We start from the raw sequence: 121,896 nt of genomic DNA on the forward strand, positions 1-121,896 counted from the left end.
AAAACAGGCCAATCCATAGAGACAGAAAACGGATTACAATTTGCTTAGAGCTTGGAAGTGAGCAGAGAGGAATATGAATGACTGTAAATGGATAACAGATTTCTTTTATGAGAAACAAAAATATTCTAAAGTTAGATTATGATGATGGTTGCACAACCCTGTGAATATACTAAAACACATCAATATGTATACTTTAGGTGACTCACATGCTATGCAAATTATACCTTGATGAAACTGTTTCTTTTTTTTTAAAAAGTCACCAGGTTTAAAAAGGTCAAAGCTGGCTTTCTCTATATAATAGTACAAATAATTTCAATGTTATTTTGAACATTCTGGGACATGGGAAAAGATGGGAAATTTTAATTGTATAGGTGAAACTTTAATCATTAATTATTAAAAGAGAACAGAAAAAGATAACTATAAACTGACTCACAATATACATGTAAAAAGAATCTGAATAAAACATTAGCAAATGGAATCCAGAAATATATTTCTAAAAATCCACTATGACCAAGTATTATGTATTAGTTTTCAGGAATGCAAGGGTAGTTCAATACCAAGAAACCAGCTACAAAATTTAGTATATCCATTGACCATATGATCCCATCAATAGACACAGAAAAAGCATTTGAGGAAACTCAGCAACCGGTCCTGCAAAAAAATCTTGAGAAAAGTAATACTTAAAAGAAACTATTAAAAAAGAGATCTCTAAACCCAGCAGCTGTTTGTAGGGGAATGGCTCTCCCATGGTGCCCCTACCATGTTGCACATCTCCTTATAGGCCTCCTAGAGGAGGCTTGGCCACAGTCTAAGCTGAGTTCTGGGAGTGATTCCTCCTGAAGCAAAGGGAGATTAGGCTGGGGAGGAGTCAGCGAGGGCAGCCCCCAATCCGTGTGAGAATATCTCCAAGGGTTGCTCATCCATCTCTCCGGTTTCTGTTGAGCACAAAGCTCTTCCTCGCCACTCCCCTGTCATGTGGAGCTGCCGGCTTCTGTGTAGTCTGTACAAATGCTTGGCCGTAGTTTAGAGGGGACTCCGCAATGGCAGAGTGACCCACCACTCAAGTCGGCCATCACCAGACCTTTCTGTTTAGTCGACCTGTGGATTAGGGGCACCAGGACCCGACACTGCACTGGTCGTGGCTTTGCTGTCTGTGTGAGTAACAAACTGTCTTGAATCCTCTTGGCTTCTTTTTGGCAGCCAGGTCTATGGGAGTGAAGCCTGCTGACCTCACAGCCGCCGCCATGCTCCCTTTAGGGATGACTTGGCCACCTGACACAGATGATATCCAAATAATGAAACGCCAAACTAATACAGTTAAAACCAGAACTTAGCAAGGGAGGCCCACCATTCTAATTTGACATTGCACTGAGGGTTCAAGCAGATGCAAACGGCCAAAAAAATGAAACACATACTTTAAGCAGTGGAAAAGATACAGCTATTAGTTTTCACAACCCAGATATTGTATTTTAAAATTAAAATTAAAAAGACAATGTGATAGGATGAGATGATGTCATATAATTAGGCAGAAACCAATGCATTATCTCTTTTCAAATGATAGGCATCTGGAAAGGGGAAGAATCAGTCTGTTCACAACAGTGACAAAACCGTGAGCTACTTAGGGAGCAATGGAACAGGACCCGGGAACTGTGTGCCCAGCATCTGCCCACTGCCACTCGGAACCACTTCCTGTCCTGCCCTGCTCCATACTCCAGGCTCCCTTCCCTTCTGTCTCCCAGTAGATTTGGCCAATGGGCGGTGCTGACCCAAGATTGAAGGGTCGGATGAAAAGACACGCAAGGCCCTCCTCTCCCTCTCTCTGTCCCAGTGGCACCTCCAGCTGCAGCTGGGTCTCCTCGGTGGCTGTGGGCTTCCACCTGAAAGCCCCTTTCTCCGTGGTCCCAAATGGGGCTGAGCGTCTCAATATGATTACGAGAGTCTCAATATGACGAGTGACCTCCCCACGATACAGAGTAACCCCTACGACCAGCTCCCTGCATTACATTCCCTCTGCTTGAAAGATCCAGAGTGATTTCTGGTTTCCAGGTCAGAACCTGACTGACACAATCCCTATGGAAAAAAAAATGATAAAATCTTATTTAAAGACACAAAGCAGACACATTTTTCTGGATAAGAACTTTCAATTTAAAAATGTCAATTCTCCTGAAATGTATCTTTTAGTCAAGTGCCATTTCATTAGATTCCCAACAGAGTCTTAGGGGTTTTGGTGTGGCCTTGTTGGGTAGAATTGTGTTGACGTTTTTATGGGAGGATAAGTACTCATGCGAGATGAGACAGCCCTGCCACTGTACTCACACTGACAACACCCCACGGGATGGGACAGAAAACCAGAAAACGACCTCAGGATAAGCAAGAAGGTAAGATCAAGCTTCATTTGTTTCAGGGTAAATGGAAGCACCATTTAATTAATGGTCTAGCACACCCAGCTGCCATCTAGAAGAAAATAAAAGTGGATCCACTCCTTCATCTTAATCAAAACTAAATTCTAAGTGGATTAAAGACTTAAATGTAAAAGAAAGTAAAATAAAAAGAAAATACTGCAAGAAAATCTGGAAGACCGTGCCATCTAGGATAAGGATGCCTCATTAGGCAAGACTGGAAGCTCAGAAATTCTTAGAAGAAAGTATAAGTATGATGGACTATGAAACAATTTAAAACTCATCTATGAATAGATACCTAAAACCAAGTCAACAGACAAAGTATAAGTTTAGAAAAACAAAAAGTGGGCCGGGTGCAGTGGCTCATGCCTGTAATCCCAGCACTTTGAGAGGCCAAGGCAGGTGGATCACCTGAGGTCAGGAGTTCAAAACCAGCCTGGCCAGCATGGTGAAACCCCATCTGTACTAAAAAATACAAAACTAGCTGAGTGTGGTGGCGGGCGCCTGTAATCTCAGCTACTTGGGAGGCTGAGGTAGGAAAATCGCTTGAACCCAGGAGGTGCAGGTTGCAGTGAGCTGAGATCAGACCACTGCACTCCAGCCTGGGCAACAAGAACAAAACTCCATCTCAGAAAATAAAATTTTAAAAAAAAAGGGAAACAAAAAGTGATTTATAATGAAAACAGCAGTGAGAAAGCTATTATCAGTAAGATATGAAAAGTGCTTACAAATTGAGAAAAAAAATCCAATAGAAAAAGGGTCAAAAAAAAATACACATTCACAGAAGAGAAAATCCAAATGGCTAACATCATATAAGAAATGTTCAAAATTACCAGTAATCAGTGAAATGCAAATTAAAGCCACAAGGAGCTGTCACTTAAAACCCACCTGCCCAGCAAATTAAAAGGAAAGGGCAGCAGAACCGATTACAGGGGAGGATTCTTAGAAGAGAGAGTGTGCATCGCTACTGCTGGGAAGCGGACATTTGGCAGCATTTTTGGAAAGTTATCTAGAAATGTCAGTTCAAAGAAACACCGTCTATGCTTTTTAACTCCCAAATCCCAATCTGTAGTGTCCGCTTGGGCAGCCACAGCGTAGCAGTGCAGATGGTGCCTTTCACGGGAGGAAGGGGTTCTCACACACTCTCGGCGGCTGAAGGTCCGAGGTCAAGGTGGCGGCAGGGCTACTTTCTCCTGAGGCCTCCCTCCTGGGCATGTGACGTGGTCTTTTCCCTGGGTCCTCACATGGTTGTTCGTGCATGTGCGCGCCCACTTGTGTCCTAATCTCCTGTTCTTACAGGGAAACTAGTATTAGGGTCCACCCTAATGAACTCATTTTAATTTATTACCTCTTTAGAGACCCCATCTCCAAACACAGTCACATTCTGCATACCCGGGTGGGGGCTTTAGCGTAGGAAACTGCAGGGACCCAGCTCAGCCCCTTACAGAGTCCTTGCACTTGTTTCTGTAGAAATGAAGTCACTAGTCTGCCAAGTTGTAAGAACAAGCATGTTTCTACCCACAGCATTGTTTTTAGAATCAGGAAAAATAACCCTGAAACTGAAAACGGAGGGGCTGAGCTGGGTCCCTCCAGATTCCTACGGGAAAGCCCCCACCCCGGTATGCAGAATGTGCTTGATTTTGGAGATGGGGTCTCTAAAGAGGTAATAAATTAAAATAAGCTCATTCACTTCCGTGAATCAGGAAGGTCGACTCAGCTGCGGAATATGAGACCATACTGCTTAGGTGGCCGGCAGGGTTTCCCAAAAGGCCCACAGTGGGAGGCAGCTGAGCACAGACGGGAAGGCCACGGCGTCTGGTCCCCACAGGCCCCACGAGGCCCAGTGATGGTGACGAAGGCAGAAACATGGGCAGTAGCATGGCAGCGAGACCATGTGCAGGCAGACAGCAGCTGTGGCCTCCGTGGGGAAGCCCGTCAAGGGGACCATGCAGGTGGGGAAGGGCAGAGGGAGGAAAGCCTCTGATGGAAGGAAGGAGTAGACCACCCGGGAGTGACCTGCCTGGGGACGGCCGCCTCATGAGTGTCCTGGCCCTCGAGCTGAGGCAGCAGGCACCCTCTGACCCAGGCCTGGCCTGGGAAGAGAGCCTGGGCCTGGGCCTGTGCAGGAGCCGGCTGGAGGGCCCCTGACTGTGAAGGCAGGGAAGGGCTGAGGCACCCAGGAGAGGGGCCTCTGCCCCCTGCCCCTGTCCCTCCATCAATGGCCATGTTGTAAACAAGCAGAGAGGCACAGGTCGGCTCTCCAGGGATGGCAGAGGCTTCTTAACACCGGCTCAGTACACAGCTCCGCCTGAGTGTCCTGAGGCTGGCAGCTCCGTGGGGCTTAGCCATCAGGGCAGCCTCCTTCTCCGGGGCTGGTGGGGTCCCTGCTGCAAGCCATCAGGCCTAGGACCTGGGAATAGGAAAGCAGCCTGTTCAAACACGCCTGGGCACCCAGGCACAGACCTGGTCAGTGTCCCTGGGGGCAGCGCCAAGGGTGGCTGGGGGCAAGCCGAGGCCCAGCCTCCTCCCCTGCATCGGGCGTGTCTGGAAGCTGTTTGAGCATTCATCAGCCCATCGGCTTCCCCCCGGCGGCTCTGCAGGTAACTATCTCTAGGTTGATTTGTGTTCTCTGCCTCTGCGGAGAGCCTGGGGTCGGAGGCGACTCTCAGACTGTCAGGCAAACAATGCTATCGGGGATGTCAACCCCTCTCCCAGTGATGAGAGTCACACGCCTGGTCAGTGGCCACCCTGGAGTTGGGCCCGGCCCTGCCTTTTCTGCAAAGTGTGGACAAAACCTCAGAAAGCCTGGAGAGAGAGGAGCTGCTTCCCACACTCAGGTACCGGGGGCTCCAGGGAGCCAGGGACAGAGGAGGCGACGAGACAGGAACTGGCATTGGTGGATCCAAGAGAGGCGAACAGGGCTCCTGGCTCCATGTCTTCCAGGGAGGTCAAGACGGTCCCCTCACACACAGCGTGCGCCTCCAGAGCCCAGAGCTTGCGTCCTTGCTGTGAGCCCTCTCTTAGCCCTACATTCAAGTCTCACTAAACTCCTAGGAGCTACATGTCAGCAGCAAAAAGACAACCCAACCAGGCACCGGGCATAAGAGTTGAAAAGACATTTCTCCGAAGAAGACCTACAAATGGCCAGCAAGCACGTGGAAAGATTCAACACCATTAGTCACTAGAGAACCCACCAAAACACAGCAACGCCACTTCCCACCCTTTAGGATGGTGAAGAGAAGAAGGGGAAGGAGGCGAAGGAGGGAAGAAAGGAGAGAGGGAGGGAGAGAAGAAAGGAAAGAAAGAAGGAAGGAAGAGGGGAAGGAAGGAGGGAGGGAGGGAAAGAGGGAGGCAGAGAAGGAGGGAGGGTGGGAAGGAAGAGAGGAGGGAGGGAGGGAGAAGGGAAGGAGGGTTGGAAGGAGGGAGGGAGGGAGAGAAGGATGGAAGGAAGCAAGGAAGGAAGGAAGGAAAGAAGGAAGGAGGGAGGGTGGGAGGGAAGAAGGAAGGAGAAAGAAAGGGCAGGAAGGAAGGAAGGAGGGCAGAAGGGGGAAGGAAGGAGGGAGGGAGGAAAGAAGGAAGGAGGGAGGGAGGGAAGGAAGGAAAGAAGGAGGGCAGGAGGGTGGGAAGGAAGGAGGAGGGAAGGAAGGTAGGAAGAAGGGAAGGAGGGATGGAAGGAGGGAAGGAGAGATGGAAGGAGTGAGGGAGGGAAGAGGGAAAGAAGGAAGGAGGGAGGGAAGGAAAGAAGGAAGGAAGGAAGGTGGGTGGGAAGGAGGGAGGGATGGAAGGAGGGAGGGAAGGAAGGGTCACAGGAGGGACTCCAAGGCCCTGGACTCCCATTAGGGCTGCTGGGCAGGCTGTGCTGGAAATGCAGGTGAAACAGAACTGGGATCCCGGAGGCAGGAGATGGCCGCATCCCCAGCTGCTCTCTGGGAAAATAGCGAGTGTTGGCAAGGACATGGAGGAACTGGAGCCTCACCTGCCACTGGTGGGAATGTAGAAGGTTGCAGCCACTGGGCGGAACCCGGCAGGAATCTGGGAGGCCCTCAGTGTGATTTGGCAGCCAGCAGTGAGGCACCGACCACACACTAACAGGGGCTGAGCACACGGCGCTGGGTAAAGGCAGCCAATCACAAACGCCACAGAGCAAATGGTCCTGAACAAGCAAACAGAACAGGCCCAGAACAGGCAAACCCGCTAAAGACAGAAAGTAGCTTCGTGGTCGCCAGGGGCTGGGGTTGGGGTGGATGGGAAGTGGCCGTGATGGATATGGGGGTTTCTTTTGGGGGTGGTGAGGTTCTAACATCAGATGATGGTAATGGTTTGATGGTGAAGCTCTGTAGATGTACTAAAAACCTTTGAATTCTGCATTGATCAAAAGCCTGGGAGGTATGAAACAGTAGAATCAACATCTTACAGAGGAGGAAACTGAGGCTCAGGCACTTAAAATGAAAGTTGTCGTACCGCTGTGCCCGACGCCTTGAAAAGGCGGCTAAGACTTCTCATGGGAACTGTCTCCTCAACAGGCCTCGGCTGGCCCCTCTGCAGCCCTTCCCCAGGGAACCCTCCCTGCCAGAGCCCGCCCTGACCCCCGGCCCACAGGCAGCGCGCCACCAGGAGCAGAGGGGCTGAGCCCCCACACCAGTGGTCCTGCATGCCTGGACCAGGGGACAGGGTCTCTCTAGCACAGGACTGGAGGGACCCCAAGGCCCCGGGCTCCTGTCAGGGGCTCCTGGGCAGGCAGGTTGTGCTGGAAGACGCAGGCGGGGACAGGCACGGGGACCCTGGAACAAGGCAGGTCCCGCCTTTCTGCATGAGCCCCAGGACGGCCATGGCCCCTGCCTATGAACCTCCTGCCTGCTCTTGGTTAAAAAGCCACATGTCATGGAGGCAGCAGCCTTTCCAGGCACTGGGCTCCCTCCAGACAGAAAGAAACCCCCAAGGCATGGAGCCAGAATCACCCCAGACATTCTCTTTCAGATTTCTTCAATTTTATCTTCACTTACTTTTAGGCAAACGGGAAGAGGTGGGAGGTGCGCAGCCTGCCCAGCCTGCGTGGTTTTGCGGCGGTCCCACACTGAATCGCCTGTCAGAGGGCTGTCCGTGGCGCCTCAGGGCTGGGGTCTCATACCCCCTTGTCAGGACTGCAGGCCTGGCACTGCTGCGTGGCTCAGGGGTGCCACTGTCCTGCGCTGATGAAGGGCTGACCGCGCCTGATGCCGTTAATTGAGCTTCCTCCGAGTGGGACGAGCGAGCGATCTCATTTCTAGGATGATCAAATCCTGCCAGGGCTTGTGCAAAGCTACTCAATCATGGGATTGGAAGGAGGGGGCCCCGTGCGGCTGGCACTTCATTCCCGCGGAGAGGATCGCTCCCGAGAGGCGCCGGGCCCAGCTGCGGAAATAAACGCAGCCACACTCCGTTCCCCTGGAGATGACACGGACTCCCCAGACGCCCGCGGTCCGCCCAGCACTCAGCTTCGTGAGTGTCTCTCCCCCTGGCTCACCCCGCGAGCCTCTGCCCTGGGTGCCCTCTGGAGCTGACAGGGCCACAGCCAAGGCACCATCCCTTCACCCTGGCTGGGGTGGAACCTCTGTGCCCTGGCAGCACTGCTCAGAGGGTCAGGGACTGCTGCGTGGACTACTGTCCCGCACAGGGCAGGGAGCTCCACGTTGGTGATGCTGATGTAGGGGGCAGTAGTCAAGGATCTGCTGGCTTGCCTGCCTTGGGATGTTCTGGGGTCTCAACTAGAGGCTGCTTGGACCTGTGGAGTGGCCCCAGTCCCCCACCCATGCTGCCTGGGCCCTGCCAGCCGGGGCCTCCAGTCTGCTGGTGCGTCCTCACTGGCCCCTGGGGCTAGGGTTCCATGGGTCAGCCATGGGAGACAAGGGGGCTCCTTGAGATGCTACTTCTCAGCCCTCAGGATGGCAAACACTCAGCCCTGAGAGAGGTTATGTCCAAACACCACATTTAGGGCACTGGAGTGTGACAGGTGTGGCGGTGGGTAGAGCTGCCACTCAGTGACCTGGACCGAGAGCAGGACCCAGGCCCAGCAGGAACTCAGAGAAACGTGAAGTGCAGCCGGGAAGCCCAGGGGCTAGGAGGGGCCAGGGTGCTCCCAAACCTGGCATCTACCCCTTCCAGGCTTCTAAGATCTGCGGCCAGGCCCCAGAACAGGCAGAGAGGAGGCCCCTATGGGGCCGCTGCACCGGGGGAGCCGGGTGATCCGCCAGCGGCCAAGGCTCACAGGAGCAGGATCTTGCAGGCCACGTAGGGCAAAGGACCTCTTCAGCAACAAGCACTTCAGAATTCCTCCTCCCTAGGGGCCCGGGGCCTTCTGCTGCCTCTGAGGAGATCTCAGGCCAGTCCCTGAGACAAGACAGGCTGGAGGGAGGCATGCTGAGCAGGCAGTCACCCCGTGTGGGACTCTCCGTGGGAATAGCCCGAGCAACGTCTAGAGAAGGTGGAGGGTGGGAAGCTCCTGTGCAGTGGACCATCCGGTCCACCTCTCTTGCTCCCCTCCTGCCCCCCGAGGCCCCCTGCCGATCTCCCCAACCCGCCTGCCTCTCGCCCATAAGGTAGGTCTATAGCCGCTCAGTCTGCTGGGGACCAGGGTGTGGGACCTGGGTCCTCCTGGGGCCACCAATGACTTGAAGGGTGGCCTCAGGCGGGGCGGGTGACCCCTCCCTAGTCTGAGTTGCTGCTTCTAGGAGACCAGAAGCCCCTGGGGTGCCCCCAGGTGTTAAAGTCCGGGAGGAGAGACTCTGCCTGGCACCTTGTGTGGGACGTCCTGAAGTGAAGGCCCAGCCCAGAAGCCTTCCTGAGGATTTGGAGTCACCGCTGGAGGACAGTCACCCCTGCAGGGAGCAGTCCAGCAGAGGCGGGGCCTCTCTGGGGCAGTGGCCTGAGAGGCTGGGCCACCCAGGGCCACCACCCGGGAGCCCGAGGTCCTCACGCATGTGCAGCTTATCTTGCAGAAACATCTCTGACTGACGCGGTGGGTCTGGCTGCAGAATTCCCATCCGTCTCCACGCTCCTTTGAGAGTGCGCAGCAAAACTGCCGCCCCCGCAGCCTCGTGGGTCCCTCCTGACCCTAGACGAGGTGGGCTCCTCCTCCCTGGGCACCAGGTGCTCCTGGGACCCGGGTTTAGCTTCTGCATGAGACGTGTTTCATGATCACCCTGTACCGTAATTAGATATTAAAAATCTCACTATGCCTTCATAAAATAACATGGAACGAATAATAAAGTATCATAGTTAGAAAGTCATCAAAATGTAATAAAATGGTGTTATTACAAAGGCTTAAATTTTAACGATGGTTTTTTAGCATGTCACTTACTGTGTAATTAAAGTTACAAAATAACATAGAGTAATTAAATGGAGACTTGGGGCTTTGCAGGGGGCTGGGGCTGGGGGCTCCCGACTCTACCCAGAGCGAGCACTGCAGGGGAGCAGGCAGCCTCCCGGTGGGGGCCTCGGTTGGGAATGTGGCCAGGAGGGGCTGACCTTCTGCTGTCCTGAGATGAGGGGCTTGGAAGGAAAAGGGCCTGGGGCTCATAGGGCCCCCCGTATCTCAGTACACAGGGCTGACCTCTGACTGCCAGTGCCCACAGCTCTTTGCCAAATGCCCTGGGACCTCCTGCTGTCTCTGCCGCAGGACAGAAGTGCCAGGAATTTAGCCCCTTCAGGAGCTGGCCTGGAACAGGGAGCCCTGGGATGTGCGGCTGGATGTCCCAGTTCCCGAGCTCTCAGGTGGATCACTCTGCTGTGCCCCCTCCCCAAGGGAGCCCTTCTTGGCTGCCCTCCCTCCTTGTCTCACTTCTCTCAAGCAAACCCCTCCCCTGACCCATGGTCCCCCGGGACCCAGGGTGCTCAGTGGACACCCAGAGAGTCAATTGTGTGCCAGCCGTGCTGGATGCAGGGCCCACAGGGGACCAGTGTTCAGGCAGACTATGGGCAGGGTGTGCTGAGAGAAGGAGGTGATGTCCCATGGGTGGCCTCCACCCAGCCCAGGAAGAGTGACCTGGCAGGGGGAACCGTAACAGAGCTCGGAGGAGCAAGCTCGGGAAGGACAAGTCATTCTAGAAGGGCAGAGGCAGGGATTCCTGAATTAAATGACAACCAGGTCACTTTACACTGAGGAAAGCTATCCTGTACACGGATTGAAACTGAGACCTCCTAAGTAATTAAGGGTGGGCCCTGGTCTCAGGCTAAGCCTGAATCCTGATGTCAGACAGAGCCTGAATCCTGTTCCCAGACTGAACACTGGTATCACTCAGACTGAGTCCAAATCCTGATCTCAGACTGAGCCTGAATCCTGATTTCAGACTAAACCCTAAAAATCCTGCCTCAGATTGAGCTCTGACCCTGGTCTCACACTGAGCCTGAACACTGATCTCAAACTAAGTCTGAATCTTTATCTCAGACTAAGCCTGAATCTTGATTTCAGACTAAGCCTGTATTGGTCCATTTTCACACTGCTATAAAGAACTTCCCTGAGACTTTGTCATTTATAAAGGAAAGAGGTTTAATTGACTCACAGTTCCACATGGCTTGTGGGGAGCACTCAGGAAACATAATCATGGAGGAGGGCAAAGGGGAAGCAAGTGCCTTCTTCACAAGGTGGCAGGAGAGAGAAGAGCAAAGGAGGAACTTCCAGACACTTATAAAACCATCAGATCTCATGAGAACTCACTCACTATCATAAGAACAGCATGGGGGAACCGTCCCATGATTCAATCACCTCCCTCCCTCAACACGTGGGGATTACAATTCAAGATGAGATTTGGGTGGGGACACCGAGCCAAACCATGTCAAAACCCAAATCCTCATCTCACAGTGAGCCCAGTACTGATTTCAGACTGAGCCCTGAATCCTGATCTCAAACTAAGCCTGAACCTTGATCTCAGGCTGAGCCACAAATCCGTGTCTCAGACTGAACCCTGATTACAGCTACAACAGTTCCAGACCTTTCTCACCCCCATTTTTATTGCCACCTGAGGTCCCCTGGGAGCTTCATTCTGGGCTGGCGGATGCCCTACTGTTCTAGAACAGGAGCTCTGGAGTACCTCTTCACTTTCTAGTCTCCTTTTCCCATGTCCCCTCCCAGTTGTCCTGTTGCAGCCTGAAGAAGTCTCATGGTTCTAGACTGCAGACTTCTGCTGGGGCAGCTTGTTCACCTAGCAGAGGTGGCCAGAGCCCAGGTGACCAGGGAGGGAGTTCCCTGCAGTGTAACTTTACCTGGGGACTGATCATTCACCATCGCCTGCCCACCTGGCAGGGAGGGGCTCACCCCCACTTCCTTCTCAGATGGCCCCACCCTTGCATCCTCTGGTTGCCATAAAATTCTTTTGCACAGGAGGTTCATGCCTAGCCCTGTGTCACCTCTGGGATCAGCCTGCAGGCTGCCCAGTGCTGTGACTCTGCTCAGTACAGCAAGGTGAGTTCAGAAGCAGAGGCTGGGCACTCCCAGGCTCCCGGAGGCCAGGGAGAACAGTCCTGGCTCACGCAGCTGCTGCGAAGGACTGGGATCTCAGGCTGCTTTCCGCCTCTTTCCTTCCTGGGAAGCACTGCCAGTCCTTGTCCCTCCAACTGACCAGGACAGGAGGTCAGAAGGGAGGTCATCCCCACAGACAGGGCTCCCAGGACGGCACCTGCAAAGGTGCCCTCTGTGGTCCCAAGAGCCAGTGCCTGGCACGGCCGCCCGCTTCAGATTGTGGCTGCGGGCAAGTGTGCGCTCTCCAGGAAGAAGGGGCCTGTTGCCTCACTGTAGATCATCCTTAAAAAAGAAACTAGAGACACCCCGGGTGCCTCTCTGCGGCCCCATAAATCTGGAGAGGAGGGAGCTGCACCGAGCGAGCTTAGGCTTTTGAATTTTAAATGGCCAATTTGGTCAATGAATCAATTTCACTGGGCTGAGGCGGCGTGGAGATGAAAGCAGTTTTAAGACCTATTGAAGGCGGTGAGAGCCTCTTTGTCCACGCTTTTCTCAGGCTGCCGCCCTCTAATATTTCATCTATATTCATTTTTATGACTTTCCAAATTATAGATGTCAGCTAAAAAACTGAAAAAAAAGAGAGGGTGAGGAGGGGAGGGGGAAACTCACTGCTGTTGAATAGAAAGGGGAGGTTATCCCTCCCAAAGCCAGCCAGTGTGCTGGGGCGTGACCCAGAACTCACGGCTGGTCCTTCCATATCTGGGCCTCATGCCTGCATCAGATCTGTGACCCAAGGCTGGGCCTTTGCTGCCCATGGGGCAAAGGATGAGACAGACAGATGTGCCTCCAGTGGGGAGCTCATGTTCTAGTGGGAGAAGGAGAGAGATCTCCTAAAAGTGAGCAGAACAAAGACCCCAGTACACAGGCAACACAGAGTAGATGAGGCAGGGCCATGGAGGAGGGAGTTGAGAGCAGGGTAGGAATGACCCGCCCTTGTGCAAGCATTTTCTTTCCAATTTCCACCGTGCTCAAACTGTAACCTGAGGTTATGATGCCCATTCCTGGGAAGTCATGTTCTACTGTTTTGGAATAATTCTGATCTAATTGGCTAAAAATTAATGTGTACATTATCTTTAATAAAGAGCTTGCTCTACAATTTGTAGTATAAAGGGATCACAAGGTAAATACTTTAAACCAGGGGTCAGCAAACTTTTTCTGCAGTAGGCTGGCTAGTAAATATTTTAGCCTTGGTGCATCACGCAACTGTTGGAACTACTAAACTCTGATGTTGTTACATGAAAGCCGTCATAGACAGCAATGTGGTTTGGCTGTGTCCCCACCCAAATCTCAAATTGTAGCTGCCATAATTCCCACATGTTGTGGAAAGGACCTGGTGGGAGGCACTGAATCATGAGGGCAGGTCCATCTGACGCTAGTCTCGTGATAGTGAGTAAGTCTCACGAGATCTGATGGGTTTACAAAGGGGAGTTCCCCCGCACATGCTCTCTCTCTTGTCTTCTGCCATATAAGACGAACTTTGCTTCTCCTTTGCCTTCTGCCATGATTGTGAGGCCTCCCCAGCGTGTGGAACTGTGAGTCCATTAAACCTCTTTTTCTTTATAAATTACCCAGTCTCAGGTAAGTCTTTATTAGTAGCATGAAAATGGACTAATACAGACGGTACATAAACAAGTGAGTGTGGCTGCATTCCAATAAAACTTTATTTATAACAACGGGCAACAAGCTGGATTTGGCCCACAGGCCACAGTTTACCAACCCCTGCTTTTAAATACTAAAGTGAATTCACTGGTTTTTCTACAGTGTCCCGTCCCATCCAGTGAACTTTTCACTTCAGAGATTGGCACAATTTGCCACCTCTATAAATTCCACCTATGGGAACTCCTATGCAGAATTCTGACACTCTTTTTCTGCCTATTTCCCTCTTCTCTGGTATTCTGCCATGCAAATTCTAGCCATCTCAGCCTCCCAAAATTCTGATCTCTATCTCCTCAATCCGATGAGACCACCAGGCTGTGTGGATCCTTCCTCTCATAAGAAGACAAAGAGCTGTCAGCCTTAAGGAAGGATGGAGAACTAAAAAAACGTCCAGCCATTCTAAAGGAATCTCCAAGTCAGTACCAAGGAAGCAGGTCAACCATGCCTTGACTAGGGCCTTACTTCCCCATCACAGCCCATTAATCCACAATCCAGTCCTCAGCATAGCAGCCCAGCTGGACGTTGTCTCCACATAGAAAGTCCAGGCCTCAGAGGGCTCACTTTATTTGTTTCCCTCTGAATGGGTGTTTCAGTTCTGCACTTGCTGTGGTTTGAATGTTTTCCCCCCAACCTCATGTTGAAATTTGATTCCCAGTGTTGGAGGTGGGGCCTAATGGAAGGTGGTTGGGTGGTGGAGGTGGATCTCCATGCATAGATCATGCCCTTCCTCAGGGAGAAGCGAGTTTTTATTGTTAGTTCTCATGAGAGGGGCTTGTTGAAAAGGGCCTGGCACCTCCCCCATCTTGTTTCTTCTCTTGCCATGTGATCTCTGCATGCGCCAGCTTCCCTTCACCTTCCCCTGTGAGTGGGGAAGGTGGCACAACCTGAGGTCCTCACCAGAAGTTGAGCAGATGCCAGCACCGTGCTTCTGTACAGCCTGCAGAACCATGAGGCAATAAAGCTCTTTTTGTTATAAATTACCCAGCCATAGGGATTCCTTCATAGCAACAAAAATGGACTAAGACAGCACTGCTTACTCTCCAATGTCTGAGAACAATCGTTTCATACTTTTTTGCCCAGTTTTCTAGTTGCTTAACTCAGAAGAGTGAGTCTGGAAGCTGTAGTGGGGGACTGTGCCCATGGATCTTTAATAATATAAAAGTACTCATTTCTATCTAACCCATCTTTACCACTTTAATATAACTGTGGTGAGTTCAGCAGCATCACAGAGTTTAGGTTGGTTGGAGCTTAGAAACCATCTGGTGCTCATCCTTCACATTTCAGACAGAGAAAGGGAAGCCCAGGGAGTGGTGAGGCATGGTTGTTTAGCAGACTGTGGCAAGCAGGCTAATACAAGCATGTCTATCCCTGCACCACCCTCAGCTACTGCCCACCCATGTCCTCCTGCAGCCTGGGCACTGAGGTAACAGCTCTGAACCCTGTGTTTACAACCCCCATGCCAACACACATGCACACTCCTGCAAAAACATTAATTTCCTACCAAGTTGGTCCATGGGCCAGCGGGCTGCATCTAGAGGAGCTCTGTCCACACCAGCCCTCCTGAAAACAACCGGACCACAGTGCTGGGCCCAGAACCCAGTACAGCCCCCTTTCCTCTCAGGCCATCCCAGCTTACCAGAGGAGTCTAGTAATGCCAGCCCTCCAAAGCAAGGCTCCTCAGCAAACCACGTGACACAGCTTCTCATTCATTTAGGGGCTGAATGTCAGCAACTGCAGGCACAGGTCTCTGCTGGGGCCGAGGTATTAGACCTGCTGGGGAGGGGGAAGAGCAGTTATCAGCCTGCCCGGAGCTGGAGATGGGTGTGCCTCAGATCTCGTGCCAGCCTGGGTCCCACTGCCCTCCAGGTGTCACCGGCCCCTGGGACCCCTAGACACAGAGTGACACTCATTCAGCAGGAAGAGCTGGGAAAGCCAGGAGGGTGGTTGGCAGCTGGCACAGCACTGGCTCCTCCGTGCATGCATTGAATCCCAGGGTTTCCTGACCGTCTGCTGAGAGTCAGGCTTCATCCTGGTGCTACAGGTGTCCTGGAGACATGAGCTGCCATGGTGAGGCTACCACAGAGGAGGGCGGCTCCCCATCCCTTTGCCAGGGACTGAGGGGTTTCCCAGGGCATGGGACTTTGAACGCCAATGCCGGGAAGGCCCCAGGCAGACTGGATAAGTTGGTCACGACACCCTAGTGTGGTAGCTGATCGACTGACATCTCAAAGATTCACATCCTGGTGGCTGGGGCTTGTGAATATGTGACCTCACATGGCCCCTGCAGGTGTGATTAAGTCAAGGACTTGAGCTGGGGAGTGGCTCTTGGATGGGGTGGACCCTAAATGCAATCATGGGAATCCTTTCAAGAGGAAGCAGAAGGAGATTTGGCACACGCAGAGGCAGAGGAGGAGGCTGCGCAAAAACAGAAGCAGAGACGGAGGGGCACAGCCACACCGGGGCCACCTGGGGCCCCCGAAGCCTGGAGAGACAGGGATGAGATTCTCTCCTTGAGCCTCCAGAGGGAACAGGTCTTGCTGACATCTCGATTTTAAAGTCATGAGACTTGTTCTGAATTCCTGGCCTCTGGAAACGTGAGATAATAAAGTAATGTTTTCTAATAAGGCCAGACCTCCAATGCAAGGCTCCTCAGCAAACCTCATCCTGCCCACACCTCAGAGCCCCTCAGTTTGCAGATCCATAATAGCAACCCAGGAGATAGGACCCGGGAGACGCCGGCCCCCGCCTGCAGCCAGGCTGAGCTTGACAGCCGCAATAGGGGCAGTCAGAGCAGACGGCTGCCTCAGAAGTTCTTCACCATGGGGGAAAGTGCCAGGAGGCCTGACAAGTCCCAGGATAGTGAAGACGGGGTAGCCACTGGGCCACCCGGAAGGTGACTGCGGCACCTGCAACCCCACATGGTTGCACCCCCACCCGCAGGGCTGCTGCAGGCACACCTGGCACCTGCCCCAGCCAGCCTTGGCATTTTCCTCTCTGTTTCTCCCTCTGGGCAGGGCAATTGGGCAGGCTGGACACCCCAGCTGGGGAGCTGGCCACACCAGGAGCTGCCTTTCTACTACGATTTCTGGGCCACGTCCTCCACCCTCAAAACAGCAAACCTGTCTCCAGGGCCAGACTCGGGGCTGCACGTGGCCAGGGCAGGATCCTGTAAATGAACTCGCAGAGAACAAACTGAAGAAGGAGGAAGGGAACCCTTTCAGCTCAGCGGCTGAGCTGTGTTTGCTGTAATTTCTCCAATTTCTTTGTGAAAATGTAATCGCGGTCCCGGAGCACGTGGGACCCTCTGCACACTGCCGGCGGGAGGGAGACACTGCAGGGCCGCTGAGAGCCCCCGCCCAGGCCCTTGCCCTGCTGGGCTGGGGGGCTGGGAAGAGTCTGTGGGTGTGGAGAACTGACAGTCTCTGGGGCTGGGGCCCCTCCTCCTCCATGTCTTTCAGACAAGGTGTCAGGGGCCCCCCTAGGACCACACTGACCTATCACAACCAAGGTGACCTTGGCTGGCTGGCCCCGAGTGAGGCTGGGGAAGGAGGCAGGAAGCAACGAGCCTGGATTTGGGATGACTTCCCCGCTGGGAGCTCCTAGGAGAAGGTGTCACCCTGAGGGGCCAAGAGGGAGATGACCTTCAGAGCTGAGGTCCACCTGTAGCCTTTGCCTGACCTTCAGTTCTGGGGGCAGCTTGGGGACCCCCACCTGCCACTGTCAGCCTTTGCACTTGCAGGATCAGGCAACTTAAAACCTGAGGACATCACAGAGCAGGAAATGAGTTCCTAAATAGAAACCCCCTGGGGTCTCCCACCTACTACCACCCCTCCTCCTCTCCAGCCTCCCTGCTCCTCCCGGCATGCTGGCTCCCCCAGCAACGTCGCCCTCCTCTCAGACACACACTCCCTACCGGCCTGCACCCTTACCCCACCCAGCCTCCTGCCCTGGCCACCAGGTTCAGCCTCCTCGCTCCCTGTCCCTGCTCTGTCCCACCCAAGGAGCAGTGTGCAGCCCCTCCCCTGCACCCCTCCCTGGAGACCTAGCCCAGTATCTTGGCGCCAGGCACCTCCGGACACTCTCCCCTCTTATCTGCCATTAAGGTGACTTCTTATCCTAGAAGCTTCCAGCAGGGCAACCACTACATTGCAGACCCCCTTCCTCCTGCCTCCTGCCCCAGGCCCAGGCTCAGGCTTGGAGCGGCTGTCCAACACAGGGCAGCCACAGTGGGGTGTCAGTTGGCCGGGTTCACCTTCTCAGTGTTTGGTCATTTCCTCACTGGCAGGACCCTAAAGCTTCATCCAAAGCAAGAGGAGGAGACAGGTGAGGACTGCAAGCCACACTGGGCGCTTGGATCTGGACGAGAAGCGCAGAGACCTGGCTGGCTCAGGGTGAACAGCTCCTCCAGCGTGCGCCGCCCAGGCCCTGCCTGGAGAACCAGCAGAAGCGGAGATTCTCCCACAGGAGAGAGCAGAGGGGGAGATTCCCCCCAGGCTGCCATGGGGCTGGGATAGAAGTGATTCTGTGACCAGGAAATGGCCCAGCCCACTGCTCCACCTGGTTGCAGCCACCCCTTGCTCCAAGACCAGCCTTATGGGTCTATCTCCCCACTGCCTCCCTCTGCCGTTCTGCAGCTCTGGGGAGCTCCGTACCTGGGGGGCCCAATTCTGCCGTTCTGCAGCTCTGCAACTGGGGGACCTGGGTCAGTGGGGAGGTGGAAGTTGCCCTGCAGAGACTGTGTTCTCTTGTTGGGGAGGGGCTCCCAGCTGTGAGTGGGCAGGCCCCATGTAGCAGGAAGACAGCCCGCCATGTGGACCCCCTTGAGTTTGGTGATTGGTCACTGCCCACTGGCATGCACTCAGTGCTTTGCTGGGCCCACCCAGGCTTCTTTGATCTCTTGTGATGTTTGTAATCTGGCATTTGGGAGAGAGTGAGGTAAAGGCAATTTTGCAACTGCAATAAAACCAGCAAAGTGAACCTCTGATGGTTCTTAATGAGATCCGTCTATCTCCCCTGACTGAGCCGGCAGACTGCAACCCCATGTGTGAGGTCAAAATGAATGTCACATGGTCCCCCACAGAACCAGAGAAGCCATCACCATGGCGCCTGGCCTAATCTGCTCCAGCATCCGACAGGAGTGATCAGAAGATACTCACAGGAAATTGTTTTTCCCTCCTCGTAACCATAACAACAGATGAGAGCTGGTCTTGCTCAACTTTCCGAGCGAGCATCTTTGTCAACATGTAGCCAAACCCAGGACACAAAAGCAGACACCAGGGCTGGCAAAAGCGCATTTCGGAGATATCAGGGTTTGGGGTTCCTTTGAAGTCTGGATTCTTCCCTCTCCTGCCCCATCCAACAAGGATAGCTTAGAATGTTTCTGAGCGTGGACTGGAAGGTGGGAGGAAGGACAATGCGCCCCTGGAAATGTGCATATCCGGCATCACAGTGAGCTGTGGCTGCTGCCTGGGCAGAAGCTGAGAGCCTGCCTTGCTGCCCAGAGCCCCCACAGGCCTACAGGTGGGCACCAGTCCTTGCTTCCCAGATTACAGTCAAATGCTCTGCCCGTATCGTTCCCTAACTCTGACAGCACCAGGTCCAGATCTATCCCCCAAACAGCAACAGTATTGCTGAGAGAAATTAAAGAAGAGCTGAATAAGTGGGGAAGTATACCAGGTTCATGGATGGGCAGACTCTCCACGGTTAGGATGTTCGACCACCCCAAAATGATCAGCAGACTGAATGTGATCTTCATAAAAATTCCAGTGGGCTTTTTAACAGAAACTGACAAATGGATTCTAAAATGCATTTGAAAGTGCAAAGGACCTGAAAAAGAAAAAGTGATCCTGGAAAAGGAGAGCATCGTTGGACTCATACGATCGGATTTCAGGATGCTGCAAAGCCCAGAAATCAGGGCAGTGAGATATTGGTGGAGAAACAGACACTTAGATAATGGAAGAAAATATAGAGGCAAGAACTAGACCCATAAATACATTTCCCATTGATTTTTAGCAAACGCTGCAAGGAAATTCAATAAAGAAAAGAAAGTCTCTTTGACAAATGATGTTGAAGCAACTGGATAAATGTATGGGGGAAATAAACCTCAACCCCTTCCTCATACCATACATGAAAATTAATTTAAGATAAACCACAGATCTAAATCTAAAATATGGACTAGGAAATACCTAGAAGAACACACAGGAGAAAATCTGCAACATTGAGGTAAGCAAAGACTCTTTAGAAAGGACACAAATGGCTCTGGCCAATAAAGAAAAAATGACAAGCAGAAATTCATCAACATTTAAAATTTCAGGTAATCAAGACATTGTTAAAAAACAAAGAGGTATTTCATAAAATTAGAGAAAAAATATACATGTGTATATATACATATGTGTGTATATATATACACATATACACACAGGTATATTTTCTCTAACTCTATTAATAATATATGTATATATATGCATACACACATACACATATATATACACAATCACATACACATACATCTTACATCCAGAATATATTGAGAGTTCTTACAAATCGACAATAAAAAGACAATCCACTTATCCAAAATATGTAAAAAGCTCTTACAAATCAACAATAAAAAATAATCCAATTAAAAGATGCTTCATTAAAGAAGACACATAAATGGTGGATAAGCACATGAAAAGATGTATAACATCATTAATCATCAGGAAATAGAAAGGAAAATCTCCAGGAAGTAGTTTTTTACCCACCAGGTTGACAATACCAAATGTCAGTGTGGACATGCAGAAGCTGGAACTCGCCTATACTGCAGGTGAGGGTGTAAAAGGGTGCTGCCACTTAGAAAACTGCCTGGCAATCTCTGACATATTTAAACCTCCACCTGCCCTATGGCCCTCCTCCCTATTTATCCAAAGGAAATAGAAACATTTGTACCCAAAAATACTTGCACAAGAATGTTTATAGCAACTATATTTATAATAGTCAAAAACTGGACTACCCAAAGGTGCACTGACAGGGAAAAGCGTAAATAGATTTTATGTTTATAGAATGGAATGCCCTTCAATGATAAAACGGATAAACTACACAGATAAAGCTCGAAACAACTTGGTTGGGTGTTGGTTACGTGTGTGTGTTTGTCAAAACTCATCTGCACATTTAAGATCTGCACATTTCACTTTATGTAAAATTTATTTCATAAAAAGCAATTCCCCCAAAAGAATATGATAATAGCACAAAAGGGCTGCCCTCTCTCCTCAGCCACGGCCAAGTGTAATGTTGCACTCACACCCCACCTGAGCGTCCTGGCTTTGAGTCTCCTTCAGGATGCCCAGGGGCACACCTTGTTCGGAGCTCCAGAGCAGCAGACGGGGTCACAGGGGTGGGGGGCTGCTGCCCTCCAGTGGTGCATGACCCTAGCAGGTCCCCCCTCACCACACTATAAGCTCCCCGCTGGAACCTTGGAGCCCGCGTGCCTCCCAGAGGGTTAATGCAGGGACCCCCAGGCAGCGTACACAGGGCACCCCGCAAGTGTGGCCATAGGAGGCTCAGTGAAGGGCAGCAGCCTGCAGCAATCACTCTGCCAGTCTCCCCAAGACATCCCCGTGTACCCCGCAGTGGTGCGGGCTGGCCGGGCTGGGATCCGCACTTCCAGGTCTTGCCTGACTTCTGCCCTTTCCCAAACACAGGGCCTCTTGGTGCCTTCAGCTGGTCCCTCCTCCTGGAGTCCCCTCCCACCCATCCCAGCATCATCTGCAGCACTCTCCTGCCAAAGTTAGGCTCAGGCGGGGCCTCCCACCCCCATCCAGGAGGCTTGGCTGGGCCCATCCTGCAGGGAGCTGAGGACCTGGACTTCCAAGAGCCACCGAGACTTGTCTCAGGGGTAGATGGGGGTTGGGCGGTGAGCTGAGGCCTGCCCCCTCCCCTCCTGCCCCAGCGCCAGGGGCAGCAGTGTGAAGCCTTCTGGTCTCCCACCCATTCCCTGGCCAGGATGGAGATGCCCTCAGGGCTGGCGCAGGCCTCCAGCCCCCACGCCTCATGGCCTGGGGAACAGCCAGCCCCACCAGATGAGGATGTGAGCCACACAGGCAATTTTCTCTAGAAATAAATGGGGAGAAATTGCTCTAACAGGCAAACGGCCTCTGTTTCAAAGCTAATTTCCACATAATAGAACCAAACTACTTCCCTTTCCTCTCCACTGTCTCTTCTGCATAATTTGACAAATTGCAAAGCTATTTGATTCGGGGGCTCAAACACAGGCACTGACTCCAATAGTCAGGGACAGATGGGGAGCGGGGAGAAGGCAAAGCTCCCCAGAAAGCACCCACCACCTCCAGGGTCTGAGAGGACATTTGCGGGACTGGCAGCTCAGAGTGCAGGGCTGGGGCGGCGGCCAGGGCTGGGCACCTCCACATTCCGCCACCATCTCCCCAGGCAAGCAGAGGCCCGTCTGGGAAGGGCTGCCGTGGTAGCTGACGCACAATATGTCCTGCGGGGCTTGCCAGCGCACTCCTGGCTCTGATCTGGTGCCTGGCAGGGCCAGCCCTGCTCTCAGCCAAGACCAAGGCCTGTGCTTGTGCTGCCGGCTTGGCCGTGTGCTGAGACCGAGCCAGACCCAGCCAGGAGAAGCAGCTGGTACCTGAGCACCCCAGCCAGGCCGTGGCGCCCGTCCCCAGCGCCGCACAGCCCACCCCATCTTCAGCTCCAGCCGCCGGCTTGACTGCTCTGACCCTGGAATCCCCACAGGTCCTGTGTGTGTCTCTCCTGCATCTCCTTCCCTGTCCACGTCGTCCTGGGAACTCAGAACTGCCCCTCACCACCCCAGGGACCTGCACATCCCTGCCACACACACAGCCCACAGCCGGGCACATGGTACGATGCATCCTGTGTGCAGGGGACACATGAAAAAATACACACAGCTGGGGCTGAGGACATGGAGACCTCCAGGCAGGGGGCCGGGGCCAGCCTCCCACCCACACCCCACGCTGGTGGGCAGGTCACAGAGCACAGTAGATGGAGAGCAGTGGCGTTTCCTAAAAGGACTTTCTACTATTTAACCCATTAAAAGAAGTCTTTAGGCTGGGCGCAGCGGTTCACACCTGTAATCCCAGCACATTGGGAGGCTGAGGCAGGTGGATCACCTGGAGGTCAGGAGTTCGAGACCAGCCTAGCCAACACGGCGAAACTGTGTCTCTACTAAAAATACAAAAATTAGCTGGGCGTGGTGACGCACACCTGTAATCCCAGGTACTCAGGAGGCTGAGGCAGGAGATTCGTTTGAACCCAGGACGCAGAGGTTGCAGTAAGCCGAGATTGTGCCACTGCACTCTAGCCTGGATGACAGAGCAAGACTCCATTAAAAAAAAAAAAAAAAAAAAGAAGACGAAAAAGAAAGAAAGAAAGAAAAAGAAGAGTCTTTAAATGAGGATAATGTTATTTTTAACAATATTATTTTACAGCTATACAAATACTACACTAAAGCAGGCTTCATATTAAAAAGTGAGAGCCTCCTTCACCTGCACCCAGGCCCCCCATACTGTTCCTTCCCCGAGGTCCTCCCCTCAATGCACCTGTGAGCACCTTCCAGAGCTGTCCAGGCACCTGTAGGCAGGTCTGAGTACACAGACACATGGCTCGGGGCAGTCCCAGGAGGACTCCCGCTCGCCTGTGATCCCCTGCCCTGCGTTTGTGCTTCTCATGTACTTCTACGGAGAGAAACAAGGGTCACGCACGGACCCTCGGCAAGACCATGGATGCAGTGCAAGACCCAGCACAGCAGACCCTGCCCGCCCACCGACTGCCATGTGGTACCCCAGAGGCTGGAGGTTGAGGGTCACTCGTGCACCACCCCTACCTGCAAAGAGCACCCATTCAGGGGCACAGGGCAGCAGGAAACTCGGCTGAGAGGCGTGCAGACAGGGGATGCCCTGGGGAGTGGCAGGGGAGCTCCTGCCACAGGGGGCCTTCAGGCACCCTCGGAACCACAGGATCCTTTCAGAAGCCAAGGACATCAAGAGAGAAGGATCAAAAGAACCCGAAGCACAGGCTCGCGATAAGCCTGGGTGACATGGTGAGACCCTGTCTCTATGAAAAACACAAACATTACCAGACATGGTGGCACACTCCTGTAGTCCCAGCTACTTGCGTAGCTGAAGCTGGAGGATCACCTGAGCCCAGGAGGTTGAGGCTGCAGTGAGCTGTGATCACACCACCGCACTCCAGCCTGGGCGACGGAGCAGGACCCTCAAAAACTAAAAAAAAAAAGAAAGCACAGAAGCTTCAACAAGCCAGGCATGTCAGGTGTCCCCCAAGAATGCCCTGCCAAGGGAATGGCGAGGTGAGGGAGGCAGCCACAGGCTGCTGAGGCTGAGGCTGAGCCTGACAGTGGGGCCTCGGATGGGAGGCTGGGGTGGTCGGGGCTCCCCTGTGGTCAGCGCAGAGCCAGGCAGCGATGGGGAAGGAGAGCCGGGACAGGGAGCCCAGTACGGTGGCTTTGGCATCACCAGCCCCACGACGACAAGGAGCCATGGGAGGGGACAACACAGAGCCATCCTGTGGGGGACGCAGACGTTGTGGAGGCTGGCACATGCTCGGAGCACACGCTGGTTGAAATAGCAGCTGAGAGACATAATTAAGAAGGTGGATCTGCTGCCAAAACATCCACCGTGCTTCAAAGCTAACAACGTGTGGTTTGGGGGACAGCCTGTTTCTGGGCTAAGTTAGCCCCTGCAGGGCAGCTCGTAGGGAGTGGGCATGGCAGGGACACCTTCAGTCACTCTCCAGCATGGACTCCCCACACCCCACCAGGCCAGGGAGGGAGGGGCAGCCGAGGGAAGCATGCACCTAGCACCACATCCTCCAAACCCTGGCTGTGGACACACGGGGCAGGCCGGGCAGGAGCTGTTGGGCTGGGCTGCACCACACATACCCAAGCACAAGCACTGCTCGGGCTCAAGAAAGGAGTGGAGGGTTAGAACATTCTAGAAGGCCTCCCGAGGGAGAGGGGTGTGTGCAGACGGGGCACTCCAGACCAGGAGCCTAGCCTGCCCAAAGGTGCGGAGGTGTCCTATGCTGGGGAGTGGGGCCAGGCCAGACCGGGTGGCTGGGCCTGGGGGACAGGAGATCCGGGTCAGTCAGGGACCAAGGGGGCCGATGTTCAGGAAAAGGTGCCGATGATGCAGTCCAGCGGCCCTAGCTGAGCCGCTCCCGCAGGAGTTCACCAGAAGCCCACTGTGACAGCCGCAGCCCCCTCGGGTTTGTTCAGCGGCATCCAAGCAACCGCATCAGCTCAGGGCGGGGATTTCAGATCCAAAGGGCCACCACCGGGGGAATTTGTCCTGGGATCAGGGACCACCACTCCTCAGCCTGGACCTTTCACACCAAGTGCCCAGAGAAGCAGGGGCTGGTGGGCACCTGGGGGTTCCCTGAGATTCCTGCCCTCCAGTTCCTTAGAGATCAACCCCTGGCGCAAAGGTCCTGCCTGACAGGTGCCCCAGACTCTGTGAGTTACTTAAGGTTAAGTAACCCTCGTGGCAGATGAGAGGTTAATTCAGTCACATCGTTACTGGTGACAGTTCCACAAATGATTTACTGATTTTTTTTTTAAATAAAAATATGTCACATCCTCTGGTATGGGTATAGACCAATTCTGTGCTTGGGCCAACTGGATAAGAAGTTACTAGTTTGTACCAGATGCCAACTTGTTATTCCATGCCAAGCAGAAACATCACTACCCACGATACAGCACTGCTACCTGGCACTTCCTCATGCACCACACACGCACACCCCCACAGGAGTCCGCACAGCCTGCGGTGAGCGCCTCCTCCGTGCCAGGCGCCCTGGCAGGGTTGCTGTGTACTGTGGGGGTTGCCAAGACCAATCAGACTTGGCACTGCCCTTGAGGAGCTCAGGCTGCAGAGGCGAAAATGGGAGGATAACCTGGCCCCACGTGCCGTGCTTGAATGGGCCCAATGGGACCCACGATCATTGCATGTGGCTGACGTGGCACGGCTGGGAGGCTGAGGAGGGTGTCCCCATGGAAGTGACATTCCAACATGGACTGGAAGGATAAGTACAGCCCAGTCCAATGAAACAGACAGAGGCACTCAGCCTGGGCAGGGAGAAGGCAGGCGGGAAACTGAGGCAGGACAGAGTGTGGTGAGGTGGAAGATGGCAAGCAGGGCTTGGAACCAAAAAGGATGAGGGTGAGGTGGTGCAGACGGGTCCCCAGGGGTCCCAGGCCTGGGCCACAAAAAGGCCTGTGAAGGTTCTGAGCAGAAGAAACCTCACCAAATGAATGCTTTAAGAAGCTCCTTCTGGCCCGATGCCCATCGCGGATGAATGGCTAAACAAATCATGGTCTGGCCACACAACAGAATATTTATTATTCAGCCATAAAATGAAATAAAATACTGATTCCTGCTACATGGCTGAAGCTTGTAAACTTTCTGCAGCGAGGAGCCGGACATAAAAGTTCACGTGTTGTATGATTCCTTTTACGTGGAATATGCAGAACAGACAACAAATGCGTTAATGGGAAGATGAGGGGTTCAGGGGCTGGGGAGAGGGGCAATGGGGAATGACTGCGTCGTGAACACAGGACTTCTTTTTGGGGCGGTCACAATGCTTCGGAGCTCGTTGGTAGTGCTGGCTGCACAGCACCACCAAATTATACCCTTTAAAATGATGAGTTCATCTCACTGAGAAGGAGGAGAAGGACACCAGCTGCTCCCTCTGACAGCCGTGCAGAGACAAGGCTGCAGGCAGATGGGTAGGAACTGGGAAGAACGGGCCGAGGCCCCTGCACTGGGCCAACCCAGCGGGGACGACGGCCCCAGCCTATGTGGCAGTTGTTGCGGGGAAGGCAGAGAGAAGTGGGTGGGTTTGATGTATTTTTAGGAGAAGAGAACACGAGGAATTCACAATTGCGCAGATATGGGGATGAAGGACAAGGACATGAGATGCGTCTGGCCCAGCACTCGCATAGGGATGCTCATATGTCCCTAAGTGACAAGAGGTGGGCAGTGGCGATGGACTGCACTCCGCTCGTGCTGGGGAGAGGCCCTCAGGAGGCTCCTGACTCAGCTGGGCATCCAGGAAGGCTTCCTGGAGGAAGCATTGCATGGAGACAGACCCAGGACTTGGGGAACACGAGCTGCCTCATGAACTGCGTTGTAAGGGAGTGGGAGACTCACACCTGGGGAGACGGCTGCATCTCCCAACACTCGTTCATTCTTTCACTCTGCATCTCCCGACACTCGTTCATTCATCCACACTGAATGCCCACTATGTGCCGGGTCTCCTTCCAGGCACCGGGGAAAGGGTCATTTTGCAAAATGCCTGCCAACATTTGAATGCACTCTGAAAACCAGCAGTTACCCAGATAGCTCCAAGTCGTAGCTGGACTTTAGAATTTGGTGTCATGGAACGCAAGGTCAGAGACTGCTGCTGTTGTTATTACTGTTATCAGCACTTACACAGCGTATTCTGGGTGCCAGGCACTGTTCTAAGGCCCTGGCAGAAGTCAGCTTGTTTGCATTTGGCCTTCCCAGATATGCGGCCTTTCATAGACATGAGGGTCTTGACTCTCAGGCTCCCGGCCTTCCCCATCCATGAGTGGACCTTAGTTTCCCCTTCTGAACAACAAGCAGGGTAAGTGTAACGGCCTCCAGGGACCCCCAGCTCTTCAGTTTCAAAACATGGTAGAAGGACCCTAGCTGAGTCGAGAGAGCTGCACGCAGCAGGTCTCCCAGGCTGGAAAGGCTCCACCGTGGACACAGAAGGTTGGGGTGGAGAGCCTTGTTCTCCCAGAAGGCTGGGCTGGGAGGGGGCCATCCTGGTGGAGGCGGGCGTGCATGCTACCTGGCTCAGCATGTCCTGGAGCAGGGCCAAGGCATGGACTACGGTGATGTTTGGAGGGCCCTGTGCTGGTCCCACACTCCACCCTGCCCAGCACAAAGGCCCCACGGGGCAGGATCCTGCAGTGAGGAAGCCGCAGAGAGTGACTCCTGCCGGAAAGGAGACTGCCCAGCACCTGGCCCCTCTCAGCGGCACCCATAGTTATCGCTGGACAGAGAAACAAGAGGGTCCGCGGAATGAGAGGGGATGGCCAGAGGGCCTTCCCGTCTGAGGCCAGGGAAATTGAATGGTACAGGTCAGTTACACCCCAAGCTGATCTGCTGGGCTCGATGCCCACTGGAGCAGGGTAGGCAGGAGGTTGAGGGGGAGGCAGGGCTGGCAGAGATGCTGGCCTTTGTGGAGACAGCGTGTCGGATCTCCAGGGTACCTTTCTTCTGACCCTCCTTCCCACCTAATCCAAGGCCTCAGGGCCTGCCAGTTTCCTGTCCCCTTTCTAACTCTCCAGGCAAGACCTTCTGCTTTGCCCCCCACCCCAGAAAGTTTCCACAACATCCAAAAGCTCTCTCGTTTATTGACACCCCAGGGCGAATGTTGTTGAAATCAAATACTGCAGTATTTCCTGTCTCACAGCCCAGCAGTGCTCTAACAGGCAACCCCTCTGCCAGGAGCTCCCCACGGAGTTCCACAGCCCGGCACCTCCCCAGGGGGACGTTTTCCAGCATGTCATCTGCAGGGGTGGCGTCCTTGCAGCCCTTCCCACCCCTTCCCACCCACTTCGGCAGCGCGGCATCCCAGCAAACCTGTGCCCGACCCCATGGGCCACACACACTCTCCGCTGGAGTTGGGATCGCAGCCCGGGATGGGATTTGACCTCTCCAGATTTGCTTCTATTTGGAGAACTCTGTCTCCACCTAGAAGTAGCTGCTCCCTGTGTCTGCTGTTCCTGTGGTTTTGGCATTCTCGTGCCACTCAACAGGAAACTCCCTCTTACAGTTAAGAATTCTTCATATTAAACCTTCCCTGTTCAAATTGCTGCATGACATCCGTCCCTGATTGGACCTTGACTGATGAGAGTCAGTACCAGGAGCCATCCCGAGGGACACCCCATGAGGCTGGGGTGGATGGTGTGTCTGTGCCGAGGCTGGGGTGGATGGTTTGTGCTGAGGCTGAGGTGGATGGTTTGTGCTGAGGCTGGGGTGGGTGGTTTGTGCTGAGGCTGGGGTGGATGGTGTGTCTGTGCCGAGGCTGGGGTGGATGGTTTGTGCCGAGGCTGGGGTGGATGGTTTGTGCCGAGGCTGGGGTGGATGGTTTGTGCTGAGGCTGGGGTGGATGGTTTGTGCCGAGGCTGGGGTGGATGGTGTGTCTGTGCCGAGGCTGGGGTGGATGGTTTGTGCCGAGGCTGGGGTGGATGGTGTGTCTGTGCCGAGGCTGGGGTGGATGGTGTGTCTGTGCTGAGGCTGGGGTGGATGGTGTGTCTGTGCTGAGGCTGGGGTGGATGGTTTGTGCTGAGGCTGGGGTGGATGGTTTGTGCTGAGGCTGGGGTGGATGGTGTGTCTGTGCCGAGGCTGGGGTGGATGGTTTGTGCTGAGGCTGGGGTGGATGGTGTGTCTGTGCTGAGGCTGGGGTGGATGGTGTGTCTGTGCCGAGGCTGGGGTGGATGGTTTGTGCTGAGGCTGGGGTGGATGGTGTGTCTGTGCTGAGGCTGGGGTGGATGGTGTGTCTGTGCTGAGGCTGGGGTGGATGGTTTGTGCTGAGGCTGGGGTGGATGGTTTGTGCTGAGGCTGGGGTGGATGGTTTGTCTGTGCCGAGGCTGGGGTGGATGGTTTGTGCCGAGGCTGGGGTGGATGGTGTGTCTGTGCTGAGGCTGGGGTGGATGGTGTGTCTGTGCTGAGGCTGGGGTGGATGGTTTGTGCTGAGGCTGGGGTGGATGGTTTGTGCCGAGGCTGGGGTGGATGGTGTGTCTGTGTTGAGGCTGGGGTGGATGGTGTGTCTATGCTGAGGCTGGGGTGGATGGTTTGTGCTGAGGCTGGGGTGGATGGTGTGTCTGTGCTTTGGGACTCGAGTGCGGTGCTGAGTTTCTCGTCAATAAGAAATCAGATGCTGACGACCCATGGCCCAACCCCCAGCCCGTTCCCCAGCCCACCTTCACATCATAATCAATCAAGCTGATGCCTGTGGTGGTTTCATGAAACACCAGCTGAAGCGTGTGCCTTGGGGTCCCAGGAGGCTGCTGCTCTGACGTGTACAGTGGCAAGTGTGACAAGGACCACAGTGTGGAACAGTGTTCCTGATGCACTGGGGCCCCTCCAGCAAGATGCTGCTCAGCTAGGGGGCCCCTCCCCGTGCAGATCATGCTCCGAAAAATAAAGTATTCACAGTTGCTCCAAAAGAATCCCTCATTCCTGCAACCACAGGGAGAATACTGCTGAAAATCAACACGGAACATCTTGTAGTGACAAAAACACACAAACACGCACACACAAACACACACAGACACGCACACACACACACAAACACGAACATACGCAAACACACATGAAGACACACACCCCCACACACACACACAAACATGCACATACAAACACACACACATAAAAACATACGTGCATCTACACACACACACAAACACACACATGTGCACACTCACACACAATAGAGCATGTCAAAGGGACACCAAGGCCAACCTAAAGAACTCCCCACCAAGCACGGTGGCTCACATCTGTAATCCCAGCGCTTTGGGAGGCCAAGGCGGGTAGATCACCTGAGGTTGGGAGTTCAAGACCAGCCTCACCAACATGGAGAAACTCCGTCTCTACTAAAAAAAAATACAAAAATTACCCAGGCATGGTGGTGCGTGCCTGTAATCCCAGCTACTCGGGAGGCTGAGGCAGGAGAATTGCTTGAACCCAGAAGGCGGAGGTTGCAGTGAGCCGACGTCGCACCATTGCACTCCAGCCTGGGGTACAGAGTGAGACTCTGTCTAAAAAAAAAAAAAATTCCCAACAGCCAAAGCTGGAACAATTTGAGCAAGAAAATATAGCATTAGATTTTAACCCAAACTATAAAATAAATATGGATAAATGCATATTGATAGAAACAAATGATTAAATAAATGAATAAATAAATAAGTGAAGGAGAAGAGGCAAAGCCCCCGTGCTGAAGAACTCATTATTTCTGTAGCTACCCCACGCCCCTTATGTGCGGGCTGTGCAGTCACTTCCCTCTGAAGAGGACGCTGTGAGAAGGAGCAAAGAGATGACCAGTGTGCGGAGGAGGCGTGGGCAAGGAAGCCTGACGCGCTATCCCGCCGGGTGAGGGAGGCCCCAGCCAACCATGAGCCACATCTACCGTGCACGCCCGTGGATGGCGTGAGCATGGCACTTCACCACCACGGTCTTCCTCCCCGAAACCCATGACTCCAGTCTAATCATGAGAAAAACAGACACATCCTGACTGAGGGGCAGCCTAATGCCTGAGCAGTGCTCTTCCAAACTGTCAAGCTCGTCAAAAGCAAGGAAAGTCTGGGAGCTGTCACAGCCAGGAGGAGCCTAAGGAGACATGATGATGAAAGCTCACGTGGGATTCTGGATGGGCCCCGGGACAGAAAATAGACATTAGAGAAAAACCAGGAAAGAAGAAAGTGCGAATGGAATGTGGGCTCTAGCGAAAAATGTGTTGGCATTGGTTCATTACCCGGAACAAGCGCACCCCACTAAGGGGAGAGGTCAGCATGGGGGAATGGGATGTGGGTGTGGGAAGCAGGTTCACTCAACGCCAGTCCCATGGGAGTGACACAGGGCAGGTGAGCCCCAAAGCGGGGCTTTGCACGTGAGAGGTCTTGGCTTCACTCAAGAGAGAATTCGAAGGCGAACTGGAGGTGGAAGAAACAGCTTTTCTGAAGCAGCCGTGTCACAGTTCCGTAACTCCTCCTGCAGGGCAGGGCTGCCCCATAGGCAGAGAGTAGCCACACAGGGTGGCTCTGCAGTCGTATTCACGCCCACGTTTAATTCCATGCAGGTTAAGGGGCGGTTTATGCAGAAATTTCTGCATCAACTCTGGGTCGCTGGGTCATTGCCATGGAAAAGGGTGGTAACCCTGGGGTGTTGCCATGGCAGTGGTAAAGTGACATGGCACAGTGCTGGGCGTGTCTTACGGAAGGCTGCTTCACTCCATCCCTGTTTTAGCTAGTCCTCAATTTGGTCCAGTGTCTGAGCCCCACCTCCAGAGTTGAGTCCCAACTCCCACCTCAAGAGGACATCCACTGTGTGGAGGACAGCAGAGGTCCTCCCTCTGCCGAGCGTCAGAACATGAGTCCAGATGCTTCCCCCACGGCACTCTGCCTTTGCAGTGGCTTGTGCCCCTGTGCCTAAGACTCTCCCCACTAGGCTTGAACACCCTGCAAGACCCGAACCTGGGCCAGATTAGTTTCGATTCAGGATACCCACTCTCCTCAAGACTCCTCATCACCAGCACCTGCCACCAGTTAACTGGGGTCAGATGTCCAATGCTGCAGGGAGACAGATACACACTAAGACCCAGGAGGGACTGATCTACACATAAAAAGAATCGCAATAATTTGCTAATATAAATCTGCAGTAACATGGGGAACATATTTGAGAGTGGATTAAATGGGCGTTAGACCAAGGAGGGGAGAGAAAATATAACCTTAGATTAGGCCAAATTCCTTGACACAGATGCACTTTCCAGAGAGCCTGGATTTCACGTGTTGACGCGTGCATCTGGAGGTGGCTCAGCTTACTTGGTGGCTCGACTGAAACTTGAACTTAGTTGCGGCCTACAGTTAATGTAGGAGGTGTGATGTGGAGGAAAAAGCCCAAAAGCTTAGGGAGAGAGGGCTGTTGGGCTGGATTTATGTGCAACTTCATAGCCACCTCCCAGCTGTGGTCCCTGAGGGGCCACAGGACACTCTCTTGACTAAGATGTGAAGCAATGCGTTCACCCTGGCTGTAGACTCCCTGCAAGCTCTCTGCTTGTAGACCAGGTGTGACTGTGGAAGATGCCACCATGAGAAATTCCTCCCTTCAGTAGGGACAATGGTATCCTGAAGTAGCAGAGGCCAACAGAGCACCTAGCCATCAGGGACCAGGCGGCCCACCAACGGCAAGGGAAAGCAGGGACATGCATAATCATGGCACCTTGATCACAAAGGTCTTTGGTGGCAGCTAATTAATCACAGGATCTCAAAGACAAAAGTGGTGGGCAGCCTACTAGGGTATTCCTGGGTCTAAACAACAGGAGAATCCTAGGTGTGCCAGCCAAACCCCTGACCTGAGTCACTGCAGTGGCCAGTCACAGCCCCGCACCCATTTGCACACCCAAGTCAATGCACGATCCAATGACCTGTGATTTACGGCACATGTTGGAAATACTCCTCCATGCCTTTCCCAAAGGGATGTATGACCATTCACAGGAGTAAGTGTGAGCCAGAGAGTGGAACTATGTAGGGCTTTCATGAATTACTGAACACAGGCTCTGAATTGATGCTAATCCTTGGGAACCCAAAACATGAGCACAGCCCATCAGTCACATGGGAACATACAGTGGTTGGGTCATGGATGGAGCCCTCAATAGCTCACCTCTCACAGGGTGGGCTGTCCATGGGCCCACAGTCTGGTTGTATCCCCAGTTCCTGAGTGTATAATTGGAATAGACATGCTGCCAACTAGCGGGATCCCCAGCATGGCTCCCTGAGCCCTGGAGTGAGGGCATTTGTGGTAGAGGAACTAAATGGAAAACCCTGGGACTTCCTTTCCTATCAAGAAGAGAACCAGAGTCAACATCACGTTCCTGGGGAAACCAGAGATTAACGCCATCATCAAGGCTTGAAAGAAACAGAAGTGATCATTGCTCTCTCACACACACACACACACACACACACACACACACACACACACACACACACACATTTAATTCGCCTGTCGAGCCTGTAAAAGTTGGATGAACCTTGGAGAATGACTACACTGCTGTAAACTGAAGCAGGTGGTGAATCCAGGCGCACCTGTTGTCCCACGTGTATTATCTTTACTGTAGAAAATGGCATAGCCCCTAGGCCATGGTATCCAGCTCTTGACCTCACCAATGTCTTCTCTGTACCAGTGTGGAAAGAGCACCAGAGCAGTTTGATTTTCTCACCTGGCAGGGCCAACAGTGCACCTGCACAGTCTTTCTTCTGAGTCATGCTGATTCTCCCACCTGCAGTGATAAAAGCAGAGATTTTCCCTCCTACAAAGCATCACGCTGGTCCTCTGCACTCATGACATTACGCTGAGCTGACTGTCTGATGAGCAGGAAGTGAAAATAACTTTAAATGCCTTAGTAAGGCAAACATTAACTGGAAGGCAGGAAATAAACCCCGCAAAACATCAGAGGCCCGCCCATCAGTGAAGTCTCCAGGGCTCAGAGATGTGGGGTATGTCAAGCTCCTTCCTCCAGGGTGAATACAAGATGCTGCACCTCACGCCATCTTCGTGAGCGTGCTACTGCGATCTGTCCACAGAGTCACGGTCTTCTGGGTTCTGTGGGCCACACTGAGGGGCCAATTGTGTGGACGTTGGCTGCTCTTTTGAAGATTGTCTGCCTCTTCCAACTACTTTCAAGATTTTTCCCTGTCTTCTGTTTTCTACATTTTAACAGAAAGTTTTGTTGGTTCACTCTGTTGCTCTTACCTGGGTCTGTAGAGGCCCTGGGGGCTGCAGCCTGGCCACTGCAGCAGTGGCATAGAATTGGAACCCACAGTCTGTCGCTCCCAGGACTGCCCATCCATCAGTGTGGGCAGGGTGGGAGCCGTCTAAGGAGGTTGTGCAGGGAGAGTCAGAAGTGAGAGCATCACAGGGAAGGTTTCCCGAGCTTGGTCAGCACCACAACGTGCGAGGTTGCTGGGGCCACACAAAACTGAGCATCTGCTCGGAGGTGGACAGGGGTCTTCTGCTTCAGCTCCTTGGAGCAGTTCAGGCCTCTCCCCATCAGCTCTCCAGGGTCCCAGGCCACAGGCCTGGCCAAAAGTACTGGGATTACAGGCATGAGTCACCATGCCCGGCCGAATTTTGTCTTTTTAGTAGAGATGAGGTTGGCCAGGCTGATCTCAAATTCCTGACCTCAGGTGATCTGCCCACCTTGGCCTCCCAAAGTGCTGGGATTACAGGCATGAGCTACTGTGCCCAGCCTCATTTATTATTTAATTATTTAGAGACTAGGTCTCTCTCTATTGCCCAGTCTGGAGTACAATAGCACAGTCATAGCTCACTGCAGCCTTAACTTCCCCAGCTCAAGGGATCCTCCCACCTCATTCTCCAAAGTAGATGGGACTACAGGAGTGTGCCACCATGCAGGGTCCATTTTTAAAAGGGTGGGGATTATCTTTTAAAATGTACTAAACAACAGCCTAGGAGATGTTCCAGACCCAGGAAACAAAAGAAACCTCAGACACTGCTGTACACCACTAAATGGCAAAAGCAAGAAGATTGATGACACCAAGAGTTGGTGAGGATGTGGAGCATCTGAGATTCCCGGACCCTGAGGGTGGAGGGACATGGTCACATCCAGATGCTGATGTCAGGAGCCAGCCCCACAGGGCCTCAGGGAGGTGGCATGCCTGCTCCACAACCCAGTCACTCCTCTCCTGGGTGCCTGCCCAAGAGAAATGAAACCTATCCACACATAGATCGGCAATAAACACTATGCAGCTTCATTCCTCAAGTCAAAAGGGAAAAGACCCAAACATCCATCCACAGGTGAATAAACGTCCCGTCCATCCACACCAAGAATGGTCCATTGGCGAGGAAAAGCAATGAAGGCTGATAGAAAGATACGCATGCCTCTCAAAATCAGCGTGCTAAGTGAAAGAAGACAGATGTAAGGAGATTGGTTTGGCTGTGTCCCCACCCAAATCTCATGTTGAATTGCAGCTCCCATATTTCCCACATGTTGAGGGAGGGACCTGGTGGGAGCTAATTGAATCATGGGGGCAGTTTCCCCATTATTGTTCTCGTGGCTGTGAATAAGTTTCATGAGATCTGATGGTTTTACAAGGGGAAACCCCTTTTGCTTGGTTCTTAATTCTCTCTTGTCTGACGCCATGTAAGACGTGCCTTTCTCCTTCGGCCATAATTGTGAGGCCTCCTCAGCCATGTGGAACTGTGCATCCATTAAACCTCTTTTTCTTTATAAATTACCCAGTCTCAGGTATGTCCTTATCAGCAGAGTGTGAACAGACAAATACATAAGGGGACACTTACTCTACAACTCCCTGTATAAGAAGCTCTAGAGCAAAATGACTCTATCATGAAAGACGCCAGAACAGCAGCTGCCCCTAGGTGGGGAGGACTGCACAGGAAGGGGCTGGAAGAACCCAGGGTGTGGAGTGTGCTACATCTTCATGGAGGTGGGGGCTGTGCTCAGATACGCATGTGTCAAAACTCCTCAAACTATACACTTAATATCTGCATATTTCACTTCGATTTTTAAAAATAGATGCTACACCAATCGGACATTTTCCTCCATCAGAATGGCAAGAACCCAAAAGCTTGATAGCACCCTGCCTGGCCAGGCCGGGGAGAGATAGCCCTCCCTGGCATGAGCACACACAGGTGCAGCCCCTCTGGAGGGCAATGTGCACGTTTCCATCAAAATTACAAATGCATGTACTCTTTCACCCAGCGATTCCACTTTTGAAAATGCAGTCTATAAATACTCTTGTTCATGTGCCCAGCAGCATGTGCAGATGTGCCCAGCAGCGTGTGTAGAGGCCTATTCCTCACAGCAGTGTCTAGTGGCAAACTTTACAGCACCTGCAAAGGAATAGGTGTAGTATGCTACCTATGCTACCTTTTACACAAACATGGGAAACATGAATAGATTCAGATTTGCTTATAATTTCCTAAAGAAACTCTAAAAGACATTTGAGACATTGATAATAGTGATTATCAGCTGATGACATAGGGGCTGTAGTCTAGAAGAATCTATAAGCCACAATTAACCACTTGCACTAAAGGCTGAAGGGGTGTTTGTCCACCAGGAAAGGAAAACAGACATTGTGAAAGGGCCCTTGAGAAAATAAACCAGACTGGAGTCGTGGCCTGCAACGGCCACACACACAATTCACACACACTCCCACACTTTCACACACACACACCCACACATTCACACACTCTCACACACATACATACATTCACACACTCACACTCACATACACATACATTCTCACACACACCCACACACATTCACACACACTCTCACACACATACACACATTCACACACTCACACGCATACACACCCATACACATTCACACACACATACATCCACACACTTTCATACATATACACCCACACACCACACTCACACACACATTCAGACACACATACACACCCACACACCTACACATGCATTCAGACACACACATTCACACACATACACCCACACACATTCACACTCATACACACACATTCACACACAAACACACCCACACACTTGCACATACACTCACATTTTCACACACACTGTCACATACACACATTCACACTCATACACATATTCAGACACACATACACATTCAGACACACACACACACCCATACACATACACAGCATTCAGACACACACATTCACACACACCCACACACATTCACACACATACACAAACATTCATACATATACAGACACATTCACACACAAACACACCCACACATTTTCAGACATACACCCACATTTTCTCACATACATTCACACACATTCACACACACATACACACATTCACACACACACTTTCACACACTTTCACATACACCCACACACATTCACATGCTCTCACATACATATATGCACTCACACACCACACACACACACATTCAGACACACACATTCACACACACTTTCTCACAGTCACGTACATTCAGACACATGTTCACATATGCACCCACACATTCACACACACTTTCATGCACACATCCCACACACATTCACACACACTCTCCCACACATACGCACTCAAACACACACACACACTCACACTTGCACTTTCTCACACACCCCCAGCAGGTAGCCCTCCCCTATTAAAGACAAGTTACTACTAGGAAGTAACTTCACACCTATGCATAAATACTTCAAAAAATTAAAATGAAGGAATTATACATAAAAGACAGATGAAAAACATTCCTCCCTGGGAGAATAATCCAAGGAAACACAGGCAAAGTTGAGACGAAAAGGTTTCTACTGCTTCAAGACAACCTCATCTCCTAAGGGGGAGAAGCACTCAAAAAAGAGATGTGTGGTTTCAAAGAAGGGATGATAAGATAACAGAAGGTGTGAGCCACCGGAGCCCAGAAAGGAGATGGAAGAGAGAAGTTGATTGGAGACCATAACCACATCTGAAAGAAGAGAAAAATAAACATGGCTGAAAATGCCTTTAAAAGAATTAAGTGTTGAGCTTGAGGAAATCACACACAATAAAGTGAAAGTCACTACAATGTAAATATAAGATGGTAGGTACAAAATTCAAACCAAGAAGATACAACATATGCTCAATTGATGTTTCTGAAGAAAAGAACAAAACACATAAGCCTGAGAAAAACAGACTCTGGGCCATCACAAATACATGTTTCTTAAGCTTGAATCAGCAGCTCTGCAGAGTACACATTCTAGGGGCAGGAGTGGGGCCAGCAAAACAGCAAGATGTATGCTGCTGCCATTGTTAAACTTCAGGGGGATGGAAATAATCAGACAGAGTATCACTTAAATATTGGAAGACAGTAGCTACAGAGTTTTGATGGAAAAAAAAAGTTTGACTTAAGGATTTTATATCCAATAATCCTGACTTGACATATAAAGGAAACAGACTCTTAGGTAGGCAAGAACTTGAAGAATACACAGCGCCCACAGGAGGAGGGAGAAGGGATCTCCTGGGCCTGGGGCAGTCCGAGATTCCCGTTGTCCCAGTGAGGCAGGAGGTGGGGCTTGACTCCAGAGGCAGGGCTCAGACACTGGACCAGATTGAGGACTAGCTAAAACAGCACCGGGGTGAAAGCAGTTTTCAATCAGACCTGCCCGCCAATATGCCATGTCAATTTACTGTTGCCATGGCAATGCCCAGGCGTTACTGCCTCTTCCCATGGTACCCAATGATCCAAAAGTTACTACCCCTTCCCTGCATACCCCTTAATCTGCATGCAGTTAAAAGTGGGAACTCAGGCACGGTGGCTCACACCTGTAATCCCAGCACTTTGTGGGGCCAAGATGGGTGGATTACCTGAGGTCAGATGTTCAAGACCAGCCTGGCTAACATGGCGAAACCTCATCTCTACTAAAAATACAAAAATTAGCCAGGTGCAGTGGCACATGCCTGTAATCCCAGCTACTTGGGAGGCTGAGGCAAGAGAATCACTTGAACCTGGGAGGTGGAGGTTGCAGTGAGCTGAGATCATACAACTGCACTCCAGCCTGGGTGACACAGTGAGAGACTCTGTCTCAAGAGAAAAAAAAAAGTGGGTATAAATATGAGTAGAACAGCCCTGAGCAGCTCCTCTTTGCCTATGAGGTAGCCTGGCCCAGCAGGTGCAGTCACGGAGCTGTAACACCACTGGAGCTGTGACACTGCAGCTCCAGTAAAGCTGTTTTCTTCTGCCTCTGGCTTGCCCTTGAATTCTTTCCTGGGCAAAGCCAAGAGCCCTCTCAGGCTGAGCCCACTTTCGGGCTTGTCTGTCCTGCATCACCAGCATAGTTGTTCATAGCACACTCTTGCTCTAAAAAGTGCTCAAGTTTGAGAGGGAAAGGGTGCTACAAAGGCTACAGAGGACAGTATCAGAGGCTGGATGTGGTGGTGCACAACTGTGGTCCGAGCTACTCAGGAGGCTGAGGTGGGAGGACCACTTGCACCTGGTTGGTTGAGACTGTGGCGAGCCATGATTGCACAACTAGACCAGCCTGGTAACAGAGCAAGTCCTCATCTTTTAATTCATTAATTATCAGAACAACTGACAACATTAGAATACAGATGGTATATCATGTAAAAATACTTCTTATTAATACTAATGGAGATGTATGAAGTTGATGATTGTGTTGAGGTTATGTAAGAGAATACCCCTGTTCTTACAACACAAATGATACAGTAAATAGGATAGAATAACAGGTGAATCTGAGCAAAGGGTATATGGCTATTCCTTGCACTATTTTTGCTTTTGCAGCTTTGTATAAGTTTGAAATCACTTCCAGATAAAAAGTCTAAAAAGTAGAAGCCAAGTGCTCCAGGTTGGATGATAAATTATATGGTGAGCCAGCACAGGGGCCTCCCCAGCAACCTCAGGTGACAAAATCCAGGTGACAAACGCTGATGAAGACAAAACTCACGGTGGCAGGAACCACAGCAAAGGCTGGGGACAAGCTCTGAAATCATTTGAATGTTAAACTGAGTGACAGTGACAATGGAAACCACCATGTGAGGAACAGAAGTGAAATGTTATGAATTTTGATCGCGTACAAAAAATAATAATATTAGAAAGCGTGGAGGGGTTGGGACTAAAAATATAACTTCGAACGTGGAACATCTGGTTTACGAAAGGGGAGGTCCCTTCGTTCGCACGCTCTTTGACAGTAGCTTTTAGCGAGTCTTCCAGTGCCTGCGTCCTGTGGAGGTGAAACCTTTATCTCAAGCGTTTCCTTCAGCTTCACTTTGGTTCATTCTTGTGAAATTCAAACACAGGAAGTGCTTTGTCTGATAAACAGTGCCCGTGACTAACATTATTTCTACTCCTGTCCCTCTTTCCAGTTCTACTGGACCCATGGAGGAAAGTTGTCCTCTGTGAGATTGAACAAAGTTGGTTATCCAGAAGGAGAGTTTGGAGCATGCTTTTGACTTCCTCTTGGTCTCCTATGTTACTCGCTTTTTAAATATGAGGCCTGAACTTTCTTACGAAACAAAACCATGATTCTTATTTTTAAAGGGGAGGAAGGGACTTAGCACCCCGTGCCACCTGCCTGAGATCTGGGGGCCGTGATGTTGCTGAACGTCCCTCGGTCTCCAGGGACTTTCCTACACAACCATGGAGGGGATCCCTGCTGGGTGGTCACCTGGGTTCCTGCCCCCATGTGGAGCGGTCCAGCCCTGCCAGGGCCTAATCAGTGGAATAACAGACAGGCATAGCTTTCTGCATCCTGGGGGAATGCATGTGGGCAGCAGGACCAACTCACATTTCACCTCCAGGGGAAAGAAGATGTTTTCCAAACACCGGGATTCCAAACACAGACCTGTGAATGGCTTTCGTTGATATGAAGTCTTTACCTTTCATGCCAATGACTTCATGAGGGCTGCTCCCCGTTCTTCAGAGCACCCACCCACAGCCGCGTGCATGTTGCTGATAGTTTTCTAAGCTGACTTTATTTTTAGAACAGTTTTGATTGACAGGAATATTGAGAAGATGTCACAGAGTCTCCATATAGCCCTCACACAGCTTCCCTTATTATTAAAATTTTACATTAGTGCGGTACATCTGCCACCATTGATGAACCAGTATTGAAACATGAGTATTGACTAAAGGCCCTGTTCTCCATGTTGCATTCAGATTTCCCTAATCTCTCCCTCATGTCGTTGCCCTGTCCCAGGAAGGACGGGTCCAGGACACCATACGACATTTGGTCAGCATGGCTTCTTAGGTGCCTCTTGGCTGTGATAGTTTCTCCGACTTTCCTTGTTTTTGATGGCCTTGACAGTTTTTAGGAGTACCAGTTAGAAATTCTGCAGGATGTCCCGCTCTTGGAAAGTGAGTTTTTTCTCATCAGTGGCTGGTGTTATGCGCTGGGGGAAAGAAAGCACAGAGGCAGTGCACTACTGGCATCACACCCTACCCAGAGCACGCTCTCAACACGGCTGTCCTTGCTGACACTGACTTTGGCCCCCGGCTGAGGTCGTGCTGTCAGTCTTCTCCTCTGTGAAGTCACTGTAGGGTCCTAATTAGGGAAAAGGAGTCAGGCTGCGGGGAGCAGGGGAAGCAAAAAGAAGAAGCAGAAGAGGTACAAGTCTGCCTTTCTTCATGGTGCAGGACACACAGCCCTCCTGCACAGATAACTCACAATCTTCCTGTGCCCAGCTATCACCAGACCCTCAGCTGATAGGAAAACGCAAGGTAGCTCCCAGCAACCCTGGCGTTAGTACTGCACGCAGCCCTCTGCAGCTCAAGAACCATCCTATAAAACCTCCAGCAGACCGGGCACAGTGGCTCACACCTGTAATCCCAGTGCTTTGGAAGGCCAAGGCCGGCAGATCACAAGGTCAGGAGATCGAGACCATCCTGGCTAACATGACGAAACCCCATCTCTATTAAAAATACAAAAAATTAGCCAGGCGTGGTGGCGGGTGCCTGTAGTCCCAGCTACTCATAGTCCCAGCTACTCGAAAGGCTGAGGCAGGAGAATGGCATGAACCCAGGAGACAGAGCTTGCAGTAAGCCGAGATTGCACCACCGCACTCCAGTCTAGGCAACAGAGTGAGACTCCGTCTCAAAAAAAAAAACAAAAACAAAAACAAAAACAAAAACCTCCAGCAAGCCTTTGAACCCCAGCAGTCAGCTCCTTTTCTGCTGAGTCTGCCTGTTTCCTCCTCGCAACGTATTTTCCTATTTTCTCTGATACATCTGCCCTTCTTTATCTACAACTGTCTTGGGAAATTCTTTTACGCTCCCCCTATCCTGGACCACCACCACCCAGATAGTCACCACCCCCGTCAACAGTTACCACCTGCCTTCCACCACTCTTGGGAAGGAAGCCAAGGTGCACAGCCCACACTTGAGGAGAGGGGAGTCACCGTCCCCTCCTTGAGGGCAGGGTATCTGCATAAATTATTTGGAATCCTTTGGCGATGGTGATTTGTCTCTTCTTTCCCATTTAGTTTATTCAGTCACTGATTTCTATCAGCACTGACTCATGGACACCTATGTCATATTTTGGGTCGTGATTCAACCCTACTTTATTTTGTTGCTCAAGTTTTTCTGGCTTTGGCCATTGGGAGCTCTTCCAGTTGGCTCCTGTGTCCCTTTAACGTAGGATGTGGATTTTTTTTAGTACTTCCTTTCTATAGATTTATCTTGTCTATTTCTTGCCCCAGTCCCAGAATCAGCCATTTTCTCTGAGGAGCCCTGTTTCATTTTATTGGAGAACAGTATTAGAAGCCAAGATCTCAGCACTAGGTGTGTTTACTGCTACTGGAATGTGATTGCTTCTAGGCCGTCTCAGATGACAGAGGAGAGATATATGTATACTAATTAATGCACATACACATATCTATAAATATTTCTGTATGTAATCGTTTGTATCTGTTTTATGCTAAACATGAGTTTATACTGATACCTTCTACTCAAATTCACTAATACATGAACCATTCTAGCCTCATCCCCTGCTTTATCTGTAAATCCTAACAGTGAGAAGCCTCACTCTCACTATTCATGATCCATTTACTGAATCACTCAATTCCAGTGCACATGAGTTGTGGGATCAGATTGTGAATCTGTACTCCCATGGAAAGCACCTTATCAGCTAGAGTGCAGTGCTTATGCTCAGTTCCCTTTTGCCTTTGGTCTTACGCACTCCACTCATTTATGCAGTACCCTCAGGGCAGCACCTGCTCTCCCATCCTCTCTTCAGTGAGGTCATTTTACACATTTGTAATACAGTTAGATTCTCTGGTCACAGTCAGTGTTCCTTCTTGGGATCCCTTGACCTCCTAAATAATATTTTTTAATTTGTATATATTAAGAGTTCCTCTGGGCTATAAGGTTCTGTAGGTTTTGACAAATGCATGTCAAATATCCATTATTACAGGGCAGTTTTACTGTCTGTGTCCCATATATTCATCCTTCCCTCCCATCAATCACTGGAAACCATTGGATGTTTTACTGTCTCTGTGGATGTCTTTTTCAGAATGTCATATATTTGGAAACATACGTAGGTAGCATTTTCTTTTTTCTTTTTCCCTTTCTTTTTTTTCTTTTTTATCTTTTTTTTTCTTTTTTTTTTTTTTTTTTTTTTTTTTTTGAGACAGAGTCTTACTCTGTCACCCAGACTGGAGTACAGTGTCGTAATCTCAGCTCACTGCAACCTCTACCTCCTGGGTACAAGCAATTCTCCTGCCTCAGCCTCCCGAATAGCTGGGACTACAGGTACATGCCACCATGCTTGGCTAATTTTTTGTATTTTTAGTAGAGACAGGGTTTCACTGTGTTAGCCAAGATCTCGATCTCCTGACCTTGTGATCTGCCCACCTCAGCCTCCCAAAGTGCTGGGATTACAGACGTGAGCCACTGCGCCTGGCCATAGGTAGCATTTTCTGACTGGCTTTTTTCACTTAGCAATACACATCTAAGATTCCTTCAGGTCTTTTTGTGGCTTGATAGGTGGATTTTTATCACCAAATATTCCATTGTGTGGGTGTACAAAGTCTGTCTGTTCACCTATTGAAGGACATCTTGGTTGCTTTTAGTTTTGAGTGATTGTGAGAAAGCTGCTATAAACATTCATGTGCAAGTTTTTGTGTCGACATACGTTTTTAAATCACTTGGATAGATTCCAAGGAGTGCAATTGCTGGATCTTATGGTAAGAGTTTATTTACTTTGTAAGAAATTGCTGAACTGTCTTCCAAAGTGGCTGTACCATTTAACACCCCAGCAGCAGGGAATGGCCACACCTGGTGCCCCAACTGCTCACCAACTTTAGGTGTCATCAGCTTTTCTTTTTTTCTTTCCTTTTTTTTTTTTCACTTTCACCATTCTAATCTGTGTGTAGAGGCATCTCATTGTTTTAATTTGCAATTCCATAATAACAAATGGTTTTGAATATCTTTTTCATATGCTTATTTGCCATCTGTATCTTTCTGGTGAGCTGTGTGTTCAGATCTTTTTCACATTGTTAATCAGGATGCTTATTTTCTTATTGCTGAGTATTGAGATTTCTTTATATATTTTGGTCAAAAATTGAAAGATTAAATATACAAATGGACAGATCATATAGAAATAGAACTCTGACCAATAACTTATAGGAAGCAGCCCTGGAAACTAACCCATTATCTACAGTAACCAGCCCAGGAAGCCAGCTTGCTATACCTCAGACTTGTAAGATGTCAGATCACTATCTCTATCAACAGTCCAGGAAGCCAAACAATAGCCTTTGCAACAATCAGCCCCAAATGGCCAGGACTTGACTTATAACTGACACCTTCCCAATTTTTTGTTCCCACTTCCAACTTAGGATCAACCAAAGGAAGTCAAATGTGCTCCCATAACCAATCACGTAGGAGCCCCACTTCTAGTTAGCTACCCCAACTTCCCCAGGTCAATAGCCTCCAATCGGGGCACCACTGAGGCTTGCCATTTTCAATGGTGTCTTTCACAGAACAAAAGTTTTTAATTTTAATGAAATCTAACTTATCAATATTTTCTTTCTTGGGACATGCCTTTGGTATTGTACGTAAAAACTCATTGCCAAACCCAAAATCACTTTGATTCTTTCCATGTTATCTTCTAAGATATTATAGTTTTGCAATTTACATTTAGGTCTATGATCCATTTTGAGTTTATTTTTTTGAAGGGTATAATATCTGTGTCAAGATTCATCTTTTTACATGAGAATGTCCAATGGTTCCAGCACTATTTGTTGAAAAGACTATCCTTTCTTCACTGTGTTGTATTCACACTTATATCAAAGATCAGTTGACTACACTTGGGTGAGTCTGTTTCTAAGATCACTATTTTGTTCCACTTATACACTTTACACATTGTTGGATTCAATTAGCTAATTTTTTTTTTTTTTTGAGACAGAGTCTCACTGTGTTGCCCAGTCTAGAGTGCAGTGGTGCAATCTCAGCTCACTGCAACCTCCACCTCCTGGGTTCACACCTTTCTCCTGCCTCAGGCTCCCAAGTAGCTGGGACTACAGGTGCCCACCACCACACCCAGCTAACTTTTTTTTTTTTTTAAAGTGGAGACGGGGTTTCACGTTGTTAGCCAGGATGCTCTTGATCTCCTGACCTCATGATCCGCCCGCCTCAGCCTCCCAGATTGCTGGGATTACAGGCGTGAGCCACTGTGCCTGGCCTCAATTAGCTAATATTTTGTTGAGAATTTTCACATCTATGTCATGAAACATATTGGTTTTCTGTTTTCCTTTCTTATGATGCATTTAATTAGTTTTGCTATGAGGGCAATCCTAGCCTCACAGAAAGAATTAGGAAGTATTCCCTCTGCTTCTCTTTTCTGGAGATATTTTAGAGAATTGGTACCGTTTCTTCCTTAAATGACTAGTAGATTTCACCAGTGAAACCATCTAAATCTGGTGCTATTTTTCCAGAAAGTTATTAACCATGGATTCAATTTCTTTAATACACTTGTACCTATTAAGATTACCTCTTTTTTCTTGTGTGAGTTTTGATAGTTTGTGTCTTTCAAGAAATTGGTTCATTTTATCTAATTTATCAAACATGTGGATATAGAGTTATTAATAGTATTACTTTATTATCTTTGAATGTCCGTGGGATCAGTAGTGAAGTCAGTCCAGCTCAGACATCCACAGAATGAACAGATTATGACCCTCTGCTGGGCCTGGGTCCAGAGGTTTTGGGCATTGGCCTCAGGCATTTGAGATCACATTTGAAAAGTTTGCATGGATTACTGAGATGCAGTCTGACCTTGTCTTGTCATTGGGTTTATTTCCAATCTCTGGCCTCCCCATCTTTAATTGGCTTATGGTATATGGTACAAGTTTGGGTAAGCATCTTCTTTTTGAGACAGGGTCTCACTTTGTTACCCAGGCTGGAGTGCAGTGCTACAATCTTGGCTCACTACAGCCTTGACTTCCCGAGTTCAAGCAATCCTCCTGCTTCAGCCCCCCAAGTAGCTAGGACCACAGGGATGTGCCACCATGCCCAGTTAATTTTTGTAATTTTTGTAGAGACAGGGTTTCTTTGTGTTGCCCAGGCTGGTCTTGAACTCCTGAGCTCAAGAAATCCACCCGCCTCAGCCTCCCAAAAATGCTAGGATTACAGGCGTGAGCCACCATGCCCAGCCCAATCTTCCCTTTCAGTTTTACCCAGGTGAAGTGGACTATTGAGTTCTGGGGTCCCAGTAGTTGTCTATTTTGAAGCAGACATGTTCTCAGGATTGGAGACTGCAGCCCAAAGCATGGAGATCTGGGGCCTTTGGGCAGAGATGGGAGGGCTTGTCTGTGCCCAGACATAGCTGTAGGGCTCAGAGGGGACAGCTGTACTTCACTAGGGTCACTGGCTCACAGAGCACAATGTGTACGTAAAAGTCCAGGATACAGGGCAGCCACACCTGATGGGGAGCCATTGGAGCACGGAGGCGAGGTTCACAAACTCATCTGCATGGAGGAACTGCAGAAAAGTACTGACACCGGGGCCCCATAACCCATGTCAGAGATGCTCACTTAGCTAGCTTGGGATACAGCCCCATGTTCAGGTGCCCTTGAGTAAAGGCCAAACACAGGCATTGACAGCACTTTGGAGTAGGAAGAATGAAGTAGACAAGCAGAGGTGGGGGGACCTTGTCGGGGGTCCCTCCTCAGGAGGCCAAGGGCTTCATCCACCAAGTGACAATGCTGCCTTCGCCTGTGACTTGGAACACTGACAACTCCTCACAGGAGAGCCTGGTGGAGCCTTGTGTAGACCATTCCAATCCCATGAAGTCATCCTCATACGTACTAACAAGCTAAGGAGACCAAACAAGCCCAATAGCTCCCACTCAGTCTTGAGAACGTTAATGCCTTAAACCTCCCACTAGACATTAAAGGAAACTTCTGCCTGAGGCCCTGCATGAAAAGGGAGGTGAGCCATTGGAAGTCATCGCTGTCAGTCATCCAGGGTACAAGAGATGCGTCAACTGGTATTTGCACAGGACTTGACTATGGAGGCACAGATTTTGCCTTTTCCTGCCTGGAGTCTACAGCCTGGCTTCAATCCCAGGTAAGTGTCAGAAAGAACCTGGAAAAATTTCTAGAATGCCTAAGTGCAGCCAAGTAAACAGAAACAGGTTTAAGAAAAATGAACAGAATATATGGGCTTGTCTAACTGAAAAGTCCAACGGAAGAGTGGCTGCAGGCTTGGCTGAATCAAGGTGCTCCACAATCAGCATCCATCTGATCCCCCTCCCGCCTCCCCCCCCCCCCCACCCACCCACGCTTTGCTTTCCTCTGCACTGGCCACTTCCTCTCACAGGCTTTCCATTCACTGGAGGAAATTGTTTCCAGCATTGGACTCGTGTCTTTCCAGTTCAGGAACCCCAAAGAGAAGGAAGTATATAAACCATGTCCTGCCTTTCATTGTCAATGTCCCCTTCTCCCACAGGAACAGAGCTGTTAGCAAGACCCGCATTGCCCAGTTACCTAGTGATTAGGACTGTGGGAATCTTCTGTGCACTCCTGCAGATCTATTTGCCACACATCTTACCCTGGGAGGACACAGGGACCACAACCACACGGACAGTGGCCACTGCCTCCCTGCCATCTGCAGTCTGGTGGGGTCTGGCCAATGAGAAGCCCTGGCAAGGAGTTGTGGCCCTGTTGTAGATTCCCAGCTCTCTCCTTCTGCGTGGCCTGGGCTGGCCATGTCACTTCTGCAAGGTTCACACTTGCTTTCATGGCAGCCCCTTTGTAAGACCCTCCCCCTCCCTTCAGCGTTCACACCCAGAGAGGGTGCTACTGGGATCTGGTGGATAGAAGAAGTCAGAGATGCTGCTAAACTTCCAATGCATAGGAGAGCCCTCCAAAAGGAAGTCTCCAGCCCCAAATGCTGACAGTGCTGATGTGAAGAAACCCTGGGCTACAGAACTGTCCTTCAATATTTCTGAAATACTGACTACAGGTCTTAGAGCCACACTTTTGTCTTCATTTTGACCCTGAGACCTTGGCTTGCCACCCTGAATTTGATCTTTACCCTAGGACCACTGGCCACCTTGTCTCTGGCATCTGGAGAGGTGGAAGTGAGCAATAGTTTTATTTCCAACTCCAGTCAGTCCTATTGGCACACATGGCCACTCCCATCATGAAACCCTTTTAATATTTTTACTGTTTTATTATGTAATGTTAATAGACACAAAAGAATATTTGTAATACACATGAAAGTCATGGACCATAATAATACACAATCATGAAACAGAACCCAGCTTCAGAAACAAACATGACCAATACTCTTAGACTCATCTGTGTGCTCCACCGTTGTTCCGTCATCCAGCCCCATGCCCCTGCAGAAGGAACTGCCACCCTGGATGCTGTGTTTCTCACTCACTTGCTTTCTGCTTTATTTCTCTGAGTTTTGAGCTTTATGAAAATGGTACTACATTATGTGTATTCTCCAGAGACTTGCTGCTTCCATTGGGCACTGTTTCTAAAACAACATTGCAATATCCATTTTCACTGCCATATAATATTCCATTCTGTTGATACATCACAATTTAGTTATCCATTATCTTGCTTATGGAAATGTGAGTTGTTTCCAGAGATTTTGCGCTTATGCACAATGCTGCTTTCAATATTCTTGGACACATCTTCTAGTACACATAACCAAATGTCTCTAGGCTTTATCAACTGTAAGGCTGAAACTGATGAGTCATAAACATGCATTATTTTTAAATCTATGGGATAGTGTCACATCGTTTTCTATTTTGTTTAAATCAACTTTATTGTGTATACTTAAGGTATACAACATGATGTGATGAGATACATATAGAGAGTAATATGGTTCCTCTGGTGAAGTAAATTTAATGTATTCATCATTTCACACAGTTACCCATTTTTGTGTGTGATTGGCAAATGCAGCTACAGTCTACTTATTTAACAAAGTGTTATACCAATACAACTCACAACATTGTATAGCTCCCATTCCTCCACACCCTTAAAACACTCAGCTTTCTCAATCTAATAGTTATATTATCTCATTGTGATCTTAATTTTTATTTTCTAGATTAATTTTTCTTATTATTATTGACCATTCATGCTTCTTTTTCTGTTATCCACTAGTTTTTCATCAGTTTTTCTCTTGGTTTGTCTTTTTATTGACTAATTATAATCCTTTTGTATTATGAATACTAATCCCTTGTCATTCATGGGTTATATTTTCTTCCAGATTCTGATTTGTTTTTAACTTTCTTTTTGGAGTCTTTTAAAGAAGAAAAGTTTATAATTTATAAGCTCATATCATATATCTTCCCCCCACCCCACCACAAGTTGTTTTGATATATATATACACACATCAATTTTTGGCTGACTGGCATATCTGTAATTAAGAGAACTGTGTTAAATTCTTCCATCACAATGAGCTTGTCTATTTCCACCTGCATTTAGCTTTACTTATTTTGAAACTGTTTTATTAGTTGCATATGGATTTAAAATTGTTATATGTTCTTGATAAACTGAGGCTTTTTTTAATTACCTAATAATTATTTCTATTCTTAATAATTGCCTTGTCTTCTCTGGGTTAATAGTCATTTAGTCTATGTTTTTATAGCTTTCACTTCCAAATTTTACGTGTTCATAAGTTTTGGATAGATCTCTTATAAAAAGTATATATCGGCATTTAGTTTTGTTAGTACAGGTAGGCAGTCTTTCTTAACTGACAATGTCAGTTCATTCATTTATTTTCACAGTTTTGTTGAGGTATAATTGACATATAATAAACCATACATATTTAAAGTATACATTTTAATGTGAGAATATATGTAAATATACCAAAATCATTTTCTCAATTGAGCTAATTAACAAATCCATCCCTCTCAAAATGTTCTCATGTCCCTTCATAATCCCTCCCTCTTGCCTCACTGCCCACCCCCTACTCAACCACTGACCTGATTTCTGTCACTATATTAGTCTGACTTTCTTAGCATTTTATATAAATGGGATCATATAGTATGAATACTTTTTGTCTGGCTGCTTTCACTTAGCCTAACTTACCTTAAGTTCCATCCATATTGTTGTGTGCATTGATAGGCCTTCCTTTTTGTTGCTGAATTGTATTTTATTGTATGGATAAAGCAACAATCTGTTTATTCAGCTGCTTTTACACATTTTGGTTGTTTCCAGAGTTGATCTAATACAAATAATGCTGATATGAACATAAACATACAGGTATTTATATGGATATGTGACTTCTTTTCTTTTGGGTAAATACCTTGGAGTTGAATTACTAGATTATATAGTAAGTGTATGTTTTACTTTTTAGGAAATTACCCAGTGTTTCCAAAATGGCTGTCTTAGTCTGTTTTGTGTTACTGTAACAGACTACCACAGACTGGGAAGTTTATAAAGAACACAGATTTATTTTTCATAGTTCCAGAGTCTGGGAAGTCCAAGATCAAGGTGCCGGCATCTGGCAAGGGCCTTCGTGCTGCATCATTCCATGGCAAAAGACAAAAGGGCAAGAGAGCATGAAGGAGAGCAAAAGAGAGCCAGGCTTACTTTTATAACAAACCCACTCCTGAGATAACAAACCCTCTTCCACTAGAACAACATTAATCAATTCGTGAGGGCAGAGTCCTTATGATCTAATGACCTCTTAAAGAAGGTCCCACCTCTTAAAGGTCCCACCTCTCAACACTGTTACATTGGGGATTAAGTTACCAACACACAAACTTTGGGAGACACATCAAACCCTTGCAGTGGGTGAGCCATTCTACGTTTTTTCCAGCAGGTTTGAGGGTTCCAGTTGCTCTATATCCCTCACCAGCAGTTGGTAAGTTCAGGTTTTTAAGTTTTAGCCATTCTAATGAGCATCTAGTGCTATATCATTACAGTTATAATTTACACTTCCCTAATGAATAATATTGTCCTTTCATGTGCTTAGCTATTATCTGTAAGCTTCGATGAAATGTGTGTTTAAAATCTTTAGCCTGTTTTTTTTTTTAAACAGGGGAGAACACAAGTAGAGTCCTTGACTACTACAAAGTCTGGGGAAATCACAGAGCCAGCATATCCAAAGTGCAACAGATCAGCCTCAAACTGGGAAAACCACCTCTGTGGTCATGGTATCTCCTTTCTTTATCTATTTTATTTGGATCATTTATCCTCCTATTATTGAGTTTTAAGAATTCTTTAACTATTCTAGATACAAGTATTTTCTCAGTTATATGATTAGAATATAATGTATTTGGCTAGTCTTCATTCTTCTAACAATGTCTTTTGCAGAGCAAATGCTTTTGTCTATGTTTTAAATTTTGGTGAAATCCAATTTATCAGTTTGGTCTTTTACGGATTATATCTTTGGTGTCATAGTTAAGAAATCTTTGCCTAAGCCAAGGTCACAAAAGTCATCTCCTAGTTTTTCTTCTAGAAGATTTCATTTTGAGTTTTACAGTTTGGCCTATGATCCATTTTGAGTTAATTTTTGCATGAGGACTAGATCAAAGGGTATGTGCGCATGTGTATGTCCTACTCTTCTACCACCTTCTGTTGAAAAGATTCTCCTTTTTCTGCGGAATTCTGCGGAATTGCTTTGGCATCTGTCAAAACTCAGCTTTCCATATATGTGTGGATCTATTTTTGGGCTCTTTTCTGTTCCATTGACCTATTTGTCTATCTTCATAGTGATAACATGTTATTTTTATTAATGTAGGTTTATAATAAGTTGAAATTGGATGGTATTAATTCTACAACTTTCTTTTTTTCTCCAAGTTGTCTTGGCTATTACAAGTTCTTTGCATTTCCATATGAATATTAGAATCAGCCTATTAATTCTTACAAAAATGCCTAATGGGATTTTGATTGGGATTGAATTGAATCTATACATCAGTCCAGGGAGAACTGACATCTTAACAATTTTTAGTCTTCTGATGTATAAATATAGTATAAATATAGTATAATTTTAGTCTTCTGATGTATAAATATAGTATAACCATTCATTTATTTAGATCTTTTTTAGTTTCTTTTAGCAAAGCATTGCAGTGGGGTTTTTTGTTGTTGTTGTTGTTTTGTTTTCTGTTTTTGTTTTTGTTTTGAAATGGAATTTCACCTTCATTGCCCAGGCTGGAGTGCAATGGCCAGTCTCAACTCACTGCAACCTCCACCTCCCAGGTTTAAGCAATTCTCCTATCTCAGCCTGCCAAGTAGCTGAGATTACAGGCACCTGCCACCATGCCTGGTTAATTTTTGTACTTTTAGTACAGATGGGGTTTCACCATGTTGGTCAGGCTGGTCTCAAACTCCTGACTTCAGGCAACCTGCCCACCTCAGCCTCCCAAAGTGCTGGGATTACAGACGTGAGTCACTGTGCCCAGCCAGCATTGCAGTTTTTAGTGTACAGGTCTCTCATATATCTTGTCAGATTTATCTCAAAATATTTGTTTTATATGTTTATATTATAAATGGTTTTTTTACTGCTGTTTGTTTGTTTGTTTGTTTGTTTTTGAGACAGAGTCTCACTCTGTAGCCCAGGCTGGAGTGCAGTGACTAATCTTGGCTCACTGCAAGCTCTGCCTCCTGGATTCACGCCATTCTCCTGCCTCAGCCTCCCGAGTAGCTGGGACTACGGACGCCTGCCACCATGCCCAGCAAACTTTTTGTATTTTTAGTAGAGATGGAGTTTCATCGTGTTAGCCAGGATGGTCTCGATCTCCTGACCTCGTGATCCACCCACCTCGGCCTCCCAAAGTGCAGGGATTACAGGCGTGAGCCACTGCGCCTGGTCTATAAATGGTATTTTTAATTTTTAATTTCTGATTGTTTGCTAATAGTACATGGAAAACAATAGATTATTGTTTATTGATCTTGTATCCTTTCACTTTGTTGAACTCGCTTATAAATTAAAATATTTTTGAGGATTCCATTACACTTTGTACATAGATGATGATGTTGTCTGCAGATAAAAATAGCTTTATTATTGCTCCCTTTCCAGGATGGATGCCCTTTATTTCCTTCTCTTGCTGTGTTGCACAGACTAGGACCTGTACAATGTTGAGAAGAAGTGATGAAAGAGAACATCCTTGTCTTGTTCCCAGTCTTAGGGAAAGACCATTGAATCTTTTACATTAAGTGTCATGTTCACTGTAGGGTTTTTATAGATGCCTTTTGTCAGATTGAGAAAGTTTCCTGCTGTTCCTACTTTGTTGAGAGTTTTTATTATTAAAGTATGTTGAATTTTTATATTTCTGCATTTTTGGCTTCGTCATATGATTTTTCACGATTTTGTTTATTAATATGACAAATTACATTGATTGATTTTCTGATACTAAGCTATCCCTGATTCCTGACTTAAATCCCGGTTGGTTGTACTGTCTTTCTTTAACTAAACTATTGTTAGGTTCATTTTGTCAAAATGGGTTTAGAATATTTTCACCTATGTTCGTGAGGGATATTTGCCTGTAACTTTTTCTCTTCATGTCTGTTTGGTATCACAGTATCATGGCCTCCTGGAAGGAGTATTCCATCCTCCTCAGTTTTCTGAAAATGTTTGTGCAGATTTGGTATCACTTCTTCCATAAATGTTTGCCATAATTTGCTAGTGAAGCCGTCTAGGTGTGAGGGTTTCTTTGGGAAGAATTTAACAGTAAATTCAACTTTTGGAATAGACATAGGGCCAAATTATCTGTTTCTTAAGTCAACACTGGCAGTCTGTATCTTTCAAGTAATTTGTTCATTTTATTTAAGTGGTCAAATACACTGGTATAAAGTTCATAATATGTGCCTTTACCATCCTTTTAATATTTGTGAAATAAATCTGTAGTGATGTCACCTGTCTCCCTCCTAATACTGGTAATTTGTGTCTTCTCTTATTTTTTTGTGATAAATATAGCCAGAGGTTTATCAATTTTATTAAGCTTCTGAATAACTAGCTTCTGGTTTCATTGATTTCCTCTATTATTATTGTATTTTATTATTTTCTACTTCATTGATTTCTACTCTGATTTTTATTGTTTTCTTTTTCTACTCGTTGAATTTAAGTCACTCTTCTTTTTCTGGCCTTTAAGGCATAAGATAAGAACATTGATTTCAGTTCTTTCTTTTTTCATAACGGAAGCATTTTTAAGGCTATAAATTTCCCTCTACTGCCTTAATGGCATCCCACAAATTCTAATATGTTATGTTTTCATTTTAGTTAAATATAAATACTTCCTAAATTATATTTTAATTTCTTTTTTGACCATTGGTTATTTATAAATGTGTTATTTAGTTAAGTATTTAAGGTTTTTACAGATTTCCTTTAGTTATTGATTTCTAATTTCAATCCACTGTGGTCAGAGAAAATACTTCGTATAGTTTGAATGCTTTTCAATGTATTGAGACTTACAGCCCATAATACAGTATATCTTGGTGAATGTTCTGTGTGCACTTGAGAAGAAGGTGTATTCTACTCTTGTGTGGAGTGTCTTATAAATGACAATTAGGTCAAGTTGATTGACAGTGCTCAAATCTATTTTTCATTAGTTTTTCCTAGTTGCTCTATCAATTATTGAAAGAAGACTATAATGTTAATTTGTCTATTTGTCCTTGTAGTTCTATCAGTATTTGTTTCGGGTGGTTTGAAGCTCTATTGTTAGGTTCATAAACATCTATGATTGTTAACTCTTCTTGATTAACTGATATCTTGGTCATTATGGAAATGACCTTCTTTATACCCCAACAATATTGTTTGTTCTGAAATCTACTTTGATATTGGTATAACCATACCAACTTTCTTCTAACTAATGTTAGTAAGTGCATATTTTCTCATCCCTTTACTTTAAACGTATGTGTCTTTATAGTTAATATTTGTTTCTTGTAGGCAGCATATAGTTGGGTCTTGCTTTTTTATCCAATGTTAAAATCCTTATCTTTTAATTTGGGTGTATAGGCCATTTTTACTTAATATGAATGTTTATATGATCTATTAAATTCTATTTGTCCCAATTTGATTTATAAGGCAGGATTTGAATAGATATTTAACCAAAGATGATATCTGAGTGGCCAATGAGCATGTTGGAGGATTCTCAACTTATTTTTCCATTACAAAAATGCAAATTAAAACTACAATGACATACAGTTGTGCACTGCTTAGAGGGACTAAAGTAACTGACCTCACCTGGTGCTGGTGAGAATGTGGATGGACTAGGGCTCTTATTCACTGCTGGTAAGAATGTAAAATAGTGCAAGAACTTCAGAAAATAGTTTGGCAGGTTTTCTTAAAGTTAAACATGCACCTACCATATGACCCAACCATTCCACTCGTAGGTATTTTTACCCAAGAGAAAAAAAGTTTTTCTATACAAATATCTGTACATTGATGTTACATCAACTTCATTTGAAATTGTCCAAACCTGAAAACAACTAAAATGCCCACCGACAGATGAAGAGAGAAATTGCTCCTCTATCCATACAGTGGAACATACTCAGCAACAGAAGGATGAACTGTTGATACATGAGACAAGATGGAGAAATCTCAAAATAGTTATTCTGAGTGAAAAAAAAAACAGACAAAAAAGGGAGTACATATTTCATGACTCTATGTGTATAAAATTCTAGAACATGCAAACTAATCCGTAGTGACAGAAAGCAGATCCGTGGTTGCCTGGGGAGAGAAGCCGCAGGAGATAGGGAGGAAGGAGAAACGGAGTTCAAAAGCCAAGAAGACGCTTTAGGAGCAGGGATTTGTATATCTTGATTGGGGCGATGCTTCACAAATGTATACATATGTCAAAACGTATAAAATTGTCCATTTTTAATATGGGTCGCTAATTGTATGTCAAATATACCCCAAAAAAGCTGTTTTTCAAAAATCCACTTTAAACTTAGAATTTACCACCAAAATCATACAAATAAGGACTAGGCCTTCCAAAACCCTAGAGAAAAAAATAAAATAATTAAGAAAACAGTTCACAAAGCCAAAGATAGGGAAAGGAAAAGGATAACAAAACATAAATAACAGATGTGTCAACAAACATGTCTGTTTTGACAATAAACACTTTAAAGAAAACCATCCAAATATACACTCCTCACAAAGGGTACCTGTAAAATAAAATACTTAAATGTTAAAAAGAAAGCAAATAAATGTTGGGCAAGCATAAACAATAAGAAAGAGAGCTGGTAAAATGAGTATCAGATAAAGCCAAAAAGTACTAAAAGAGACAAAGAGTAATTTGATTCTGGAGAACAATTAAAGACCCAATGAGGGCACAGCAACCATTAACCTTTAAGCAGGGAATAATTTATCATCCAAATCTACAAAGCAAAAACTGTAAGACATACAACTGGAAATTAGCAACAAAAAGGCAAATGTTAGCCCCAAGGATCAAGCTATATAAAGGCACACTTTAATTGTGTTCATTTTTTATTTGAATGGTGAGATTGTTTTGAATGAATGGGAGAAAAGTTACATCCTCCAACAGTGATTGTGGAACACGGCTTCAGGAGTTCACAGGGAACCCTCAACCCTCCTCCCCACCTGCCCAGCCCTACTTTGGGCCACGAGAAGAGGAGGCAAAGCAGAGACTGTCTTCAGCCATCAGAGTGATGGTGTGTGAGAGGCTATTCCTTCTCCTCGTGGCAAACCCAGCTCAGAACTGGCTCTTCTTTCTCCCTAGAGCCCTCTCCCGCCGGAGGAACCACCTCATCTTGTCATCCCAGGAAGGATTGGTGCCCATTTATCTGCGGCTTCCTGACCCAAATAGCCAGACCTTCCACAGATTTGCCTACAAGAGGGTTAGCGTGTCCTGCAACTCAGATGCTTTTCCGTCACAATAAATGCCCATATTGAAGGAATCAAGAATAAACACCCACATCCACCATCACAGCGTGGTAAGAACACTACAAGGTCACTGATGAGAATGAAGCCAGATATCCCTGAACCCCACCGTCCTGTGTCATGTTGGCTGAAGCCTCGTGCTCTGTCCTGTAAGAAACCAGCTGGGCACCTCTTAGGGTTCTGGGCATCCCTGGGGGATTACGCCCTGTGCTCACTCTGGGTGGAGGAACCCGACCCCAGCAGAGGCCACTCGCCCCTTCCTCGGCTCCTGCCACTGCTCTCTTCTCCTGAGTCCATGCAAACATTGATGCCAAGTTCCATCCTGTTCCTTATTTGTCCCAACACTCCTCCAAGAGTCCAAACTATTGCGGTCTCAGGAGGTGGAAAATGCTTGTAGCTCAGAAAGGCAAACATCTTGCACATCTTCCACCAGGACAAGCTGCTCCCTGCAAGAAGGACAGCAGCGCAGATGGTTAAACGACAGCTTCCGCACCCACTCCTCAAAGACGTCCATAATCTCTCGCCTCCTCTAGGTCCTGGGAGCCATGTGCTCTCTGCACTCTTGCCTTGAGCCCCGCCCCAGCTCTGGGAGGCATATGCTCCTGGCCATCACCCCTAATCAAATGGGGAAACTGAGGCTGGGAGAGGATGAGGGACTCAGTCGAGACTGCAATCGTACGAGGTTCGTAGCCCACCGTGCAGCGCGTCAATACACAGAGGCCGTGGGCTGCAGCAGGGGAAGACTTGAGTAATTGTAGAGCAGCTGGATGAGGAGATGGGAGGAAACCTCAGATCCACCTGTCCATCCCACACACACACTGTCCCATCTCAGGAGGACCTCACTGCTGCCCTTTCCCGGCTGTACTGATGGCCCAAAGGGATGCAGGAACCATCAGGACGCAGTCCCTCTGGGGGTGCGGCGTCCCCGCGCTGCCCCGGCCCTCAGCGCACTCTCTATGGGGTGGCGCTAAGCCATCCCCCAAGCTGCGGGCGGAAGATGAACTAATCTGAAACATTAAACACGGCTTTGGAACCAACTTGGCTCTCCGGATGACAACTCCCTTGTTCCAGATGGTGTGGGATGAGCTCTTAAGGGGTCTGGGCAGGTGATGGGCTAAAGTGTGGGGATTGCTGACTGGTGGAGAAATGTGGAGGATGAAACAACTGCATTCCTGTACTTTATTGGTTCCTTGGTGGGAGTCTTCACACCTGTTGGCCTTAGCTGTGCTACTAGAATTCAGGATCTGAAAAACACCTTAAGGAATTCTTGGGTAAAAAGACCCAGGCCCAGAGAGTCTCTCTGGCGGAAGAACGGGGGAGCAGGTGCTCAGCCTGCCGAGGGACTCTCCGTGCATTAGAGCTGCGGGGAAGTGGGTGGAAGCAGCCCCGCACACCCTGGTCAGTGTCTCACTATAACTGCCTGAAGCCTGCTTGGATTATCATTAACCCTGTGAGGGTGATTCAGAGTGGAGTCAGGCAGGATCCAGTACGGGTTAATCTCGCAAGCTGACGCCATATGAGAGCCAGATATTTGAAAATGCAGATTCCCCAGCCTCTCAGCAGCGCCCTCAAGTAGGTCAGTGGCTGCTCCATCTGGCCCCACATCACTCAGGCTTAAGTAAAACGTGCCTGGCTTCAGATAGAGGAGTGAATGTGAGTGTGTCTGTGAGTGTGTATCTCTATGTCTGTCTGTGTGTGTCTGTGTGTCTGTATGACTGTGTCTGCGTGTGTCTGTGTGAGATCATGTGTATGAGTGTGTGTGTGTGTCTGTGTGTGAGCAAATGTCTGTGTGCCTGTGTCTGTGTTATGTGCCTCTGTGTGTCTGTATGACTGTGTCTGCGTGTGTGTCTGAGTGTTTGAGTATGTGTGTCTGTGTGCCTGCAAGTGTGTGAGCATGTCCCTCCGTGTGTCTCCCCCATGATCCCCACTGTGGGCCTGGCCCCCTGACCACACACACTGTCCCATCTCAGGAGGGTCTCCTCCTGAGGATCTCAGGATCTCCTCCTGTAGGGGAGACACATGGTCTCCCCCATGATCCCCGTTGGGGCCTTGCCCCCTGACCACACGCACTGTCCCATCTCAGGAGGATCTCACTGCTGCCCTTTCCCGGCTGTACTGAAGGCCCAAAGGGATGCAGGAACCATCAGGACTCAGTCCCTCTGGGGGTGCGGTGTCCCCGCGCCGCCCCAGCCCTCAGCACACTCTCTATGGGGTGGCACTAAGCCATCCCCCCCAGGTTGCGGGAGGGAGATGAACTAATCTGAAGCATTAAGTATGGCTTTGGAACCAACTTGGCTCTCCGGATGACAACTCCCTTGTTCCAGATGGTTCCTATGTGCGCCCACGTTCGTTAGCATGCTAATTTATTCTGACTCATTCCGGAGCTGGCGCGCGGGCTGGCACACACCTCTATGCCAGCACGAGCCCCTGAGGCCTTCGATTCCCAGCTGGAGCGGCCCCTCCCCGGGGGCTGTCACACGCGCCGAGGGGAATAAAGGGAAGGGAACAGTTGGGGATGTGGCTTCAGTGGCAGCCCAGGCAGGCTGTAATTTCAGCCCTGGTGCCCTGACATTCACAGCAAGCTTTCGTTCTGACAGAATCCTCTCCGAGGGCAGCAACACCCTCCAAGGACGTTCGGCCTGGGAGGTTCCGGGTGGATCTCCCGCTGCAGCTAAAATGCCAGCCAGGCCCCCACAAGGAAACCCAGAGCAGCAAACACGGAGGAAGAAGTCGCTCCCTCAAAGGCAGCGTCTGGGGCTGTAGGAGGCTCCCTGCCGCCGGCCCCACCCCTGGTTGTGAACTCTGTGACCAAGATAGCAAGGACCGAGGGCCACTCACACTCCACAAGTGGGAAGGATGGGAGCCGCCTGTCAGCGCCCTGCCCACCTCCGGGTGCCCGCCTGCCCTGTAAACAGTCCCACCCACTTCCTGCAGCCGAAGCAGTGGAGTCACCCTGGGATGGCCTGGAGAGGAGCCCCCAGAACGACCCGCATGAGGACACTGAGCTGCAAGAAGCACACGCAGGGTGGGGAGCTCTGGACTGTGGGGCCGAGCTTGGGGGACCCGAGAGAACGCACACATTCATATCCCTACATTCCTGGTTCAAGAGACGGACCAAACCCCAGGTGCTCGGTGGGACCACAGGAGAAGCTAACTTAGCTCAGGAAGGCACAAGGGCAGTGGCCAAATCGCCCCCAGGTTGAGCCCTGCCAGTCGCCCTTTACGATGTCAGCCCTGGAGCATCTCCGGTGAGTCAGGGCAGCCCTCCAGAAAGAGTGGACCTCCTAGAAGTCGGGGGGTCCTTGAATAACACTGTCATCCCCAAGTCAGGGAGGGAGTTCAGGGGACCAGGGGATAAGCAGAGTTCCGTCTCCTCAGAGGCACCGGAGGGCCCGCAACCCCACCCCCATGTCTTCCTCAAGCTCCTGAGGGCGTAGTTGGAAAAGCACCTCATGGAATTCCCACACTGGTCCCCTGACCCCAGGACTAAGGAGCAACACGGTGGGACGCGGCACTCTCCTTGCTGCCAAACCCCAAAGCTCCAGCACATTCCTGGAGGAATTAGAGAGATGGTGCCATGCCCCAAAGATTTGGAAATGCAGTCAGTTCTCCCTCTACCCCCAAGTACACACAGCTTGGAGCTGCACCCGATGCGGGGTCCTCATGGGGCATTAGCCAGGCACCTGGTTTTCCCTCCCTTCCAGGAAATCAGGAGCCCTCTAACTCTTGGGCTGGAGGGAGGCTGGGGCGTCTCCACCACCTGCTCTCAGGGGCGCAGCAGCGCCCCTCTCTGTGCCAGAGTTTGGTCCACAGAGGTGATGGCTGCAGGACCACCTGGGCCTCATGCTGGCACATGTGGGGGGACTCACTGTAGAACCAGAGACTGGAACACGGAGCGCCTTACCTGCCAGAGGTAGGAGACAAGCCCCACTGGGTAGCACAGCTCTTGACACAGCCACGAGGAGGGAGTGGCAGGCGAGGGAGAGGGGACAAAGCAAGACCAGGCCCTTCCTTCCGCCGATGACCGCAGGCATCACCAATGCCCAAGGGTTAGGCGGAGGGGAATTCCGGGCAGGCGGCTGCAGTGGGAGAGTTCCAGAAGAGAACCCTCCCCGCGGGTAAGATCCTCACGTGAGAGATGGCCCCTGGCTCATGTTGGGCCCAGGGGGGCTGTGGACACCTGACAATGTGACACCAAAAGACAAGGTGGCCCAGCTGCCCCATGTGAACTGGACGTCCCCTGATCCGCTGAGCCCTCGAGCTGGGCCACGCCCAAGGTGCTCCTTCCTCACCAGGTGAGTGCCATGTGTGCCGGGCCAGGCCCATGCGCCCACAGGCCCTCAGGTACCCACAGATACATCTGTGGCCTCATCTGTGGCTCCCGGGCTGGCTGATGGGTGGTCTGGAGGCTGGTGGCAAGAAGCATCACCCAGCAGCCAGGCCTGAGCAGGGCACAATGACAGTCATGTTTCCATGAAGTGGGAGTGATGTGAAGCTAAAGTTCTGGGGGCCCCCAGGCGCGGCCAGAGGCTGGCCATGAGAAGGACGGAGCTGGAGACAAGGGGGAAGCTGTTGGTGGCAAGGATTGTTGGAACAGACACGGGCTGCACACACACCTGCATCCAGGTGACCACTCAGGAAGACCCAGATGGGGAGGCTGTGAAGGACCGGGTGACAAGACACCCCAGCAGGTGCAGCCAGAATAGGGGCAAGGTGGCTCCAGGGCGGTGGGGGCTCAGCAGCGCAGACTCCCCTCAGGGATGCCCCTGCTTGGATGCAGGTTGTCAGCAGCCACCACCCAGGGGACAGTGCCAGCTGCCTGGTGCAGGTTGGTTATGCTGGGTGGACAGTGACGCATCCTCTCTAGGAAAGATGGCCATTCGGTCACCAGCCCCTGGCCCCAGCCCGGCTTTCCAAATGTCTTATTCACCAGCAGGGTCCCCACAGAATGTCACTGCTGTCCCAGGAGCTCGCTTCAGAGGGAAGGAACGGAAGAGTGAGCAGGTGTCATAGGATGACCTGGTCTCATCCCGAACCCACCATGAGCCCCTGTGAACAGCTAGAAGACTGCAAAAGATGAGGGGCCGCAGCCCTCTTCCCACCACAACAAGCCACCAACACAGAGGCTCTCCATGCCCTGAGTCCTGGGGTGTGAGGTCCTGGCTGCACAGGACAGGGCCCAGCCCGGCTCCCACCGCAGCCCCAGCATCCTCCCCAGCCCGGCTCCCACCACAGCCCCAACGTCCTCCCCAGCCCAGCTCCCACCACAGCCCCAGCATCCTCCCCAGCCCGGCTCCCACCACAGCCCCAACGTCCTCCCCAGCCCGGCTCCCACCGCAGCCCCAACGTCCTCCCCAGCCCGGCTCCCACCGCAGCCCCAACGTCCTCCCCAGTCCGGCTCCCACCGCAGCCCCAACGTCCTCCCCAGTCCGGCTCCCACCACAGCCCCAACATTCCCCCCAGCCCCGGTTCCCCACCCCAACCCCAATGTCCTCCCCAGCCCCGCTCTCACCCCTCCCTCACCGGTCTCTGGTCTGTCCCTCCTGTCCCTCCCATCCCCTCCCAGGCCTGCCCTTGGAGGTTCCACAAAGGAGGTTGTCAAATGCCTGTCCAAAGCACGTGCCAATCAGGCCCAGAGGGTTTTACAGCCTCCAAGGAGGAGGAAGAGTAGGAGGAGGAGGAGGAGGAGGAGTCGGGGAACCACGCCTCCCCATCCAGGAAGACAATATTTCACCATCAAGGACATGACCCTGGGTATTTACAGATGGTAATGAGACTGTCCACTGCTTGAAGTTACCATAAATAAGCAGTGAAAACTGCTGAGTTTCATGCAATTCTCCCTGATTGCCTGGAAGGCGTCATTATTTTAATAAAAAAACTCATCAGCCAGCCTACCCAGCTCTCAGCGTGTTAATTACAGAGGCTAGTGCCCCGCCTCCCTCTCTCGGGCCCCAGCTTGACTCTTCTCTCCACAGCCTTTGATCCCAGGGAGTCCGGGCAGGTGGATGGTATCGTCCAGTGGGGAGGAATCCCAGCCCTGTCCCCTCTCAGGTGCCCAGACCACCTCCCCACACTGCACAGCACAATCCTGGCACTGTCCTTTCCTCTCAACCACAAGGTCTCACTGGGCCATGGGCACAGACCAACACCAGTCAAGCCCGAAATTCTATGTGGCCCCCAAAAGCAAGAGGACAAGGAAAATGGGACCCCAAGAACAGCAGATTTCATGAAAAGGACCCAAGAAGCCAAGGCGTGTCCAGCACAGCACGCAGACGGGAGCACAGCACGCAGACGGGAGCGCGGCACGCAGACGGGAGCACGGCACGCAGACTGGGTCAGGCATGTCTCCAGCTACACGGGCAGACGTGTCCAAACACATGCCGCACCCCTGCAAAAGCACAAAAGGAGGCACCAGGCACATTCTTCCTCACTGTGAACGCCTGCAGTGCGTCTGTCATCATGGCTGGGGGAACAGGGCCCATGCTCTTTTATGGTAAAAGAAGTGAACTGAAAGAAAGAGAAATTGTGCTTCCTCTCCTTAAAGCACACCAGGATGTCCCCACCTAGGGGAGAACAGTGACAGCCTTCCCATGATCTCCTGGGCCTTCTGGGGACAGGACCTGCAGCCGCTGATTCTGCCCAGGCACCAGTGAATCCTCGTGAACATAAATATATCTTGGGTCCTCTTGCAGCCAGCAATGACCACACTGCACAGTTCTGGGCCACTGCTATGTAAGGAGCGGTCCTGGGTGGGTGCCCCAGGAAGTGCTACAGAAGAATAAGACTCAGCCATCAGTCTTGCGTCCCTCTTTCACTCTCTTTTGTCCTTGGTCCTGTGCCTTCTTCCTGCCTGGAACACGGACGTGATGCTGGACGTGAAGCAGTCATCTTGCAACCATGAGGCTAAAAGCAGGACAAAAGCTACATTGCGAATGAATGAACAGAAAGACAGAAAGAGCCTGAGTCCCTGCCAGCACCATGGACCCCACATCAACTTTGGGTGCCTGCTGAACTCCAGACTTCTTGATACATAGAAATAGAAAACTCATTTGATAAACCATGTTAGGTTGGGTTTTATGTAGTGCAAAGTTGAATGTATTCTTAATCAATGTTCCCAAGAATAATTGTTATTAACAACAAAACCAAAGAAAGCCCCTTGTAGCGAGTGGAAGCAAATTGGTGTAACCGCACAGTTCCCCAGCTCCTGGAACCTGCATCCCGCCTGCCCCGCAAAGTTAGGCATAGTGTTGGACTTGGCTTGGCTGATGGAATGGGAGAAGTTCCATGTCACCTCTGGGAAGCCGCATTCAGCAGGCAGTGCTCAGCTCTCCATCTACTTCTCTGTTCCTGTTTCAAAAAACCTGGGACAGGCGACACATGTTGATGTGGAAGTCAACGCTCAGCCCTCCCCAGGAGGGCAGCTGCCCTGGAGGCCTTCGAGGTGGTTCGGGGCTGGCAGCACGTGGAGCTGCTGCAGCTGGGAGATGGCTTGTTACTGCCACATGGTGCAGCCGAGCTCAACGTGTCACAGAAAATAGCAGGGGAGAGGTTTAAGTGGGTCTTTATCTTGAAAAGTAAAACCTCAAAAATAGTCTGCTATTGCATTGGATAGAGATTTGGGTTTTCACTGCCACCCTGCGCTGGTTGTTAGAATGTTCTCCAGGCATGGAGAATGTATTGTTTGAATTTGTTATCCGTTCTCCCAGGAAAATGATTGGCCACGCTGCACGGGCAGCTGCACGTGAGCTCCCTGCGACAGTCACAGGCCCCTCGACGCGGTGCTCAGACCATCTCCCTGCGACAGTCACAGGCCCCTCGACTCGGTGCTCAGACCATCTCCCTGCCACAGTCACAGGCCCCTCGACGCGGTGCTCAGACCATCTCCCTGCCACAGTCACAGGCTCCTCGACGGGGTGCTCAGACCATCTCCCTGCGACAGTCACAGGCCCCTCGACGCGGTGCTCAGACCATCTCCCTGGAAGCATCCGTCCCTCCACCGCCCTAAGCAATCATCTCGCCTTCGATTTCACCTGGAATGGCTCAGCGGGCCCTGATCCGTCAGTGGCTTTGCAGGCACCTGGGCCGTCCCACACATCATTCTCAGCTCCCGAAACCGCGTCAGTCACAGGCACCTTAACTGCAGTCCCCGGTGACCGGCCACTATTGGGAGACCGACCGATATGGACTGGAAGGGAGTCAGTGCTGGGGCCAGTTTGGATGAGGGGGGTGAGCAGGCTGCCTCCCTCCAGATGTTCCCCAGGGGACCCCTTTTCCTCTCACTGTTTGCACTCCCAACCTGCCTCTCTCTGGGCTTCCTCCCTTCCTTTTTCACCCGGACGCACCTCCTGGCCCTACAGAAAGAAGGGAGGGCAGCACCCCATCTCCCAGGCCGAGGCAGGCAGCTCCCTGCGGTGATGTCAGGGTATGGAGGGCAGGCGGGGCACGGAGGGCAGGCGGGGTATGGAGGGCAGGGGCTGGGAGCAGGGGTCTTCACTGCAGGTTACAGCCAATTCCCCCAAGTCAGGGTCAAAATTACAGCCCATCCCACAGCCCACCCGTCCTCTGCCCTCCTGATCCAGTCAGGGTCCCGGTGGTGCCCTTCTGTCTCTGAGAAGGTCCCTCCCCACAGTGGGAACAAAAGCAGGGAAGAATCTCCAGTCCGGTGTGCGGGTGAGGGACTCGGAGCTGGGAGGGGCAGGCAGACAGTTCCCACTGGCTCCTGCTCACATCCAGGGCTTTTTAGGGACCCTGCCCCAAATGGGGTCCTTGAAGCCACTCGGAGAATGCCCAGCTGTGGATGTGTCCGGACAGCAGCCGAGGACGCTCAGGCCAGCAGGAACCGCTGAAATCAGCCAGGCCCAGCCTAGCCCAGAGGACGGCTCCCGCTGCACCCTCCCTCCTGGGCTGGGCCTGCCAACTCCCACAACTCCCCCTCCAGCCAAGGCCAGGCCTGACAGCCCCTCCTCGCTGAGGCTCAAACATCCACCACATTCGGCTGATGGCTACCCCAGCTCTGCCTCAGGTCCCTGGCAGGCCGGCCCCCTGCTGCTGGCAGCCGCACTGGCGTGAGACATCTGTCCACACCCACACCTCCTCCTGGGGTCACGAGTCTTCCAGAAGGTCCCTCAGCCTCGAGGTCCGCCCCAGCCTGTGATGCTCCTGTTGGGGGCGGGGAGCAGCTATGACGGTGGGGAGAACCGTCAGTGCAGGAAGGACCCACGGGTGCCGCTGTGCGGGTGGTTTTGGGGGTGCCGCTGTGAGGGTGGTTTTGGGGGTGCCGCTGTGAGGGTGGTTTGGGGGTGCCGCTGTGAGGGGGGTTTGGGGGTGCTGCTGTGAGGGTGGTTTTGGGGGTGGTTTTGGGGTGACGCTGTGAGGGTGGTTTTGGGGGTGCCGCTGTGAGGGTGGTTTTGGGGTGCCGCTGTGAGGGGGGTTTGGGGGTGCCGCTGTGAGGGTGGTTTTGGGGGTGGTTTTGGGGTGCCGCTGTGAGGGTGGTTTTGGGGGTGCCGCTGTGAGGGTGGTTTTGGGGTGCGGCTGTGAGGGGGTTTTGGGGGTGCCGCTGTGCGGGTGGTTTTGGGGTGCCGCTGTGAGGGGGGTTTGGGGGTGCTGCTGTGAGGGTGGTTTTGGGGTGCCGCTGTGAGGGGGGTTTGGGGTGCTGCTGTGAGGGTGGTTTTGGGGGTGCCACTGTGAGGGGGTTTTGGGGGTGCCGCTGTAAGGGTGGTTTTGGGGTGCCACTGCGATTATGGTTTTGGGGTGCCCCTGTGAGGGGGGTTTTGGGGGTGCCACTGTGAGGGGGGTTTTGGGGTGCTGCTGTGAGGGTGGTTTGGGGTTGCTACTGTGAGGGGGGTTTTGGGGGTGCCGCTGTGAGGGTGGTTTTGGGGTGCGGCTGTGAGGGGGTTTTGGGGGTGCCGCTGTGCGGGTGGTTTTGGGGTGCCGCTGTGAGGGGGGTTTGGGGGTGCTGCTGTGAGGGTGGTTTTGGGGTGCCGCTGTGAGGGGGGTTTGGGGGTGCTGCTGTGAGGGTGGTTTTGGGGGTGCCACTGTGAGGGGGTTTTGGGGTGCCGCTGTAAGGGTGGTTTTGGGGTGCCACTGCGATTATGGTTTTGGGGTGCCCTGTGAGGGGGGTTTTGGGGGTGCCACTGTGAGGGGGGTTTTGGGGTGCTGCTGTGAGGGTGGTTTGGGGTTGCTACTGTGAGGGGGGTTTTGGGGGTGCCGCTGTGAGGGTGGTTTTGGGGTGCCGCTGTGAGGGTGGTTTTGGGGTGCTGCTGTGAGGGGGTTTGGGGTGCCGCTGTGAGGGGGGTTTTGGGGTGCCGCTGTGAGGGTGGTTTTGGGGGTGCCGCTGTGAGGGGGGTTTTGGGGTGCCGCTGTAAGGGTGGCTTTGCTCCCGCCTGAAGGCAGAGCTCACCTCCCTCACCTCTCCCTCCCCCTGGGTGAACAGCCCAATCCGGGACCTGTCCTAGCCCATGTCTCGAGGCCTGTTACTGCTGAGGACAGACCTGACAGCAGTCCCGGTAGGTCAGATCCTGGGGGCACCCGTGAGACTCGGGGCAGGAGGTGGGCAGGCGCCAACCTCGGGCACAACTCCGGTGTGCAGTGTCCATGCCCGGGCAGCTGCCGTGTTGTCCTGCTGTGGCCCAGCCTCTTGCCTTCACAGGGAATTAGCTGTAGGAAATCTACTTTGTAATAAACCTGTTCATAAAAGTGAAATGTCGATTAAAGGCTCTGTCTCCGTGGGGAATCGGTTTTGATGTCCCTGTGCGTCTTGCAGAAGCAGGTGCCGCGCCTCAGGGGCATCACAGGGAGCTGCGCCTGGCCAGGGAAAGTCTGGAATTGCCCAAAGAGCTTCTGCTCCCCAGGCCTGGACCCCAAACAGCTGCCCCTGGGTAACCTCCCTCTGGGAACCAGTGGGACAGGACCAGAGGGAAGGCTGGGGAGGGGGAGGACAAGGGAGTGAAGGGGGCTGGAAGGACAGAGTGGGAAAGGAAACCTCTCACCCACTTCCACTCACCAGGTGCCCTCCACTCGCCTCCGCCAAATCTCGGCGATCTAACCTATGACGTCTCGTGATGAGGCAGGCGGCATCACCTGTTTTATAGGAGCACCGGGTTAAGCCGCTGGCCGAGGGAGCCGCCCCCACAGGGCCCGAGAGCGTGCGCCTCCTCCACTTGGCATCCTCCACGGGTGACGCATAGGGCCTGGTGGAGAAGGCATGTCTCTGCAGAAGCTGCATCAGCAAAGGAACCAAGAAGGAAGGGGACAAAAATAACCAGCTGGCCACTGCCGGGGCAGGGACACCCACAGCTGCTGACAGCCAGAAAAGAAAGAGCAGCAGAAGGGGCACGCAGCTGGGTGGGGGTCACAGCAGCACCCCCGTGGGTCCTACCTCTAGCTGCACCTACCAATGCCAGGCCATGCAGGGGACTGAGGACAGCGGGCATGGTACCACTGCCACAGACACTGGGCACGCTCTGGGACAAACAGCCAGCTGCTGCAAAACACAAACTGCACAGGGGAAAAGACCAACAGAGGCGCAACCCCATAGAAATAGACACAGGACACCAGGGGAGATGGGAACAGTAGCTATGTATGCGATGATTTGAAGACATTGTTTCCACATTGTAGTTACTTTTCAAGGTGGCCTTCTTGTTTAGTGATATTTACAGATGCATGAATCCAACGCGGGGGATTTGCTCCATACCCCCCAGGTGTGGACATACAGATGCTGGAGAGGAGAGAGGAGACTGGGGGTCGGCACTGGGATGCTGGTGGAGGGGGCGGAGTCCACGGCACTGTCCCCTCCCCGTGGTGTGCTTGGAATTCTCCACAACCACCTTTGAGGAAGGAGCTCACACAGAGACCTGCAGAGGGGCTTGGCCACTCTGGGGTGTCAGGGGCCACAGGGCCCTCTGCCCAACCCACCCACTCCGGGAAGGGGCCCTTCCTCCATGCAGCCCCTCCAGTCCTCAGCCTGGGACCCCCCGTTGTGAGCCAAACACTCCCTGAGGCACAAGGATCCAGGCCTCCAGAATGGGGGGCCGAGAGGTGAGCAGGGAAAGCCTGGGGCGAGGGGACAGGAGGGCAGGAGAGGGCTGGAGCTGCCTGGAGGTCCCAAGTCCAGAGGTGGGGCACCCCATGGCCGCTGTCTGTCCGAAACTCTGTGGCACCTGTGGATCTGGCCAACACTCCCTCTGCAGTGAGGGGGGACTCCCAAGAGGAGAGGCCACCCCTGTCCTGCTGTTCCCTAAGCCCCTGCACCCACTTGCGTCCCTGAACCCCTCGCTGTGCCACCATCAGCCTTGCAGTCATCATCGGGCAGCCTCCTGCCTTCCTCCCGCTGAAAGGCCTACTTTGGGAGGTCAGTCCGACTCAAAGGCAAAGTTGCAGAGCTGGACTTTTGGGACCCCCGTAACCCAGCCACAGTGGCCCCCAGCACCCGCAACACACCAAAGGCATGCCTCTGTCCTCAGCCTCGCTGCCCTCCGGCAGGACGGGGCCTCCCTCCTGCAGTACTGGCTGTGGGTGGCTGCCAGGGAATGTCCAGCTGTCACCCCAGCCCCTGCGGCATCTCCTGTCCCCACACAACAAGCCAGGCAGGGCTCAGGCTGGGAGGAAGAGGCCCTGGGCCTCCCCTTCGTCTGCCTGAACTGTGAGGGCCTGGGGTGGTGTCCAGCTTCATTAAATAATGTCAGAGAAGCTCATCCTGCTGGAGCTCGGAGCCTCAACGACCACCCAGGAAGCCCTCAGAGTGGCTGCAGCCACCTTTCAAGGGGAGAGAAGGGCAGGAGCCACACTAGGCCTCGGAGGGCTGGAGGTATGCCCACCTCGGAAGGCAGAGACTCCCGGACTCTGCTCCCCGCCCTCCCCTCAGCACCACTGTCACTCCTCCGTGCAGGGGGCAAACTGCACCTCAGAAGAGTCCCACGGCCCGTGGTCATGGCAGCTAGACTCAAGTCTGAATCTGCACGGGGTGACACGAGGAGCAGCAGGCCCAGGACTTCTGGAGGCCTCGAGCTCCTCTGCACCAGACCCACTGAGCCCATCCCAGGCCCAGGGAACCCAGGCCGGGAGGGGGAGCAGGCTGTCACCGAGCCATGGACACCAGTTTCCCCCCAGCTGCCCAGGGCACGGGGTAGCCCCAGCATCGCTTTGCCATGTTCCGAACCCACACCGCCGGGCCCCGTGCTCCACAGTGAGCCTGTCTCCGATCCAATATGCTCTCCTTCCTGGCTCATCCAGCTGGAGACTTTCAACCTCACTGTAATTTACAAGGCAGCTGGAGCACAGGATATTTTTAATAAAAATTAGGTACAAGCAGATACAGGGGATTAATAGTTGTATTATGATTTTATAGTTCTCCATATTCAGCGTCACGGAAAAGACAATCAGAGAGCAGGGCCATTTCAGGCAGATAAAATGGGGCATTTATTTTTAATGGAAAGAGAATTTCAGGACGCATCCAGCCATGGAGAAAGCTGCTGAGGGCCTGCGCTGGGCGGAACAAAGAGGAGGCTAGAGTTTCGGCGGCCTCTCTGAAGAGCGCTGTGGAGAGATTCTGGGCTTGCGGGACCGGGGCAGGCTCCACCCTAGTGGGTCTCCAGGTGGGGACCAGCAGCCCAAAATCAGAGCCACATGAGCCCTGCCAGAAGAGGGACCCAGGAGGGGGCCCAGCCTCTCACCTGCCTGCTGTGCAGCTGTGGGCGAGTCTCTCTGAGCCTCAGTTTCCCCACCCGTACAGCAAGGACTGGATGAGCTCCTAGGAAAGCGGCCACTCTGCAGAGCCAGGGCGGGGGTTGTGGAGATGCAATCCACAGTCATCTCTGCTGCTTTCCCAGGGAGCAGACACCCAACCAAGCACCTGCCATCTGCCCTGGGGTCACAGCTTCCCTCAAGTTCAATCTCAGCGGTGTGTGGCCACCAGCACCATCCCTGGGGACACAGCTCTTCTTCCCCCACCCCAGCCATATCCAGCAGGGGCTGAGCCTCTCCAGGAGCCACCAGGCTGGCTTTGAAGCCCAGAGCTTGAAAAAGGCACTATAGGTGGGAAAGAAGCCATCATGGCCGCTATCTTCAAAGCCAGAGGCTGTGGCAGCTGGAGCCCCTGCTTGGGCTTTCCTGGAGCACAGGTCTTTGAAGACATGCCCAGCCCTGCCCCTCACCCCAGGCTCCCAGCCTCCTGCAGGAAGCTCTGCACCCCTGGAAGGACGAGGGACGAGGGGGCCGCTCAGGAGCAGGCGGGGCACTCGGGGGTAGGCAAGAGGGCTGCAGTGACACCGTGCCTGGGCTGCCCCCCCACCTCCCTGGAGCCCAGGGCTCTCCTCTGGCCCAGAGCACCCGAGCTCCCTGTGCAGCCTTTTCCAAACTGGAGCTCAGAGGAAGCGGCCATCATGCCCCTCAAATCCTGTCCCAGCAGCACGCTGGCAATGGGCTGGCCCAGCCAGATAGGCGCACGTGGGCCAGAGGGTCACCCCCTCTTCCTGCAACTCAAGGAGAGGAGCCCAAAAGGAGATCCCCTCAGGGCCTCCCAGCACACCCAGACTGAGGATGCCAGAACCAAATTATGACCAAGGGTCCTGGGAAACTGAGAGAAGACAGGGAGGTCAGGGAAGGCAGGGTCTGCAGGAGCCCCCCAGGCCCCCTCACCTACCCAGGGGGTGATGCCCTGAGCCCCCACAGGAGCCAGACCCCCAGGCTCTGAAGGAAACAGTCACTGTGTCCACTCCCGGCTGGCCACCCCTCCCCAGGAAGAGTCTCTGACCTCACCCTTCCCCAGTTGCCCCAGAACCTTCCAGAATCAAAGGAAACCACAGACTTCTCTGCCATGATTTCCAGTCCCCAGGAAGCAGGAGACCCTCCTCCGCAAAGTCCACCTGAGGGTAAGGCTGGAGCGACTTCGGCTCCCCTGTCTAGACCCCCCTCCGGAGCCAGCAGCAGGTGCCTCACGGAGAGAAGCAGCTCCAGTGCTGAGAGGCCTGGCAAAGGCCATGGGGTCCTTCCCTGAGGTGTTCAGGCTCTGACGGGCCACGGCTCATGGAGAGGGGAGTGTGCCAGGTTTCCCCCTACTCTTCTTCCAGGGACCACCTCCCCACCATCCCAGGACACACCAGCAGACCCTGTGTGTCGGGCTCAGGAGCTGCCCAAGGGTCTGGTGTCCAGGCTGGTGAGGAGTGGGCCACCAAGAGAACGGGCATGCTTGGCTGGGGACTCCCAGCCAATCCAGGTGGGATTCGCTTAACTCTCTGTGCTTGACACCCAGAAGTCACCAAATGAAGGGACCACCAAAATCACTCATGGTGAACATGGCTCCGTAGGGATGTAGGCTCAAATCACAAGGGCCCCTCTCAGCTGGGAAGGTAGACCCTGGCTCAGCTGGGAGGTGAACTCAGACTTAGCCGGGAGGTAGACCTGGGCTCAGCTGGGAGATGAGCTCAGACTCAGCTGGGATGATGGCCCCAGGCTCAAATGGGAAGTGGACTCAGGCTCTCCTGGAAGGTGGGCCCAGACTCAGCCAGGATGTGACCTCAGGCTCGGCTGGGAAGTGGCCCCAGGCTCAGCTGGGTGGTGGACTCAGGCTCAGCTGGGGTGATAGACCCAGGTTCAGCTGGGAGGTGGACCCAGACTCAGCTGGGAGGTAGAATCAGGCTCAGCTAGGAGGAAGAACCAGGCTCAACTGGGAGGTGGCCCCAGGCTCAGCTGGGAGGTGGAGTCAGGCTCAGCTGGGAGGTGGAATCAGGCTCAGCTAGGAGGAAGAACCAGGCTCAACTGGGAGGTGGCCCCAGGCTCAGCTGGGAGGTGAACTCAGGCTCACCTCGAAGGTGGCCCCAGGCTCAGCTGGGAGGTGGACTCAGACTCAGCTGGGGTGATAGACCCAGGTTCAGCTGGGAGGTGGACCCAGACTCAGCTGGGAGGTGGAATCAGGCTCAGCTAGGAGGAAGAACCAGGCTCAACTGGGAGGTGGCCCCAGGCTCAGCTGGGAGGTGAACTCAGGCTCAGCTCGAAGGTGGCCCCAGGCTCAGCTGGGAGGTGGAGTCAGGCTCAGCTGGGGTGATGGACCCAGGATCAGCTGGGAGGTGGACTCAGGTTTGGCTAGGGAGGTAAACTGAGGCTCAGTACAGGTTGAAGCACCATCACCAGGGCAGCCTGGTGACAGGTAATGACATTGGACTGCTTTTGTGTGAAAGAGGCAGCACTTAGTTCTTACTAGAAGAGACGCTTAATCTGAATATGGACTGGTCTTTCCTGGCCACAAGGCTTCTGCAAAAATGACCATCTTTCCCCATCAGCCTGGCCTTCCACACAACATTGCTGTTAGCCAAGGATCTCCCTTCAAGCTGCAATAGACTCAACCTCACAGAATCCACTGGTCTGACGTCCCCACCGTCCGGCGGCTGCCAGCCTGATGGACTCACAGAGTGGTCTTCGGAGACTCAGGGATGGCACCAGCTGGGTGGCGATGCCCTGTGGGGTCTGCCAGGGCCCTGCGGGATGCAATGCAGGCTCCCGGTCAGTGACGCACAGCTGGGACTCACAGTCTGGGGATCCGGGGCTGGAAATTGGGGCTTTTCCTGTGGTCACCCCTGTGACCCTTTAAGTTATAACTCACCCTTTGAGTCTTGCAGTCTGGTCCTTGAACTGCAGATGGGCCAGCCAATCTCAGAGCCAGGCCCAACGCCTCCAGGCCAGATGGACTCACCCACCTCCAGCCCAAGAGCATCCTCTGAGGAGGGGGATTAAACTGAGTCTCCAGAGACCACCTTCCCGAGGCACCTGCTTGTAAACTAACTCACCTGGGAGGTAGGGGACCACTGGGTTCCACACATGGAAACAAGGGTGGTGGGAGAGGCCGAGCTCCTCAGCAGGGTCTCCATGGATGGGACAATCAACAAATGCAGAGCACACCCAGGAGCCTGCAAAGGCCGCCCTGCTCCCGCGGCCCCTGCAGAACCAAGAGGCTTCCACTTTCTAAATCACACAAATTAATTTAGAAATCAGAGCGGCTCCCACAGCTAGACTGCAGATTTCAAAATAGCTTAACAAATTACCAAATCCCCTTTAAGAAGACAAATTATTCCAGCTCCTCCACCAGCGCCTGGTTAATTATGCATGCACTTTTGTTAGGCGTTAAATATTCACTAGCTGTGGGTTTGCACTTGTGACCCGTTGCCTCATTTCCATGTGGGCTGGCTGTTGTGCCCCATGCTGTCCCAGCACCCAGGGATGCTGGCCTTGGGACCACCATGCAAGGTGACGACCCAGCAGTGCCACCTTCACTGACCATGGCCACAGCTCACCTCTGCCTGCCCAGGGCTGCCCTCAGTGCAGGCAGAGCCTGCATCCCCCTACCAGCCTTCCAGGCCACACCATAGCCTTGGCCTACAAGGCCTCCTTGCCACCCTGCCTCCCTCCATCCTCGTCTCCAGGCACACTCACCCACTGGCGTCTCCCCGGGGCTGCTGTGGCCTTTGTCCCTCTTCCTGGTCTGAAGAACACCCAGGGATAGGCACGGGGTTTTCCTGACCCGAGGTTCAGGCCTCCAGTTCCTGACCAGCTTCTCCACAATGGCCCCACACGCAGAGTCTGCCTCGCCCACAGAGATAAGGTCATGTTCCCCGACCACGGGCGTCCAGGGAGTGGGAGACCAGGAGGGCACCCAGGCATCCAGCGCTGCCTTCCTTCTTGAGGCAGGTCCCCAGGCTGCTAGAGCTGTGGCCCTGACTCCCTGGACAGTGGAGACACCTGGGCGGGACTCACCCCCAGGCCAACTAGAGGGAGCTGAGCCCTGGAAGGACCTGCACCCCTAGTGGGGCCACCAGAGAAACCCCTCCCTCCTCTTCCCCCAGACTCGACAGCCTGGCTGTCCCCTGAACCCACCCCTACTCCCCCCAGGCTGCCTGGGCGCCCCGCATTCACTGTTTCCACCCTTGGCAGATGGGGAAGGGGAAGCCAGGCAGGACGGAATGTCCCACCCAGGGTGCCCCCAGAACAGTGCCACCCAGCCCAGGACCCAGGCTGCCCAGCCCTGTGCCTCTGTGCGCCCATCCTGCTTCACACAGACAGGCTCCCCAGCTGCAGGGATGTTCCTCGCCCTCCCTCTCCTCACACTGAGGGCTCTCCTGATTTGAGATCAACTTCCAAATGTCTTTCTTGAATGTTCCGCCTAATTAACTTCACATTAAGAGGACTGAAAAGGACATGGCAGCCGTGCCAATCCACAGCCCGCCCCGCTGCGACCGGGAGAAGTGCGTCCCACTCAGCCTCCAACGCCTGCAGTTTCATGCCTGCGGGCCTGGCTCCTCCTCCTCCAGGACACTCAGCCCTGCTGCCCGGTGCACACACACACGCACACACACACACGCGCACACAAATGCACACACATCCATGCAAGCGTGTATGCATATGTCCACACCCACATACATGGACACAGATATATACATGCCGCACACGCACACACCCGTGTACACGCACATGCGTGCATTGCACACAGGCACAAGCTTGCATGCTCACACATGCACACGGCCCAGAGCAAGCTCCCGAAGCCACTGAGTAGTGCCACCTTGTGCCTTGTCCTTGGGGACCAGTTGAGGAGCCACTGGGTGACAGGGACCACTCCTAGCACCCCTCTTTCAGGCACAGAGGAGCTGAAGCCAAGAGAGGGAAGGGGCTTGGTTCAGGGTCCCCCAGTGGCTAGCGGCTGGGAAGCTCTGCAAGTTTGGGTGCCTGGCAGTGCCTTCCACAGCCGCCCTCACCCCCTGACCCAGCCTTGTGACTCCCCTTGGCCCCACCAGCGTCCGTGTCCACTTCCTCCTGGGCCCACAGCCCTTCACACCTGTCCTCGCCATAGCTGGGCCCAGACACACTCTTCAGCAGGCAACGTGGCCCCCTTCACGGGGTCTGAGTTGGGCACCAGCGTTCAGGAATTAGGAGGTTCCATATCTGTGTCCCCTGTCCTGCCTGGCTGGCAAAGTGGGGACTCAGCCTCCCTGTAGTCTCCACCTGCTTCCCTCCACCAGGCAGGTCTCCCCCTCACCTCCCGCCCTCCTCTCGCACCAGCTTCCCATCCCAGCCCCCAGAGGCCAGAGGGCTGGGGCGCCCTCCCCAGCCAGGTGGGGATGGGTGGAGGCTGGACTCTTTCCTCCCTGCCCCAGCTGCCTGCCCCACCGTGCCTGGCCTGCATCCACTCACAGAGCAAGAGATGCTCAGCTCAGCTTCCTGGGCTACCCAGCCTGCTGTCACCCTGCTCATCCCAGGAGAAAACGGACCCCCATTCCCTGCCTCAGGCCCCACCACAGATGCTGGGACTCCAGCGCACCCACCGGGACCCGCCCCTCAGCTCTTGTGAGCCTCACATGCCCAGGCCGAGCCACCGCCTTCCCCTTGAGGCTCCACAGGACCCCCCCAGCGTCCTCTGCAAGGACCGAGCAGAGACACAGGCAGCTGCCCTGAGCAGCACAGAGGCTGGGGCAGGCGGTGGGTTGGTGCCTTCACGCTCACTTTGGAAACTGTTGGTTCAGCAGTCTGGCCGACTACCTGCTCTGCGTGCCGGTGGCCTTAAAACCGTCCGTGCTCATAAATCACCTGGGATTTACATAAGCGCCGGTGGCAGGTAATCTTTCAGAACGCCCCCACCACTCACACGCCGCCAGCGTGCTTACGCAGGGTCAGGATCCTGGGTGGAGCGGAAGAGAGAATGAACTGACGCGGGGCTGGGAGCCTGACAGGCAGCGTCACCAGGGAAGTTTATGGAGTTGGAGGCAGGGCTGCCTGTGCGTCCAGCTCCAGCTCAGCCAGGCACCCGGGCTCGGGTTGGAGGGGCCACGGAGGCTGCTCCTCCTGCCCCACGGCGGTCCTCACCTCTGCTCAGCCCCTGCCTTGATGCCCAGCCTGTGGCTGGGACACCACCCAGCCTGCAGCCCTCCAACAAAGAGCCTCCGGGGCCTGCCAAGGGATGGAGAGCTCCTCCCTCTGGGATTTGCTGGCGAGAGCAAGTCTTGCTCCATGGAAAGGAAGTGTTAACGGCGGAATCCACACCAAGAGAAGCGGCCACAAACAGCCTCTGCCCCAACAAGTCGCATGGGCCCCAGAGCCACACGAGGAGGACCAAAAAAAGGAGTTAAATACTTCCTGGAGACATTTTCCAAGACCACCCCCACCCCGTGGCAGAAGGAGGTGCCCCCCCAGCCATGTGTCCCTCCAGCCATGTGTCCCGCAACCATGTGTCCCTCCAGCCATGTGCCCCCCCAGCCATGTGTCCCCCCAGCCATGTGCCCACTTTGATGCTCCTCCACCAGCACGGACTCTCAGAGCCCCGCCTGGGTCAGACTGTGCAGGCAATGGTCAGGCCTCTGTGTGAGCAGGAATCAGGGCTCAGGGTGGGCTGGGATCAGAGCTCAGGGTGGGCTAGAATCAGGGTCCAGGGTGGCTGGGATCAGAGCTCAGGGTGGGCTAGAATCAGGGTCCAGGGTGGCTGGGATCAGAGCTCAGGGTGGGCTAGAATCTGGGTCCAGGGTGGGCTGAGATTAAGACTCAGAGTGGGCTAGAATCCGGGTCCAGAGTGGGCTGAGATTAAGACTCAGGGTGGGCTAGAATCCCGGTCCAGGGTGGGCTGGGATCAGAGCTCAGGGTGGGCTAGAATCCGGGTCCAGAGTGGGCTGGGATCAAGACTCAGGGTGGGCTGGAATTAGGGCTCCATGTGTCTGGAATCAGGGCTCAGTGTGAGCAAATATCAGGGCTCTGTGTGAGGTCAGGGCTCCATGTGGGCTGGGATCCGGGCTCAGTTTGGGGCTGAGTCAAAACGCTCTGGCATGGCCTCACAGAGGTAGCTGGACTTGCTCATGGTCACACAGCAGGCGACAGGTGCTGGTGGAGCTCCTGGGTCCACGAGGCTCAGGCCCCATTGCTCTTCCCCACCTGCAGAAGCCACCACCCCCCTTGCAGCCATGTCTGGGCTGTGAGTCCCTCGGAGCTCTATGGACACAGCTGTCTAGCCAGTGAAAGGGGTGGCCAGGGTCCCCTGGGAGCTGCACAGCACACGGGGTCCAAGCACATGGAAGGATGCTGGGCAGACACCCTGAGGCTCAGACCCACATCCCCCAGGAAGGACAGCTTGGAAACTACCCCACCGCTCCCCAGCGGCCAGAGGGAGAGGGTCTCCCTGATGAGCCCAGGCTGCTCCCAGAGGGAGGGAGGGAGGGAGAACAAGGCCACCTCTGGACACGCTGTCCCAGCCAGGAGCAGGTGGCTGCACAGAACAAGGGCCTGTAGGGTGAGCCTCGGGGCTGCCTTTCAAGGAAAGAGTCATCACAGACCCCTCCTCCTGTGCTGCGGGGGAACTGAGGCCCCTGGTCCCTCAGCCCAGCGAAGGCTGCCATCACTATCCTGGAACCCCAGAGAAGGGGCAGAGGACCCTCATCCATCTTCCCGTCCCACAGAAGAATCCCAGGGGAAAACCCCACCCCCAGCAGAGGAAGCGGCCGTCAGGACACCAACGCCCAACACCCCCACGGCCGCCAGATGCTCTGGGAAGGCCGCGCCCACTCACTCGGCCTAACAGCCCTGCCGAGGGATCCCAGGTATTAGGGGACAGACTGCACACCCACCCTTATCCTGGGCTGTGACCATGAGGAGGAGCCCCCGCCCTTCCCCAGAACACAGCCTGGCTCCTGGCACAACAAAGAAACACGGGTGTGGGCGTGGCCCACTGCACAACCCCACCCCCAAAGCCAGGGCTGAGCCTACCGGCCCACAAGCCCTGAAGGGGCACGGGCGTGTGCTGCCTCCCTGAGCACTGAGCACCAGGGCCAATGGCCAGGCTGCCAGGCTGGGAGCCCCTCCCCAGAACTGTCTTCAGCCCCCTTGCCTGTGGGGCCCCTGACCCAGGTGAGGTTGTGTGTGGGGGAAGAGGGGATCCTGGTGCCCCCAGAGTGGAGCCAGCCCATGCATGAGGATGCCACTGGGGAGCCACGTGGCCCCACTGGGATTCCCCCGGGTGTCCCGAGGCTGCCGCACACTGCAGGCCTGTGAGTTTGCAGTTTGTCCCAATAAAAAAGCTGCCCTGAGCCCAGACACCCACATGGGTCCTGGTGCTCCTACCCTTAGGAAATGCATTGCTCTCCCTGGGTTCCCCTGGGTAGCGAGGCTCCTGGGCCTGAGGGTAGTGTGGGACAGCCCCGCGGCACAAGTCCCTGGTCCCGCCAACCCCCACCCCGCAGGTCAGGCCCTGCATCCTGCATCCCTCTTCACTGGCCAGTCCTCCATCGCCACCTGGTGGCCGTTGCTCCACGACTGCCGGGACGGCCAACGTGCCCAACCCAAGCTCCTCCAGGACTGGCGCCTCCTGGGTGGACACTGGGCAGCTGTCCTGGACCTGAACTCGCCAGACTTTGGCAGAAGGCAGGGTTCAGGGGTCTCCAGCCCTTGTCCTGGATGGGGAGGCGCCCCAGTCCGGGCATTGCTGGAGCAGTGCCCTTGATCTTGAAAAGGAGCTTCAGTCATCAAAGGGGCTCCATCCCTGGAGGGCAAACAGCAATAAAAAGACACAAACAGGCTGCGTTACAGCGGCCCGGGGGAGGGGCTTCCTGATTGCGAATCCAATTCTCATTCCTGAAGGTCTTTAAAACCCTTCCTGAGCCATGTGATTGTCTCGAAAGACCTGTTATTACTCTTATAAAAAAAACTTATAAAAAATTCTAATCAACATGGGTCTTAAACCGTAACGTCTCAGCACCCAGCGCTGCCTCCGCAACTTCGTGGGGCTGGCGGGAGGGACATTTACGAGCCATTCCATGCCCTGCGGCTGCCCGTCAACCGTGGGGCTTTTGTCACCCGTCAGAGCAATAACAATGGTTTTGTAACTCAAAAGTTATTAACATCGGTATCTTCCACATGAGGGTCTCTGGCAGCCAGGGTGGCGCTGAAAGGTTGGGGGTCCTGTCGTGGACATATATGATGGTCCCCAGCTCACCAGACCCGAGAAGCCTCCAAGACGTCACCACTTTCTGCTGCACCCGCTGTCTCGACGATGCATGGCGCGTGCCTCACCGGCACAGCGGGAAGCCAGGCTGACCTGCCGGCAGGACAGGGCGTCTGAGGCCCCAGGCAGCTGCTTTCCTCAAGGCCACCATCTAGCCCCACACACGGCAGCGATGCCTTTGGTCAGGGCCACATCCGGGCGTGCACTGAGCTAGAGCGCACCGGACCTGAGCGTGCAGCACCACCACTCTGTGGACCTTATCAGGGCAGCATCTCAGGGGCGAGTCTCCCCACCTGGTACTCCAGGATTAGCACCACCTCGAAGTCAGGTTGGAGTCGCGCTCGGCCACGCACCATGAGTGACCTGAGCACGCCTCATCCCCAGAGCCCAGAGGGAGCAGTCCACGGCTCAGGGAGAGCCATTGGGGACAGAGTACCCAGTGCCCCACGGCTCCTTAGTCATCATCTGGGGAGTCTCACTCCTCCTGAGCTGGGGGCCCCCAGTGGGAGGCTGCCGAGCCAGCTCTGGGCCCCGGGGCTTCCAAGGAGCCTGTCCCCGGGAGCAGCAGGTGAGCTGCGAGAAGCAGGCAGGTTTGTCACCTTGAGTGTGCAAGCTGTGGGGGCCTGGCCCCTCCGTGCCCTTCCCCGGACACATCTCCAAGGCAGGTTGCCTTTCCCCATTCCCTCCAGTTGCAGGTTCTGGCCAGTGTCCCCATGGAGGTCACACGTGCTGTCGGCTCCTGAACCAACTCCAGCTTTGGCCCAAGGGCAGGAGCCCAGCCTCGAGGACAAGGACAAGCGCCAGGGCCCTGGAGACAGAACCAGCAGGGCAGGTGGTGCTCAGCCCCTCGGGGCCCTTGGGGCTCCACTGCAGCAGCGGTCGTACCCTCTCCTTCCCCAGAGAGGGGCCAAGATGCGATTTGCTTCCTCACCTCCACGCTGAGAAAGGGGGGGCCTGTCCCTGCCTTGGAGACTGTTCCCCAGGGCTTTCTTGCACCCCGATGCCATTTGACTGACCCTTTCAGGAGGGTCTCTGACTCACCACCGGTGGGCAAGGTGTGAGCAAGCAGGTGCTCAGACAGTCACGGGTGCGGGCTCTGCAGGTGAGCACTGCCCAGGTCGCTTAGGGTTCCAGAGACTCTGAATGGAGAGAACCCCACATTCTCTGCCTCTGAATTGTGTGAACGTGACCTGAACTCACCGACCACAGCAGAGAGCAAATGTGTCAGAAATGCCCACCTGTGAGACCCAGGCCTTGCCTCGGGCTTTGGAGAGGCCAGTTTGTGGTTTAAGGACAAGCCGGGGACAGGGTTCCTCAGGAGTGACCCATCACTGGAGGCTCAGGTGGCTGCAAAAGTCAGAAAGGGCAGAGGACAATCTGGGGATGACTCCTGGCCCGCCTGACACGCGAGGGTCATGGTTTCTCCTGTGCTCGTTGAGGTCTGTATGGGGCATGGTAAGGAAGCCCCTTGGAAGCAGAGGACCCGGGGCTGGCAGAAGCAATGACAGAGGGAATAGACTGCACCTCACCAGCCTCCCTGCACCCGGCTTGCTTGCCTCCACCCACACTGCAAGATGGAGCACACGGGAAGGCATTTGCACACACAACCCCTCAGCGCCCCAGACAGCGCCCTGGCCTGGGGGTACAGATGGGCAGGCAAGGGGCACACCTGACACCCGTCAAGCAAGACTTGCCGAAGTAGGAGGCTCAGGAGTGAGGCAGGACAAACACTGGCACAGGAGGCCCAGGCCCGCGAGCACCTAAAGAGGCCCCTGGGGGAGGAAGGGCCAGAGTGGGAGTGCGTGTGACACCCAGCCTGGGACGCGAGGAGCCACAGCCGGCAGTGCAGCAAGCAGGGGCCCTCTGGGGCCTGAGGTGGAAACCAGGGGAGGCCAGCACTTCTAGACAGCAGCTCAGTCACTCGCTCCACCTCTCAGAGTTCCTTTTCCAATATTCTCCCCGCATTGTCCGGAATCCAAATATTCCCACTTTTACAAGCAGCTTCCAGATAGCGGTGTGCAGGAGGCCGAGCCACACCGTCTTTGAGGAGGCAGGCGAGATGAAGATAAGACCAGAGAAATCCATCACACTGGCTTTTCAGGCCACACACCCTCTCCGGACCCTGCCAAGATTAAGATGCACAGTCCGTTATGGGGGCCCGTGAAGCCGGTGCTCTTCAGCCACAGAAATGGAGCCGTAATTCAGCCCAGAAGCGGGGAGATCGCCCCCCAGATAAACGCCTAGCAGCTCTAGAGTGCTGGCGGCCCTGGGCGTCTGCCCCACTCCCAGACCCAGGGCAGCCTGGGGAGGAGGGGTTCTGGAGGACCCCAGCCCCTACACGGCCCCCCACTCCCTAACACTTGCTTGGGCCTGGTGGGGGCGGGAGGCTAGACAATGAACTGAGGCAGCCCCTGAGGGCCTCCTGCTGCAGCTCGGGGACCCTGGGGACAGGCCAGACGGCCATGACATGTCTCAAGGGCCTTTGCCAAGCCTGGCATCCTTGTCCATAAAAGGACCAGGCCAGGGCCGGGCGCGGTGGCTCACACCTGTAATCCCAGCACTTTGGGAGGCCAAGGCGGGTGGATCACGAGGTCAGGAGATTGAGACCACCCTGGCTAACACGATGAAACCTCATCTCTATTAAAAATACAAAAAATTAGCTGGGTGTGGTGGTGGGCACCTGTAGTCCCAGCTACTTGGGAGGCTGAGACAGGAGAATGGCGTGAACCTGGGAGGCAGAGCTTGCAGTGAGCCAAGATTGCGCCACTGCACTCCAGCCTAGGTGACAGAGCGAGACTCCATCTCAAAAAAAAGAACAGGGCTGGTGGCCAGGTGCGGTGGCTCACAGCTGTAATCCCAGCACTTTGGGAGGCCGAGGCAGGCGGATCACCTGAGGTTGGGAGTTCGAGACCAGCCTGACCAACATGGAGAAACTCCGTCTCCACAAAAAGCACAGGGCCGGGCGTGGTGGCACATGCCTGTAATCCCAGCTACTCAGTAGGCTGAGGCAGGAGAATTGCTTGAACCCAGAAGGCGGAGGCTGCACTGAGCCGAGATCCCACCACTGCACTCCAGCCTGGGCAACAAGAGCAAAACTCCATCTCAAAAAAAAAAAAAAAAGGATGGGGCTGGCCAGGGGCAGGGCTTTCACCTTCACCACACCAAGCTGAGGACAGAACCCAGGCTGGGGCCGGGGCAGGAGGAACTGAGGTCGTTCAGGTCTTGTCTGGCCACCCTAAGGGGTCAGCCCCTCTGCCCAGGAGCTCAGCGATGCTGCCTGTGGCCACGGGGTCGCCTGCTCTACCTTCAGCCTCAGTTTCTCCCTTGTAAAGGGGACATACAGCCCCTTGGGAGCCATGAGCTTCGGCCACTACTTGTGAAGCACAGAGGGAGCTGGAGCACAGAGGTATCAGTCAGGCACGTGCTGCTGCCGCGGTCCACGTGGGAGGTTACGTGCAACCCTGCAGTGGTGCTGGGTGTGGGCCCTGCACCTTCAGGGCCCCCTGGTGCACCCCGGGGGCTGTGAGGCCAGCTCGCTGCCTTTCCAGCTCATCCACCCATTTCTCTGCTCTAGCCCTTCCCCAGGGCTCCTGCATTCAGCCCCTCCAACCCCAGCTTGGCGCGCTGCCCCTTCTGTCCTGCTCCCACTGCCACCCCCAGCACCAGCCCTTCCCAGTGCCCCTGAGCCCTATGGGACCCCTGCCCTGCCCCTAGGCACACCTCAGCCACAGGCCATGCCCGGACATCACCCACGGCTGGTCCTGGGGCCACAGTACACTGGACACAGGGTTCCAGTGTGCTACATGAACCGTGACAGGATCTGTGCAGCAAAGGGGGGTCCCCGCATACCCCGAAAGCCCCTCCTGCCCTCAGCCTCCCCAATACCTTCAGCAGGAAGGTGTGTGCAGGGTCTCTGGAGGCTGCCGCCCTCCCACCCACAGCAGCCATCCTGGCTTGGGGCAGCCGGAGTCAGCCAGTGCAGCTTTCAAACAGGATCATAGCGAGAACGCCACATAAAAGCTCTAAATAAACCCCAAAAAGGAAAATGGGACTGTTTTACCACTGAATCAATTCACCTCTAATTTTAATGCTCTGAAAAGTATTTTCTCTTAATGACTCCATTATTTTATCATACGGTGAGCAATAAACTCCCTCCGCATGTCTGCCACAGCCACAGCCTCTCGGGTGTCTGCCAGGCAGGGACTCCTTTATAGGCGGCTCTGTGCACACACAGCACCTGGCTCTCGTTTAGTGGTGATTTTATAGAAGATTCCCCCATTTCGTGTAATATAAAGTCTAGAACTTAATTAGCCACTGCCAGCTCCTCGGGCTGCTATGGAGTAGGTGTGCTCGTGCACCCGCAGACCACACACACCATGACGAAGTTACCGACCCTCTCGAGGCAGCGTCCCTGTGGCTGGCATGGTCAGCACGCCCCAAACATGAAGCACTCAGGACCCCAGAGGGCTCCTGGCCTCCCGCCTCGTAAGTGGGTGCAGGTTATTAATCCCCAGCTCCCTGATGGCTCTCCCACTGGGACATACACATCCCTCACAGGCAAACGTGATCCCCATCAGGGAGCTGGCGGTCTCGGGAATGACCTCCATGTGGGCTCCTGGGGAAGCCCAGGCGACTGTGCAAACCCAGGCGACTGTGCAAACCCTGCTGGCAAGGGTGCCGCCCTCCACGGTTTTCCAGGCCCCAGGGTGGGCGCATGTACCGGCTCACGGTGGGTCTGCTCCAACTCAGTGGGGAGATGCGAGGACGCAGCAGCAGCACCATACGTGGGAATGGGGACAGCTGCGGGGGGCAGGGAGCACAAGTGAGGGACAGGGCCAGGGCAGGTGAGGCCAGACGGATGGACATGGTGATCAGGGTCGGACACAGTTCCTCCTACAAGAGCCTGCTTGTGCCCTTTGAGCTCTGACATCTCTCTTGGGTGCTCCACATCGAGAGGCCCCCAGGGCGCATCTGACCCCCTCCTCCAGTAAACCTAAATTAATTCCTTATTGTGCAACCTGGACAACTGTACATGGCCAATATTCAGGGGTCCCAACAAACTGCCTTGTAAATTGGAGGCCAGAGCCTGGCTTCCCTGTGTGGTGCTAGGCAAGACACTGCAGCTTACACATGACACACACATGGCACACACGAGTCACACACGCAGCACACACATGCCCCTGCTGTTCCCACCTGACACTGGGCACTTACCCACACGCCTTCTCCCCCAGACAAAAGAGCAAGGGAGGTGGGAGGGTAAATGGGGGGCATGAGTAACCTCACAGCACCCTAGATGCTAGGGGAACAGGCACCGGTGGGCCAGGTGCGTGTGCACACCTGCCTGGGCATGAGCACAGCTGTGGGGTGTCTACACAGGGCTCACGCATGCGGCCCAGAAACCTCCTGCGTACTAAGACAGCTCGTTCAATATCTGTAGCATGAGGGGCACTCCTGGAGGGGTCTTGGGCAATTCTCGACCTAAATGGCTATTGGCAGACTCTCCTCTCCCTGTGGGCCGGGAGGAGTCACAGAATGACTTTGTAACAGTGCGTTCTCCCTGCGTTTACCCCAGTGGGTTCTACAGGCTGGGCCTTGTCAAAGCGAAATGGGCAGGTGCTGGGCACTGGTGACAAGGCGGTGGCAGCACTTGGCCACACTCAGCCTCTGGGGGCCCCAGAGGTGCATATGTCTTGGTCCTCCCCTTATGAGCGAGGAGGCAACAGGGCTGCGTGCAACTTGAGTGCCAGGGAACTGGGAGAGTGGTGCTCACGTGGCACGTCTGCCCACCTCTGCTGAAGCCTGGATCCACACAAAGCCTCTCAGGGTTAGAGCTTGCTGGGGCCCCGCCAGGGATGTGAGACAGAGAGAGAAGGTGTGTGTGCGCGCATGCGCGTGAGACTCAGTGTGCCTGGTTGTGCACATGTGACTGCGTACGTATGAAACACAGACAGGCGACGGTTCACAGGAACTTCTGTGGCACACTTGAGCCAGGGGAGCCCCCTGCTTCTCACTGTACAAAGACCTCACGCTCTCATCCGAGACCAGAAAGCTATGGATGGGGTTGGTGGCTCCTCCAGGAGCTAAGCTCCACCTCCCACTCCTCAGTCTGACCCTGGCCTCCCTCCCCAGCCCTCCCCAGCCCTCCCTCTTTCGGTTTTTTGTTTGTTTGTTTGTTTTTTCCTATCCCTACACTCCTCTCCTGTGGCCCTGGCTTCAGGCCCTTCCCTAGCAGAAGCTGCAGCAGCCCCAGTGCAGTGGTGGGAGGGGCCTGGGCAGACTTGGCAGTGCCCACTGTCCTATGCCCCTTGCCTGGCGCCCCAGCCTGGCCCCTCATGCCCACCCCATGCTGGGTAGGGAGGCCCCATTGTGAGCCTGTCGCTGCTGCCGCCAGAGGCCACCGGGGCCCAGCTCCCGAGAGGATTTTTCTCAGGCCTGTTTTAGTGACTTCCTCTGAACTTCTTGCGGCTGGCTGCACCGTGGGATTGCAGAAAGCCCCGAGAGCCCCGGGGAAGCGGGCATCGAATCACAAGCAATGGCACTTCCAGCACATCCAATCAGTTTTGTTGTTCGTAAGAAATGGAAACAGGACATGGCAAGAAAAAGCCAGTTTCAGGAACAGGGCTTCTCCCCTCAGGCTCCGGAAAGGGCAGGGAAAGTCTCGGTTGGCCCATGACTGGGACCCTGGAGTCCAGACCCAAGATCCCCACTCCCGGCCACAGGACATGGTCAACAGGTCCCCGCCTGGCTGCCCCACCTCTGGGAGCCCTCCTGCCACCCTGGCTGGCCTCCTGAAGGCTCTGAGTGAGGTCAGGCCCCAGGAACGAGGGAGGGGCTGCTCCTGAGTCCCCAGGGCCCTGGGCTGAGTGGACCCTGCTAAGCCTCCTTGGCCCTGCCCAGCTTCCTTCACGCAGAGCTGCTGGTGCACGTGCCCCAGAATGAGGCAGGCACTGCCCCACAGAGAAGGCTTGCCCATCCCTTCCCTCTGTGTCCCAGGACAGGGCCTTGGCTGCTGCCCAGGATGTCCTGCAGCAGCCCCTCCCCCAGCCAGCGTGTCCCTCAGTGCTCTCCAGCAGGCACAAGACCAGAGAGCCACATGCTCTGTGCTCACCCTGCACACCTACCCACACACCTCCCCCCAGACCTCCTGGTCCTCGAGTCTTTGCTTCCCACAGGCCCCTACCTGGTCATCCAGGCCAGCTGCCATGGCCCAGGAACCTGCATCCATCCTTCCCTTGGCCACAGTGACACCCAAGACAGTGCTCACAGCTCATCCCTGCCCTCAGGGCCCCTGAGGGGTCACCAGTGCCACAGCCAGTCATGTCATGTTGCACTGACTTTCCCAGCCAACCACCTGGGGGCCAGGGCTAGAGTTTTTCCTCCATTGTCCACGAATCATGGCTATCACTGTTGCATGGGTTCCTGGAGATCTGGACCCCCTGCCACATGATGTACTAAGCATGACATCACGAATGAAGCTGATGAGCATCATTTTCTACAGACCAGGAGTGTCCCAGAGCACTGGATTGCAAGAGTAGCAAGAAAGTACCAGTGGCTGGAGCACTGCTGTCTCTCACAGTGACTGGGTGGGCCCCTCTACACTGAGGTGGTTGGGAAGGACACGCTTCCTAGACACACAGCACACACCCAGTGCCAGAGGATGTGGCGACTTGGTTCGGTCAAGGTACCGCATCTGGCGGCGCAGTTTCCATGTGGGCTGACTCTGGGTTGGGTTGGGTTCGTCCGTCACCATCGGCCATGGTGCTGCTGGGTTTTGTGGACCATGTGGGTGAAGAGAGTGGGAACAGTGGGGACAGTGGGATTGGCCATGCCTGTATCTTTTGAGTCTTCGGGGATGGTCCTAATTTCTGCAGATGCTCAGGATGTGTGGAATGACTCTCTTGGTCGGGGTCTTAGAAGCTTCCACTTATTTGTTTGGGTTTTTTTCCTGCCCAAATGGCTCATAATCATTAGGTCAAGGAACCAATGGGTGGGCTCTGCCAGCTGCAGAGTACACGCAGCTCCTTCCCTTGGGCACGAGAGGCTGAGGGTCCCAGGACCACTGCAGGGCGGGCTTGTCCCCAGGTCTCCGGGAGCCCTTACTCTGCCCACGGTGGTGTTCTGGGTCCCCTGATGTCACTGCCAGCTCAGAGCCTGCACCCACAGCTCTCAAAAGATTGGGAGAGTCTCCTGCCCAGCTTATTTGTTTCTCTGCCTGGACACTGACTTCTGCCCTTTCAGGCCAGCTGCTCCTCACACGGCAGAAAGATCAGGAGAACCTGCACTTCCCAGAGGGCCGGAGGGCTCCAGGGGGCACCAGGGAGGGCGGCACCAGTGACGGGCACACCTGGGCCAAGGGAACTTTGGGCACCCAGGCTCTGGGCCACTCAGAAACTGCCAGGCAGGCACCCGTGTGGACCAGAACTGTGTGCCTGCCTGGCCAGCCTAACCTTGCCGCTTTTACAGGGAGGCACATGGGAGCCCCTCAGAACCTGCCACGGCCCTGCAAGGAAAGCATTCCCCTGGGGCAGGAGGCAGCGGCTCTCAGCCAGGCACTGACTGCCCAAGGTCGCAGAGCCAGGACAGGGTGTGGGCGGGGCCCTCCCTCCCCCCAGCTCTGGTGCCAAGCTCTTCCCAGTGTCTTGTGCCCCACGTCCCAGCAGCCGTGTGCGGGGCAGTCATGACCAAGTGCGGCACCCAGTGCCCTGGCCCTAAGCCCACTCTGTAAGCTGCTGCCTCACGACCCTGCAAGGAGCTTCCTCCTACAGAGCCCCTGTCCTTATCTGCCAGTGAGGCCAGGCCTGGGGCTCAGGGGGCGGCGGGGAGGGAAGGGGAGCTAAGCCCTGTGAGGAGCTAAGCCGTTGCACACAAGCATGCATCCTGCCCATCGAGCGCTTGGAGAGCACAGTTAACAGAAAGACCCAACTCCGTAGAATATGGAGTTTTATTCTGAGCCAGTATGAGTGACCGCGGCCCGGGAAAAAGTGCACACACCCAGGGAGCCCTGAGTGGGTGGTCCTGAGGCAGCCAGAGCCCAGCTCTGCTTCCTACGAGCTTTACTGTGACAGAATTTCAGGCAGTCATAATTCAAAGAGCTTCTACATCGGTTTAGCACAGAAAGGCAGAGTGTCTTGAAGCAGTGGGGGGACAGGTCATCAGTGGAGCCAGAGATTCTTTCATTTGCAATGAGTTAAAGAAGTAAAGCTTTTTCTATGAATGTGGAGTCATCAGAAAGGAAAGTTTTAAGTTAAGATTAAGAAGTCTTTTAACCGATACACTGGGTCACAGTGGCTTGTGGGGTGCGTGACTTGACCCTGGTCTGGCGGCCTTCGGTCCTGTTTATAATTTGCGTTGGGGTCACAGTCTTCTGATCGCTAGGTTAACGTCAGTACTGGTCGGCCCTGCCTGAACTCCCACAGGGAACTGGGAGAGCGAGGCATGTCTGCCCTCCCGTCCCATCATGACTGGGAACTCAGTTTTTCCGGTTTCTCGGGAGTCCCTTTGGCCAAGAGGGGGTCTGTTCAGTGGGTTGGGGGGCTTAGGGTTTTATTTTTATTTTACAGCACGCAGCACTTTTGCACACTGACGGTGTGGCCTGCACAGTTCTGGGCACATGTCCACAGATGTGTGGCATGCCTGCGTCACAGAGAATGCACGCTTCCGGCGTGAGAATGAGGCTGTGTGTGATGTGTGGGAATGCTCGGCCCCGGGCCTGCCGCAGCCAGGTCCCTGCAGTGGGTCCTCACGCCCGGAGACCAGGGATGGTGCCCACAGTGGGAACCTGGGCTGACCGGCTGCCCCCAGGACCCACGTCTGCAATTGCCCCACTGAAGCCCAGACAGACCCCCCACACGGCCTCCCCTCCGAGCACAGGACCTTCAGCAGGTCAGGGTGGTGGTGGAAGGATCTCCCGGCCCCTCCAGCCAGCCCCTGAGATGCTGCTGGAGAAACAGCTGTGACAGGCAGCTCCGGGAGCGCCAGCTCAGTTACGGCTTATGTGCGGCCCCCCAGCCAGCTGGCTTTCAGGAAAAGACCGACTTTGTACATAAAATTTATCACTGTAACAATGGCTCCTGTAGAGAGAGGAGGACGTTCACAGCCTCTCGGAGGTCATGAATAATGGAGGAGAAGGAAAGGGGCCGCTTTGGTTAGTGTTCCGAGGGGCCCAGAGGCCCCCATTATCTCGGCTGATGGGAGCAGCAGGGGCCCCAGCAGCTATGGCTCTCACTCGCGGAGACCAGTGTGTCATCACCCAGGCCCCCGCCACACTCGGGGCTAGGGGGAGTGTCCATGCTTCCTGTATTCTTAATAAGGGGTCTGACTTGGTGACGGGGTGACCGTACATGGCCCTGTCAAAAGGCCCTGCCTCAGTCCGAGAATGACAAGCTACAGGCTCTCCGGTAGGGGCCTGGACCTCCCACTCCGGGCTGTGACCTGGGGCAGGACTCCAGCTGCATCCACAAGCTGGAAGAGCAGCATATCTCCAGGCAGCCACATGTCAGGGGCCAGTGAGCAGACACCGGAGCCAGAGCGTCACAGGTCACCCCCACATGCCCAGAGTCTTCTCCCCCGTCCTCCTACCTCCCTCCCCACCTGAGGTCTGTGGGGCCCTGAAGAGTCCCCAAAGGCAAAAATCCTTCTTTGCTTGCCTCCAATGACGGGGAACTCACTACCTCACTGTCAGTTGTTCCTCCTGTGGGCAGCTCTGCCTGGTGGGAGGTTCTCCCCACTAGCCCCTGCACAGAGCAGCCTGTGCCTGAGGAGCCCCAGCCCAGATTCCAGCTCTCACCCAGAGCATGCGTCAGTCCCTCTAATCCCAAACCCACACTCCTCCCTCATTTCCCCCATTTCCTCTCCTCCTCTCCTGGACTCCACCCTCAGGCTTCACTCCCATCAACCCCCAGGGTGCCCGGGCCGAGCCTACCTGTGACCACCACGTGGCAAATCCTGTGGGGACCTCACTCCTTGTCCATCCTGACCTAGCACTGGCTGAGTGTGCCAGCAGCAAAGACCTGCTCATGTGGCCTCCACTGGCCCTGGACTCACTCGCCACCCCAACCCCTGCCTGCCCTCTCCCACCCCCATGCCTTCTCTCCAGGGCCCCCTCATGATGATCACAGCTTATGGGGCCTCTCATGACCCCATCAGCCACCATCCCCACCCAGCTGGAGACCCTCGACCAAGCCCTGTCAGCGGGTTTCCAGCGGTCATGAAGCAGCTGACTACCCACAGCAGAGACGAGCACTGCGAAGACGTGTTCCCACTGCAGCAGAGGGAGCTGGGCTCAGGACGGCCTCAGCTGGGCTCTCCCCCTGCAGCCAGAGGGAGCTGGGCTCAGGACGGCCTCAGCTGGGCTCTCCCCCTGCAGCCAGAGGGAGCTGGGCTCAGGACGGCCTCAGCTGGGCTCTCCCCCTGCAGCCAGAGGGAGCTGGGCTCAGGACGGCCTCAGCTGGGCTCTCCCCCTGCAGCCAGAGGGAGCTGGGCTCAGGACGGCCTCAGCTGGGCTTTCCCCTGCGGCCAGAGGGAGCTGGGCTCAGGACGGCCTCAGCTGGGCTTTCCCCTGCAGCCAGAGGGAGCTGGGCTCAGGACGGCCTCAGCTGACAGGGGTGCAGCCCTGAGCCCTGGAGACGCCTGGAGAACCTTTGGACCCATTTCCAGCACAAGCCCTGGTGCTTCAGTCAGCACAGCCTGCACGAATTTCCCCCTAGGCTGTATGCCAGACAGGGGAAGGGCCAGCCTCCAGGCCTCTGAGCAAGAGCACCATGGCCCACTCTCACCCTCGGGCCAACGCTGGCCTCTCTTATGCCTGGGGTCCTTCTGCTTCAACCAGCTGTGGACCCCATCCCCATCTCCCGGACCCACCGGCCCTTTCTTCTCTGGCCTAGGTCAGTCTAGATACTCCACACCCTCCAGTCCCACCCAATCCCTGCCTGGAACCACTTATGAGGCCATGCTGAGGCCCAGGGCTCTCCACATTCCAACCAGACCATGGTCCAGAGAGGGCTGGGAGTCTGGGCCAGCACCACATGGCCATGACTGGAGTAGCCACAATCACCAGCCCTGCAGTCTCCACTCCCACGTGCCACCCCACCCCACCCCAGCCACCTTCCAGGACCACCCCAAGGAAAACAGCCCAGACCAGCCAGCTCGCTGGACTTTCCCAGCACTCAGGAGTGCCCGGTCACCGGACATGCTCCACCCTCCCGCTGAATGACAGCTGGCCTCCGCTGCTGTGTCACCGGGGCACTGCCCAGGGTGGGTGCACCACAAAGACCTGGGGAGGGTGGGGTATCCCATCATTCCCAGCTCACGGGGAGAGATGAAGGTGTGGCGGGGATCACCTGGCTGAACAGTGACAGAGCCAGGCCCAAACCTGGGCACCACGTCCTTGGCACCACTGCCTGTGGGCACATGGGCCCACCTGCTGGCTGCGGGCAGGACTGACACAGCCGAGCTCCTCCCTGGCACTGCCTGGCACAGGCACCGGGGACCCCCTGTGGACCCGGCAGCTCAGCACTCCCCTGGGCTGGCCTTATCTCGCCTTGCAGAGCCCAGGCTGGAGTGAGGCGCAGTGGACGGAGGCGAGGAGGGTGCAGCCGAGCCCTATCAGATAAGGCCAGAAATACGACCCTGCTGGGACCTGAGCCCCAAGCCGAGCCATCAGCTCGCTAATAAATTACACGGAGCCGGTGTCCACAGGGGCGGCCCACATCGCCTTTCCAGGGAGCACAGAGAGGGGGCAGCACCCGAGGTCTGTGGGCTGGCCGTTCCCTCCCTTCTGTCAACGAGAAGGGTCAGGAAGGAGCTGTCCTGGAGGCCCCCAACTTCACGCGGTGCAGCCTGACCTCTTAAATCCAGGAGGAGCAGCTCCAGCCCTGGGAAGCCAAGGAGAGGTTCCCAGATCGGGCACAGGCGGGAGAGGGGTCTTGTCTGGCTCCAGGACCTCTCTCTTCCCAGGAAGCCAGGCTGCCAGCAGGACCATCCAGCCTTCCTCAGTGCTGTCCCTGGAACAAGAGTCAGTGCGCCACGGCCCTCCTGCCAATCTGGCCCGCCCCGTTTGTGTAAACACAGAGCGCACCGTATGCCATATTCCCCTCTACAAGAAAAGTTTGCTCTCCCCGCCCTGTACTGAAGACAGCAGCAAAGGGAGTGCCAGTCCCCTGAACCCCGCCCCGATGGCCGCATTGTGCATGCTCAGATGGTGGGTTCCAGGCCACTGTGCCCAGGCAGCCTCTGTGCACACTGTCCCCCAGGCTGGCACACCCTGGGCTCCCGGGGGTCCTGTAGCTTGACCCAAGGGAGATGCACCCCCACTCCTAAGAGAGCAGCATGGGTCTCTCCACACCTCCTCCAGCAGTCCCCTCAAATAGGTCAAAGTCCTGCAAACCAGGCAGGGGTCTGCCCACATGTGGTGGTGCCCTCACCAGCCTCTTTCAGGCCTGCCTTTACGTGCACCAGCAGACGGGGGGCTGGCAAGGACGGGCCGCCAAGCCTGAGCCGGGCTGCCACCTCCGGGCTGTGTGACTTTGGACAGGGTGCCTCAACTCTCTGAGCTGCACTTTCACCTACAAATAAGGGGCAGACTCAGCAGCTGCCAGGCAGGGCGGTTGGACACCCACCCGGGACAGACCCTGAGAAAGGGTGATCCCTCGCCCCTGCCATCCCTCACTGACCCAGACATTGCCCCCTCCTGCCCGGGCAATATCGAGGCTCGGCCAGTGTGCCCCAAAACAGCAGCTTGGGACCCATTCTTTGCCTCTCCCTCTGGCAACCCCAAGTCAGGACTCACAGGGGCACAGGGGCCAGGGCAGGGCGGGGCGGGCACCCTCTCTACTGTGGAGGCCCCATGCAAGGTCAGGGTCTTACTGGAGGCTGGACTCTGTGATCACCTCACCTCCCACAGCCCCACAGTGCCCTCCCTCTCCCACTCCGCCCTGAATTCCAATCCATCGGTTTTTCCAAGAGCTGCGCAGCTCCGGAACTGGCCTGGGAGAGGGGCACATTTGGGCTGGGAGGGGCGGGAAGAGCATCAAACTCTGGTCTCATCTGAAATCCTGGTCTGTTGTCTACCGGGGGCCTGGGAAAGAGCCACCCCCTTCTGCTCCGGGGCCAGCGGCCTGTCCTCGAGGTCACCGCTATTTCTGCCAAAGGGGAGAGGTAATTATAGCCCGGCTGCTGCCAGCTGGCCCGGCTTTGCAATCCAGCAGAGAGAGCTGGAGACGGAACGAAGGCCACAACAGACCCGGCCCTGCCGGCGGGCGGTGGCGCCTCCAGACCAGAGCCCTCGGGAAGGAGGCCTGGGCAGGCCTGGCCTGTTCACCTGTGTGCCCTACAGTTCTGCCTGAGGCTCAGCTCTCAAGGGCCTGGGAGGGGTGCTGCCAGCCAAGAGGGTCCAGGACCTCACTGGACTGTGCCCCACAGGGAGAGCCTGAAGAGCCTGTTTCTGTCCCTCAGGGAGCCAGGAGGGAGCCAGGTGAGTTCCAGCCCCAGGGAGAGGGGGCTCACTTCCCGCTTGGGTGTGAAGCTGCCAGAGCAGAGATTGCCAAGGGCAGGCGCAGGTGGGGAATCTGCCCCAGTTGGGCAGCAGGTGCGGGCAGAGACTGGGCAAGAGCACACACCAATGACCCTGAGTGACCTGGACAAGCTCCAGGGTGGCCACCCTCCCCTCTTCTCCTGGGACTGATGGTTTCCCTAAAATGGAGACAGTCCCAGGCCAGCCCCGTGTCCCCACTGAGGCCAGGCCGCCCCTGGGGGAAGCAGTGAACGTGGCCAATTCAAACGTAGCAGCAGGGCTGTGGGTCTCCAGCCACACAGAAGCCTCCAAAGGGTACCTGATGTTGAGCGAAACAGCCTGGGCAGGGGGAGAAGGGGCTGCACTCTTAGGGGAATGCAGGGAGCCGTGTCAGGCACGAACCCAGCCAGCCTTCCGAGAAGGGCCTTCGTGGGGGGCTTCCTCCGAGGGCAAGTCTACGCAGGCCCAGCCCAGCAGGAATGGGTTCGTTACTCCAGTAACTGGAGCCTAGTTCTCAGCATTTGGGAATCCCTGAGAACTGGCTCTTTTCTGAGCCGAGTCAGAAGGAATCCCTGTCCTGCCCTGTGTGGCCATAGCACTCCCACCTAGCACTGGATGCCATTTCTTGGGCACCTACTGAGCTTTTGCAGTGCCCTGGACAGTTGGCAAACAACCCCCATTCCACATATGGGAGGGAGAGCCTGGGAGGTCCCTGCCTTGTCTGTCCAGGGCTCTCGAGGCCTAGGGTGGCCCCTGCACCCAGCAGGTGAGCAGCCGTCACCCGGTGGTGCTGCCACCCCGAGCCCTAAGTGCACCTCCGATGTGAGGGCCCATCTAGGCACGGAGAGGGGCCTCAGGGGGCCACCAGGCAGCTCCTGCTCCTGTTCCTACCTGGTAGGGCCTGCAGGCACCTGAGCAAGCCTAGCTGGCCGTCAGCCCAGCCAGGGGCCTCCCCACAAGTTCTCCCTCTTACTTAAGTCGAGAACCCATGTTGTCTGGGGAGCTGACAGCATGGTTCCAGTGGTGAGCATTGGGCTGGGAGCCACGGCTTTTCCCAGGAGCCCAGCTGCCCCGCCTGGCCGTGCTCTGCCTCCGCCCTGCAGAGGAAAGGCCAGCAAGGCAGTGTCCACGGTCCCAGTCCTCTTCCACTAGGAGAAGGCACAGCCTGCATCTGCAGCCCCAGGGCCACTGGGTTAGGCCTGTGGCCAAACTACCAAGGTGCCGGGAGACTGAGGAGGCCCAGCGCCACCTGGGGCCACCAAGCCCTTGGTTGACGGCCTCCCCATGGACCGGGCTGTCCCGAGAGCAGCAAGTCGGCCAGGGCCCCCAGGGCCGCTGAGGCCACTGCTCTGTGTCACCGTAATGGAAATTTCTCAGCTGGTTGTGAGCTGCAACAGCTCTGGTTCACACCCTGCGACAGCAAGGCTCTGACCGCCAGTGGATCTCAGGGCCAGTCAGGCGGGTGAGCCACCCCAGAGGTACAGCACCAGCAGGAGCCCAGGTGGGCAGGGGCAGAGAGAGAGAAAGAGAGAGAGACAGCGTGTGTGTGTATGTATGTGTGTGTGTAAGTGGTGGGTTTGGGGGCTGCGAGTCTCCAGCTTCTCCCAGGAAGGTCTCTGGCTTCCCAGGAGCCTGGCCACCTGTCTCTAGCCCCCAGGTGAGTTGCCCTGGGGGAGGCTGCACCTGCAACAGAGAGGCAGGAAGCCCAGCCTCGGCCTGTGCTCGCTCAGGCCCCAGGACCCTCTGCCCCGGAAGGCTGTGAGGCTGCCGTGTGAATGGGCGCAGTGCCAGGTGAGGGGTGAGCCGGGAGTGTGGGGCCGCATGCTCAGAGCCGAGGAAGGGCCCTCCCCGTGTGGCGTGGGTGGTGTCGGGATTTCTCACGAGCCAGCTGCTGCATGGGGGACCCTGCCCACCCCGAGGAACCCTCAGGGAGGACAGAGAAACATCAGGAGGTGGGCTGTGGGTGAAAGGGCGGGCGGCGTGGGGCAGGCAGAGGCAGCAGCCTGGGAGGAGGCGGGAAGCCAGTGGGCGGCGTCCTGGAGGACGGGACAGGAGCGGGAGGGAGCAGCAGTGGCTGGGCCCCAGAGCCTGGTGTTTTCCAAGCCACTGAACCAGGCGAGAACCACTGGCCAGCCCCCATGCCCCACTGCAGGCTGATCTCGAGGCGGGGGGGACTCAGCGCTGCCAGGGCCGCTGGGCTCCGTCAGTGCCCTTTTGTCTCTCAACAGCTTCAAGATGAGGTGGGGTCTTTGGGGTACTGGGCTAGACCCCCAAAGACTGCTGGAGGGTCACAGCCCAGACCAAGGTCCTGAGCCTCGGCCCTCACGGCCCCACCTCCCACCAGCAGCACGGGTGGGTCACGCCCACAACTGGGAGCTCCGGGCCCTGACTCCAGCCTCTGTCCCAACCCAAGCTCTGAAATCTGGCAGGCTGTTCTCCCTTTCTGGGCCTCAGTTTCCCCTCCCCCAGGAAGCTTGGTGCCCTCTCTCAGTAGAGGAGCTGGTAGGAACCCCCCAGCCCCCCAGCACCAAGGGAGTCACCATGGGGGTCCTGTGCCCAGAGTGGGGGTAGAGTCCCCTCAGGTGGACACACCCTCCCCAGCCGCGGGCCTAGCAGGACACTTGCAGGTCCAGGCTCTGAAGCTATTTTCCGCCCTTTATCTCCCATCTGTCACGAGGCCTCCAGTTACACACTGTCCCTGCCAGAGGCCCCGGGCCTCCCCGCCCCCACCTGCCGAGCATGCCAGAGCCGCTCCTCCCCTGCTTCCGGTGGGGAAAATGAGGCCCAGGGAGGTCACACCACTTACCCAAGGTCACAGAGCCAAAGAAGGACAGAGCCCCGGACTTGAGCCGGGCCTCCCTTCCAGAAGGGGAAGCATGAAGCCCAGTTAGGGAGGGGACGACAGGGCTCAGGGAGGCTGCCCGGGAGCAGAGCGTGGCCCAGGGGAAGGCGCATCTCTGGAGAGGGCCCCAGGGATCCCGGAGGGGAGGTGTCATCCCATAGGAAGTCCTGACTGTCCAGACACGGCCAGAGCTACCTGAGCTCTGTTCCTGGGCACATCCCCTCCCCGAGTGATGCCAACAGTGGCTGATGGCACAGAGCACAGGCATGGTGCGGACTCAAGTCTGTACGCTGACTCCCACCCTCACGCGAGCCCGCAGATGCTGCTGCTCTCCTCACCCCCATTTCACAGCTGAGCAGACCAGGGCCCAGGCAGATTAGGAGACTTGCCTAAGGTCACACGTGGTCACACAAGGTGCTCCGGAGCCCGCACCCGAAGAGGGGGAGGTGCTGTCCCATAGGAAGTCCTGATTGTCCACACTCAGCAGAGCTCTGTTCCCCAGAAGGCGAAGTCACATCCTCTCCAAGTTATGCTGCTCAGTGACAGACGGTTAATGCCACAGCCAGGCACCCTCACAAACACATTGCCCATGCATGCACATTCACATACTCACACTCTACACAAACACACACACATTCACCCACGCATATGCAGATATGTTCACACACATGCACATGGGCACATGCATGGACACCCACACATGCACTCACACACACATGCACATTCATATGCATGCACACAAATACAAGTACACATATGCACACACACACACAGATACCCCACACGTGCACACTCAACCCTCTGACACACGTGCTCACTCACACTTGCACACTCACACGTGCACATTCACACATGCATATGCACTCCATTGCATGCAAACACACTTGCACACTCAGGGACATACTCACACATGTGCACACACACATTGTTGTCCCACCATCCCTTGGACAGACCTCAGGCCAGGGAGGGCTGAATAGCGAGAGCTGCTGGCAGAAGCTGGGGGAGACTCCGTCCAGCCCTGCATCCCGGCGTGACTCCGTTGGCCCAAGCCTCTCCAGGCCTGTTTCCTCATGAGGGGTGAACCTGGCTGGGCCCCCTGGAAGGCTGCTGCAGGGCCGTCTGGCGAGGGGGCTGTGGCCCCGGGCACACCAGCCAGCCCCAGGCTGTGCAGTCCCAGGAGATGGCCCCGGATACACAAGCCTCCTTCCGCCGGGCAGTGGAGAGCCCAGGCTCTGAGTCCAAGAGGTCACTGGGGGCTCTGCTCCACCCCCAACCCCACCCCTGGGCTTTAGCAGAGTTTCTGTCCCACCCAGCGTGGAAACTGAGTCAAGGGTATCCAGAGAGCCCTTCCAGCCCCAGCCCTGCTATGGACAGGCGGTCAAGGTTGCCCTTGGGGCATGCCAGGCAGCATCCCCAAAACACCAGGACAGGCCTGGCACTCTGCGGCTTCCCTAACCCTGGGGATCACGCAGAGCCCACATTCCAGGTGACCTGGCCCCAGGAGACGGAGCCCCAGCTCGACTGGGCCTGCGAGCACAACCTCTCCCATGGCCACTCTCTGAGAGCAGGTCCTGAAGATAAGCCGCCCCTCCCTGCCACCCCCCAGATGGCCGGCTCCTGCCACAACCCTATTTGCAATAAAAACCTGATCCTGCGATAGCAGAAAATTGCTGTCTTTTGAAATAATTGAACCCATCCAGACAGCATCCTCCCAGACATCACTAACAGGGCCCTCTGCTTGTCTGCAGGATTTATGCCTGCTCGAGGATGCGGTCGTGGCCACCCTGTTGTCTCCTGTAGAGGACGGCACCCAGCTGCTGGAGTCACTGGGTCTCCACCCAAACCAGCTCCTCCCACAGGCCTGCCCTGCACCTCTGAGGCACCCACCCCTTTGGGGGACCCTTGGAGGAGTTGTCCTTGAGGACCATGTAGGCCCCTCACTCTCGCCCTCCCCCTTCTCAGCCCTTGGGGGCAGGGTCCTTGGAGGACCAACGGGAGCAGGGAAGCACCTCAGGAAATGCAAACACCTGTGCTGTGAGGGGCAGGGGCCGCAGTGCCCTCCAAGGACCCCAGAGCAGAGGCGAACCTGGGGTGGGGTGAAGGGCAGCAGGAGGCTCCCACACTACCCCCTATCCAGCTGGGAGCAGGGCCGGGAGGACCTGGCCTGGTATCAGCTCCCAGGGAAGCCCCAGCCCCCTCTCGCCTCAGTTTCCCCACCTGCAGCGAGAGAGGCAGGCTCATCACTCCCAGAGCCCTTGAAAGACAGACACTCGGTGCCAGCTCACCTGTATGGATGCCCGGTAGGCTCTGCACCCCTCTGTAGGGAGGAGGAGTGCCCAAAAGTCAAGAACCCCGCCAAGGCTGTGAGAGAAAATCCACACTCGGGGGCTCCACCCGTGAGCAAGAATGAGAGCAAAGCCTTCACCGCCATAGACACAGGGGCGGAGGCAAGGAGGCGCCATTCACAGCCAGGAAGCAACCAGCTCAACAGAGGAGGGCGCAGAGAGACAGAGAGAGAAGTAGAGAGAGACAGAATCAGAGAGAGGCAGGGAGACTAAGAGATGGAGACAGAGTGATAGAGACACATATGGGGGGGAGGGCAGAGAGAGACACAGAGAGAGAGTATGAGCCGTGCGGAGGGGTGGGCCCCCAGGAGCCCAGGGGCATCCCACCAGCACCAGCCCAAAAAGGTGGCATGACCATCTGGGAAGCCTTTCTGTGGGCCCAGCCTCAGAGCCCTGGCAATTCCCAGTCCCCAGCCCCAGGACCTCCCACTACTAAAAGGAGACAAAGCGAAGATGTTTCCTACACCTTGTCCATGGCCTCCAATCACTGCAAATGACAATACTAAAATGCAAACTTCCTGAATACCCGATCATCGAGGGCGACTTTCAATGATGGGACCTCGGCCCCGTGGAATACTATGCAGCCCAGTGGAATATTATGCAGCCATTAAAGATGACAATTACGAAGACTGTGGCAGCAAAGGAAATTGCATGCGATGGCATTTCTGAAGGAACAGGCAGCAGGATTTATCTGCGCTGGGGACCCCGCTGAGGGAAAGGGCTGTCTACTCGTCAGCGTGGCCGGCCGCAGGCGCGGGCAGCCAGCCTGGCTTCCGGGGAGGAATTTTCTGCTCTTACTTTCATTCCTCTGAGTGCCACTTGTGCAGTAAATAATAAATAACGTCTTTGCTTATCTTAGGACCATGTTCCAGTAAATGAGGACTGCAGCAGGAGCCTTGAGCCCTGACTCCCGGCCAGAGACACGACATCAGACCAGAAAGAATGAGGAGGCCGCGTGGGGCCCACGGGCGTGCAGGGCAGAGAGGGTAAGGCGGGCCACTGGGACGCAGGTTCTGCAAGCTGGCCTTCCACTGGGGGCTGGAGGGGGCAGGGAGCAGACAAAGGAGGAAAGGCCATCCTCCGCCCCAGGAATCAAGGGGTGATGGGAGGAGGGCAGGGGGATCACTGAGGGCTGGAGGGAGCAGGCGGGGGCAATGGGTGCCTTAAAGGGTTTGGTCTGGCAGACGGGGTTGGAGGCCCCCAGGTGGGGCACACCGCTTGGCAGAGGAAGTGGGAGTCATGGAGGGCTGTGGAAGAGGCAGCCCGAGGAGGAGGGTGTTGGAGGAAAGAAGAGGGTGGAGAGAGGAGGACAGGTCAAGACTGTCACCAAGGGTCAGTGTTAGGGTTAGGGGCCCAGACCTCAGACCCCGAGGCTCCATCCAGCTTCTGAGGCACTGCCAGGCTGGGACAGGCCACAGGCACAGCAGGAGCTGGGCCAGACTCAGCATGGACAGACCTCACGCCCTCGAGGGGCAGCCTCGCCAGATGCCAAGCAGCTGACTGTGTGCATCGAGCAATGCCCCAGCCAGGAACAACCTCAGAGCTGGCCCGGCTCCCAGGGCGCCTCAGTCCCAGTTGTCAACATGTCACAGACAAGGATGCTGAGGTTCACAGCAGCCTGAAACTCCTGCTCCATCTTCCAAACTCAGGCTGGGCCCGTACACGTGAGCAGACCTGCGCAGAAGGGCCCAGGTAGGCGAACGGGCAGGAGCTGCCCCTGCCTGCAGCACGCGAGGCTCGGCCCCAGGGAAAAGGAGGCCGAGGCCACCAACCAGCCCTCCTCACAGCCCTGGCCCGGCCCCTGCCCCATGGAGCTTGCAAACTCTGGCCTCTTAGCCAGAGCCCCTCTGCCAATGCAGCCCCCTCCCGCTGTGCACATGTCCCGGGGACCCTGAATCCGAGCCTGAATCCGAGACAGCGGGCAGAGGAAGAGAGGCTCAGTGGGGCCTTGCGTGAAGAGACGGGGGCGGGAGGGGCTCCTGTCTTGCCTGGGTCCCTGAGGCTGAGTCTGGCTGCCCGGCAGTGCCTGTCCAGGAGCTGCCCCTCACCCCACAGGAAGTGACAGGCCCAGCATCGCACACCAGCCGGGACAGGGTACAGGTTCCAGGACGGTGCTGCTGGGCCCCACACGGCTCAGACCTGGGTCCCCGTCGGCCTCCTGCCGGGGACTCACCGGTCTGCTTTTCGCCCCTGTCCCAGGAGGACAAGAAGTGCCCCCCGTCCATCCTGAAAAGGAGCCGGCCGGAGCATCACCGCCCAGGGGCCGAGCCCCAGAGGACCTCGAGGCGTGTGCGGTTCCAAGAACCCCCAGCGGTGACCGTCCACTGTAAGAGGCACCCGCAGCCAGCGGCTGGAGAGGATGGGGTTGGGTAGAGGGAGGCGGGGACTCCAGCCACACCCACCCAGCTCTGGCAGGGCCCAGGACATGGGGGGCCATGGCCACCTGTCTTCAGTGGCAGAACCCCTGGGCCCGTGGGGTCACCTGGACACACAGTCCTGGTCCGTCAAACGGCAACTGGAGGAAAACATGACAGCGGCTTCTCGAATGACCGTCCTCTTGAGGAAGCATCAGGACCTGGCTGGGCCTGGGTCTCTGACCCATGAATAGTCTCAGGGGTCCCTCGGGGGTGCAGGGTGAGGCGAGAGGGCAGGGACACCCGATGGACTGAGGCAAGTACCTCCCAGCTGACTCTCCGTTCTCCTTCCCAGACATTGCTGACAGGAACACCCCGGCCACTGTCAGGGGTGAGTTCCGAGCCCACATGCCTGTACCCCACTGCCCCCTCCTTCGGTGCACCCACCCTCACTCCCTCCCCAAGGGAGGTGTCACAGGGCCAGGGCCTCTGAGGAGTCCCTAGTGGAGGGCTCTTATTGCAAGGAGGCCCCTCGAGGCTAGGGAGGGGCCATGGGCAGGGATCTCCCCATCCCTTCCCCACCAGCCCCAGTCCTCCAGGGAAGGGTGGGGCTGGCTGGCGCTGACCCTGCCTGCCCTCTGGCCGCAGTGCCCGGCAGGCCCAGGCCACACAGCGGCTCCCTGCTCCTGCGGCTGTGCGTGTGCGTCCTTCTCCTGCTGGCCCTGGGCCTGTACTGCGGCCGGGCCAAGCCCGTGGCAACGGCACTGGAGGACCTGCGGGCCCGGCTCCTCAGCCTTGTCCTGCACCTGCAGCACGCGGCCCTCACCTGCTGGCACGGCCTCCTGCGGCTCTGATGGGCAGGACGGGTGGGGCTTCCCGGACAGCTCAAGCACTCCGGGGGCTCTGAGACAGCCTGAGCCCTGGCCCTGCTGCTTGGTGAATCACGAGGGCCGACTGGGAAAAGCGGGACCCCATGGCATGAGACTGGACGTGGGGGGCACAGCGGGCGGCCCTGCCACACTAGTCAACACAGCCCTCCTGCCTCCTGTGTTGGGTCCACGTGAGATTTATTAGAAAGAGGATTCGACTGCTAACAGTTGGGGCTCCCTAGACTCACCCAAAGGCCCCTCCCTTGTCCCAGCAGGAGCTCCTGCTGCTGCTAGGGCCCGGCCCGGCCATTGCCGTGTGCACCCGCTTGAGGAGGGGGGCACGCTGCCTGTGTTCGAGGGGCTGCTCAGAGGAGGCAAACCCAGCCTTTTGCAATTAGGGCCTGTGGAGAACCCAGACCTCGAAACCCCACAGGAAGGGTTTGGTTGTCAAGGTGGGTCCCTCTGATGTGAGGTGCCATCCTCTGAGCCCAGGTCTGACCCCCTACTCAGTCCCATGAGTCTGGAGAGGCCCCAGGGGACGACCCCTCATCGGGGGCAGCTTCAGGTGTAGAAGTTGAGGGGACAGCAAGGGGCCCAGACACCCCCGGCCTTCAGAACAGCCATCTGTGCCCAGCTCTGCAGGCCGGGGGCACCCAGCCGAGCCCAGGGCCAGCCAGTGCCACCCACCAGCTGGGGCCTGTAGGTCCCGGAGACCGTCTGTGGTTGTGGCTTTGTCACCAGATTGCAGAGCTGAAGGGAGCCCTGTGGGTGACAAACACTAGGGGCCCCTCCAGACCCTACATGGGGGGAGGGCCGAACAAAGCAGGGAGGCCCACGGTTAGGGACCAGGCAGAACTGCCCAGGAGAGACACAGGGACAATCAGACCAGGGTCCTCGAGGCTCGCCTGAGAGGGAAGGGCACGGCTGACGACCTGTCTGGTGGTTCCTCTCTGTCCCACCACTTAACTGGGAGACACTGCTCTATTAAAACACACCGTGGCTTCCTTCCGTCCTGGCGTTTTTATAGAAACAAGAGAAACCAGAACCGATTTGCTAAGGAATCGGCCTCAGTGGCCAGAGTGGATGTCCTGGGCCCCTGGAACCTCCCCGTCTCCTGCAGGCCTGGGAGTGGATGAGTCCACTCGGGCAGGGGGTTAACCAAGCCCCCGGGTCTTGAGGGATGCCCGGCTGGCTCCCTTCACCCTGCAGTCAGGGTGTGTCCCCACAACTCCAGGTGCCAGGGAACAGGCGCAGTGGTCTCCAGGGTCGCTTTCAGCTTTGGAATCCAGGGAGCCCAGAGTTGTGGTTGGAGGCAACAAAAAGGGCTGTTTCCAGAAGTGGCCCAGAAGGGACCATGGTGGGGGCTCCCCCGGGAACCCTCCAGCATCATGCTGTCCCCACAGTCACCACAGCCCCACCTACCCAGGCCCAGCCCAGCCCACCCCACCCAGGGAGGAGGATGGGTGGTTCCTGCCCCATATTCTGGATGCAAAAGCAGCAGCTACCAGAGGTTGGGTCTCAGGGCAGTCATAGACCCAGGCTCAGCCCCCTCTCTGTGTGCTTGGGCCACCCCTCCAGCCCTGGTTCTGATGGGGGAGGCCGCCCAGGCCGATCTCCCCCAGCTGCGGCTGCCTGTCCACTGCAAAGGCAACACAAGGACATGCCTGGCTTTGCGGGGTCCTATGCTACGATCTCAGGTGCTCAACAAATATTGCTCAAAGATGGGCACCACACCCCCAAGAAATCCTTCAAAATTGATCCTCCCACCTGGGGAAGCAGCACAGGAAGCAGTGAGACTCGAAGCCAGTAGAAAATGTACAGAGAGGACGGCAGAACCTTGGGAAGGCCATCTTCCAATTCCTAAAAGCTTCGGACACAAAAGGCCCAAAGCCCAAGGGCACTGCGTGTGACCCACACATTCCAGACAGTTAAAACCTCGAGCCAGGCCGGCCGACCGCGGAGAGGGCAGAGAGAACCCCACACACTCCTCATGCCTGCTGGAGACTCAGGCGCTTTTGTTTTTATTCTGACTCTGAGGGTAGACACATGTAAGCTTAAGGGTCTTCACTTTCAGTTTAGCCAGAGTGGAATTAGAACAGAGATATCCATTATCAGACAGCCAGGAGAGAAGCAAAGGCATCTCAGAAGCAACTTGGCGGACCCGCCTCAGGAACCCCGGGTCATGCCTGTACTTCCCACCTTCCTTCCTGGGGAGAGGCCCAGCCCCCTAAGGGACCCTGGAGAACCCACAACCAGGGCGCCCAGCCCCTGCCCAGCACAATTCAGGCCCAGCTGCCCCTTCCCGGGGTGATGTGTCTGGGCTCCGGGGACAGCCCAGTCTGGGGTGGGTCTGTGTCTGCATGCAGCCAAGCATTTCCGTCACCCTGGCTGTGGGGCTGTTCCAGCTCCTGGGATCCAGCAGTGCAGCCCCGAGGACAGACCCAACCGGAGCCAACCCTCAGGTTCCAGAACCACCCCTGCCTCCTGCCCCTCCTTCTGGGGCCCTAGATGGCTCTGGCCTGGATCAGGGCTGGGCAGAGGGTGAGGCAGGAGCCACCCTACCTTCTGCTGGGGACACAGACAAGGAGCTCTCCGGGCTGGAAAGAGTCCCCTGTTCAGTGGGTCAGGGCTGGCAGGGGAGACAGGGAAGCCCATCAGCTTAGGGGGCCTCGGATTCTGTCCAAACCCCTTCCCTCAAGGACCTGGCTGCCAGCTGGAAACTCAGCTGGGCCCCAAGGCCACAGCCCCCTTGAGCTTCCAGAGCCTCGATCCCCCGGCCTTGACGCCCCCAATGGGAACCTGCCTTCGCCACAGTGTGACGGGTCACCTGCCAGCCTCACTCGCGGGACCCAGGGTGATGCCCCCACCGGGACCCTCCATGTGGACCCAGGCATGTGGCCTCCAGGAGGCTGGTGACCAGCCACCCAGAGACACCAGCCAGCTGCTGATGGTGGACGGGGTGGGTCACCAACACAGGGAGCTAGGGGCTCGCGTCTCCCTGGGAGGGTGGGCGCAGCAGCAGGGAGCACTCGGCAGCACTCAAGCCAAGAAACAGACAGCCGTTCATTGAGCCCCGGGTGAGGAGGCCCCGCCCCTGGAATGAGTCCTGTAGAGGTGGACCCTGGGTTCTCCTGAGGGGTAGGGTCCACAGCCAAGCAGCCCCCTACCCTGGGGTCCCAGGTTCACATCCCAGCTCCTCCACTTGCCTCTGTGGGGCCTCAGCACACAGACTCTGCAGAATGGGAAGGCGCTCCCTCCTCTCTCAGGTGGATGCTGGATGTGGGAGCCCATGGGAGGGGCAGAGGGGCTGTCCACACAGCACCCACGGCTCCCATCACGCACACAATGCTCACACACATATGCACACGCACGGGCATGCACACGCTCACATGCAACACGCGCACATTCACATGCGGTTCCTCACGCACATGCCACACACACTGTGCAGACACACCTGCCCAGGCACCCAGGCACTCACCTACATTCCTCCCCACATGCCCTACATGCACACTCACGCCACAGGTACAGTCACACCCTCACACACACTCACAGCCTCCCATGCACACTCACAATCAAGCCCTCACATGCACGACAGTCACACCCTCTCACATGCAGTCACACCCTCACATGCAGTCACACCCTCACATACACTCACAGTCTCACCCTCACATGCAGTCACACCCTCACATGCACTCAGTCACACCCTCACATGCAGTCACACCCTCACATATACTCACAGTCACACCCTCACATGCACAAGTCACACCCTGACATACACACAACAGTCACACCCCCACATGCACACTCACAGTCACACCCTCACATGCAGTCACACTCTCACATCCACAAGTCACACCCTCACATGCAGTCACACCCTCACATACACTCAGTCACACCCTAACATGCAAACTCAGTCACACCCTCACATACACTCAGTCACACCCTAACATGCAAACTCAGTCACACCGTCACATACACTCAGTCACACCCTCACATGCACAAGTCACACCCACACATGCACAACAGTCACACCCTCACATGCACACTCATGCACACTCACACCCTCCCATGCACACTCAGTCACACCTTCCCATGTACAGTCACACCTACACTGTCACACCCACACATGCAGTCACACGCGCACATGCACACTCACAGTCACATCCTCTCATGCACTCACATACACAATCACACCCTCCCATGCACAAAGGCACTCACAGAATCACATCCCCCATACACACCCACACACAGACCCCTGCCATGGCTCCTGGCCCAATCCTCTGTGTGGCAAGTGTGCCCCCCAAATCCCCAACCAGATGATGCCCCTGCCTCTGTGGAGCCCAGATTACCACCTCCGTGCCCCTCAGCCCAGCACAGACAGGACCCACACACAGTGAGGCGAACTCACAGGCCTCAGAAGCCTCCCTGAGCCCGGCCACGGGGTGTCCCAGGCCTATGGCACCCACCCAGGAGGGGGACTCAGCCGGGGAGGGGCCAACCTGGGGTCAGAGGCTGGAAGGTGCCGTGAGCTCCTCCCCACACGTAGCCTCTGCCTGGATGGCAGAATTCATGCAGAATTCGTTCAGGGCTGAGTGACGTCTGGCCACCCCTGGGCCAGCTGGCATGGAGACAGCATCTGGCCAGGGTTGGGGGAGACCAGCTGGACGCCCTCCACCCAGGCTGGCCAGTCAGGTCCTACTGGGACAGCCATGGGGCCCTGTGCGAGGCCTGGAGGTGCCCCCCACCCCCCGCCCCACACCCGTAGTCTCTCTGCACCATCCTCATCAGGGAGCCGGCACCCACCCAGTCCACTGCTAGGCTCACGAGTGGGCACTGGGGCGCTCACCTCACTACGCTCGAGGGGACACACGCAGGGCTGCATGTGGCCAGGGCCCAGGCAGAGCCCCCCAGCTGCTTCCCCAGGCAGGCCCATGCCCCCAAGCGCAGCCGGGAGGTCAGGGGCCAGCTCCCCTGCCCGCGCGGTGCCTAAATGACGGCGCTCTTCTCCTCTTGGAAGGAGGTGCGTGGGGACGGCCGGGCCAGCAGCAGCTCCTTCTCGTGGATCAGGCTGTCCAGCAGGTCCTCCTGACGGTAGTTGTGGTACACCTTCAGGAAGGCCAGCGTGGTGATGGCCAGCCAGGCCAGCCATGAGGCCCAGAGGCCAAACTGCACAGAGGGCAGGGGCAGGGTCAGAGGCCGTTGGGAGTCCGCTGTCAGCGCACCCCCCTCCCACCAGCTCCCAGGCTCTGCTCTGCAGGAAAAGGAGGGGACTCAGAGGAAGGAGGAGGCTGAGGACATGGGGCAGGGCCGGATCCTGAAGACCCTGCCCAAGATCAGTCTTCTGAGTTCTTTCCTGCAGCCAGCATCGTTTTCCAGCACCTGCGCCCCTCCCGGAACCCACTCTGGAGCCAAAGCCCTGGGCACTCAGACCCACCCCAACTCCAGGCCAGCCAGAGGCCCTGGGGAGGGGCAGTGGCCAGCGGCGAGCGCGTTCTCCTGCAGCAGCTCGGGCCTGTGGGCTCTAAGGAGGGCGGGTAAACAGCGGAGGCTCCTTCAACCACCAGAATAAATTGACCTTTAGCTGCTGTTTCCAAACAGTTGAAGGAGAAACAATTTAATCAGAACCAGGCCTGAGCCACATTAAGCTGATTCTCATTTGAGCGTATTTGTCATCAGACTGCACTCACACCTTAATCCAACTGGCACAAATTAGGCCTGAGGCCTCTTCCACTCACTAAATTTGCATGGAAGTGTCTTTGACAGATCCAGTTCATCACGGCAAAGAACACTCAGGCCCACCTATGGCCAGCCCCTTGGAGGGTTCTGGCCAGGAGAAGCGTCCTCAGCCAGCCACAGCCAGCAAGAGCCTTCAGAGGCCAGTCTGGGGTCCGCAAGTGGATCTGAAGCCGGTGGGCCCTGATCAGTGCTGGCAGGAGCCAGGTGTCTGGTCTCAGCCAACCCCACCCGGCACCCCTCCTCTGCGTCACCTCCGTCTGGGGCACACCTGCAGACTTCAAGGAGCAAACCCAATTCCAGGGTTCCCCCTCTGGCCCTCACAGACCACTGATGTGTCCCCACAGGTCTGCATTTCAGCAAATAGGGTCCCTCAGAGTGGGGTCCACCATGGTCCCCCACCGAGTCTCCTAGGGGGTGGGGGACGCAGCTTATACAAGGGTAGGGTGGCAAATCTTCTGAATTCCCAAGTGGGATCCCCTGCATCCTTCCTTGGACTCTGTGTCAGCGTTCCCCTGGCTAGGAGACGTCCCTTGGACTCCGTGTCAGCGTCCCCCTGGCTAGGGGACGTCCCTGGACTCCGTGTCAGAGTCCCCCTGGCTAGGGGACGTCCCTGGACTCCGTGTCAGCGTCCCCCTGGCTAGGGGACGTCCCTTGGACTCCATGTCAGCGTCCCCCTGGCTAGGGGATGTCCTTGGACTCCGTGTCAGCGTCCCCCTGGCTAGGGGACATCCCTAAGCCTCCAGCACTGACCTGAACAGGCTCACCTCACGCTGGCACCAAAGTCCAAGGCCCTCGTCCCTGCACTGGACCCCCAGGATCTGATGCCTGGTTTCGTTTCTGACACCACCTCCTCCAACACTTCTCACTCCAGACTCCAGGGCCTTGCCACTTCCTGATTCTAACTCACTGTGGCCATCTCCTCCCCAAACCCACCTACAAAAGCCCAGCCCTCCCCCACCTGCAGGAAGCCTTCCAGAGTGCTCCCACTGCCTGGTCCCGTTGTCAACCACCTTATCTGCATAGGAGCCTGCCTCCTCCTCTGGATAGGGGGAGAGTTCAGCGAGTGTCCAGCAGTAAATGCCCCCCTCCCAGCATTCCCAGCATTGCAAGCCTCCCCTCCTGCCCAGAGCCCCTACCTGGGCAATAGCAAACTGATCGTAGAAGGCGGAGTTGTCCACACCCAGCTCCAAGTCGATGTCCTGAAGCTCTTCACAGCTAAAACAGGAGGACGTAGGGTGGAAGGTGACCACCAGGACAGCCAGTGCAGGACATGGCTGAGCCGCTGGCCAGAGAGGCACGAACTTTGCCCTACAATGGTTGGGGGGCAGCAGGGAGTCTCCGAGGACACCACGGGCGATCGGCCTCGAGGCCTCCTCCATGGAGCAGTACAGCCTTCGGGAAAGGAAACCTCCAGGCCCCTCCCCATCCTGGCCCTGGACGGCCGGAAGACACCAGCTCAGCCTCTGCTCTCCCGGACCCTCTAACCCCATCCCCCACACTCTGAGGGTCATGGAGTCTCAGAGGCCAGGCCCCTCCCCATCCTGGCCCTGGACTCCTGGAAGACACCAGCTCAGCCTCTGCTCTCCTGGACCCTCTGCCCCTGTGCTCCACACTCTGAGGGTCACAGGGTCTCAGAGGCAGGAGATGCAGGGCTGCCTCAGCCATACAGAGATGGAGGTGGCGTCCCTACCAACGCTGCCCAGAGGCTCTGCCCCCATCACGGAGGCATCTCTGGAGGCAGTGGGCATCAGAGGGCCCGGGAGTGAGCCAGGCCTGGGCTCCCGGTGTCCTGTACCCCCAACATAAAACATAAAGCCAGGACACATTGACAGAAGCAGGGTGCCAGAGACAGGGAGCCCAGCAGCCCCCACACCCCCTGGAGGGGCTGAAGGGCTGGAAACGGTGTCCGTGAGGCCAAGGAAACTTTGCCTGTATACCAGGGGTTGCCCACGCTCTCGGGAAACAGGTGGCCAGAGCCAGCAGGTGGAGCTGGGACACTGCAGGATGGGGCACAGGGCACAGCTCAGCACAGGAGGCCCTGCAGGGCCACACGCCCAGGTGCTCACGCTTTCCTCTGGTTTGTGCCCCAGGTACCCCAGAGTGGAGGCACGGAACAGACAGACAGGGAGCCCCTCGGCTCTGCTGCCATCTATTGCAGATGCTGCGGTTTCAGGTCTCGGTTTGCTTAAAGGAAGAACGTGGGAACTCTGGAGGGTTCCTGTCTTCCAGGGTTTTGGCCTGGGGCACTGGATGGTGCCCCCCAGGGCTGGGCATCCCACTGTTGGGGGCAGGCAGTCACCGTGCTCCACTCTGGGGCCCCCCACAAGCCAAATGATGCCCCTGCTAAGATCCCAGAGGGACCACCATGGCTCAAAGGCCTTCATCCCCAACCTGCCTGGGAGCTGACCCTCACCCTACCAGAAGCTTTCTCTGCTCCTGTTCTTCACCATCCCTGTCCCCTCCACCATCTTCCAAATCCCACACCCTGGGGACCAAAGCCCTGAGCCTAATGCTCTCCCTGGGCTCTCGCATTCAGCCAGCACAGGACAGAAGCCCAAGGGTCTCCAGCTGTGTGGTCACATCGAGCTTCCCAGGACCTGGGGCTATGCTGCATGGGATCTGTCACGCAAGCCCTGGTGGCAAGGACAGGGCAGCCGGAGTCTCTGATCACCTGGAGTCACCCCCAGCCATATTCAGCCCTAGGGATGATCGCTCGTGTGTGACGTGTGATGCTCCCTGCTCCCAGAGCGGGAAGGTATCAGTGTTGCGGGGCAGGTCTCAGGAGAGGGTCTGTCCAGGTATACACAGGCAGGGGGCACAGTGGGACCAGGGACCGCAGACTCAGGATGGGCTTCACGAGGGAAGATCACCCAGAGCAGGGCAGGGTGTCAAGGGATTTTCAGGGGAGGTGGGCCAAGGCTGAGGCCGAGGCAGGTGGGGCAGGCACACCTGTGGGCTACGGTGCCCTTCTCGGTGATGGTGTCGCACCACATGGTGAAGCCCACACTCACGATGGTGCTGGCAATGAAGACCAGGAAGACCACGAAGGCGCTGACCAGGAGGTTCAGGAAGGCGGAGAAGAAGGAGCTGCAGCCAGAGACAAGAGGGGCAGACTCACTGGACGCCACCTCCCGGGAGACCCCCCACCAAGCTGCAGCCAGAGATAGGAGGGGCAGGCTCACTGGACGCCACCTCCCGGGAGACCCCCGCCCCAAGGCTGCAGCCAGAAACAGGTTACCTCCCGGGCGACCCCCACCAGCAGCACCTCCAGACCCTCAGGATTCCTGGGTTGGGCCCTGTGGGGCCTCGAGGGGTTGCTCCCCGTTCCTGCAGTCCCTTGGGCAGCTCCACGTGCCCGCCCTGGGCTGCAGGTCACACCTTCCCAAAGACCCAGGACCTGGAACCCTGGTCCCCATCATTTCATAAAAGAGGTTGCACCCAGGGTGGAAATGAATGACACCCTTGCAAAGCCGCCCACACACAGTCACCAGCAGCTCTGGCCCAGGTGCTTGTGTCCCCCCAAATCCTTATGTTACAGTCCGCCGAGGGGTTAGAAAGTGGGGTCTTTGGGAGGAGAGGAGGTCATGAGGGTGAAGCCTCATGAATGAAATGAGCGCCCTCCCAGAAGCAACCCCACCGAGCTCCCAGCAGATAAGGACACAGCAAGAGGAACGGGCCCTCAGCAGGCATCGAACCTGGATCCCAGCCTGGATCCCAGACCTCCAGGCTCCAGAAGTGTGAGCAGTAAATGCCTGTTGTTTACAAGCCCCCAGCCTGTGGTGCTGAGAGCATCCATTCACCCGCAGGTCATCAGCGCGTGGCCTGGACCCCTGGTAGGACTTGCTTGATGGGCTGACTCTTGTTTATCCATTTAAACTTAAAAGGCCGGGCTGTGATTGGGCCCATCTGACCAGGGCCAGAGCATGGGGAGCATAGGAGGCGGGGTCATGAGGAAGGAGCTCGCTTAGGGCTGGGCCACACTGCCCCGGGGGTCTGAAGCCTCTGCCAGGGCGCACACGGCCATGGCTTTCAGAGGAGGCTCATGTTTCCTCTTCTGAGGATACCGGGCACGTGGTCGGGACACCCACCCCACCCGGCCCTCCTGCCTGGCATGCAAACGTCCACCATCTCTGAATTGCTCCAACAAGATTCAAAGTCCTTCCAATGGGCCTGGCATGGGCTCAGCCTGGAATGCACATGGAGGCTCGTGGGGTAGGGATAGGGACTGTCCCTCCAGTGGGAGCCCCAAGGGGGACTTCCTCCCAGGCAGACATCAGCACGAGCAGCACGGCTGAGAAGGGGCTGCTCCCGCCTCTCACCTACAAGCAGGCTGGATGTTTGCCTGTGTGCTGTCAGCACGCTGGATCTAAGGTAGGTGACCCACGAAACAGCTTCACAGTGATCACTGAATAAACAAGGTCTCCCTGGAATCTCAGCCAAGAAAACATCAACGCCACCATCATCCGAACTCGGCAGCTGCTGATGAGGCAACGTGGAGGCCAGCGCGCTGCCTGTTCATTCATTCATTCATTCAGCAGGCACTTTCTGAGTACCCGCTTGCCCTGTGCTGGGCACAGAGGGCAGAGTGATACAAAAGACGAAGTCCTGGCCCCGGGAGGTGCCCCAGCCAACATGCTGAGGATAAGCCCAGGCCACAGCACCCAACTCAGAGCAGGTGGCACCAGGCTACTTTGTAACATCTGGTGCCTCCAAGGAACCCGTCCACTGGCTCCAGCCCCAGCCACACTGTTTTGGTGACCGCTGGGCTGACAGCAGAACCACCCCCCAGGAATGGGAGGGCTTGAGCCACCCCAAGGAGTCCCAGACAAGGGGAGAGGACACAGGGACACTCTTAAAGCCATGAGCTGTGATCCCAACAACCACACCAAAGAGGGCAGGACCAGCAGGACTCATATACCTAAGCGTGGGGGGTGATCAAGCCTCTGCCCAGGCCTCACGGTCAAAGATGGCTGGAGGGTGGGTACCGTATGCCAGTAGACAAGCCGCAACCCCCACCGCAGCGCCACATCCAAAGCTCTCTGATGACAGAAAGAGCAGTGGCAAAAGTTTGCCAGGATGGGTGCGGGTTCATTCTCGGTCCCTCTCTGGCCCAGTGTGCTGTGAGTCTCAGAGCTGTCATACGTGGGACTGGCTCCATTAGCCCAGTCCAAGCCTGAATCACCATGTACCAGTGTCTCCCGCCTGCTCTTCGCAATGCGTCTCCTCCATTCTCTGTCTGGAGGCTGAAAGGTACGGACCATGGCAATGACCCCGTGCCCTCTGGCTTCTGGCTGGGTTTGGGCAATGGGGTGGAAGGGTGGGAAAGCAAGGTGGGAATTTGCTACCAGGTCCCTCCACTGAAAGTCACTGCTGCCCTCCAGGTGACCCACCCGTCCAGGTCCCATTAGCCAGGGATGGGGACAGCACCACCTCCACTATAGTCACAGAGCGGGGCACAGTAAGCCCACTCCACCTCTGCAGCCTTGGACCAGCTGCTCCACCGCAGCCAAGGAGGAGGTGGTGGCGAGGCATGGCCAGGGTTAGCTCCACAGCCAGAGGCAAGGAAGCTGCTTGGCATCAAACCCGGCCCGCTGGATGGTGCTGGAGTGGGGGCAGAGGACAGTCCCTAGCCAGGCTCCCGCAGGGCACATCCGCCCCTCCACCCGCCGGACAGCCCTCCTGTGGTCCTCCCAGGGACCTGGTCCGGCAGGGGCACCCTCCGGCACCTGGCATTGCTAGACTTCCCTGACAGGCCATCCCAGAGACCTCCCTGGAGGGCCAGGCTGACCACAGTGCAGACAGTGAGGTCGGGCTAGGGCCTGTTACCCAGTGCCACATCCCAATCCCCCTCGGGAGGCTGGGGCAGCACCCTCCACATCTATAGTATACCGAATTCTAGACAGGCACGTGCACAGCTTAAGCTTCCCTGAGTGGCCCGGCTCCCTAAGGGCAAGGTCTCCCTGAAAGACCCCAGTGCCTGCAAATACCTGGCCCAGCGCACCTGAGATACGGCAGAGGCTCTGGGCCCAGGCGACCCACTGTCCCCTTCCACCGCTGAGCATGGGCCACAACACAACCTCCAACAGACAGAAAAGCCAGTTATCTGGAGACTTCAGACATCCAGCCACATCCCTATGAAATGGGCCTGATTTTGGAGTCTTCTCCCATGACCAGATCGAGGAGTTCCCCACGAGATAGGGAAGGGACCCCAGGCTGGGGCCGCTGCCGGCTGACAGCCTCGGTCTGCTCCTCTCATTCCTTTCTGCTCGGTTTCCAGGGATCCTGCCCAGGCTCTCCAGGTTGTTAAAGCATTGGATATGTCCAGAGCCTCCCCAGATCCAGCTCCCCAGAGGTCACAGGGCCACCCAGCCCCTCCCTCACCAAGGCCAGGCCAGGACAGTGGTCAGGAACAGGAGCCTGGCACACACAGGGTTAACCCTCTCTCTTCACTGCCGCTCAGGGTGCGCTGCCAGGATGTGCCATCTCCATGGTGACCACTGTCCTGGAAAGCCCAGCAATGTGAAGGCTCAGCCGGGCAGGCAGATGAGTTTAACACAGTGCCCCTCTGGCCTGCCAACCACAAAGTGCTGCCAGCCCACGTCCTCAATGCTCCCTCTCAGCACAGCCGCCCCAGGCCCATGGCTGCCTCAGCAAACCCTTCTGCCCTGAAATGGCAAGCCCCCCTGAAGCACAGGCGCCATTCCATTCATTCATTCATTCAATCAGCAGCCAATAAGGCAGCATCAAGATGACACCGCTCTGCAAAAGCTACCCCCCCGCCCCCGCCAGACTCTAATCTTCACACTTCTGGGCACGAGCTCTCAGGGCCTGGACTCTGCACGAAAGACACCCCCGTAGGAAGAGGAAGCTGGCACCTGAGACATGGCCTCTGCTCCACAAGCTCTGGACCCGCCGTGTGACCCTCAAACAGACCTCAAACAGGCCCTGCGCTCGCACTGGCGGGAGGGCAGTTGGGTGGCCTCTGAGGGTGGAGTCCACTTTAGAGGAGTAGAGCGTGTGCCGTCCTAACCAGGCCCAGCTCTCTATCGGCCAGAGTCTGATGGGGTCAGCAGGCTCCTCCATGGGCTGGATGTCCAGTGGCCGTTGATGGCCCTGAGAGCCTTTTTCCACCACAGGAGCTCCCTATAAAGGCCTGTCTCAGCCCCTTGGCTGGTCCTGAGTCCCCTTTACCGACCTGGACTTGCTCGCCTAGTCTATGTAGCTGGAGCAACAATTGAGTTGGAATTGGCCGCCCTATCACTGGGCCCTGCAGACCCAATCTTCCCAGGGGTCCAGAACTTCCTGACATGGCAAGTCTGAAGGGTGGACCTGTTGGCCAGACAACTGAGTCTGCACAGGTATCAGGGCCAGGTGAGTGACCACAAGGCAGCAGGCCTCAGGACCCAGGCATCTTTCTGTCAGTCATTCAACAAACTTTATCTGGTGACTCCTACACACCATCCCCTGTGCTCAGCCCTAAGGACACAGAGATGAATAAGGTGCATGCCTGCCTTGGTTTCACCCAGCCGTGGGTCCCCTAGGGTGGGAACCTGTGGCCTGAGATGGCTCTTGAGAGCATTAACCTACGCCTACAACCAGAACTCAGTGGAGGGCTGACACTTTGGACAGATGTCATCGCACAACCCATCTGCCAATGGACTGTACGGTGCATGCGGTGGGGGACAGGTGGCCACATGACCACGTGACCTGAGCCACTAATTCCTGATGGCCAAGAAGGACACGGGCACCACATGTCCCTGGAAAAGAGCAGGCTGGGCAGAGGTCAGTGGTGGGAAGATTGGTGAACCCCTGAACTGAAGCAAAGGGGCTGAACCTGAAATGTTCCACCACAGGCCCCCTCCCTGAGAGCAGGAGTCGCCCGGGCCTGACCTCCAGTGGGGTCAAGGCCATGGTGAGCCTCCACAATGTAGACCCCCTCAACAACCCTAACCCTCACCCTAACCCCCACAGGCCCTGAGCACACCAGGTCATCTAAGGCTTCCTAAATCCCATACGGGCCGGTCAGCAGGGCTGCGGCAGAGGCCGCACAGTCGGCCTGCATCCCAGTCGGCTCCACCCCATGGGAGGAGGGAATGCCACAAAGAGTGCTGGGAAGGCCTGAAGACTCCCCAGGAACCTGTCTTCTGCCTTTGGAAGGAGATGGTGCCAGCAGTTTGCCAGGGCTGACAGACAGACACCTTCCGTGAGACAGCAAGAGGCAGAGCTGCTGTTATGGCGTCCCTGGGTCTGCTGCCCAGTGTGTGCAAAACAGACCACGCCCTGTGCGACCTGGACTCCTGTCTTGCAAGCTCTGGGGCTCTTTTCTCCCCTCTCCCTGTCCCCCGCCTCTGGTGGAACCCCCTATGAAATCTCATATCACTCCAACCACATAGCTGGGTCCTATCTAGACAGCCATCATCTCTCAGCCTCAGTTGGACCACAGGCACCCTGACGGACACCCAGGAGGCAGGGAAGACGTGCGTGAGCAATGAACCAACTGTGGCCCCACCTGGCCTGCACACTTCACCCTCAGCTTCCAAGACTAAAGGACCTCAAGCCTTGGGAAGCTGACCCTACTCTCTGGCTGTCCCACTCCCTCTTCACGCCATGTCTCATTCAGGGAGACTTCCACCTGCCTGCCCTGCACACACAGCCCAGACTGGGTAACTCTCGGGTTTGGCAACATGGGTGCAGATGATGTCTCAAGCCTCTTCTTGGGACACCAGCCCTGGAGTGGGCTGAGGGGAGGAGGACGGCTGCAGATGGACAGGACACCATCCTGCGCCTGGCCTGACCCCACCTTGAGCAGGGCTCCAGTCACACAATTTGGGTCCATGGCCCCACAGTACCTGGGTCCTCCCAGGCTGACAGCCAGCTTGCTACTGACCCCCACCCAGAACCTTAGTGTCGTGGGTGGAATGGTGTTCCCCAAAAGTTATGCCCAAGTCCCACCCCTGGCACCCGTGATTGTGACTTTATTTGGAAACAGCATCTTTGCAGGTGTAATTAAGCTCTGGATTTCAGGATAAGATCTCCCTGAGTTTAGAGTGGGCCCTGAATCCAGTGACTGGTGTCCCTGTAAAAAGAGGGAGGACAGAGAAGCAGAGAGAAGACGCCCTGTGCGACAGAGGCAGCGGGTGGTGGGACAAGTGGGTTTAAGTCCAGTTGGTGGAACTGTGCTGCAGCAGCCCCAGGGTGCTCCTACCCACAGGCGCTGGGATTCTCACCCCTCCTCCAGATTTTACAGCCCCACTCGGCATAGCCCTGGCTCCATCCCTTCTCCCTGGAGCCCCTCTTCTTCCCCTCTCTGGCCCCTCTCTCAGCCAAAACCAAGTGGTGGGCTCACAGGGGATGGGCAACAGGAGGGCCTCCCCACTCCTGCCACCCGCACCCCTCTGAGTCCTTCTCATCTCCTACCCTCAGGCAGGGAGTGAAAACCTACAACAAAGGATGGGGGTGGGGGCAGAGTTTGGGAGGGGCCTGGGTTTCATGAGTGCTCTCCCGGAACCTCTGCAGGATCTAGGGCTGCTCCTGGGCACAGCAGGCCTCCGCCAGGGGAGTGGGAGGGCCCACAGAGGGCAGCCCCATAGGGGGTGGGTGGGCGCACAGGGGGTGGGTGGGAGCACAGAGGGGGCAGGTGGGCGCACAGAGGGGGCGGGTGGGCGCACAGAGGGGGCGGGTGGGCGCACGGGGGTGTGGGTGGGCACACAGGGTGTGGGTGGAAGCACAGGGGTGTGGGTGGGAGCACAGAGGGGGCGGGTGGGAGCACAAAGGGGGCGGGTGGGCTCACGGAGGGGCGGGTGGGCGCACAGGGTGTGGGTGGGAGCACAGGGGGGTGGGTGGGAGCACAGAGGGGGCGGGTGGGCGCACAGAGGGGGCGGGTGGGAGCACAGGGGGGACGGGTGGGTGCACGGGGGGGTGCGAGGGTTCACAGAGAGCACCTGCAGAGGGAGTGGGTGAGCCCGCAAAGGGCCCCTACAGAGGGAGTGGGTGGGCCCCCAGAGGGCCCCCAGGGCGCCACTGGCTAAGGGTACCACCGCACCCCAGGTGAACCAGGTTGTATAGGCTCCAGTATCCAGTATCCTGCCGGAGCAGGAAAGAGAAAGAGGAAAATGGAGGCCAGGATGAGGAAGGCCCTGAGCCCACAAGGCACAGCCCCCGCCCTGCCGTCTCTCTCCATGAACCAAGGCCTGAGCTCGAGGTGTGCCTGGGTGGCTCCCCTCCAGACAGCTGTCTGCCGTCCCTTGCCTGGGGCGATAGTGCCGGGTGGGGCTCCCCAGTACGCCTTGTCACTGGGACCTGGAGAGCCCAGCGCAAGCCCTAGACCGGGCTGGGAGCTGTCGCCGGTCCTGGCGAGTGTGGCCCGGCTGAGCCCGCCCAGGAAGGTCCAGGCCTGCTGGGTGATGACGGTGCAACATCTGCAACCCAAGTGGGCAGATGTCCGGAAGCGGGAGGTGATGCGCACTTGGGGAAGGGAGGCACTGGCCTTGTATGCAGGACCAGTGGTCGTCATGGTCCCTAGATGTGTGTGTAGACAAAGGGCGGTCTGCATGGAGGGGGTGAGGGCTGATTGTTGACATTTGCGGGCCTCGGAGCTACCGGAGAGACGGAGGCACTCGCGCGCCCCCCTGGGGAGGCGGGTCTGGGGGCGCTGTGGGCATGGAAGGGGCGCCGCGCCGGGAGCGGCCCCCACTTACCCCTCGTGTCCCTTGCAGAGGAAGAAGAGCGTGCGCCAGGCGTGCGCGGCGGCCAGCAGCAGAGACAGGAGGCTGGCGAGCAGGCTGAAGCGGCAGGCGGCCGGTGGGCCCCACTCCTGCACCGTGAAGCGCTCGCGCTCCTGCACCGTGAGGTTGGCGCTCAGCCACATGCCCTCGGTGAAGAGCAGGCAGCGGCCGCGGAAGTCGTGGCCGTTCTCGGACAGCGGGACCACCACCACGAAGCTGAACAGGAAGGCCAAGAAGTAGCAGGCGCACTGCGCGAAAAGGAAATTGTTGAGCGCCATGGCCGGCCCGGGCGAGAGCCGCGGCGGGGAGGCCGCGGGAGGCTGCGCCGGGCGGGGAGCCCGCGGGAGGCTGCGCAGTGGCGGCGCCGGCGGGTCCCGCGCGCCCCTCCCGGGACGCGTGCGCATCGGCCGAGCGCGGGAAGCGCCTGCGGTCAGCACCGCGGACAGCTCCTGGTGCTCGCGGGCTAGGAGCCCGGGGTCCAGAGGCTGGTCCCGGCCAAGCCGGAGAAGGGCGGCCTGCGGGAGATGCAGGAATTTTACCAGGTCGGCCTGGGGAGACCGACCCTGTGCCTCTAAAGACTGCGGGAGCCACCTGTACGGGCCTCACACAGGCCGACTCTGGGTCCCCAGTTCCTCATCAGCTCGAAAGAAAGGAGGCCACGAGAGAGAGGGCGGGGCGGGGATGTTGGAGGACACCCCCAAGGTGCCCACAGTGAGGTGTAGGAGTGCGGTTTGCAGTCCAGGCTGAAGTGATTCCTTTGCGGGAGTCCTGGAATGCAACGTATGGGGGGAGGGGCCAGATCGTGGAGGAGTCGGGGTCCGTGGGACTGGGACAGAGGTCATCCTCGAAGAGAAGGGGAGGGTGAGGCCGGGTGTGGGCAGGAGGGGGTGGACCGTGAGCTTCTGCAGCGCCAGCCCTCCGCGGGGATGTGTGTTACACTGCGTGGCACGGTCAGGACCCTGGAGCTGCATTCGTAAGATAAATAATGGGTGCCCCGAGCCCCTCATTAAGACATCTTTGCTGAGATGGAAACCGCTGATGCATTAATTAATAGAATTAATGCCTTTTCTAGTTGCCTTTAAAATTAAGTCACCTTTAGTCCAATTCCCAGAGTGAGGAAGCCCTAACATTGCTCCTCCTGGTTTAAAGTTACATCAGCGTTTTTGCTGCAAGCACTAAAAAATCTTTTTGTTTTATTGACTAAGTAATATATGCTCATTTCTTAAGTCAAGTAATAGAGATATGTATACAATAAAATAGAAAGCCTTCTCCTCATCCCACTCCCCTACCCCATCACACTACCAGGGGTGACCACTTTAATAGCCTGGCATCTATTTTTCTAGACATTTTGCTAAGCACATAAGCACACACACACACACAATTAACAAAAATGTTTCATACTATACATAGTTGTTGAAGGCTGATTCTTTTATTCAACAAAATGTCAAGGAGATTATTCCCTGCCTACACATACACCTATTTCGTTCTTTTTAATAACTGCATAACTCCATTATAATGATGATTCCACAATTTGCATAACTATTCCTCTTAAGGTGGATGTTTTGTGTCTCCAGTTTTTCCTGCCTCAAATGCTGTCATGTGAACATCGTTGTACACATATGTTTGTGAGCTTGCACAGGCATTTTTATAAGAGAAATTCTTAGAAGAGGAATTGCTGGGTCATGGGGTATGCACATTTAAAATGTTGACAAAAATTGCCAAACTGGCTTTAAAAATGTTGTTCGGCCGGGCACAGTGGCTCAAGCCTGTAATCCCAGCACTTTGGGAGGCCGAGACGGGCGGATCACGAGGTCAGGAGATCAAGACCATCCTGGCTAACATGGTGAAACCCCGTCTCTACTAAAAAATACAAAAAACTAGCCGGGCGAGGTGGCGGGCGCCTGTAGTCCCAGCTACTCAGGAGGCTGAGGCAGGAGAATGGCGTGAACCTGGGAGGCAGAGCTTGCAGTGAGCTGAGATCCGGCCACTGCACTCCAGCCTGGGGGACAGAGCGAGACTCCGCCTCAAAAAAAAAAAAAATGTTGTTCAAATTTACCCTCACGTCTGGGTTGTAGACCCCTCCCCCTCCACGGCTGAGAAACAGCAGTTGTATTCAAATCCTGCCAGTTTTCACAGAATGTGCTCGTTGCTGTGTAAACTTGGACTTGCTTTGGCATCATGAGGCTGAGCATATCTTCTTACGCTTGCTACCATTTGCAACTTCTTCTCTTCTGTAGATTGCATTTCATTTTGCAATCACTTTGAAATCGGGCCTTGAAGGCCAGCCACGAGGTCGGCAATGGCCACTCTTCTCTTGGAGAATCCACTCAGGGTTTTCACCACTCTTGGAGTATCCCCAGGGAGCCCACTCAGGAAATTCACCCCCTCCCCTGACTTGAGCAGGCGTGGAAGTCCCATCCACTCATTATCCAGCAGTTTGACCAATTTGAACACA

At 55.0% G+C, this 121,896-nt stretch overlaps 3 protein-coding genes, 2 long non-coding RNA genes and 1 pseudogene across 16 annotated transcripts; 2 read left to right on the forward strand and 4 right to left on the reverse strand.

Annotated features, from left to right (window-relative positions):
* Nucleotides 1–66,973: 66,973 nt before the first annotated feature.
* LOC144329754 (uncharacterized) lies at nucleotides 66,974–76,106 on the reverse strand. 4 transcript variants are annotated; one of them, XR_013395405.1, is made up of 3 exons: nucleotides 72,902–76,106; nucleotides 68,496–70,866; nucleotides 66,974–68,181 (listed from the first exon to the last, which is right to left on the reverse strand). It is a non-coding gene; the product is annotated as an uncharacterized LOC144329754 (long non-coding RNA). The 4 variants fall into 4 exon arrangements; XR_013395403.1 differs by having other exon boundaries at nucleotides 68,496–70,635; nucleotides 70,773–76,106; XR_013395402.1 differs by having other exon boundaries at nucleotides 67,013–68,181; nucleotides 68,496–74,055; nucleotides 74,524–76,106.
* A 3,829-nt stretch (nucleotides 76,107–79,935) lies between these two features.
* Nucleotides 79,936–93,045, reverse strand: LOC144330462 (uncharacterized). Its single transcript, XR_013396641.1, has 3 exons — nucleotides 92,905–93,045; nucleotides 83,948–84,084; nucleotides 79,936–82,184 (listed from the first exon to the last, which is right to left on the reverse strand). It is a non-coding gene; the product is annotated as an uncharacterized LOC144330462 (long non-coding RNA).
* On the forward strand, nucleotides 89,906–94,216 carry LOC144330461 (uncharacterized). The gene is made up of 2 exons (XM_077941999.1): nucleotides 89,906–90,598; nucleotides 90,964–94,216. Exon 2 carries the CDS (start codon nucleotides 91,143–91,145, stop codon nucleotides 92,271–92,273), a length of 1,131 nt encoding a protein of 376 aa, XP_077798125.1. The 5' UTR covers nucleotides 89,906–90,598; nucleotides 90,964–91,142; the 3' UTR covers nucleotides 92,274–94,216.
* C7H14orf180 (chromosome 7 C14orf180 homolog) lies at nucleotides 94,043–103,989 on the forward strand. Of its 8 annotated transcripts, none has more exons than XM_077942002.1 (6): nucleotides 94,043–94,216; nucleotides 94,481–94,532; nucleotides 100,618–100,744; nucleotides 101,958–102,084; nucleotides 102,468–102,503; nucleotides 102,761–103,989. In XM_077942002.1, exons 3-6 carry the CDS (start codon nucleotides 100,634–100,636, stop codon nucleotides 102,964–102,966), a joined length of 480 nt encoding a protein of 159 aa, XP_077798128.1. In that variant the 5' UTR covers nucleotides 94,043–94,216; nucleotides 94,481–94,532; nucleotides 100,618–100,633; the 3' UTR covers nucleotides 102,967–103,989. The 8 variants fall into 8 exon arrangements, with proteins under 8 accessions (XP_077798128.1, XP_015000074.3, XP_077798130.1 ...); XM_077942004.1 differs by lacking the exons at nucleotides 94,043–94,216; nucleotides 94,481–94,532 and adding exons at nucleotides 94,631–96,072; nucleotides 99,162–99,341; XM_077942005.1 differs by lacking the exons at nucleotides 94,043–94,216; nucleotides 94,481–94,532 and adding exons at nucleotides 96,127–96,523; nucleotides 99,162–99,341.
* Nucleotides 103,990–104,972: 983 nt separating this feature from the next.
* Nucleotides 104,973–119,793, reverse strand: TMEM179 (transmembrane protein 179). Of its 2 annotated transcripts, XM_077942000.1 has the most exons (4): nucleotides 119,415–119,793; nucleotides 111,667–111,804; nucleotides 109,854–109,932; nucleotides 104,973–108,147 (listed from the first exon to the last, which is right to left on the reverse strand). In XM_077942000.1, exons 1-4 carry the CDS (start codon nucleotides 119,717–119,719, stop codon nucleotides 107,968–107,970), a joined length of 702 nt encoding a protein of 233 aa, XP_077798126.1. In that variant the 5' UTR covers nucleotides 119,720–119,793; the 3' UTR covers nucleotides 104,973–107,967. The 2 variants fall into 2 exon arrangements, with proteins under 2 accessions (XP_077798126.1, XP_077798127.1); XM_077942001.1 differs by lacking the exon at nucleotides 111,667–111,804.
* On the reverse strand, nucleotides 105,818–107,914 carry LOC114679688 (uncharacterized; annotated as a pseudogene).
* Nucleotides 119,794–121,896: the final 2,103 nt, after the last annotated feature.

Source organism: Macaca mulatta, chromosome 7, assembly GCF_049350105.2.
Source record: "Macaca mulatta isolate MMU2019108-1 chromosome 7, T2T-MMU8v2.0, whole genome shotgun sequence".
Taxonomy (NCBI): domain Eukaryota; kingdom Metazoa; phylum Chordata; class Mammalia; order Primates; family Cercopithecidae; genus Macaca; species Macaca mulatta.

Bases quoted from the DNA above. Each gene is read 5' to 3' on its own strand.
- LOC144330461 (XM_077941999.1), top strand. From the start codon at position 91,143: ATGCCTTCTCTCCAGGGCCCCCTCATGATGATCACAGCTTATGGGGCC.
- TMEM179 (XM_077942000.1), bottom strand. From the start codon at position 119,719: ATGGCGCTCAACAATTTCCTTTTCGCGCAGTGCGCCTGCTACTTCTTG. The intron at 111,805-119,414 runs GTAAGTGGGGGC...CTCTGGCTGCAG, and splicing joins CTCTGCAAGGGACACGAGGG to CTCCTTCTTCTCCGCCTTCC. The intron at 108,148-109,853 runs GTAGGGGCTCTG...CCCTCTGTGCAG, and splicing joins ATCAGTTTGCTATTGCCCAG to TTTGGCCTCTGGGCCTCATG.
- C7H14orf180 (XM_077942002.1), top strand. From the start codon at position 100,634: ATGAGGACTGCAGCAGGAGCCTTGAGCCCTGACTCCCGGCCAGAGACA. The intron at 102,085-102,467 runs GTAAGAGGCACC...TCTCCTTCCCAG, and splicing joins CCCAGCGGTGACCGTCCACT to ACATTGCTGACAGGAACACC. The intron at 102,504-102,760 runs GTGAGTTCCGAG...CTCTGGCCGCAG, and splicing joins CACCCCGGCCACTGTCAGGG to TGCCCGGCAGGCCCAGGCCA.